This window comes from Amborella trichopoda, chromosome 7 (genome assembly GCF_054954075.1).
Source record: "Amborella trichopoda isolate Santa Cruz 75 chromosome 7, AtrichopodaSantaCruz75HAP2 v2.0, whole genome shotgun sequence".
NCBI lineage: Eukaryota > Viridiplantae > Streptophyta > Magnoliopsida > Amborellales > Amborellaceae > Amborella > Amborella trichopoda.
Genome location: NC_142342.1, coordinates 36,212,804 through 36,322,571, shown reverse-complemented (window position 1 = coordinate 36,322,571; position 109,768 = coordinate 36,212,804). Strand labels below are relative to the sequence as shown.

At 34.9% G+C, this 109,768-nt stretch overlaps 3 protein-coding genes and 1 long non-coding RNA gene across 11 annotated transcripts; all 4 read right to left on the bottom strand.

The window, feature by feature from the left end:
- Window positions 1–13,308: 13,308 nt before the first annotated feature.
- Window positions 13,309–37,566, bottom strand: LOC18422768 (uncharacterized). Its single transcript, XM_088871058.1, is given in 8 exon segments — window positions 13,309–13,785; window positions 13,788–14,016; window positions 14,845–15,420; window positions 15,423–15,836; window positions 15,940–16,116; window positions 16,258–16,405; window positions 35,266–35,528; window positions 35,530–37,566. Coding segments are annotated over 8 exon segments (3,852 nt in total). The 5' UTR covers window positions 37,243–37,566; the 3' UTR covers window positions 13,309–13,453.
- A 5,922-nt stretch (window positions 37,567–43,488) lies between these two features.
- Window positions 43,489–51,029, bottom strand: LOC18422744 (uncharacterized). 5 transcript variants are annotated; one of them, XR_002282251.2, is made up of 4 exons: window positions 50,725–51,029; window positions 47,641–47,760; window positions 46,662–46,959; window positions 43,489–44,312 (listed from the first exon to the last, which is right to left on the bottom strand). It is a non-coding gene; the product is annotated as an uncharacterized LOC18422744 (long non-coding RNA). The 5 variants fall into 5 exon arrangements; XR_002282254.2 differs by having other exon boundaries at window positions 50,778–51,029; XR_002282250.2 differs by lacking the exon at window positions 50,725–51,029 and adding an exon at window positions 50,125–50,448.
- Window positions 51,030–54,872: 3,843 nt separating this feature from the next.
- On the bottom strand, window positions 54,873–63,656 carry LOC18422767 (Translin family protein). The gene is made up of 7 exons (XM_006827371.4): window positions 63,311–63,656; window positions 62,679–62,775; window positions 62,436–62,551; window positions 59,439–59,483; window positions 57,940–57,965; window positions 56,657–56,792; window positions 54,873–55,215 (listed from the first exon to the last, which is right to left on the bottom strand). Exons 1-7 carry the CDS (start codon window positions 63,639–63,641, stop codon window positions 55,109–55,111), a joined length of 858 nt encoding a protein of 285 aa, XP_006827434.3. The 5' UTR covers window positions 63,642–63,656; the 3' UTR covers window positions 54,873–55,108.
- A 10,191-nt stretch (window positions 63,657–73,847) lies between these two features.
- Window positions 73,848–88,277, bottom strand: LOC18422743 (ABC transporter G family member 28). Of its 4 annotated transcripts, XM_020670042.2 has the most exons (14): window positions 87,708–88,277; window positions 86,243–86,316; window positions 84,085–84,360; window positions 82,573–82,636; window positions 82,323–82,469; window positions 82,087–82,121; window positions 81,837–81,910; window positions 80,687–81,618; window positions 79,759–80,055; window positions 76,689–77,177; window positions 76,312–76,460; window positions 75,178–75,467; window positions 74,924–75,057; window positions 73,848–74,117 (listed from the first exon to the last, which is right to left on the bottom strand). In XM_020670042.2, the coding sequence occupies exons 1-14, from the start codon at window positions 87,917–87,919 to the stop codon at window positions 73,961–73,963; spliced, it is 3,330 nt and encodes a 1,109-aa protein (XP_020525701.1). In that variant the 5' UTR covers window positions 87,920–88,277; the 3' UTR covers window positions 73,848–73,960. The 4 variants fall into 4 exon arrangements, with proteins under 4 accessions (XP_020525701.1, XP_020525704.1, XP_088727995.1 ...); XM_020670045.2 differs by lacking the exons at window positions 74,924–75,057; window positions 75,178–75,467 and having other exon boundaries at window positions 87,708–88,238; XM_088871869.1 differs by lacking the exons at window positions 86,243–86,316; window positions 87,708–88,277 and having other exon boundaries at window positions 82,327–82,469; window positions 84,085–84,208.
- Between the last annotated feature and the right edge of the window lie 21,491 nt (window positions 88,278–109,768).

Here is a 109,768-nt window from a genome sequence, read left to right as displayed (position 1 = left end):
CACAATAGATTTTCATATCATCGCAAGGCTTTGCGGCATCGAAACTGCATTTTCGACTTAGTTTTGAGGTGCCCCTTACTTCAATAGTATAAGGCTGACACCATATACAAACCTCACCCTTGAACAACTCATGAATTGATTGATATTTATTAAGCAAGATAGGTGATTTTTAGATGGTGGCCCAATCATTGGACTAACAAGATGGAACTGTTCATAGGACAACTTATTAAGAGGTTGATATTTATTCAGAACTAAAGGTGATTTTTAGGTGATTGCCCAATCATAGGACTAACAAGATGGATGGTTTTAGATCACCACAAAAGGGTTAAAGTTTGGTAGTACATTGCATTTGAATTATTTGTTTTTTTATTGTTGAATTAGTTTATTTCTGTCATAACTTATCCATAATAGTGCGGGCTCTTGTGAATATGGTTAGTTAAAGCTCCCTCTTATGAAATGCTTGCCCAAATGCTTAATTAAATAGAAATTCAAATTCTCATAAAAATTTCAAATTTCAGATCAGACATTGTATTCTCAAACTATACAATATACAACATTCTCATAAGGAGAAAATTTATATAAGGTTGCAACCTTAAAATGTAGAATTATAGATGCACCTCAAAAATCTATCGTAGAAGGTTGGTTTGACGTTGAAAAGCCCTCTAATTGATCATCTCGACATTGAGATGTATGAATATGAACAAAAAAGAAAAGATTTTGTGCATCTTGCAACATATAATCTAGACCGTCTATTTTCAAGATTTTCATATATTTATAGATCTACTTGTTTTTAACCATTTTTGAAATTTAAGATTTCATACTTAGATATAAAAATGGATATTCAGATAATCCTATCAAAATTACATGTGATAAATTTTGGAGGTGCTCATTAATTGGATTGTGTTAAATTTTGGAGGTGCTCCTTAATTGGATTGTGTTAAGGTTGCAACCTTATTGAAACCACACCCTTCTCACAATAGGCTCACTAATCATACAACTCTCATTAATCCCAGCACTCATGGCCAATGTGTCTTGAAGAGAACATCTACAATCAACATAATTTATCTCAAACAGTCAACCAGTATAACTGATTCCAACTGGCATAACTTATCTCAGCCAGCATAACTAATTTTAACTAGAATAAATTATCTCAACTAGCAGAACTGATTTTGATGAGCATAGCTAATTTCAACCAGTGTAATTCATTTTGATGAACATAACTAATCTCTTAACCAGCAAAATTGGTTCTCTTTTCATTCCGACTCAAATTATGATTTCAAATATTGCCCCATGATACTGGTGTCACTGATGCACCAATGATCACTCTCGTGAGCTGATTATTGTACAGATTTTAGCTTCGACTATATCTTTTCCTTTATAACCGCTTTCACACACTTAAAAGCAAAAAAGAGGAATAAGCAATGGTTTAAAAACCGGATCGGTGACCCGGATCGGGCTTTTCAAAAACCATCCGGATCGGCGAATCGGCGATCCGGATCGGCGAATCGGCGATCCGGATCGGAATCGGGTGAATCGGTCAGAATAAAGCTTCAAAAAAATCCGAAAAAATTATTAAAATTCATTATAAATATTAGTTTTTAGGAATTCAATAAAAAATGAGGGTACTCCATTAAGAATTTTCATGTTTTTGAATGAATATGCGAATATTGATATGTTCTTTCCCTGCATGAACCGCCATTCAGCATTTAATTTACAGTATTTCGTGCTCATCCCTACACTGTTGCTGTTGGGACTCGATATGTGAATAATATGGCTGGGATAGGGTGGCCTCAGAATCATCATCTCTCTCGTTTTCTCTTTGAATTATATGGATTAAAAAAAAAAAAAAACAAATTTTCAAAAAAATCGATCATGGATTAAAAAAAAAATCACAAATTTTCAAAAAATTCTATCATGGATTACAAAAAAAAATTCGATCATGGATTAAACAAAAAAAATCACAAATTTTCAAAAAATTCAATCATGGATTACATAAAATTCGATCATGGATTACATAAAATTCGATCATGGATTACATAAAATTCGATCATGGATTACAAAAAAAAACAAACAAAAAAAACAAAAAATTCAATCGTGGATTACAAAAAAAGAAAAAAATAGTTCGATCATGGATTACAAAAAATTCAATCATGGATTACAAAAAACTCTATCATGGGTTACAAAAAAAGCAAAAAACAAAAAATTCAATCATGGATTAAAAAAAAACAAACAAACATTTCGATCATGGATTACAAAAAAAAACAAACATTTCGATCATATATTACAAAACATTCGATCATGGATTACAAAAAATTCTATCATGGGTTACAAAAAAAAAAAAAAAAACAAAAAAATCGATCATGGATTACAAGAAAAGAAAACAAACATTTCAATCATGGATTACAAAAAAAAAACAAACATTTCGATCATATATTACAAAACATTCGATCATGGATTACAAAAAATTCTATCATGGGTTACAAAAAAAAAAAAAAAAACAAAAAAATCGATCATGGATTACAAGAAAAGAAAACAAACATTTCGATCATGGATTACAAAAAATTCTATTATGGGTTACAAAAAACCAAAAAATTCGATCATGGATTACAAAAAAATCTATCATAGATTACCAAAAAAAAAAAAAAAAAAAAAAAAAAAAAAAAAAAAAAAAAAAAAAAAAAAAAAAAAAAACCGTACGGAATCACCGATTCACTGTTCGGACTCGCCGATTCCGTACAGTGAATCGGCGATTCACTGTACAGAATCGTCCGGTTCTCTCTAGAACCGGACGATTTCCGATTTTTGGGTGATCCGGTTCCTTTTTCACTATTTCCGAGTCGAACCGGGCGAGTCCGGTTCGACTCGGCGTTTTTAAAAACGCTGGGAATAAGGGTATTCAACTGCTCAAGCGCGCTACTCGCCCCAGGAACTCGGGCTCGCCACCCTATAGTTTCCAATTCGGGGATCTTAAAAATAGACAAATAAATTTATAAAATATAAAAAAATACAAGGAATTCATTTGTAATATATATATATATATATATATATATATATATATATATATATATATATATATATATATATATATATATATATATATATATATATATTAATGTTTTCTATCATTTTGGCAAAGTTTGGAAAGTGTTTTGGCAATGAATACTTATTGATATATTTTCCCTTCTTTTTAGATTATTTTTAAAATACCACCCCCAGTCACAAATTTATTTTGTCAAAATTCATTTTTTACTAATTTTTAAACTTCATTTAGATGTGTTTTGTTTAATTTTACTTTAAACATAATTTTCCTATTTTTTAAGGATTTTTTTTAATATTTTTATTTTTTTAACACTTTTTTGTGGCTACAGTGCTCGGACCAACTTGGGCCGAGTTACTCGGATTGGGGCCTGGGCCGAGCAGTCCCGAGTCGCTCTTTCTAGCACTGGTCCTAAGACCTCTTTCTACTAGCGTTGCTATAAAGAGCAGTCATGGTGAATTACATCGTGTGAGAAACTCTTTCCATTTGGTATCATCAAAACCCGAAACACAAATAGTGAAGATTTGATTGCTTCAGAAGCCTTTTGTGCCTTTCTTATTTCGTTCTAGTTGTCTTCTTTGTCTTTTTTTTTTTTTTTTGGACATTATCCTAGAGCTTTTATTAATATCACAGAGCATGCTGATCCACTCCATTACACGCCAAATTGATAGTTATGCCATTAGCCTCACGGTAAATATGATTGAAAGACAGTTAAATCATTGTATAAATCCATAATCTCCAACCATTAAGACTTTAAACACCAAGGTAGCCTGGATACCTTTGTACACCAGTTGATAACATTATGGGGTACAACCCATTTCTACATCTCTCTTTGTTGACATTGAACTGAACTTTCACAACATAAAAGCACAATAGATGCATTTCAAAAAGTAATAAAAGAAGAAGCAAAAACACAATAACAGACATGGTACAAGCTTAGGAGACATTGAATATACATTCTGCAAAATACAACTACTTGCACCCATTTGACCTTTATTGACATCTTCACATACCAAATCTTTTTAAACCCCTCTTCTCAAATATTTCAAACCATACAAATTGCAGATCAAAGTTTGCAATCTCGTAATCAAAATTTCTGCAATGCAATTCATGAACTCAAGAATAGCATAGGACCATTGCCTTTGAACAAATATCACTTAGAAAAACTCACCAAATCCAATACCAAAGCCCAAACCAACACTTATCCAAAACCATGGACTCATTAATGGACCATTTCTCATATCCCTACTATTGGTTGAATTTGCGACTAACTTGCTGCAAGTGCATTTCTCCGGAAGAGGAGGACCACAAAGATGTAGGTTCTTGTAGTACAATGAAGCATCGAATATAGACATCTGGCCACTGTAGGGAATGGGTCCTGATAACTTATTGAAAGACAAGTTCAAAGTCCCCAAAAATGTAATAGATGGCATGTTCGGAGGAATTTTCTCAGAAAACATATTGTTTGAGAAATCAAGGGGCTGCAAACGTGACATCTTATGAATGTTGTCTACAATCTTTCCACTGAGATGGTTATGGGACAAGTTCAGCATAAGCAAACTACTCAATCTTGTCGGTTCTTCTAGAATCCATCTTGATAAATTATTACTCAAAAAGTTGATAACTTTCGGAGCATAAGAGAACTCCTTATATTGCCGCATCTTCCCATTTGCACATATCTTAACCTTTCCATGAATATAATCCATGAATTCTCCATAAAATTCCACATTTATTATGTAATTCTTTGATTTATTGGACATGATGATTGCTGTTTTTTTTGACAAATATTCTTAGCTTTTATTAATGACTAAGAAAAAGAAATTACATTATAGGAGATAACAAGAGAAGGTAGAGAAGCACCCCCTTAATCAAAGAATCAGCCAAAGAATTAGCTTCACGATAAGCATGAGAGAAGGAGACTGTCATAGGTTCCATCAAATCCATGACCTGCAACCATAGGGAACGAAGCTCCCAAGGAACTTTCTGCTCCTTTTTGCACCATCTAATGACATTCAAAGAGTCCCTTTCAATCCAGCAGTTTTTACCAAGTTTCCTATCAACCAGAATTTTCACCCCACTCAGTAGAGCACTCAGTTCAACAAATTTGCAGTTTTAATCCCTATCGGACCAACATAAGAAAAAAGAATGTTACCCAAACAGTCTCTCAACACACCACCAATCGCAGCTACACCCAGGTTACCTAAGGAATGACCATCAAAGTTAAGCTTCAAGCTTCCATTAGAAGGTGCAGTCCAAAAACTTCGTGGTCTATTTCTAACACACTCGAGAAGAAAAAGACTACTAAGATTAGCCATAACATCAACCTTGGAGATACCCCATCCCTCTTTTGTCATAGACAACCAGGACCAAATCGATTGTTTGATAGTAATTAATAGTCTCTCAAAAGGCAAAGAGCTACCCTCAAAGACCATTCTATTTCTTTCCTTCCAAACTTCCCATAGAATAACACCTTTCGATATTTTTCAAATGGTTTTGCCAATCACGGACGTGATCAATACTGTTAAGTTGTTAAAAATATCAGAGATGGTACTTGATAGATTATTGAATGAAAGATCTAGCACTTGAAGAGATAGATGTGAGATCCCCCCAGGAATCGCCCCACTGAACACATTGGATCTTAGTTGAAGGACATAAAGGGACTTGATGCTTTTGCTAATCCATGACAGGATGGTCCCAGATGACTCATTCTCACTGAGATCAAGATATTTTTTGTTTGGAACAATTTTCCAATGAAGGTGGGATTTTTCCTGATAATGTATTGTTATTCAAGTTTAAATACTGGAGATCAGTTAGGTTTCCCAAAGTTGTCGGAATAGGTCTCATCAATTTATTTCCAGTAAGATCAAACAAGGTCAAATTCATCACGTCTCCTATAGAGGTGGGAATGGAGCTAGTAATATGATTATCCGTGACCCACAAATATTTTAGGTTTGGCATTACTCCCGCAATGTCTCTGGGTATAGAACCTGAAAAATTGATTGTTCCTGAGACCAAGGAATTTTAGGTTCAGCAATTTGGGATGACTCATTTCCAGAAGCTTTGGGTCTTGGGAGTAAGGTGTAGGAAGTAATGGCCCTTGAAAATCATTTACCCCCACATGTACAGATTCAATTGCTACGAGGTTCCACAGTTCTGTAGGAAGTAAACCCCGTGAGATGATTACGATGTAGGTGCAAGTTAACAAGCCTGGAAAGATTTCCAATGGAGGAGAGGAGTGAACCATTATTGAGCTCATTATAAAAAAGATACAAGAACTCAAGTCTTGTTAGATTCCCTGTTTCTATAGGGATAGGCCTTGAAATCTTATTCGAATAAATTAATAGGGATCGGAGGTTTTTGAGAAGATCAAATCCCGGTGGGATTGATACTGCGAGTGAGTTCGTTGCGAGATGCAATCTTGTTAGATCAGTCCAATTGGTGAAAATATATGCAGGGATAGCACTGGTAATACCATTGTTAGAGATACCGAATTCAGAAACTCTACTCAATCCAACAAGAGATGGTGGTAAAGAACCGGTTAAGTTATTGTCATTGAGGTACAAGTATTTTAGGTTCTTGCAAATCCCAAGCCGAGATAGGATGCTAGAATTGCACACACACACCAAGAAAGGTCTAGACTCTCAAGAGCCCAAAGTTGTCTAAGAGATGCTGGTATAGGTCCAACCATAAAATTAGTTTCACTCAAGTTGAGTGTTTTGAGACTAGAGATTAAGCCAATTTCAAGAGGCTATCTTCATCCTAATGACTTTTGAGGTCTCCCTCTATAAATTAATTTTTGTGGGTCTCTCTCAAACGATTTGACGGTAGGAGTGTAAACTATTCGGGTCGGGTCAGGTCACCCCAACTTGGGTCACCACCAAGTAGGTTTCAGTTGGACTTGAACCTGAGTTGAGTCTAAGTCATTGGCAGGTTATGTTTAGATAAATAAATAAATAAATAATGTAGTTTCTATAAGGTCTAGACTTTTTGTAAAAAACTAAGACTCATCTTGAATCTTCATCTGGAAAATACTTTGGGCATTCAAAATCTCCATGATGATTATGAAATCAATTTTCAACACCAACAATTGAATTTAAAGTTGAAAAAATGGTACATATCTTGCAGATCTATAAACGCTTATTTTTAGGGTAAAATGGATGGTCTCGATCATATGTTATAACATATATTATTTTTGAGTAATGATCCTATAGGATCCTCTCCCACTCATGTGCGTAGGATTCCAAATGATCACCATTAAATTTGACACGGATCTCTAAAAAATTTATCATATGGATGTGCGTGTCAAATTTATTGGTGATCTTTTGGGGTCTTACAGATATGGGTAGGAGAGTGTCCTATGAGATCATTTATCATTATTTTTAGGGCTTGAAATCTTATTATTATTATTATCACAACTATAATGGTCAATGCCTAGATGATCAATTTGAAAGTTTTCGACGGCTATAATTTTCGGTGGGTTTTGATGTAAGGCTTTACTTTTTTTGATAGGGCTGCGGTTGGCCCAAGTATAATAGATCTTTAAGATTTTCAGAAATAAATATAGCTATATGAACATGCGAATTGAGTTTTGAATTCAATCAGAAATATCCAAACATTAAAAAATACATTATAAACAATCCATTATTTTTTAAGATTTTATATATATATATATATTTTAAAATACCCAATCAGACAAAAAATTGGTTGGCCTGTAACCCGTTCCGATCTAACTAAACGCTCCCCTGTTAGACCACCAGATTTTTCCTTCAATACTTTTGATGTCTACCTCGGTAATTTAATTTTTTTGGGTCTCTCAAACGAGTTGGAGGTCGAGTGTAAACTGTTCGCACGTTGAAATTTAAGAAGAGTAATGTAGAGAGAGAATGGGAAAAGGGGTGTGCGAGGAGCCTTTTAGAGAGAGAAAATTGGATGGTGACGTTTAATGAAAAGGGCATGGATACGATAGAGAACCAGCAAGCCATTGCGTGGAAGAGGGAGAGGAGAATGGAAGGCTACTACTTAGGGGTGAGAATTGATCCTATATGCATTTGAAACTTGGATTTCGGACCTTTTTTGGATCCGAGTATGGATAAAAAATTTGGATCTCAAGTTTAGATTTGAATCCAAAAGTCTGATCTGAATTAACATTTGGATCGAATTTGGGTGCAGGTGGATCCGATTTGGATCCAGATCCGGATTTCAACCCAATTTTTTTTAAATAGTAAATTTTTATTTTATATATATATATTTTTTAAATAGCATATGTAATCCGGATCCAGGTCCAAATTTGGATCTGATGTAAATTATTCGGATCCATATTCAAATTCGAATATCTAGGATCCGATTTGAACCCAGATCAAACTCGGATCCCATGTATACTATTCGGATCCAAAGAATGGCCCGGAGGAAGACTCATATAGACTTCTTCTTCAAGGTCCGATGTAAGAAGGCATTTTTAACATCTATCTTACATAGAGACCACCCATAATTAACCGCGATAGACAAAAGAATACGAACAATATTCATCTTGGCAACTGGTACAAAAGTCTCTTTATAGTCGACTCCTACGGCCACCAATCTGGTCTTATGATTCTCAACAGATCTATCACTACCATATTTTATTTTAAAAACCCATCCATATCCAACTGCTTTCTTTCCTTTAGGTAATTTGACAATGTCCCAAGTATGATTCTTGTTAAGTGCTTGAAGTTCATCTTTCATAGCTTTCTTCCACACAAGTTGAGAAATAACATTTTGAAAATTAGTTGGCTTAGAATTATTAGAAATAGAACTCAAAATAGCAAAATATCCAAGAGAGATATTTTCATAGCAAATATGATTTTGATCAGGATAATAAACTGCATGGTAAGTATAAAGATCTTGAAGTCTAGATAAAGGTTTAGAAATAAGAGAAGACCTATGCAAAGGGGGGTCAGGTGGAGTCACAACCACGACAAAATCTTTCTCTTCTAAACCAGTTTGGTGGGTTTCAGAGGTATCTTCAGCTTTGGCTTGATCATCATGACTTGTTTTGGGTGTGTTGGACACATCACTAGTACTAATATTAGTGTAACAATCCTAACATTTTTTAAAAAAAAAAAAAAAGATACTTTTAAATAGGTGATGGTCCTCAGGGACCATCACTATTTTCAAAAGTTTTTACTTGGTTTAAACTCTTGCTTGCTGCTTGCCACGTCCTTTAGTGGACGTGGTTTTCATATGTTAAAAACAGACTGTTAACGCGACACCTCAAGTATGAGGTAGAGCTTAATAAAATAATATAATAATACGTTATAAGAATTTAAATAGGGGAGGTGAGCACTCTCACCCTAGAAAATTTTGAGATCTCTCTCTCTGGTCGAAACACAGTGAACTCTTCTCTCGAACCGAATTTTTTATCGGAAGCTCCCTCTCAAATTTTATGTGCACGCGATAAATTTTATACGCACGCGACCTCATTATCTTGAAAAATAATCTTTTTAATAAAAATTGTGATATTTTATCTATGTTAGAAATTTTAAATGCTATAAATTCTTAGAAAAATAAATTTATTTATTTTTCTTGTCTATTGTTAGAAAATTTTAGATACTATCAAATTATTAGAAATAAATGTGATATTTCTGCTTTTAGTAAAATTGTGAGATTTCTTTCTACTGTTTTTAAATATTTAGACATTGTAAATTTCATGTGCAAATAACTGCCTTATTATCTGAAAATTGATATTTTTGCATTTGAGTATAGCATTGTTGTGAAATGTTTATTTGCAAATTAACATCCCATAAATTGTGATAATTCCGTATTTTTTGAATTTCTTTAAGAGTTTTTCTATACATATTAGATCGGCAATTATGCTAGAATATCTTTACGAACTGCTACCTTTCTAAATTTGAGCCCAAATATTTGATTGGTTATTTTTAAAATGTTATTGAAAGTGACTGTTATTAATGGTTTCAGTGAAATTCATATTAATGATTTTAGTGATATATTGAGTACATGATATTGCTGCTTTCGAATGTTTAAAGAGATTTAGAAATACTTTAAGTATACAAGTGGACTCATCCGGTTCGTTGGTGGGGTATAAGTTGACCTATCTAGGACGCTAGTAGGGATTAAGTGGACTCATCTGGTACGGCAGTGAGGTATAAGTGGACCTGTAGGGATTAAGTGGACCTATCTGGGACGTCGATAGGGATTAAGTGGACCCATCAGGACGCTGATGGGGTATATAGGTGACCTACTTGGGACGTCAGTAGGGTATTTTGTGAAATCCTTTGAATTATGCATTGCCGTTAAAATGTTATATGCAGTTCAATTATTCGGACTATACTTAATTATGCATTTATTGAAAGTGAAACTGTTGATGCATTTCTGTTAATAGATCTCTTTTTTGAAAATATTGATATCTTTTAACCATGATTATTTTTAGGATTATGATGATCACTTACTGAGTAGCCAAACTCATCAAACTATGGTAAACATTTTTTCAGGATAACTACGGATTCATTTTGAGTGCTAGTCAAGATCAACCTTGGAAGATATTGTTGTTGTGCTAGTTTTCTTTTGTTACTTTGTAAGACCTCGCCACTGTAAATTGTTCTATCAAGAGATATATATATGTTTTGGGCTGTCACATCTCAAGAATATCTGTATTGTAATTTCTTGGGGTGTGACAATTAGGTCATGATAAACGACCTTTTGAATACTCCCCTTGAGTCCTATTTTCTAAACAACTCTCCAATATGTCATGAAAATATGTTTATGTTTCAACAAATTGAACGTCTCGAGAAATATACATTTTTTTGGTCATGGGATCATAACATTTGTATCTTTTTTTGTAGAAGAATATCCAAGAAGTATGCATCTCTTGGAATGTTAATCAAGTTTATCTCTATTGTGGCCATCCACATGAACATACGACATGCATCCAAATACACGCAAATGAGACAAATCAATTTTTATCTTTTTCAAAACTTCAACGAGAGATTTATCCTTACTCGGAAGTTTGTTAATTAGATAGCAAGCAGTTAAAACAACTCCAGCCCAATAAATTTTTGGAACATGCATGCATTTTGAAACATTAAAGACCTTATAGCTTCCAAACTATGTCTATTTTTCCTTTCAGCAACTCTAATCTGCTGAGATGTTTCAACACACAATGTTTGATGTATAATATTAAGATTACATAAATGCTCAGAACAAAGCACATACTCTATATCATTATCAGTTCGTAGAATTCTAATCTTGCCAGTATATTGAGTGAAAATCAGTTTTGAAAATTATTTGAACAAAGGAAAAACTTATGTTTTTTATTCCAATAAATATACCAAGTAGCCCGAGACCAATCATCAATAAAAGTAACAAAATATTTATAGTTAGCATAATAATCAATTGGGTTGGTTCACACACATCAGAATGTATGAGATAAAATGGTTCATTTGAAACATGTATTGAAGACTGAAAAGGAAGTCATGTTTGTTTGAGAATTTTCAAACTTTACAAGAATGAGAGTTTAAAGATATAGAGGGATTTAAGATTTTTAAAATTTTATCAAAATTACAGACCAAAGCCTTATTCTCTTGATTAAATAAATATAGTCCATGCGACAATCTTCCTTTACCAATCGTCCTCCCCATGGCCCGGTTTTGAAAAGTCACAGAGTTAAGAGAAAAATAACATTACAATTCACGTTCTGAGTAATTCTTCTAATAGACATTAAGTTAGAGAAAATGGATGGCATAAAAAAACTTCAAAGTCATGACACTTGGAGAAGAATTTGTCTCACCAACACCATGGATAAGAATCAATGAATTATTAGCAATAGACACATGGCTCATATTTTATTATTTTTTAAGTTGGATAAGCACTGTAAGTTACTAGTCATATGACTGGTGGCCCTTGAGTCAATTATTCAAGAAAAAGTGTCACAAGAAGACATGGAAGCATAATGGTTACCGGTGTCCGGGAATGAAGTAGAAACCGTGTTGTTATTTGGTTGCTGATAATGATCACAATTAGGTTTGAGCAGTTGTAGTCTGAACAGTAGATTTGTCGACTGTTTTGTTATTAATGGGCCTAAGTGTGGGTATAATTCCCAACACATATCTTTCACATATGTTATATTGTTGCAGTGATCATATCTAGAACGTCATTTATTACTATGACCCATTCCACCATAGTAATAATTATTAAAGTCTCCACCTCCACCACTATTTAGATGCCTTTTTGTTTCATATTTCTCACTATTAACAACTAGAGAATATTTCTCGACACATTCTTTAGAAGGTTTGAAATCAAGATTGATGATTTTCTTTCTAGTTATATATCTACGTTAATATTTCCAAGGAAAGAACACGAAACAACTTTTGACCAATCAAGATTAATTATGTCCATTCAAATAAACAATAAAAAATTTCATACTAGAGTTATTTTTAGATTTCGTTATTTTATGCGATTGAATAATAGAAGACACCTTGATGAGAACTGACTGAAGATCCCAATGAGAACAACTTCTCTCTCTAGAAGTTGTCAAAGTACATATAACTGTTTGTGTTAAATGCTAAAAATATCAATTTGCTTTCTCTCTCACCACCTTGACAGGTTTGAAAGTTTGAACATCAACAAGGATGAGGGGTAAAACAAGTCCACATCGATATTACGGTAATCTTGAGGGTGCACAGAGTGCAACCTTTTGCATTCCAGCCTTTTGCATTAAAAGGTGCAAAAAAAAGGTTTCGTCAGTTGCAAGGTGCACTGTCTTTTGCACTCCAAGGTGCAAAAATAAGTTTCGTTAGCTGCAAGGCGCACCGTCTTTTTAAAAAAGTTTCGTCTTTTACAGTAGCAAGGTGCAAAAAATATGCCCGTCTTTTGCCTTCCAAGAGAAACTCACACAAATCCGGAATTTATCAACTGTGGTGATTTTCTACATAGATCTCAACACTTTTGCTATGACACGGTGTTGAAGTTGCAATAACAAAAATAGTGAGAAGAGAAAAAGAAATAAATCAACATAATATATATGTAGTTCGGCAATAATGCATACATCCACGGAAGGTAAACCAGTATCTCATTCATACGAATTACTCTGATTTACCAGAGATTTATAGAGTTACAACTCGTGTTTTTTAAGAAACAAATTCCATTACAATAGTAATCCCACAAAATAAAAAACTCAATATAAAAAATTTTAATATCTTGTAATATACAAGATACAAAACTCAATATGTGGTTTCTATAACTGTCAACGTTCTCTCTCTTTCTAAAAAATAAAAAAAGAGCCATGGAACTGAACTTCCTCATCATAACATTTACACAAGATGTAATTATCAAACAAGCACAGACAAAGGAGCTCCTATACTAACAAGACATTCTGTTCTAGTTTTCTGCAATTTCACTCTCCAACTCCTTTCTTTGAACTGATTAGCACTTGCAATTGCCAATCAAAATTTGCAGCCTTGAAACAAAAGATTCCACAATGCCATCCATGAAGTTGAGGACCATGGCAGTCCATTGCCCTTTAGCAAGTAGAACTGAGAAAAACCCACTAAATTCAAATCCAAATCCAAGTCCAAATCCAAATCCCAAAGCCACACTTATCCAAAACCATGGAACCTTCATTGACCCACTTCCAAGATCCTCATATTTGCTCGAATTTCGAACAGATTCATCACCATAACACTTTTTGGGGAGTGGAGAACCGTATAGATATTTGTTCCCGTAGTTTGCAGTTGCATCGAATGCGCTTATTTGGCCACTGGAGGGTGTCCTGACAAATTGTTGTAGGACAAGTTCAAATAGCTCAAGAATGCCACTGATGACATGCTTGGAGGGATGCCGCCTGAAAGTAAGTTACTTGATAAGTCCAGTGATTCGAGTTCTTGCAATTTGTCAATGTTCTCAGGAATCTTCCCCCTGAAATGGTTTCCTGACAGGTTGAACACCAGCAAGCCTATCAGCCTTGTTAGTTCTTCAGGAATCACTGGTTGTCATAAGAAAAAGAGACCTCCTATATTCCAGCATTTTCCCTTTTACTACGATATTGATACTCTCAAAATACTATGAACCACTCATTTTCAAGCTTTTTCCAGTATCTTTAATGGTCATTGCATTGAAATTCTCAAAAATGCCAAGGATTGTGCCCATTAGATTGTTTCCCGCAATGTCCAGTACCTGGAGAGAAGTGAGCAGTTTCATATTTGGAGGAATGGTTCCTACCAACCTGTTACATCGTAGACTGAGAACACGAAGTGGGGAAATCTCACCAATCCAGGATGGAATATTTCCTGACAATTGATTCTCTCCGAGATCAAGAATCTCTAAAACAATTTTTCAATGAGAATGGAATCTGACCTTGTAACATGTTGTTAGCCAGGAGCAAAGAACGAAGACGGACGAGGTTTCTTATGCTAATGGGTAGAAGTCCTGCTAATTCATTCTTGGAAAAACTGAGAACTTGCAAATTTATCATACTCCCTATGGAGGTGGGAATGGTTCCCTTAACACGGTTATTAGAAACGAGTAAAGTTCCTAGATTAGGAATTAGCTCTGCAATGTGTATTGGAATTGAACCAAAAAATTGATTCAGACAAAAGACAGGAATTCCAAATTTGGGTATTTCGATGAAAACTCTGACAAATTCCCAGTGATACGATTCCCTTCCAATCTGACTCTAACTAAGGTCTCACAATTCATCAAGCTTTCTGGAACTGGCCCTGTGAAATTATTGTCGTCGGCCGTAAAGTACATTAGCTTCTTGCCTTTGCAAATTTTTGAAGGCAATGCACCCGAAAAGCTGCTGTTTGAGAAGCTCACATTTGAAAGAAAACTTTTTGGGCCAAAATCCAGTGGAATTTTCGGAGAAGTTGTTGCCGTAGATGTAGAAAATCTCTAGACTTATTAGGTGAGATATGCTGCTCGGCAATGGGCCCCCGAAATCTATTTTCACTCAGGTTGATGGCTACTATGGACCCGAGATTCCCTATCTCAACAGGTAGAGTTCCGGTTAGCTGGTTCCCGAATAGGTTCAATGCAGTAAGTTTTGTCAGGTTTCCAATTGAGGAAGGAAGAGAACCATCAAGCAGGTTATCTGAAAGATCCAATTCCCCCAGATTTATGAGATGCCCTATTTCAGGAGGTATTGATCCGGAAATTTGATTTGCGAATCAGTATAACAAGACGAGCTTTTTCATAAGGCCAATTTCTTATGGGATTGGTCCTACAAGCAAGTTTTCCTGAAGTTGCAAACTAACAAGATCAGGCCAATTCGAAAAACAAGGGCCAGGGATTTCACCTGTAATCCTATTGCCACTAATACCCAAGTTCTCAATTCTGTGCAAGGAAGCCAGTGATGGTGGTAAAGAACCAGAGAGTTCATTGCCACTTAAGTCTTTACGTATCTCAAGTTTGTGCATTGCCCCAGTTGAGATGGGATGCTAGAATTCAACCCACAATTGAGAAGGACCAGCCTTTCTAGAGCATATAGTCGTCCAAGAGATGCAGGGATGGGTCCAGCCAGTGGGTTTTCATGGCGCTCAAGTACTCGAAGACTAGAAATTAAACTGATCTCATGAGGAATTGTACCTGTGAGATTGTTCTTTCCTAGTCTGAGATCCTCCAGGTTCTCAAGATTCCAAATTCCAGTCAGAATGAGGCCTTGAAAGGAATTGAAAGTGAGGTTAAGGAACTTGAGGTCACTGAGATCAGAAAATATTTGAATTGGGATCGAACCATTGATCTCAATTCTGAGATAAATCCAAGTACACCAACGTCTTACATTGGGAAATGAAGGTTGGGAAATCTGTGAGAGAATTTAAATACAGGGAGAGTTTTGTGAGGGATGCCATTCAGAAAAATCTCAAAGAGTCGGGGGACTCCAAGAAGTTTGACCCGAGGTCCAGGTTCTGTACCTTTTGCAGAAAACTAAGTTGGTGCGGAATTGTTCCACTGAGCCAATTGTCTTCTAGAGAAATGAAATGGAGCTCGGTGAGATTACCGATCTCCATAGGCACTGATCCAGTGAAATTGTTGCTACCCAAATCCAAGAACGAAAGTTTTGAAAGTGCCGATGGTTTTCGGGATCTTACCTTCAAGATGGTTCAAGCTGTAATTGAGGTGGGTTAATAGGGCAATGATAAGAAGTTCAATCGATTGAGAGTCCCATTCAGACCGAAATTTGAGAGTTTAATCTCGATTATGCTTCCACCATTGTAGCATCGTATACCAACCCATTCACAATAGGCAGTCATGTTGTTGGCATAAAAAACCCATGACTTGAGATTCTGATTTATCAGACTGGTTTTCCAGTCGAGCAATGCTTCAGTTTCTAATGCAACCATTGGCGAACCAGAGGATCCATTAAGAAGGCCCAAGGTACTATGAGAAAAGGATAAGGATTGAAAATCTCACCACCATTTCCATAGCTTCGTAATGTTGCTTACTGAATTGCGTATATAGAGTGAGAGGATGGTGTGAATTCTATGTCAAATTTCAACATAGACGACCCGTGTTTTGCCTACAGTCAATAGTTTTTATTTTCTATATATCTCTTTTACATTATTCTTTGGGTGGACCGCCATTATTCTTTTGCTGAGCCTCTCTCTCTCCATAGACCTCAAAATCTCATCACAGCACAAGCGGATATCGTCGTAGTAATGACCTTTGAGCAGTGTAGAAAAAAATATCCAAAACTTATGACTTTTGAGTAGCGTAGAAAAATCGATTTGGAACGGATATGGAATCAGAAGCAGTTCAACCATTCTAATCGGGCAAGTTCCAGAACTCAAAAAAGTTTTAAAAAAATAAAATAAAAATTTAATAAAATATAAAAAGTTTATTTAAAAAATAAATAAACAAAACACATTAAAATAAAATTGAAAATTAATGAAAAATGGATTCTAAAGAATCCATTTGTGCCTAAAGATATTTTTAAAAATAAATATTAATGGCCAAAATAATTCACAATCTTTGTTATAATGATGAAAAATATTAAACAAAATTCCTTATTTTTTGGGATGATATATATATATTCAGTTAAAAATACCCGACCGGACATCAAATTGGGTGAAACCAAAACTGGCTTGTGGCCAGTTCCGATCTAACCAAGCAATTACCTGTCAGACTGCCCGATTTTTCCTTCAATACTTTTGAGGTCTCCATCTAAAAATTAATTTTTTTGGGTCTCTCTCAAAGGAGTTGGAGGTCGGAGTGTAAACGGTTCCTACGTGAGATTCAGGAAGAGTAATGTAGAGAGAGAAAATGGGAAAAACAGTGTCTGAGGAGTATTTTAGAGAGAGAGAATGGGGTGGGTGACGTTTTTAAGGGAAAAGGGAATGGATTCGATAGAGAACCACCAAGCCATTGTGTGGAAGAGGGAGAATTGATCCTATCTGGATCTGAAATTTAGATTTTAGACCTTTTTTAGATCCAAGTATGGATTCAAAATTTGGATCCGAAATTTATCTAGATCCAAAAGTTAAATCCGAATTAAAATTTAGATCGGATTCAGGTGCAGGTGGATCAGATTTAGATCCGACTTGAATCCAGATCTGGATCCAACCCAATTTTTTTTAAACAATAACTTTTTATTAGATATATATTTTTAAAATAGTATATATCTAGATCCAGATTTGGATCCAATGTTTACTATTCAAATCCAAATCCAAATTCAAATATCCAGGATCTGATTTGAACTTAGATCCAACTCGAATCCGATATATACTATTTAGATACAAATCCGGATCTGGCTCCGATCTGACTTGTTCTCACCCCTAAGGCCACTCGAGAAGGAATAGTTTAAATGATGGAGAGGATGAGACAATTCATAAAGGGTGTGGTTTGTATAGAGACTAGGCTCTAAACAATCAAATTAGAGCATACCTCAAATAGTGTCGAGAAATGTGGTTTCAATACTGGAAATCTTTTTGAAAGCCTTAAAATATATTTTCATCTTTATTTATAATGTTTAAAGCTCAAAAAGTAGTGCAGATCAAGTGATTTATGAAAACTTGAAAATCTTGAAAATTGATGGTCAAAAAATACGTTACAAAATAACTATATTCAAAAGTTGAAATCTAATTTTTATTCAAAAGTTGAAATCTATTTTTTTCTCATGTCCATGCATCTTTATGTCGAGATGATCAATTTGACGATATTTGGGCATTAAAACAACTACTTCTAGTGAAATTTTTGAGGTAGGCTCGAATTTGATTGTTTAGAGCCTCAACTCTATATAAACTTTTCTCATACATAAAGCCATAAGATTTTATACATTTATAGGAGTATATTGTTCATTCACTACCTCAATAAAACCTACTCTAGGAATAATTTTAGGGAAAATATCTCTATACTCCGTATTTTTAAGTTTCATTTCACAATAGACTTAAGGTTTTAAAAGATATATTTGGGTATAAAAATTGTAGATTTTATTTCTTCTAACCCTTTGAGTTATTTTAAACTTGTTTTTTTAGGTCAAACAAAGCCAAAAAGACATGCCTTTTCTAAAAGCCATCGTCCCAAACTTCTAGAGACAAGACTTCATGGAGGTAAAAGGTTACCTGCAAGAGAGAGAGATGTTTGGAGAAACACGAAAGGAGAGCGCGAGTGAGAGACACATGAAGAGAGAGAAAGAGAGAAGTTTGGGGTATATAAATGAAGAGAGAAATGATTGGGTTTAAAAATAACGTGTCTTTCTCACATGTGTTTAGGTTAAAAATAGGTTTAAAGTGGCGAGGGGATTAGAAGACATCTTGTGAAACCTTGGGTTTATCAAGATATGAAACTTAAAAACAGGGGATATGAAGATATTTTTCCATAATTTTATGACCCCAAATTTTAGATATGTGATGTCTCAATGGATAGACGGACCTCAATAAAAAAAAATCCAAATTGCACACTCTATGCACTTTAATAATTAATGTCTCAGGATTGAACACATGCCATTCAATTTTTGAAGGGTGATATCTAAGTGTTAGAAAACTCAAACTTCAAAGTTTTTTCTTTTAAAATAATCATCTAATGATTATTAAGTGGATATAAAAAATTGATATTGAAAAATTTTTCCTTGTAGTTCTTCTTATTACCCAGGGACTATGTGTACAATTTAGTCTTGGACCTGGTTTCTATATGGCCAAGCCCGCATATATAGAAATGCGGGCCTCTTAATAAAACTATTGTTGAGATGGATTTTAAGACTTATTTTTTATGGACATGTAATGAAAAAAATAAATAAATTTTAAAAACTAAAAATAAAATTCCAATACGAAAACATTTGGACCCTTAATTTTCCATTGTTTTTTAATGGAACACCTCCTTTACACTTTCCGCATGAAACAATTTTCTTTTACTCCCATAGAAGTATAGCATATCCTTTATTCCCATAGAAGTATAGCATATTTGCTCATGTGTCATAAGCTGTTCACCCTATCTTTGAAAGTTTGAACAAGTGTTTGAAAAATTAGCGACCCGATTCGAAATCGGGTATCAGTTGGACTATTCTGGATCCAGCCAACCGATTTGCTAAAATAAATTTTTTGCAAGGGTACCTCTGAAATGTAATTTTTTTTTCAAGGGTACCTCTGAAATGTTTTTCAAAATCGAGGGCTCAAAATTGCCCACCTTTTCTTCATTTGTCATTATGTGTCACGGCATTGACACGTCCCACTTGCATAATCGAATTTAAATGCGTCGGTCACAACCATTTTATAATAGTGAATTCGCCTTTAAAGTTTAGATGTGGGATAATTCAATGTACACTCTTTACGTACGCACCCACTCATTAAACCTTTTTATATAATACATGATCATCAAACCTTTTTATTGGTATGCATGTGAACATCATTAAAGTAAATTAAATGTCTCTCTCATATATACAATGAAATACAAATTAAATGCTCTTTAAATAGATCTCTCTCATAGACAAGGTCATCTATAAAAATGAAATGGTCTATAATTTTTTTAAGATTAATTATATTTTTTTATTTTTTATAATATACAAAAATAACGCACATATAATTAAGTTTTAATTACATATAATTATAAAAATTAAATCACATATAATAATTTACAAAAATTAACATAATTATATGAAATTGTTGTTTATTTATGTTAATAACTTAATATAATTATGTTAAACTTATGTCAATATAATTATTTTCATATACATTAAAAATACTTTTAAATTATATGAAATTATTTTCTAATATTTTTAAATTATTTTGATGTATATCATACAACTATATTATAATTAAAAATTATACAAATATCTAGACAGAAAAACAACATTTCAGTATTCACCTATTTTTATAAAATAATGAAAGTGCATAATGCACTCTCCTAGTTTAGAGGGACAATATGTGATGAGACTATTTACCTTTGCTGCAAGGTGGTCACAATTAATCTTGACCATTGGATGTGAAATTGAGTGGAGACGTTTATTTCATTGACCAAGTTCAAAGTTCCAAAGAAATTTTTTCGAACTTTGTAGCACATCCATTTTACATCATATAATTATAAGTAATTGTGACCTCCTTATATAAAATAGTCTCATTGTATACGATCCCCTGTTAAGCAAGGTGGTGAACCTTTATTATTGGGAAAGTGTCCCTTTTTATACCAATTTTACCTTCTTTGTTATTGAATTCATCTTTTATTTACCTCATCTTTTAATAAAATACATAAATCCTGAAGTCGTTTTGGATGCGGATACTAGAAAGTCTTGTGCTGGACCCCTTTAAATAATTTTTAAAAGAGGTGAGTTGGGACCTGACTCGGCCGTAAGTGGAGGCCGCCGCACCCAACCTAGTCCAAGCTCGGCCGTGTCCTTAAACACGAACTTTTAAAAAAAAATGAATCGGGCTTGCCAATAGTGCCTCTTTGTTACAGATTATGGCCTATCTGAGGGGAAAATAGGTGATCTTCACTGATTAATTGGGAAAAAAATTCTTTTGGGAAAGAAATTCTTTGGGAAAAGTGCCACTTTGTTGTAAATTTTTTTTTTTCTTTCATAACGTTTTTGCTTTACTCTCTTTTTCCTTTTTCTTTCTTTTACTTTCTTAGGAGGTGTGAGCCCACCTCTGATTCATTTTCTGGAAAGAATCATTTGGCGGTCATTAAGGCGATATCCTGTCGTTCAGGCCTTGTATAGCCTCGAGGCAAGCTTCCAGTGTTGAGTGCAATAGAAACAAAATATCACCATTGTAAAATGTAATAAAATAAAAAAATGTATATTGTCACGGTAGAAGATAAAAAAATATATAGTACATTTAACAAGATGGTAATATTTTGTTTCTCTTAGGGTGGTCTAAACAACATGCTTTTTGCCGTTTAGGTCAACTTTATCCAGAAGACAGAAAATAGGTCTTGTATCGTCCTTTGTCAACAACAGTCGGATTTCAGTTTTCATGATTTTGTAATCGTTTTTGGATGATTCTATCCAATTTTCATACTTAAATTCTATTCTTATCCCGAATTGTATTTATTTTCAAATTTAAAAATGATTATGGGATAAGGGACTATAATTTTGGAACCATAGACCATGGGATTTGTGGTTTAGGGTGTTTTTGGGATAGTATGGTGGTAGGGGCTCAGTCGGTGTTCCTAAGGCATTTCTAGGAGCTCTTGAGGTTAAGAAAAATTAGGAAAATTGCCCAATTTAAAAATGGGTCTCTACACCTATCTTAAATTCATAAGCAATGAAATATTTCATTTTACAACAGTGGATTATGATAATTTAATTCATTTTCTTATTTTTTACTAGATATATTTTTTAAAATTAATTGCAAAAATGACATTTAAGTGTGATTTATTCTCAACAAATGAGGAAGACAACATGAAGAATAACAAGCAGCCTTTTTTTTCGGTAATTCAGCAGTAGGAATCCAAATCAAGATGCAGCGTTGCTAAACATTAATTGTTAGTCACTCAAGCTTGAGCCTGGTTCCTAATAATAATAGTCCCTTAGAAAAGGGAAAAAATAATACCTTCTTAATTTTCATTTTCAAAATTTGTACGCTTTCTATAGTCTTTTGTGGGCCAAAGAATGATGCATTCTTAATTTTTAAAGGTAATAAATATAATGAGACTATTTATTTTTAATAAAAGGAGGTCACAATCATCATTGATTGTTAGATTGGAAATCGGGTGGTCGATAATGTGTCATTGTTTAGACCAATGGTTTAAAAAACGGATCGGTGACCCGGATAGGGCTTCCAAAAAACCGATCCGGATCGGCGAATCGGCGATCCGGATAGGGAATAGGGTGAATCGGTCAGAATAAAGCTTAAAAAAAATCCGAAAAAATTATTAAAATTCATTATAAATATTATTTTTTATCAATAAGAAATGAGGGTACTCCATTAAGAATTTTTATGTTTTTGAATGAATATGCGAATATTGATATGTTCTTTCCCTGCATGAACCGCCATTCAGCATTTAATTTACATCACACAAAAGGATAAACATATAATTATCATGGAATAAGTATATCAACATACATGGACTACAATAAAGCATAAAATTAGTAACATATGATCTAAAGATAAAATGATAGACGATGTTATTGTTTTTCTTGGTCACGCTAGTGCCATTGATTGAATTCGTTTAACAATTCATTGATTCGATCTAAAAACGAATCACCGATATTAGCAGGTGTCCGACTATTCCCAAATCCCTGAGTGTTAGTGTTTTGTTGTGTTCCCAATCTAAAATCCCCGAAGATTGTCCATCTTTCATGCTCACCTGCACTGTTGTGCTCATCCCTACACTGTTGCTGTTAGGACTCGATATATGAATAATATGGCTGGGATAGGGTGGCCTCAGAATCATCATCTCTCTCATTTTCTCTTTGAATAATATGGAATAAAAAAAAAAAAAACAAATTTTCAAAAAAATCAATCATGGATTAAAAAAAAAAATCACAAATTTTCAAAAAATTCTATCATGGATTACAAAAAAAAATTCGATCATGGATTAAAAAAAAAAAATCACAAATTTTCAAAAAATTCTATCATGAATTACAAAAAAAAATTCGATCATGGATTAAAAAAGAAAAATCACAAATTTTCAAAAAATTCAATCATGGATTACAAAAAATTCAATCATGGATGACATAAAATTCGATCATGGATTACATAAAATTCGATCATGGATCACAAAAAAAAACAAAAAAAAAAAAAACAAATAATTCAATCGTGGATTACAAAAAAAGAAAAAAACAATTCAATCATGGATTACAAAAAATTCAATCATGGATTACAAAAAACTCTATCATGGGTTACAAAAAAAGCAAAAAACAAAAAATTCGATCATAGATTACAAAAAAAAAACAAACATTTCGATCATGGATTACAAAAAAAAAACAAACATTTCGACCATGTATTACAAAACATTCGATCATGGATTACAAAAAATTCTATCATGGATTACAAAAAAAAAAAAAATACAAAAAATTCGATCATGGATTACAAGGAAAAAAAACTAACATTTCGATCATGGATTACTAAAAATTCGATCATGGATTATAAAAAATTCTATCATGGGTTACAAAAAAAAAAAAAAAACAAAAAATTCGATCATGGATTACAAAAAAAAAAAAACAATTCGATCATGGATTACAAAAAAAAAAAAAACAATTCGATCATGGATTACAAAAAAATCGATCAAGTATTACAAAAAAATCTATCATGGATTACAAAAAAAAAAAAAAAAAAAAAAAAAAAATCCGTACTGGACTCGCCGATTCCGTATGGTGAATCGGCGAGTCACTGTACAGAATCGTCCTGTTCTCTCTAGAACCGGACGATTCCCGTTTTTTTTGCTGATTCGATCCGTTCATGGCGATTCCCGAGTCGAACCGGGCGAGTCCGGTTTGACTCGACGTTTTTTTAAACACTGGTTTAGACACAAAATCCAAAACAAAATTTCTTGAATGTTGTGACTCACCTTCATCTATTAGATTTTACTTTAAATGGATAACAGTGATTGTGACTGTATAGAAAAAAAATAAATGGTCTCATAGTATACAATCCCATTTTTTAATGTTTATTGTCTTAGAGTTTGAAACAATTAATTAATATAAAAATATTTTGAGAACATAATTTTATCAGTCCCACTAAACTAGATGGATTTTATTTTTATTTATATTTGAAATTAATTGATATATCTAAATAAATAAATAATATGATACTGCTTTAAGTTTTATTGTGAATGAATACCTACGTTGTATAAATGAGGTCTTTATCTTCTTGTCCCTGAAAAAAGGGAAATCCCCTTTTTGACTATTCATTAATAAGGTCGACATGAAATATAGTAGAGGATTATAAATAATTTCTGTTTCTTTGGATTATAAACAATGTAGAATTATCCATTACAAATAAGTATTACATAGTATGCTAGAAGATCTATCGTTTTTTTTAATGAACATTTACTTGAGTATATACACTGTAATGAAGAATCGGGCTTGGGCTGGAGTGGTTAGTTGATTCTACCAATGTTGTAACTCAAGTTTGATTTCAACGACTGCACTAAAAGGAATAAAAGAAAAAGGGTTTGGATTATCAAAGTATTTATTTTTTGGTTTATCGAAATTAATGAAAAGATTTCATATGATTTACACGCCTATATAGCTTATATAGTCAATATAGATAATCAACTGTTAGAGATCACCATTGATTAGATTAGTATTGGATTAAGAATGGGAGAACTAATTGGATTAGTGACGCAGTATAAAATTACCTGGCAAATAAAACCGGAAAAATTGACTGCATTTAAGAGAGAGAAATAAAAATCCAAGAGGGAATCACGAGAAAAAGAACAAAACGTGCGGATACGAGTATTCTGGCACAAGCCAATAAATAATAGAAGAAACAACACCCACAAATGTGCCTCTTTCTAAGAAACACTTTCTTTAATACATGGTACGTATCTCCTTTTTATACATTTAAACTTTATTTTTGAAAGCTCCCTACAAATAAAATGTCCTTATCCAATATAAGGAAATGACTTATCCAAGCATCACAATCTCATGTCCCACCTCCATCTCATAGTAAAAGATAACTTCCTCATAATAATTCCCTACTAAAAATCAAAAGTGATAACTAACTAAACTAAATCTATGTTAGTTTCTTTCCAAAATCTTTCTAAAATAAATCTTTATGTTCCTAAAGATTTGCTTACTAAAAAGAAACCTCTTTTCCTACCCATGTTAATCTTAGGAAGCAAACTCTAGAATGTGTTCTAAAGATTTGCTCCAAGATTTTCTATAATATACTCTAAAACAATAACCACCTATTAAAATCTAGATTGACTTTATCAAACTAAAGATTGTCTTGACCAAAAATAAAATACGGACACCTCTTTAAAATATATAACTTTTATAAAAAAATCCCTACTAATCCTATTTCTAAAAATTGATTCTAATAAATAAAAATTAAAAGTTTACCCAATCTCAAAAAATAAAATTAATAAAAATACAAATTAAAATTTGTAGCCACTAGATTTTCATCTGTGTCATTCTTCCTTGATTGGAAAAAACCCGTCATCGAGTTTTACAATATGATAGGATCATATTTTCCTCGCATCCTTCTTCAATTCGATCTTGAACTTGAATATTACAAACACGATCCTGTGACCTGTGGGTTACTGCACTGATCAAAATATGCACTGAAGTCAATACAGCCTCGAGGAATGGGTCATCATATATCTATAGGAATTATTTACGCTCAGCCCTAAAGTATACTAAGCAAGCATCTTGGAGCAGAGAACTATCAAAAACTGATTTAACTTCACTTACGGATTATTCGATAACTGATTTTACTTCAGTTATGAATTCTTCCTTGAGTGCTTCTTTTTTTGCTTCATCAAATACTTCCATAGGCTCGATCTCTTGCTTATCGATCTCTCCACTAATGAAAAAATTAGATATCTCTATTAATGAAAAAAATTAGATATCTTTATTGTCTCAAGGAAAACTTCTTTCCTTTCATCTTGTTCTTCATAAAAAACAAGAACTTCATCAAAGATGGGGTAACATGTGACATCCAAGAATGATGATTGCAATTGAAGATCCAAAACTATACATTCTTCATCTTCAACTGTTTCTTCATCAAACTTAGGTAGATCAATCTCCCGATCATGAGGAAATAGATCATTCTTCCGACCATGAGGCTCCTGACGCAGAGCATTAGCATGGAACGAGTTCTCGAAAATAGCATTCGACTCACTACCGTCATTATAGTGTGTCGAAGCTACTTTTTGCAACAAGCGTAGGGTCAACTATTCTACTTGCCTCATCAAACTTTTGATATCTATCTCACAGAGAGCTAAGAGGTTTCGTCCATGTTGAATGGGTTGAGTCCCGATGCTCAGCCATAAACCTTGTCCACGAGCCATGAAGCCAATCGGCGAATACCACGATTCACAAGAATCGACTAAGCTCTGATACCACTTGGCGCAGTATAAAATTACCCGACAAACATTACCGAAAAATTAACTACGTTTAAGAGAGGGAAATAAAAACCCAGAAGGGAATCACAAGAAGAAAGAACAAAACGCACAAATACGAGTATTCCAGCACGGGGCCATAAACAAGAGAAGAAACAAAACCCACAAAGGGGCATCTCTCTCTATAAAAAACACTTTATTTATTACATACAATTCAATTCTCCTAATACATGGTACGTACCTCCTTTTTATACATTTAAACTATGCTTTTGAAAGCTCCCTACAAATAAAATATCCTTATCCAATATAAGGAAAGGACATATCCAAGCATCACAATCTCACGTTGCACCTCCATCTCATTGTACAAGTTAATTTCCTCCTAGTAATTCCTTACTAAAGACCAAAAGTGATTACTAACTAAATTAAATATATTTTAGATTCTTTCCAAAATATTTCTAAAATAAATCTTTATGTTCCTAAAGATTTTGCTTACAAAAAGGAAACTTTTTTTCCTACCCATGTTAATATTAGGAAACAAACTCTAGAATGTGATCTAAAGATTTGCTCCAAGATTTACTACAATATACTCTAAAATAATAACCACCTATTAAAATCTAGATTGACTTTATCAAACTAAAGATTGTCTTGCCCAAAACTAACATACAGACACCTCCTTAAATTATATAACTTCTATTTAAAAAATCCCTACTAATCCTATTTCTAAAAACTGATTCTGATAAATAAAAATAAAAAGTTTACCCAATCTCTAACAATAAAATAATAAAAATATAAATTAAAATTTGTAGCCACCAGATTTTCATCTGAGTCAATTAGTCTAAGAACTCTTGTATGATAAGAGTTTGTTCAATTTTTAGTTTCATTTGTCTCCTTCTTAGGTGTTATATGGCGTACAGGTTTTGATGCAGTCGAGATTATTGCGCTCGATTATCTGGAGCAGTCGGATCGTGATCAGGCGATGAAGAAATTATTATTTTTAATGTCCTTTTTATTTTATTTTTATGAGTCCGTTAATTTGGTTTTTAGGAAGTGCGCTTCTTTAATGAATGGATAAGTCCGTTTTTATTTGTGGAAGGCTTGTGTTTGCCTTCTTAGAATCTTGGGGGTTTGGATAAGGTTTGCTCTTTATTAGACGTGAGTTGGACTTATCTTTAGGAAGGTATTCTTGTGGCTTATCTATTGTGTCTTAGGACTAGGTTTTAGAATTGTGTCTTTTTTTTACAAAGGAAGAAAGAAAACTTTGTATTAAAAGGGAGGAGGGGCGTTGTAAACAAAAGTTTAGAGATGTGAATAAAATTTGATGGTATTTTACAGTACGTGAAAATCTAGAGAGAGAGAGAGAGAGAGATAAAATCTTATTTGTGGGTTTTTCTACTTCTTCCCTCTTGTGCTTGTGGGCCCGTACCGAACTCCTCGGATTCACACATTTGTCCTTTCTTTTTGTGATTTCCTTCTTGCTTTTTATTTCTCTCTCTACAACGTAGTTACTTTTATCGATATTGTTTGTCGATAAATTTTGTACTGCGTCAAGTGGTATCAGAGCCTAGATTCTTATGCGATTGCGTGGTCTTGACAAGGCATCATGGTTCATGGATGTCCGCGACAACAAGGTGTTGGGAATATGCCAATCCAGGGAGAGCGAGACCTCTATGAGACAGAGTTCGAAAATTTGAGAAGGCAAGTAGAAGAACTGACCCAGCGTTTGGCGCAAAATCCAGTCTCGGCACACTATGATGACGGTTGTAAGTTGGAAGCTGTTTTCGAGAACTTGTTTCATGTGCACGCTCTGCATCGGGAGCCCCATGTTTGGGAAAATAAAACTTGAGATCTTGGTATTAAAGTTGATCTACCAGAGTTTGCTAGAGAATTGCAAGCAGAATAATTTATTGATTAGATTGATTTTACAAGTGCATTTTCGAATACAAAGATGTACCCGATGATAAGAAGGTGAAGCTTGTGGCTATTAAGCTTAAGGGCCGTGCATCAGCATTGTGGGAGAAATTGAAAAAGACTCATAAAAGACATGAAAAATCGAAAATCTCTAATTGGGAAAAGATGAAGAAAAAGTTAAGGGAGCAGTTTTTGTCCTTTAACTATACCCAAACGATTGTTCAGCAACTTCATACCCTTCGTCAAGGGGGGTAGTCTGTTGATGATTATACTGAGGAGTTCCATCAATTAGTTGCACGAAACAACTTGGTTGAGACTGAAGAGCGATTGTTGCCCAATACATAGCAAGAATGTGACAGTCAATTTAGGACGTCCTAAGTTTACATCCTCTATGGACTGTTTCGGAAGCCTGTCAATAGGCTTTAACAGTAGAGAAACAACAATCCAGGAGCAGGACTAGTGCAGCCATGAGAGGAGATCAGGTCTCCAAATAGACTGATTTCAAAATCATGGTGCAAGGCCTGAAGAGGCACCATCTGGGGGCCATAGAGATGTAAACTATGGGCACCATCTGGGGGCCAGTGTATTGCATAAGTCCTAAAGAGCATGAGAAACTTAAGAGACAGGTTATGGAATTACTTGAAAGGGGTTTTATCCGGGTTAGCATGAATCCATATGCAGTGCTTGATCTATTTCCATGATTTGGCTTCTTTTTATAGGCGGTTCATCAGAAATTTTAGTGCACTTATTTCACCAGTTACAGATTGTTTAAAAATGCAAAAATTTCAGTGGACTCCAGAAGCAAAACAAAGCTTTCAGTTGATTAAGAAGAAAATGCTAGAAGCACCTGTATTGGCCTTACATGACTTTGATAAATTTTTTTAAAGTTGATTGTGATGCATCAGGAGTTGGGATTGGTGCTATGTTAAGTCAAGAAGGAAAATCGATGGTATTCTATAGTGAAAAGCTCAATGGATCCAATGTTAATTATTTTACTTATGATGTTGAGTTTTATGCCATTGTACAAGCACAGAGGAATTGACAACATTATTTGGTGTAGAGAGAGTTTATTTTTTACTCAGACCACCAAGCCCTTAAATACATCAATAGCCAGCACAAACTCAATAGAAGGCATGCTAAATGAGTGTCTTACTTTTAGGAGTTTACTTTTACGTTGAAGCATAAAGCAAGTGCTCACAACAGGGTAGCTGATGCTTTGAGCAGGAGAGCCACACTACTTACTACTATGAAGGTGAATGTAGTAGGATTTGATACCTTTAAGGAGTTATACTAAGATGATTCTAAATTTGGAGCAATTTTTACTGAAGTTTTAACAAGAAAGCGGGATGATTATTTTGTGCATGATCGTTTTCTCTTCAGAAGCCTGAGACTATGTATATTAGTTTGCTCACTATGGGAGAAAATCATCATGGAGTTGCATAATGAATGTCACTTTGGTCGTGACAAAACCACGGCCTTAGTGTCTAAGGATTATTTTTTGCCCAAGATGTCGCATGACGTTAATAGATTTGTAGACATATAGTATATTTGTCAGATCTCTAAAGGAAATGCGCAGAATACTGAACTCAATACTTCATTACTAGTGCCATCTATACCTTAGGAGGATATCAGTATGGATTTTGTGTTGGGGTTACCAAGAACACAGAGAGGCATGGATTTAGTGTTTGTGGTGGTTGACAGATTTTCTAAAGACTATGGATGCTTCTAATATTGTAAAAGTTTGTTTCAAAGAGATTGTTCGATTGCATGGCATTCCAAAATCAATCACTTTAGACAGAGATACAAAACTCACGAGTCATTTTTGGAGGTCTCTATGGAAGTTAATGGGAATTGAGTTATGTTTTAGTAGTGCATATCATCCACAAATTGATGGTCAGACAGAGGTAGTGAAAGACTGCTTGGGAAATTTATTGCGTAGTTTTGTTTACGATGAAAATCTAGCATATTTTCCAGTGAAGATCTCTCGAATTTTAACACCTTAAACTAATAATATTGATGTAAATAAAGTAGTAGAGAAAGTGGGACAGATCGAATTCATATCTGAGGCCAGATTTGCCCGAAAATGAGCAGATCTACTCTCAAATCTGTGGCAGAGCTAGCATGATCCAGAGCATTAAAATACAATTTTTAAGACAAGTTTAACATATCAAAATAAGTAAAACGGTAAAAGAAGAAGAAAGATAGAGGAAAAAAGAATACCAAATCGGGTCAGATGGTCCGGGACTCCCAAGCCTTCGAGGGGTTGCCCGTATCAGAACTGGTTATCTTTGCCTCTCTGATTCGAATGTTGACCAACAGATCTCTCGTATTGAAACGTTAGATTTAGGGTAGTTGTGCCCTAAGTCTAGTTTTCATTTAGGGTTGTTGTGCCTTAGGTCTAGGTTTTCTCAAGCTTAGGGGTTAGGGTCTCAGGAGGCTAGGGTTTTTCTCTTCTCTAGGGTTTTCAATATAGAGATTTTTCTAAAGTCGTAGGTTTTTTTAGGATTTTCTCTAATTTTTTGGGATTTTTTCTAAATTTTTAGGAATTTTCTAAGGGTTTTTCTTATTTTTGGTATTTTTGGGTAATTTTTCTAATTTCGAAAATTTATAAGGTTTTTTTTGTTTCTTTTTCTCTCTCCTTTTGGGTTAAGGAGAGGGGGTATTTATAAGATTCAATTGATGATTCTTTTTAATTTTTTTTGGAATTTTTCCAGAATTTTTGGATTTATCTTGAAGTTTTAGCCATATCTAATTAAGAAAAACCAGTTTACTGCATCATCAGATACGTTGACTATGTGATTAGCCCACGCTTGGGCCTATGGGGTCTGTTATAGCCCGGCCTGCGGCCCAACAATTGGGTCTCACAGGGACTAAATTTTCATTTGCTATATCATTTTATCCGTAGATTCGATTTAGACGATTTTTGGACTGTTGGAAAGCTCTTGGGCTCTACTTCAAGTTGGGATAGGATTTGGGTAGTTTTGAGGTAATTAAATTGGGTTTACTAGGATAATGTGGTCCTAAGGGTTCAGAAAACCATAGAATTTGCCGGATTTAAAATGGAGTGTCTACAAGTTTGGTAGGAAACAAGCCGAAACAGTGGGATTTGGCTTTACCTCAAGCTGAATTTGCTTTCAACAGGTCCCATAATCAAACTACTCAAAAATGCCCAATTGAAGTTGTCTATGGATATAATCTAAGCAGTGTGCTAGATTTGACTCCTATACCTCATGCAGGGATATCTAGTGGTAAGATAAAAGATTTAACAGATCAAATCAAAGATATCCATGAGCAGGTTAGGAAGCAGATTGAAGTTAGTAATACAAAATACAAGGTTGTTGTAGATAAGCACCGTCGCAAGCAAATGTGCGAAGTTGGAGATTATGTGTGGGCTCCAAAGACAGATATCCTGCTGGGGGTATAACAAGCTCAGTAATCAGAAGATCCGACCATGCGAAATTATAAAACAAATCAATGACAATGCCTACAAGGTTAAAGCTACCAAGCCACCTGAGGACTTCTGATGTTTTCAATGTCAAGCACTTAATTCCCTATGCAAGAGATACTTTTAGTGACGAAGAGCTTAACTCAATGACGAGTTCTTTCCAACCAGCGCAGGATCATGCATTCGAGATTATCGCGCTTGACTATCTGGAGCGGTCGGATCGTGATTGGGTGACAAAGAAATAATTTTTTTTAATGAGTCATTTTTTTTATGAGTCCGTTAATTTGGTTTTAGGAAGTGCGTTTTTTAATGAATGGATAAGTCTGTATTTATTTGTGAAAGGCTTATATTTGCCTTTTTGGAATCTTAGGGCTTTGGATAAGGCTTGGCCCTATTAGACGTGAGTTGGACTTAACTTTAAAAAGGTATTCTTGGGGCTTATGTATTGGATGGTGCATGAGTAGGAATTCTATTAGGAATAGGTTTTAGAATCGTAATCGTGTATTTGTCTTACAAAGGAAGAAAGAAAACTTTGTATTAAAAGGGAAGAAGGCCATTGTAAACAGAAGTTTGGATATTGGAGATGTGAATAAAATTTGATGGTACTTTGAAGTACATGAAAAAGTTTGGATATTGGAGATGTGAATAAAATTTGATGGTACTTTGAAGTACATGGAAAGCTAGAGAAAGAGAGAGAGAGAGCGAGATAATACCTTATTTATGGGTTTTTCTTCTTCTTACCTCTTGTGCTTGTGGGCTTGTGCCGGACTCCTCGGATTCGCGTGCTTGTTCTTTTTTCTTATGATTTCCTTCTCGATTTTTATTTCTCTCTCTAAAATATGGTTATTTTTATCAATGTTGTTTGCCAATAAATTTTGTACTCCATAAGGTTTAGATTGATGTCACTGTATTCGGATTAGATTGGAAAGACATTGTGCTATCTTCAATAAGCATGGGGCTTTGTGAGACCAATAGAGACCGTGAGAGAGAGCCTCGCGATGCATTTAGGGCATATTTATTTCATTTAGTAGTATGAAAATATTCGCATATCTAACCACATAAGAGAATTTTTTCATGTAAAAATATATTCAAGAAATATTTTCGCGTGAACGAAACGTGACTATATGAGTGAGAGGGTGATCGGGGAATTGAGAGATAGGACCACGGCATTATGGACAAATATCCGATTTGATTACATTACTTTCTATATGCGTTGATTTTTTTTCTTTAGATTTGGTGTGCGTTTGTGCATGCTTTTTTTTCCCTAGTGCATAGGTGATCTTTTTCTATGTGTATTACATTTTTGTTGTGTATTTCTCATTGCACAGGGGTGCTCATTATTGCACGATCTTCCCCTGCACGACTCAACACAAACTAGATAATGGACTGCAAAATCTGTACGCCAAGAAAGCCGAGCCATTAACCGAAGTGAATCCTCGCCTTGCCCGTCGACAGGCATGAATTTCAGATCAAAAGTGAGAACCCCCACCTGAGTCATACAAGGCCCGGAAGAGCTAGCCGGGTCAGTCTTCTTTTGTAAATTTCTCGCCAAAAAAAAAAAAAAAACAAAAACTAACTTAGAACTTGGAATTTCCAATTTTGGAGTATCATGAGAAAAATTTAAAACCTCAAAAAAATAGCAGGAGCGTAAAATGCAAATATGATAATATTTTACACAAAAAGGAGATATTATATAAAATCTTCATATATGTTAAGCAAGGTGGTGAACCTTTATTATTGGGAAAGTATCCCTTTTTATATCAATTTTACCTTCTTTGTTATTTAATTGATTAATTACCTCCTCTTTTAATAAAAAGGAAAAGTTTCTATACTGCCCCCTACACCCTCCCCCCCCACCGGTGTTCCATCCAACCATCCAATTCAGATCAAGTGAACTACTAACCGTTTGATCTAGATCCGACATATTTTATTTTAGTTATTATTATTATTATTATTTTATTTTTTTACAAATTGTAAGAGTATAAAATTTGATATGTGCTATCTTCTGAATGGGGCGCACCTAAAGAAAATATTTAACTTTTTTTGATAAAATACATCAACCAAAATACCCATTAAACATTTCAGAGGTAGTTTGGTTATTGTATTGAAAATATTTTTTATATATATTTTTACAATTGTGAGTCTAAGAGAGGAGTCGATGCGCAAAATTTTTTAGTGTCAAAATAGTTTGTAGATTTGGATAAGATGGGGAAAACTAATTGGATTAGTCTAGGAACTCTTGCGTGATTGATGTTATAGATTGATGTTACTGTATTAGGATTGGATTGGGGAGAATTTGTGCTATCTTCAATAAGCATGTGGCATTGTGAGACCAATAGAGGCCGAAAGAGAGACAGAGCCTCGTGCATCTAGGGCATGTTTATTTTGTGTGAAAATATTTTTTGAAAAATATTTTTATATGAAAGAATTCTTTTATGTAGTTAGATGTGAGAATTTTTTACACCAATTGATAAAAGCGCATCTTTTGTACTAATTGACAGTTAATTGGTGTAAAAATATTCCCACGCATAAAATTTTTTCACCTGAAAGTATATCTGGAAAATGTTTTGACACAAACCAAATACTCTCATATGAGTGAGAGGATGAATGGGGAATTGAGAGATAGGACCACGGCATCATGGACAATTGTCCGATTTTGATTACGTTATTTTTTATGTGCATTGTTTTTTTTCTCTAGATTTGGTGTACGTGTATGCATGTTCTGTCTAGTGTATAAGATTTTATTTATTTATTTATTTATTTTTACGTATATTCCATTTTTGTTATGTGTATTTCTCATTGCACAGGGTGCTCATTATTGCATGAACTTCTACTTCACGACTCAAACGCAAAGTAGTTAATGGACTGCATAATCTGTAGGCCAAGAAAGCCGATCCATTTAACCCAAAGTGAAGTCTTGCCCAGCCCGCTGACCGGCATGAATGTCAGACCAAAAGTGAGAACCCCCACCTGAGTCATAGAAAGCCTGAAAGACCTAGCCGGGTCAGTTTGGTCCATTCACTCCTAATTCCATACTCAGAGAGGATTTCAATATCTGAAGCATCTCTCCCCATGCATAAAAATGTCTCTCTCCCAATGCAAAAGAATGTGCCTCTCTCTCTCTCTCTCTCTCTCTCTCCCCCCCGCAACAGGTATAGTATAGTACTCTCTCTACCTTTTTTCTACCGGCCCATGGAAGCTCAGGTTTTCCACAACAAAAAACAGAACTCTCTCTCTCGCAGTGCTTGTTTACATTAAACTCAACTTTCACAACTTACATTGGACTGAACTTCCACGACACAAAGACAAGAAATGCTCGTGCGAAAAAAAAAAAAAACAATAATAAAAGCACAATGATATGCATGACACAAGCTTCTTTCAAACGTTTCAAGCCATGCAGTTGCGAATCACTATACACCAAATCTTCTTAAACCCCTCTTCTCAAATATTTCGACCCATACAACTGCAAATCAAAGTTTGGAATCTTGTAATCAAAATTTCTGCAATGCAATACCAAAGCCCAAACCAATGCAATACAATACCAATGCCCAAACCAATACTAATCCAAAACCATGGAATCTCGGATGGACCATTTCTTATATCCCTGCTGATGCCTGAATTTGGGCATGGCTCATTGCTAGTGCATTTCTCTGGAAGAGGAGGACCGCAAAGATGTGGGTTCCCATAGTACGATGGAGCATCAAATGTAGTCATACTGGCCACTATGAGGAATGGGTCCTGATAAATTATTGAAGGACAAGTTCAAACACTTTAAGAACGACATAGATGGCATGCTTGGAGGAATTTCACCGGAAAGCATATTGTTTGATAAATCAAGGTATTCCAAACCCCTCATTTTGTGAATCATGTTTGGAATCTTCCCACTGAGATGGTTGTGGGACAAGTTCAGCAATAACAAGTTATTCAATCTTGTCAATTCTTCTAGAATCCTTCCTGATAAGTTATTGCTTGAAAAGTCAGTACTTGTCACAGGAGAAGAGATCCGCTTATATTGCCACATTTTACCATTTGCAAATATGTTGACACGGTAAAAATAAAATGGTACACAACCTTCTATAAATATCTCCAAGTCCCTTGTGTCATGCTTTGGTGCCTTGGACATGAATATCTCCAAGTCCCTTGTGTCATGCTTTGGTGCCTTGGACATGATCATTGCTGTTAAGTTGTTGAAAATGGCCGGGATAGTGCCTGATAAATTATTGAATGCTAGATCTAGCACTTGAAGTGAATATAGGTGTGATATCCCCCGAGGAATAGCCCCTCTGAACATATTAGATCTTAGGAGAAGGATATGAAGAGACTTGACGCTTTTGCCTATCCAAGATGGAATGTTCCTTGACAACTGGTTCTTACTGAGATCAAGAAGCTTCAATTTCGAACAACTTCGCAATGACAATGGAATCTCACCTGATAATGCATTGTGACTAAGGTTCGCGATCTGAAGATTAATTAGGTTTCCCAGGGTAGCAGGAATAGGACCCATCAATTTATTTCCAGAAAGTTCGAGACTACTCAAATTTACCATCTCTCCTATGGAGTTGGGGATCAATCCCGTAATACGATTCTCAGAGACATCAAACCATTTCAGATTTGGCATGACTTGCCCAATGTTTCTTGGAATGGAACCTGAAAATTGGTTGTCCAAGAGGCGTAGGATTTCTAGCTTCCGAAATTTGAGATGACTCATTTCCACTTGGGATGTAGCCATGCTCGCACAATGTTGTAATCTTTCTGACTTATTGCAGATTTGATGGGGCAAAACATTTGAGGAGTAGACTTTCGGATATTTATTATTTTGGTCCAAATAAACTGGGTTTTTTCCATAAAAGCTATTGCTTATATGGAGTAGTTTTTGGTCTTGAGAGTGAGGCCCAGGGAGTAATGGCCCTTGAAAATCATTCGAATTCAGACTTAAAAATTGGATGTCTTCAAGGTTCCATATTTTTGGAGGAAGAAATCTAGTGAGATGGTTGCAATCAAGCTTCAAGTAAGCAAGTTTGGAGAGGTTTCCAATGAAGGATGGGAGTGAACCATTGAGCTGGTTCCCTGAAAGATCCAATTTGTGAAGATTTGTTAGCTGCCCTATTTCTGAGGGGATTGGTCCTGTGAATAAGTTTTCTCCCATAACCAAACTTGTTAAATCAGGCCAATTGATGAAAATGCATAAAGGGATAGAACCAGTCAAACCATTGTCATAAATACTGAAGTAAGAAATTCTACTCAATGCAGCAAATGACGCTGGTAAAGAACCTGTTATATTATTTTCATCAAGTTCCAGGTTGGTTAGGTTTGTGCAAAGCCTAAGCTGAGACGGGATGCTAGAATTCAATCCACACCTGGAGAGGTGTGGACTCTCAAGAGCTTGAAGTTGCTCAAGAGATTCAGGGATGCATCCACCCATAAAATAATTATCACTCAATTCGAGCCTTCAGAGACCTGAGATTAAGCCAATTTCATGAGGAATTGAACCTGTGAAATTGTTTTCATGTAGCATAATTTCCTGCAATTTTGTTAGCTTCTTGATTTCAACGGGAATGGGACCAGTTATTGAATTCTGTGACAAATCCATGTGTACCAAATTCTTGCATCCAAAAATGTAAGGTTGGAAACTTTGTTAAAGAATTTTCACGTAGAGAGAGGTAAGAAAGCGACTCCATGTCCAGAAATCTGGTTGAGTTGAGAGAAGTCAGGTGGTTTTCTCCAAAGTCCCGAAACCATACCTGTTTTAGTTTACCAAGATGATAAGGGATAGAGCCAGAGAGGGAGTTGTTTTTGAGAGAAATGTTGTGAAGCTCTGTGAGATTGCCAATCTCCACGGGCACCAAACCTGTAAATATATGTTGCTGCCCAAATCCAATACACTGAGGTTCGAAAGAGTGCCAATGGAGTTCGGGATTCTTCCTTCAAGATTGTTCGAACTAAGATTGAGGTGGGTTAAATAGGGTAATGACAAGAAATTCAATTCATCGAGAGTGCCTCTCAAACCGAAATTGAAAAGTTTTATCTCAATTATGCGTCCACCATTGCCGCATCGAACACCAGCCCACCCACAATGGCTGGTCCGGTTGGCGAAGTTGAGAAACCATGAATCCAAATTGGAAGCATTGAGACTGGTTTTCCAGTTAAATAGTGCTTCGGCTTCAAGTTCAACAAGTGATACACCAGTGGATGTAACTAAAAGGCCCAAAACAATTGGAAAGAGCAAAAAGATAGAGATTGGAAACCTCTGCATTTCCATTGCATGCAAAAGCGACTGAATTGGCTTGCTCTGAATACAGGATTCAGTTTCGAAATTTATAGACGGTGGAAAAAGGGGATGAATTATTGGGTTGGGGACTTTTATGAGCTCTGCCTTTCCTCAATCTCTACCGTTGAATTTTCATTGTTTCCACCATGAGTTTTCACGTTTCGTACTGGCGTGTTTAAAAATGCAAAAGAATATGGACGTGCCATTTTCACTTTACGTACTACCATGTTTCACGCCAAATAAAAATACGAAACAATGTGTACGCACCCATTATGTTTGCACTATACTTAAATAGGTAGTATATACTTATACACGTCTCAAGACAGTTTTTTTTTTTTTTGGAAAAAATATCTCCTTACCTTCTATCGAAAATATCTCCTTTCCATGTATTTTTAACTTCTGCCTCGCATGAGAATTATTGACCGAAAATATTCTTGGTTACCTAAAGGTATACGTCTTTTCTATCTTACAACCCCCATACCTTTTTTATTATGAATTTTTTACTTAAAAAAACACTAAAATAGTACCCTCTCAAATTTTTTTTCTTTTCTATTAACGTCGTCTATCTCTCAAATCACCGTCTCTCTCAACTCTATCTCTCTCTTTAAAACTCAAAATTACAGAGAAGTTTTCCTCTCTATATCATCTCTCTCCTCTCTCTCTCTCTCTAAAAACTCCCCTCTCTTAAAAAAAAGTTATGCCAAACCGGTACGGCCAGTTTCATACTTTGATATGTCTTTGCAATCACACTTTGATATGTCTTTGCAAGGAGAGTCGATGTAGAGGGAAGATAATTTTTAGAGAGAGAGGAGAAAGAGCCAATATAGAGAGGGGAATTTTTTTGAAACTTTGGGTTTTAGAGAAAGATGGAGTTGAGAGAGAGACAGTGATTTGAGAGAGAGAACGTTAACATAAAATTTTCTTTTTTTTGAGAAGGTGTCATTTTAATGTTTCTTTGAGTAAAAAATTCATGGTCAAAAGGGTCCAGGGGATTGTAAGATAGAAAATATAGATGTCATTTGTATACAAGTAATATTTTCAATCATGGAGTCTTATAAGATATAAAAGTCAAAAAATGGGGGATAAGGAGATATTTTCTCTTTTCTTTTTTGCCCCAATTTTGTCACTGGTCTGATTATTCAAATGTCAGATAGGATATTAATTGTTTTTTTAAAAAAATAAATAAATTTTGGCACTGTTTGATAGACATTTTGGGAGCGGTTAGATGCTTCAAATATCGAAATACTCTAAAAGTTGGGTTACCAATACTTTTTTCGATGGATCCGATGTTCAAAACATCTGACCATCTTATAACATAAAAAATGGGGTTTAGAGGTGGTCCGATGTAACAAACATCAGAACGCCTTTACACGTACAAAAACATAAGGTTCAAAAGTGGTCCGAGGCTTAAAACATTGTACGATAATATTTAATATTGTCGTGTCATCCGATATTTTAATCATTGGACAGCTGTCAAGGTTGCAACCTTAACAATCCAATTAAGGCGCACGTCCAAAATTTAAGTAATTTTGGTGTAAAAAATTCTTAGGATTATATGAAAATCTATTTTCATATCTAATTATCAAATTTTAAACTCCGAAAATGGTTAAAATCAAGTAGATCTATGAACATATGAAAACCTTGAAAATGGAAGGTCTAGGTAATGTGTTGCAAGATGCACTATTTTTGGGACTCAAAATATTTTTTTTTCTTCTTATATTCATACATCTCGATGTCGAGATGATCAATTAGAAGATTTTCCAACATTAAAACAACTTTTTCCAATGGATTTTTGAGATGCATCTTTAATTTTAGATTTTAATGTTGCAACGTCTCAAAAAAAAAAAAAACGAGTAAAATGAAGACCAAAATATCATCTGAGAAGCATGCGGTCCAACACAAAATGGGGGTGATCCGACACTTAGCTTTTGGAAAGCATGAGATCCGGTACATAATAGGGGTGGTCCAACACTTTAGACATGTGGTCTGGTACATAATAGGGGTGGTCCGACATAAAATGGGGGTAGTCCAACACTAGGCTTCTGAAAAGCATGCGTTCCGATACAAAATAAGGGCAGTCTGGCACTTTGGGCATGTGGTCCAGTACAAAATGAAGGCAGTCTGGCACTATAGGCATTTTTGTCAAAAATATATGATTTTTTTGACTTGAGGGATATTTGTTCAAAAAATTCAATTTGGGGTAAAAGTAGTTTTGGGGGTTTATGAAATTTTCCTTTTACATTTCAAGGCAATGTAAAAGATTCAAAGTGTGGTGATTGAATATGGTGGTTTTGTGTTTCAGGTGAAACCTCTAATAACAGGTTTTGGTTGCTTTGCCTTGGATATTCCTGGGAACCATGGTTCGATACTTTGCATGAATTCTTTCCAAGGAAGAATGTTCCAACAGTTCTATCTCCAATAAAATCAAGCTTGTCGGTCCGGAATTTACTCTTAGGAACTCGTCTAAACATCAGATTGCTTAATGTTTTGATGATTATATCATTTTGATATTTTAGACTTCGGACCGCATAATCGCAAATGCGCGGTTTTAAGTTTAAGGCGGTCTGATTATTTAAACGTCGAATAGGTCTAAAAATAGTTCTCTTCCACAGTAATATTCGGTCTGATGACACATCATACAAGGTATAAAAATGAATAAATAAATAAATAAATAATAAAATAAAATGGCAACAGGGACCTCTATCTAAATGACACATATTTATGGACTTTTCCGTTAAATGGATGTAATTTTTCCAATAAACTGGTATGGACGTAGTTTTTCCAATAAAATACTACACTTTGTTAAAAAAAAATAACCACACTTGAGAAACGTGTTATGTGATCTCTTCTTGAGAAAATATGTTTTGTATGGAATCTTCCTCTCTCTCTGTCTCCAATTTCTCATGCTTTTATTTTGTTTTGTTTTGTTGTGTGGAATTCTCTAAAGTCTTGCCCTTTAGATGACCCCTTGATTATGACTTAAAGAGAATCAGTGTTTTACCTGGACTCTCTCTCTCATAATTACTCAATGACATGAAAATTTACTCGGAGTTTTGTATGAAATCTATCTCTCTCTCTTACACAAATTTCATTTCGTTGATATTGCAAACGAAATGACATTCTCTCTAAAACTTCAATTAAGTGATCAACATTTCGACGGTCTACGAGTTCCTATTTTCTATCAAAATCATCCATTAGGGAAAAGTTTATATAGAGCCGAGGCTGTAAACAATCACATTCCTTCCTACCTCAAAAATTTCACTTGACGACATTGTTTTGATGTTAAAAAATCCTCAAATTGATCATCTTGACATCAAGATGTACAGACATAAGAAAAAAATTGATTTCCAGTTTTGGAAATAATGTATTTTATAATGCATTTTTTGACCGTCAATTTTCATGATTTTCAAATTTTTATAGATGTGTCGATCTACACCATTTTTTAAGCTTTAAACTTTTTAAATAAATATGAAAATAATTTAAGGCTATCACAAATATTTCTAGTGTTGAAACCACATTTCTCGACAGTATTTAAAAATAGGCCCTAATTTGATTGTTTGGAGCCTACGCTCTATACAAACCGCACCCTTATTTAAATTCTCTTTTCGTATCAAAAGTTTTTATGAGATTATCAAAGATTGATGTGTGAAATCGATCAAGTGTGGTAGTTGTTATGGAATATATAACATTCCATACAAGAGAGACCCTATTTTGTATAAGATTAACATTTGACATGATACAATATTTCTCTTGATCCCTTGTGATTAGTTCTATAAGTAATCACTAAGGCATTGTGTAGAAGAGGAACAATCCAGAGAGAAGTATTGGATTTATATAGCCTTAAAGGCCTTATGAGAGTTTGTATGAACATTGTATAGAGTAAAACATAAACTCAGTGGGAGTGTGGTCCGCTTGTGGACCATACTAGGCAAATACAATTTGTCAATACTCGGACTAGGCTTAACATGCTAGGTCAGCCGAGTTGGAAAAACCCAAGGTATATGGGCATAGAGATATAACGGATGAAGGTTTAGTGGCTTAGCTTTTGATGAGGTCGAAGTATGTCCGGATGAAAGACGAGAGAATGTATGACCCTTGTGTGTGATGAATAGTCTATAATTAGAAGTAATAATAGATTTTCATATCACCACAAGGCTTTACGGAACTGAAACTACATTTTCATCATACTTTTGAGGTGCACCTTTACTTCAATAGTATAAGGTTGACACCTTATACAAATCTCACCCCAAGTTCAAAGTCCCTAAGAATGTCATAGATGGCATGTTCAAAGGAATTTCACCTCGAAGCATATCGTTTGGTAAATCGACGTATTCCAAAACCTGCAGTTTGTGAATCTTGTCCGGAATCTCTCCACTGAGATGGTTGTGGGTCAAGTTGAGCATAAGCAAGCTACCTAATCTTATCAATTCTTTGGGGATCCGATTGGGTAAGACATTTGAGAAGTTGACGTTTGAAAGTACATTATTATAGCAACTGGGATATTTCCAAAACAGTTGTTGCTTACATAGAGAAGATTTTGATCTTGAGACTGAGGTGTAGGGAGTAAGGGCCCTTGAAAATTATTTGACCCTAGAGATAAAAAGTTAATTGCCACAAAGTTCCGCAGTTGTGGAGGAAGAGAACCAGTGAGATAGTTACTGTATAGGTCTAAGAGAAAAAGCTCGGAAAGATTTCCAATAGAGGAAGGGAGTAAACCATTGAGCTGGTTATATGAAAGGGTCCTGAAATCTTATTTTGGTGAAGGTTATTGAAAAGACCAATTCGTGGCGGGATTGGTCCTGTGAGTAAGTTCATTGAGAGATCCGTTTCCATTAGAGCAGTCTAATTGTTGAAAATATAAATAGGAATGGCTGCAGTAATACCATTGCTAGTGATACTGAAGTAAATAATTCTAAGCAATGTAGCTAGAGATGGTGACAAAGAACCCGTTAAAATGTGGTCGCTCAAGAAGTAGTTTAGGCTTGTGCAAAGCCCACGCTGAGATGGAATGCTAGAATTCAGTCCACACCCGGCGAGGTCTTGATGCTCAAGAACTCGAAGTTCTCCAAGAGATACAGCAACAGGTCCACCCAAAAAATAATTTCCACTCAGGTCGAGTTTTTTAAGACCAGAGATAAAGCCAACATCATGAGGACTTGACTCTCTCTCTCTGTACCATTGACTACAGTGAGCTTGACACTCTTATCTCTCTCTTGTGAAGTAGAATGCAAAGGTTCCATCATCCTAAACCCAAGAGTCATGGTGTACTCCTCTACTTCCTCCTTGAAATTAAAAGAAAGAGGGAAAAAATGTTTGATCAGATAGATGTTAAGGACAACATGCCCTAAGAACTAAAACAAACTCACAAAAACAATAAATTATCTCACAAAATAAAACAAATTTCGACAAAAACAATAAATTATCTCACAAAATAAAACAAATTTCGTCCAAAAACAAATTCCGTCCAAAAACAATAAATTATCTCACAAAATAAAACAAATTTCGACAAGCCATTTTATCTCATCCCATAAATGGAATCGACTTGCCACCGGTTGCTAGCTCTTTCAGACTTGACCATAATTTCCTCCTCTGCTTCTGTGAATTTCCAGTCGAAGAATTCGATTCAGACCCCCTCTTCATTGATGAAACACAAACTGGTTTTCCTAAGGGAGTTTCCATAGTCTTTAACATGGGAGAGTCGATAATGGCCTCAGTTCTCTCCAGAAAGCCAGATTTCCCTTCTGTTATCGGTTTGGTGCCAGCTTTCTCTACAGGGCTTTGTTGTGGTTCTCCAGTGCTGGGATCTTTCACTCTCTCTTGATTTTGTTTTGCATTGCTGGATTCTTTTTCGTTCTCTTGGCTGTATTTGTCATTTCCCTCCAAATTGACAATTTTTTCATTTGTTTTCAATCTCTGTCCAGCTTTGTCTATTGGGTATTGCTTAGGTTTTTCAGTACCCAATTCTTTCTATCTCGTCATTGGGTATCCCACCCTTGATTTCTGCTTCTGCATCTCTTCCTACCTCAAGATCGGGTCTTTGGACAAAAAGTGCCTTGAGGTGACCCCAAGGCGTTCCTCTTCTTATGTTCCTGTAGGAGCAAAAAGTGCAAATGTATACCACATTGTTTTGTGGGGCAAAGCCACGCTTGGCATGGCATTTTTCGCATCTATTTCTTTCTACTTGAACACTGCAGTTAAAACCAGGCTGAAGAATGGTTTTGCATCTGTAAAGAGATCAAAAGCAGGAAAGGGAAAATTACAAATACTTGAGAGGGGCACTTGAGAGAGGGAGAAAGAGGGACCCAAAGTATACAGAATGAATCGAGGCCAGACAAAAATCCCAAAATACATTCAAAATGTCACGTATTAGATGGTAACAACGTGATAGGCAATACCTACGGTGAGAACTAGCAACATATATAATAGATATGTTACTATAAGGAAGACTAATCATAGGATATAGAAGTACGGAAATTAATAATAGGATGTAGAACGAAAGAAAAGAATCTCATTATACAGAGCAGCGAGATTTTGTTTTGATAAACGAAATAAGATGATCTACATATAACCATCTTTCAAGGCTGCACAAAGCTTTGATGTTTGTGTGACTGAATCCTCATCGAAACATTGGTGAGCTTCCATCACTGAATCCTTGCTGAAACATTGGACTGACCTTTTATCCACTCCTCTCCTCTCTCAATATGCCATTGTTTTAAAAAGCGGACTGCCCAGCGCCTAAGCCAGCTGCCTAGGTGGTCCAGAAGGCCTGGGCGATGGTGGGCTGTCCCTAGGTTCCCACCCAGGGCCTGCGTCCTGCCCAGAGGCGGAAATGCCCCTCGTTGAGGGCATCTTTTGGTTTTTCTAGGGGTAAAATCGTGGGTTTCAGGTTCATTTAAAACTTAAACCCTATTAGAGCCTATTTTAGAGAGAAAAAAACCCATAAAAACTAGTTTTTGATGATTTTCATATATCGAAAGGTTTCTCAAAGTTACAAGAAATTGATTTAAGCATCACCCATTGATATTAGATTTAGTTTTGGATGTTTTATAAATCTATTAGAGGGTTTTTTAGAAGATTTTGCATCCTTAGAAGCATTTTAAAGGTGGAAGTTTGGAGATCGAGCAACCAAAGTTAGAGAGTGTTATGTGGACTTGTGTACTAGACTTTGCTATGAAGTTTGGAGTGTGGAGGAGTGTGTGCTGTGGACTTGTGTATTATACATTCGATGTGCCTTAAGTCCCTAACTATTATGTGTTATATAGTTATACTTATATTGTTAGCCTATAGAGACATTTTTCTTTCAATTGGGCTACCCAGGTTGTAACCACCCACCTAGGTGCTAGGTGTCCTGGACCCCCCAACCTAGGCACCTCCTAGCGTTTTCTGAAACACTGCACCATGCAGTTGAATTTACTAAAACAACAATTAAGTTGAGTGTGCCATGCAATGCCCCTGCGAAAACTAACTTGAATACCTATAGACACAAGTTCACATCTAAATCAGGATCTTAAATGGCCTAATTGCGTGTTTCACGAACCAAAACAAAATATTTAAAGATTAAAAATAAGTTTAATAAACAAAGTGAATTTAACAAACGAACTGAAAGTCTCCATGTAAAGGGAAGGGTAGCTTGCGAAGTGAAAAAGTTGTAATTGGTTAGGGTAATTTCATTCTTTTTTTCTCTTATTCTTATGGTCATTAAGTAAATGTACAAATTGCAAAGGATTTTAACCTTCTATATATTTAAGATGAAAGAGCGTGCAATCTAGAGCTACAGAAAACTTTTCCAAGTCTTTCCTTGGTTGTAAGGCACCTCTTCTTGAATGCTCCTTGTGACCTTGATTTTTCACCTATTTGATGCATTCCACGGTAGATCTGAGATATCAAATGTGTACTTTTACGATCTAATATAGTATCGGAGTAGATTTATCAAGTTTCAATTTTGTCTCATGGTGATCAAACTAGCGTTCTGGGCAGTCCAGCACTTCTTTCCAGGTTTTCTTCTTTCAGTGCCGGTTTTCTTTGATTCTTGTCCTATTAAACTCCAGTTGTGCTTAATAATGGCTGATGGGAATAGAACATCATCTGTTGTGCCGAGCAAACTCAAGGGGAGAAACATTTTCCTCTACTCATCCATCATGGTTAACCATTTCAGAGGGTAGAGATTTGTTTGGGGTAATTGATGGGTCCATAGGCCAGCAGATGGGAAAGGTGCCTCAAAATGGAGAATTGAATGCCAAAATCAGAACCTGGAGTCTTCTCTCAGTTAAGTACAACATTACGAACCAGAATATAATAGAAATATACTTTGGATGTGTTGGCATTTTCTAAATTACCTAAGAAGGAGAAAAAATACAATGGAAGTACAATACTAATTTACATTTTTCACTCCCCAACTACCCTTCTATTTACATTCCGCAAATTTTGTAAGAATGTTCACAGCGATAGTACTTCATACTGATGAAACCAGATAGAAAAAAATAAACAAATACTTGGATGACAATAAACTAAGCAATTCAACAAATTAAATTCTCTAGAAGAAAATAAAGGTAATATAACAAATAAATGCCCACCTTTGGCAAGAAAAGAAATTTGATTCAAGAGGTGGTATCCCAAGGGCATCTTCATGAGCGGCCAATGTACGTCCTAAGAGAGCACCCAGACAAGGTACAGAAGCTTTTCCAGATAACAATGTAGCCAATCTGTGCAAGTGTTGAATTCTCTTCAGAGAATTTAGGTTATGAGTCCCACTAACGTTTGAAGCCTTTTTGCCTTTAATTTCTTCTCTAATTGTTCTTGCATGTGATCCATTCTTTGCCATCATGAAATCACAGAGATAGCATTTGAGAGAGAACCAAGAAAACAGTACACCTAGAGCACAAACAAAACATTGAGATACAATACATTAAAGACAACAAAATAACATTAAATGCACAGAAATGTAGAAAAATGTTTTGCCCGTCACTCTAAGGTAACTAATATACAGAGAAAATGGGTAAAGATAAAGAGTGTCCACATTTGTAAACTTTTCTTCATATCATGGATCTCCAAGCATGCACAGAGGGTGGGAATATAAGGATGAAGAGAAAAGCGCACAATCAATGAGTGTGCATCACAATAAGAGTGCATCAATACTAGTATGGAACCAGTTCCAATGCTATGAGAGAGATGCATTATACAGGCCAACAAGTACCGCATCGAGATTGTGAAGATTTACATCAAGATATTACATAAATTTAAAGCAAATATCAAGCACAAAAAAAAAAATTAAACATTGAGCACAGGAAAGATTTTAAGTGAAATAATCTTTCTTCATATGTACTTCAAGAATTACTACACATTTGGAAATGGAGTAGCATTCCCAATGCTTGCCACTAGCCAATGTTGTCGAAATACCTTTTTCCCCTTGGATACCCAAAATACATCAAAACATAATCAGATGAAACCAAACACTACTTATTACAACAAATGAAAGAGTTTCAGAACGATGAACATGAAAATAAAGAAAATGCTACAAAAATAAAGAACACGGTTCCAGAGATGAGGACTCACCCCTTTTCTGTCCGAGGTGCGAGGATCAATCTCTCATTTGGTCACAACATGGCCTTTGTCTAGTCCTACAAAAAGGCCAGTGTTTGGTGGCGGTGGAGCCATCACTGGGATGTTTTAAACCTGTGGTCACATGGATTACTCTCAACTTAAACTCAAAATACAAGATGGTGCATAATGAACTACATCACTTAGTGGACTTCAATGATCGATATCAAAAAAATTAAAAGAGTGTTAAACTCGGTGCCGTAGCTACTCAGGCCCAACAGAGTGCCGGTTCCCAGTTCTACGGCCTGCTGTGTTATTTTTTACATAGATTCAGCTGAGTCAGCCGATTCAGACACAATGAATCAGGCTTGGGATCCCAACAAGTCCCAACCCATGTCCTTGTGTCAAATCAATGAACAAGGCTCATTTTTAAAAAGGTAAGGACCTAAAAAGAACATGAGTATGAAACATAAAAATCCAGAGTAATTGATGCAAACAAGAACCCATAAGATAATTAAAAGTCAATTTTCCTTTAACATTACTGGTAAAAGAGATTCCATTAACATAAATTTCCATTTGGTAATAGGGATTGTCTACAAAGAGACCATTTATCTTTTATACATGGAGATCACATTCATTATTTCCCTTAAATTTCAAAATGGGTGGTTGTAAGAGTGTCATTGAATAGACACAAAGTTTCAAAAAAAAAATTCTCGGACTTCGTGACTCACCCCAAGCCATCCAATTTGACATCTAATGAGGATGAATGATTGTGATCTCCATGTACAAAAGATAAATGGTCTCTTTGTAGACAATCCCTTGGTAATAAAGATAAAAGAATAACATAAGAGAATAAAAAGCCACACCAATAAAATTAAGTAAAAAGAAAAAGAAATTCAGGAAACAAAAGATCTGTGGAGAAACAGCTCAAGCTACCCTTAAAACGAATAAAATCAGTCCATATAATATAAAATACATACATAAAAACAGCTATAAAACGATACATACAAATACTGATATGTTCAGTACTACACTTTTTCAAGACAGTGAGAAATAACTCAAATTTCCTTTCATTCATTCAAAGTACAATAAGAAGACAACAAAACAAGAATGCCACATTAAACTACATGACTTTAATAAAAAAAAGAAGTTCTATTTAGAAAACAGAAGAATACAGATCAATTATCTGCCAAACAAATCATAACATCTCAAAAGAGGGATATTCACCCATTCACTATGGTGAACATGCATAACATACCTAGACTATTCTTAAAACAAAGAAAAATAGGCCATTTTCACTTAACACAAAATTCTAATCCCATAATATATAAAATGCAACCCTCACAAGAATAAACAGTAGTTTCATTCTTGAATCACAAACGAACATCTTACAAGACAGCACATAAAAAAAATTAAGTAATCAGGGAGAAACAAAACCAGGGAAATAAAACTAAAAACCCTATCAACCTAGATTCATACAAACAAATTTATGGAAAAATCAGAGCATTTCAAAGTACAAACAAACTATATTTAATGCATATTCCGACCATAAAAAATTTTTGAATAAAAATTTTATAGTTCTAAAAGACTCATTTCATAGTCAGTTTCACGACAGAAATAATTACTAAATGCTCTGCTAATTACTACCAAAACTAAATTGACATCCTTTACAAGATTTAACAAATAAAGACGCACTCAGGTATAAGCGAGTGGCAGCAATGGAGGCCATGTAAAATTTTCAAGGTTTGAATAATGACCAGCTTACCCATACAAAAATGACCAATAGCTATTAACCATGTTTTGGGGTTCATGTCAAATCAGAACCGCTTGAGCCGGTTTGTAGGTCCTCTAGGTTCTTTTATATGGAAAAATTAAGAAATAAAAAAGGGAATGAAAACGGGGGAATCTTGGGGCTCGTTTTGTTCATGCGTAACAGTTTGCATATGTAAAATATTTTTCATATGTAAACAGAATTTCCCAATCCTGTTTTTTTAGGTGGTTCACACGTCTAGAATTCCTGAGTACCCAGTTTTTTTTTATGTTTGTTTAATCCATTGGTAAACTATCTCCCAGAATTTGAAATAATACCTATTTTTAACCGTTCTATTGCAACACTAATCATAGATACCCATAACATACAGAATCTAAGCAATCGGTCATAAATAACAGGGAAGAGTGTGAACTTAGTCTGAGAAGCAAGTTCATTGCTTTTTCTATTGGAGTACATGAGATCGATCAAAAGAAAGTATTTACAGTAAAATTTAATGTACTAATTAAATTTCATCAGAAATAGAGAGCCTTTTAAAGTCCTCAATTTTTCAAACTTCAAATATTGATAGCATTTTAAACTCTCTGTTGGGGCCTTCACATCACAACTCATCAAATTTTCAAACTTCAAATATAAATTTTCTGAAATCCCTCAAATAAAAGAAATTAAATCAATGCTATAATTATCAGAAATCCCTCAAAAATAGAGAGACAGTAAACTAATTAGTTTACCACAATTTGCTATGTAGAAAATGAGGATCTCACTGATATTACTGAAAACGACCAACTGCACTAAAATTTCAGAAGTGACAGTTTTAAGGTATAAAATTCATAATCAAAAGGACATGAAATTGACATGTAAGCTTTGGACCAAAGGCTATGGCGACGAAAACAGAGCTTGGAGCTTCAAGACAATGGCGGACTTGGAATGAGTTTTTGTTCAATATATTGCAGAAACAACGGGATTCTCTCTCTCTCTGTCTCTCTCTCTAAAAAGGGACTTTCTCTCTCTCAGTAAAAAGGAACTTTCTCTCTACTACAGGCTTTCACATGGGTGCTATAGAGTGCAAATTGTACTTCTATAAAAAACAAAAAACCTGCAAGAAATAATTAAAATAAAATACAAGAAAAAGAAACCCATATCTTAAGTTTTATTTTAAGACAAAATTGTACTCCAATACTCAATCAAATAAGTAAAATTAATAATAATAATAATAATAATAAAAAATAAATTTTCATGAAGAAATCATAGAGAAAAAAATGTTTGCATTTGGTAATTAAAAAAAATCAGCATAAAAAAAACCACAAAAACCACAAGAATAAAACCCATACCCATGTTGAAAGAAGATGAGATGAGATGAGATATTTAGTGTGAGGGCTCCTACGAGATTCTCGCTTGTGGGTATGTGAGAGAGGACGCATGGAGATGAGAGAGAGTTGCTTTGTGAGAGAGCAGTTAGGGCAGTGAGAGAGAGAGAGTGGCGACGCCATTGGTTTCAGTCCCTCGCCGTAAACTCAAACGGAAACCACCCAGTGCCCCCTGATCGCCGATTTACTATCAAGTCGGCAATGTGCTAAACTAGAATTGCAAACGGAAACCACCCACCCCCTGATCGCCGATTTACGAGCAAGTAGGCGATTGCACACGGGCTGAAGCTTCCTTTTTCTTTTTTTTTTTTTTTTTTGTTCATTGAATTATTGATTGAAATCAATGTACCATAAAATCATGTTTTAGGAAAAAAAAAAAAAAAATTCAAATCAATTCATTGAATTGTCATATTTTTTACGTGCTCGAAAATTTATGTCTTTCTTACTATAAAATCTTCAAAAAGAAATAATTTTTGATGAAATTTTGTATATTTGAAAGATAATCGAAAACTTCACCAGATCCGTGTATTGATTTTTTCAATCTACTGAATATTGTGGGTTGAATTTTACTGGAAATGCTGCTGTTGAAAAGATGATCCAATCCAAAATTGAATATTCCAGTCGATTTATAGCTCGTTCTCTATCAATTTGAGTTGTGATTTGTTATTACCAAGATTTCATCTCTCAAATAAATTAGGTAAATTTATTTAGCCTTGAGTGACTTTTTTCTTGCTCACATGGTGAAAAGTTTAGGGTTATGAAAAAACCACTATTTTATTGATTTAATCTTTGATATCAAACCGTTTTTGCTACAATTTTATACGTTTGAAAGATAATCGAAGGCATAATATTCATGTTGATTTATTTTGATTTTTTTATTGTTATAAAGTATATTTGTTTTTTATACAAGTTATGCCTTTTTCTTTAATCGCTTAATATGGTAGTATTTTTTTATCGGATTTTTCATGCAATATTGTTCACAAAGTATATTAGCTAATTTTTTTAATGAACTTCATTTACTTAAATGCATTAGTTTGAAAGCATGTAATCCATTTTAGGAGAGACAATAAGCATATTTGTAGAGTGTACGCAATTATGATATAATCGTTGCATGAAATCCTTGCTCTATTTCTTTATAAATTCCTATTAGTTGGATTATCGCGCATGCATGAATCCATCCAATGAATCGTCGAGAGAAGCATCAACACGATCAAGTGGAAGAACGGGTGTATTTTAGTTGGAATTTTGGCATGACTAAGCCACCTTTCACTAGCCTCGACTGGTAATAGAAATATAGACATAAAAACATCTTAATATTTCACATATTTTTATAAAATAATAAAAATATATCATGCACCAGCCACCAGTCCTATGTTTTTTTAGAAACTAAAAAAAGCACTATTTTTAGAGATTGTTAGTATTTTAATAAAGGTTGTGGTTTCTATAAGGTTGCAACCTTAAACAATCCAATTAAGACACACCTCCAAAGTTTATTATAAGTTGTAATTTTGGTGTAAAAAATTCGTAGGATTATCTAAAAATCTATTTTCATATCTAAGTATAAAATTTTAAACTTCAAAAATGGTTGAAATCAAGTAGATCTATAAACATATGAAAATCTTAAAAATAGTTGGTCTTGCAAGATGCACTTATTAAAACAACCTTTTTCCTGATGGATTTTTTAGGTGCATTTGTAATTCTACATTTTAAGGTTGCAACCTTATATAAACTTTTTCTTTTAAGAAATTTTATGAGCAGATCTGTCCAATTTTCCGACCCCGATCACTAATCCATAATTTTTGAGATGGCCAATCCAGATTGCTAATCCATTTTTCAAACTTTGATAGCAAAATGGGGATCATAATTGTTGGGATCCAGATTAAGATCAGGTCCAAGATCCAGGTCAAGATTGGGATAATGGAATTACGACAAGCAAGAAGCTCCCTTTCAAAAGATCCTCGTCTTACGCCTTAAACTGTCGGGATCTCAATCCAATATGTGAGAGTGCTCAATTCTCAACTTAATTAGAATCAAATTATAAATTATACTGGACTATGTTCTATTTTTGTTAAAAATCAAGGCCCTCAAGAGCAAGTAGTATGATTTTTAAAAACTTCAATTTCTTATAAAATATTTAAAAAAATCAAATCACTCCATAATATTTAATATTTGTTCCCCTTTGGTGTGATTTATACTTAATTAAGCAATAACCTCTTTTAAGAATTTGATATTTAATAAAGGATGAAGTTAAGGCCTAAGCCTTTTTTGTTTTTTTGGACGAACATTATCAAATCTTATTAATCGCTACTTGAAAACCATTACATCCCATTACATCATTAGAGACCATAGGCTCAGATAAGGATGCCCCACTTTTGGCCAAACTATCCGTCAAACCATTAGCTTCCCTATAAACATGAAGGAAGGAGATAGATAAAGAACGAGTTCAATCTGTAAAAGCATTGATCCAAACCCCTAACGAATTTTTTGTTCCCCTTTACACCAGTTGAGTACATTTAGATAATCCCCTCCCACCAAACATGGATATGAACCCAAATTCGTTATTGCAAACAGCTTTATACCATGGAGGGCAAAGAATTCGGCAAAATTACCAATAGGCTCACCTAGCGGTCCAACAAATGAGAATATAACATGACCATCCCAGTTTCTCACTACTGCCCCAAATCTTGCTAACCCAAAATTTCCAATAGAGCTCCCATCAAAGTTAAGTTTATATGCTCCTAGTAGAATCCAATGTGTTTTGGGTTTACATTTAACGAAACCCATCTGAAATAAATTAGAGAGATTGAGCTGAACATCCACTTCTGAGATTCCCTTTCCCTCTTTGGAACCGAAAAGCCAAAACCAAAGAGAGTGAAAGATTTTATGTAAACAAAATATAGCCTCACGTCAAATTTTTGTCTAGTAGCAACAAAAATCTCCAAAATGGCTCTAAAACCAATTTCCAACATCAAAAAGAAAATTTGAAATTAAAAAAATGTACAAATCTTGTCGATCTTTAAATGCTTATTTTTAAATGCTTATTTTTAGAGAGAATTGGACTGTCTAAATAATTAAAAAAAATATACACTTGTTTTAGAGCTTAAAATGCTAATTTTTTTCACAACCATAATGTTCAAGACGAGATCATCGATGCACACGCATTCCATTGCTTGAATTGCGAATGATGAGTTATAAAACATCAATACATGTTGTATTATTTTATTTTTCCCACTTCTTCGAGCGCAGCTTATTGACTGCATATAAAGTCACGACAATCACAACCATGCTCATTCTTTGAGCTAAGAAATATTAAGCTAACCCATGAAGCCAAAGCTTATACATACATTAAATAAAGTATTGTTTTGAATGCAGCAAAATACTGTCGTAGCCGCACCAATGAAATCGCCTCCTCTCCTCAAGAGAATTGTAGTAATAGCTATTTTGATTTGGGCATGCTTTCTATACTTCCCTTGCTGCCTAAAACTTATATGCTTCCCATATCAAACCGTCCATTATATCAAACCGTCCATTATATCAAACCGTCCATTCTAAATAGAGGGTTGAGATGACCCTAATCACAATGCCATGTCTTTATATTATTTTATTTTTAATTTTTTTACAAACCATTTTGACATTGGCGTTCAATCCTCTTAAAGTCACATATATAAAACAAATTATAAAAAAATATTTTCAATAAAATAAAATAACCAAAATACCCCTAAAAGTTTAAACAAGTAATTTGGTCATTATCTTTTATCAAAAAATGGTTTTTAATATTTTTGTAGGTGCACCCTATTGAGATGATTGCACGTACCAATTTTCATATTCATATAATTTGTAAAAAAAAAATTACTCTTAAGTCATTGGGTCTAAATCAAATTGTCAGTAGCTCACTTGATCTAAATTGGACGGCTAGATGAAGGGTGGGTAAATATATATCTATTATACATAGGGAACGTATAGAAATCTTTACCCTTTGATTTTGCTTTTTTTTTTTTGGTCTTAAGTAATCTCATCCCCTAAGCTAACATTTCTCAAGAAAAAAAATCTCATACCCTTGGTAGAAAAGCCCAGATAACAGAACCCTCAAATATGAGGGTAAGAAACCTGAATTCTGTGTAACTCAAGATAATTGAAATTTCAAAATGTACAGATCATGGAGGAGCAAAATTCTCCTCCCTCAAGGGTAGGATCCGGATTTTGGCTGGGCAATCCCTGTAACTACGATTAGAACAATAGGTATCACAAATGGGTAAGAATCCCGACCAAGAATCCATTGACACTGATAAAAACGAGCTGGTAGTCTCCAAAAGAGAAACATACAAAAACTTGGCATCTTACTGACCATTCAACTATCAGATGGTTGAGTGCCCTCCAATTTTGCATCCTTGGCCAAGCCTCGGATCTTGACATCGTAGAAAACCTCCTCAACCCTTCTCAAATCATATTTCATGCCTGTAAATGAGAAAAAGAAACAGTCATAGTCATCTACATGAAGCCATAATAAAAGTAAGTATCCATAGTTCCAAACTTTGAATTCAGGAGTATGCACTAGAATCCAATAGGTTATGTTATTTAGTACTCCAAGGCTATATCAGATATCTCTTTCCAGGAAGTGATGCAAATAAAAATTGCGGTTCTTTTAATTTTTTATTTATATTTTTTTAATTTTAAGAATAGGTTAACTGACGTGAGTTTTTTAGTGCGTGAGTTGTTTTCCAAAGTGTATTTTCATGGGCTTGGGATGTTTGCTTAGATATTTATGGGAGATTTCGATAGAGATGGAATAAGATAAGGGGGAGTTAAAAGTTATTAGAAGATTAGAGAGATCTGTGAGGAAAGAGAGAAAATTGGGAGATGAAAAATGAGAAAATAGGGAAGGAGAGGAAAAACGTAAAAGAGAGAGAAATATCGTTTTTGGGTGAATTTCCTTGCAGGACCTGAGAGAGAATATATTATCTCATTAGGGGTGGATTCCCTCTCAGATATTAAGCGAGTATATTCTCTCAACTTTTTTCTTCTTTATTATTGTTATTATTTTCTCCCTGCATCAAAAAGGCTGGAATTGAACCGAAGACAGGAACACAAGGGCATTCAATAGGGTACAATCAAACACCACGGCATTCAACAGGGTACAATCAATTTCCAGCTATTGATTAGTGCCCCTCGATGGAGATATGGCCTTAAGGTACAATATACATTTTTATTCTTTTCTATTGTTCAATAATTATGGTTAGGGAAAATATAAAAAAGGGCTGAAATTCCTTAAATATCACTAAAGAGGACAAAAGATTAAAAATTACACTTGAATATATGTTTTTAAATTTCTATATAAGGCACATCCTTAAAAAAAACAAAAAAACAAAAAAATTATCCTTATTCAGTGTTGGAAAGCCAAAATAATTAATGGTACTTTAGTAATTTTACTTACAATTATTATTTGGTTAAAGCAGATAAAATTATCAAAGTACCCCTAATTGTTCGGTTTTCCAACACCAAATATGGGCAATTTGGAAACTTTTCAACATTTTTATAGAGGACGTACCTGATGGATATAGATTTTTCGAGGCATACCTTTAATGGTAATTCGTAATCTTTTAACCCCTTAATCATATTGTAAAGGATTTCAACCCCTTTTTGATATTTTACCTTTATGATTATGTTTTTCATAACTTTGAGATTGTGCTTGCATGCTTTTGACATTTTCTGCATACCCATTAAACAAATGTCTAATCTTTTCGTACTATTATCATTCTTTAAGAAAAAGAATGTTGTATTTCACAACTATGGAAAAATAGAGATCCAATGTCCATGCAAACTATCTCGTTGTTAACTTGTGGATCCATATATTCTTTTAACTGCATAAAAATTTCAAGATGAGCAGGCAAGAACATACCATCAAACTTCTTACGAAGGAAGTCATTTCGAAGGTTAAGCATTCTAAAAGCAGCATGCAGTTCCGTCAAAAACTTTAATACTCTTCTTGGGCAATCATAGTCCCCAGCTGTTACTTGATTAACCACATACCTGGGCTGAAAAACACAATAGACCTCTGTGATAATATCCAAATAACTAAAATAAAACCATGGAACTCTGTACTCCCATCAAGCACCAAGAAGGCTGTTAAAATAGCAACAGAGCAAAAAAAAAAAAAGAGGAAGAAGAAGAAGAAGCTAAAAGTGTATTCTGTCAGGTAAAATGAAGTCAAGGAATTAAAAAAAAAGAAAAAGAATTGTGTGCACATAAGTGGATATTGCTCAATAAAAAAAAAGATGTGGTACACTGGAAGACTTCTGGTATCCTTATCCTACTTGGAACCATGGAACCAGGTTCATATTTATCTCCAGATACGGAACAATTCAAACCATTCACAAAGGTAGTATGCAAAACTAATACTGATCAGAACAAGCATTGGAACTTCTCAAGCTGAAGCCACATGTCCAAGAGGTCAAAGCCAAATATAATTGTGATCACACTAAAATATTTGAAATCCAGCATTATAATCTTATGGAGATTCCATGAATAAAACATTGTTCACTCCGCAAAAAAACTATTATATTTTTATCCAACAGATTCCATAGTGGGTTTCCCTAATTCATGAAAATTATTTAGAAAGACAGGATGTTAGAAACCTGACCCCATAGCTATCAGATCCTAACAAATGAAAAGGAAAATACCCCAGTTTCTTTAATAATGAGAAGTTCACCACAATATCCAGTATCATGCATTATTACTTCGCAAAAAGAGGACACCAGCAGAAAAAGGCAAAGGAGTAAATACCGACCAACTTCCAGGTATCTAGTCCCCTACTTCACCCCAATTCCATTATTGTTTTTTTCCTTTTCTTTTTTTTTTTTTCCCCATTCAAAGAAGAGATTGGGGAATTGTGCCTGAGCCGAGTTGACTGAGGCAAGTCCTTAGTCTTACGACCAAGTTCTTAAACATGATATAACGCTACAAATACTCTTGGAGCTCATTTGATGAACTATAAGAGGATCGAACCAATTTTTGGATATTTCCAATCACACAAAAAAAGACAATAAGGATTCCAGGAGATATACCCAAACATTTCCAACAATTTTGCTTCACTTGTGTGCGTGTCATTGTGTGTGTGTGTGTAAGAAAGAGAGAGAGAGAGAGAGAGAGAGAGAGAGAGAGAGAGAGAGAGAGAGAACTCACCAATTCATTGGCCATGAAACAGAGACCTACAAAAGTAAAATTTTATCTTCTATCACTGTAGTTCGAAGTAGAACTTATCTTCCATCACAGTATTTCAAAGACAAATAGCACTAATTAAAATTAAAATTAAAATAATCCCATGAAGGAAACAAAATGAGCACAATAGCAAATGAGAATTCAATGAATCTTTTCCCATTTGAGTAAAAAATATACCCAGCAGGGCAGTAGGGGAGAAATAATGGTAAGCAAATATTTAAATCAGCTCCTTGTTTTGCATTTTAAAGGAGGTGACTCCAAGGTTCACTAGGGAGGGAAAGAATGATACCTACAGACTGCAAGGCAAAGTGGGAGTGAAGAGAGAAATGAGGATGCGTTTTGACTTCTATGCATCGAAGAACTGGAGTCCCTCAAGAACAATGGGAAAGTAGTTACCCCAAAAAGAAAGGGGATAGTATGAATGACATTAAGAAGAATGGGTAGGTGATTGGTGTCAGCCAGTCAAAATCCTCAAAAATGATGTTATCAAAAGTTTACAAAGTCAGTTATGCCCCAGGTAGCCCACAAACAAATGAGAAGCATCAGACTTCCAAATGGTGGTTGAAATTTAGGAAACATTTAAAAAGCAAAAAGAAAACAAACCAGAGTCTTTGTTCTCTGGCCTTGCAGCTAAAGATACTAATTGGAATGGTCTGTTTCATCCATAAAGCAGGAGAAGAATGAAAAAACACGTAAAACCCTAAGTTGTTAACTACCCATTGGTGCTCATCTAGCAATCAGACCCAATCTGCATTATCTTGTCTAAGATGTTGCTATGAATCCAATGGATAGTCACTTAAGAGAAAATTCATGGTCTGTAAGTGAAATTTTGTTTGAATATACAACAGAGACTCATTGCTGCAGGTAATAGTAAATCTTCACGTTAGGAGTATATCTTCTCATCATCGCGGTTTCAAAAGGCTTGCAAATTTTCATAAAACACCTGAAAGAATTTCAAATTGCTGGTTTTAGTGTTGGACTTTGGTAGCAGTAAAAAAGTCATTTTTCGATCTTGGCTGGTCAGAAATTTCAGAGAGAGTCATGAGAGCTTGTTTGACAAAAACAAGGAAAGAAAAAAAAGAAGAAAGTGTTAGTTAAGATCCTAAGACTGTCTATAATGGGTATGTTGGTTTGGCATGTTTGGATCAGTTCAGCTGGTTACTACGGAGGCCATATTAACAGTTGGATGTTTAAGCAAATCAATTCTATAGAGGAAGTACCCTGTGGCTCAGGACTATGGTACAGAGGAGGTTAGGATGAATCCAAAGTCGAATACAATATGTAGCTCACCGCAATTAGTTTTTCCATGAAAGGCCAGGTACACAAATTTGGAAGATCCAAGCACCCAACCCAAAGATCATTCATAGCAGCTATCAGGATCTAGAGAGTCCAATGGAAATATCTAATCACGTAAAAGAGAAAAAATACAGAGAACAAGCTTCAGCAGAGGGATAGAAACTTACCAATTAGATAATCTTCAATGTCAAGGCCAAAATCTGATGCGTCCACTGCACAAATGAGGGGCACGCATAAATTTAGTCAAGCTTATAAATGCACAAGTAAAGCAAATTCTAGTATACATAAAAATAATTCTTTAGAAGGGGAATTTGGGCAACTAAGATGATGTTGTAAAATAATACGAATTGAGGCTGGTGAAAGAAAGTGAGATGCATCAATTAAGTCACTCATTCAGAAATGAGGTGCCAACACAACCCCTTTTCAAAACAATATAGTCATTTCCCACAACTGAAACTTGCTAATATGTAAAGTACAAGGCCGCCAGACCTTATTTTGTGTGCCCAAAATTCAGGAAGAAAACATATAACCTTGGCTACCCAAATGGATTTCTCCCAAAGGCAATCAGTTTGCATATAAACGACTCAGGCATTCATCAGAAATGAGAGGGAAAGCTAACAAAAATTTGACTTGAAGTCTTGAATATCAAGTTTATCAATGTCATGAATGTCATTATGTTTGACAGAGAATCCGAAATAGTAGCAGATAATATCATAAAATGGATGTCACCTGTTAAAAAATCATATAACTGGATTTTGGCATTTGTAGCAACCTTACCTGTTAGACTTCCCGGTTTCCTTTATTTTGCTTAAATAAGGAATTACAATTTTTAGGTAATTAGAGAGTTGAGCGGCAGAGCACAACGTCCAAGGTTGTAATTCTATGCAACCTACCCGAGAAATTACATCAACTATAAAAAAGCAAATTGGAATTTACCCAACATATAAATTACATAATGTGCAAGCAATAATACAATCTGTCAAGATGCACATCACGAACTTTTTATGTTTCATATCGAACAACCTAAGCAGTATTATATATCAAATAAAAATCTGTGCTTGTTTCTTGTTCAGGTGCTTGTTTCTTGTTCAGGTGCTAAACCCCTTATGCAAATAAATTAAATAAATTTACGTGAGACAATTGGCAAATCTTGTACAGTAATGCACTTAATGAATATAGCAAACGTAAACTGACATCAGAAAAAAGACAAATACAGTTATGCTACTTTACAGCTCATAACTATCTACCTTCCCCACAAGTTGGTGCATCTATATCAACTGTGATTCAACTTATAGAAAATATACTATAGTCTAGTCTAGTATATTTTCTTGGTGAAAATGTCTGCAAGCTGACCGTTGCTTTTAAGTATGGTGTCTGAATGACGTCACATACCACCTTCTCCCAAGTGAATGCTCTTGGCCACTGACTGCTTTATATCTTTGCATATTCTCATTAGTCATTACATCCAACTTCTAACTATGTTGTGTAGACCCATGGTCATCCAATAGACATCTTCCTCTCAGAGAATGGAATGATTGTGTGCCTTTTCTTCCCATGATCTTGAATCTATTCTTCGATGGCATTTGTCTACTACTTATGGGCAATAAATATTATAAAGTCACTAGCTTCTGAAAGAGAAACTACAGAAACAACAAAATAATAGAATAGCATTGTACAGAACAAATCATTGAATGGGATAAATACTTGATTTCCTGTTCTCAAACAATTGGTAAAGCAGATGTGCCAAAAAGGGAGTCCAGAGCAGGACTGATACCCAACCATTGAAGAAATTGATGAAACAGCTAAATCCTTGGGCTTCAATGTTCATCGTATGAATTATTTATTTCCTCAATTGGATAGTAAGTAGATGATCCTAGGCCTGGGTAAATTCAAACCATGTCTTGTCCATAATCAGGGTTCATGTGCAAAAGGAACTACTATAGATACAGAGCTAGCTAGTAAGACAGGGACGAACCTAAAATTCAAAGAAAAAGATCGGTGAACCTCCCACTGGGATGAATCAAGAAGGAACGACTTGGGTGCTCTACAGAAATAGGTCTCTTCAAAGAAGTCAGCAGGACATGAAAAATGAAAGCATGTGTTTTGTGGGACTCAAAACATTTGTAAACCTTTCTGGTGGTGTACTACCCACAAAGTGCACACTTAACCTAAACAACAAATAATGTATCCTCAGCAGTTTCGGTCTGATGGACAAAGAAAGTACAGTCAACTGGTTTGAGTGACTAATGATAAGAGGCCTATCAAACAATTTTTGCAATAGCGATACATTTTCAAGCTGTGTAGGTAACCTATTGATAGCAAGCATTACATATCTTCTGGCCAACAAATCTCCAGCAGCACGTGAGTTCATGAAGATTGTCCTTTTTCGCTAAGCTAGTCCACTTTGTTATAGCGCAGCTGGACATGGAGTTTGAGGAAGGTTCTCATGAACATACCCAAACATGTTCCTGATCACAAACTCAGCTGCATCATCAAAGAAAAAAAAAAGTCTGACCATTGAATTGTATTATATATTAACCTAGGGCAGCATTGCTCAGAAATATTTTTATTTCATAAACATAAATCCATGGCACTCTAGTAAAGTCCTCAAAGAATGTAACAAAGTATATAACCCAAATAGAGAAGCAATGGGGCAAAACCCCACACCTGTAATGAATTAAAGGGTTCAGTGGATGAAATATGAATGTTCAACAAAGAAAATCTATATTATTTTAATAGTTGAGAATCATCACAAGTCCTAAAGCATTCACAGCCAATAACCAAAGAGGACAAAACTAATAAGAAAAACCCTGGATGATCAGGGTAACCCAAATGTGAGTGACAAATTCCCTTTCTGCTATAGACTTTGGACTGCAAAAGGTTGCAACATGTAAGTTCCTTTTATTCAATAAAAAGCTCTCCCATTTAAAGTTTATCATAACAAACTCGCTTAGCAAAATAAGTAGGAGAAATCTTCACATAATAAGAGAGGCAAAAAAGAAGCTCTGGCCTGTCTATAAACCACAGAATTGTCAATGAACCAGAGAATTTGGACAATTTAGTTGGAAATAAGGAATAACTCTATCCATAATTTGATGCAATTCTGTTATCACAATTTGCAATAAATCAAAAAAATAAAATGAAAAGTGAGGATAGAACCTCACATCCAAGTTTATCCTCTACTTCAGTATGCATAAGAAGATTGCCAGTTTCAAGCCAATGTAAAAATGCCAACAATGAAACCACTGTCTGTGTCTCGCTTCTCCAATCTCCATGATACCTAAAATAGAATAAAACATACTTAACATTCCCAATCCAATGAAGCATGAAAAACAAAAGAACCAGAAGATAAACCAAGAACTACACAAAGAAAGATAAGAGCACTGGAAACCAATATCAAAAGTTACCTATAATATTGACCTGGACATTCACGTAGAATCTCGGAAAGTCTCTGATAAAGATCCCTAAGGGTACTAATTTGGGCTTTAGCCTTCTCAAGTACCTCTAACAAAATAATCCCCAAGATCAGTAAATGTTAATCTCATGAATAAAAACCTAGCATAACCATAAGCAACAAATGAAAGGAAGGAGCTACATGTACATCTATCATGCTTATCAAGAAAGAAAGAAAGAAACAAAAACACCCACTTAGGAAAGCATGTGTGTTTATTTACAAAGTAAAGTACTAGAAAATGTGAGGAAATTTTTTGCTAGAAGCCACCAGCATTACCAACATTCTTAGTGTCCAAAATGCTTCATTTATATCCGGGCAGGGGCGGTGAGGGAGGGAGAGACAAAGAAGGTGTCAGGTTTTATGGAGCTTGGATTTTGTGGTTTGCAGAGAAGAAGACGAAGAGAGGAGCAAACCCGTTTCCTAGGTTCACATTACGCAGAGGCGAAGAAGAAGAGATAGAGAGACAGAATTGGCGAACCAGATGCCAATGTTTCTGGTTTTCAGAAGACCGGGGGGGGGGGGGGGGGGGGAGAGAGAGAGAGAGAGAGAGAGAGAGAGAGAGAGAGAATCGTGAAATGTGGGTACCTGGAGAGGGGAGCGAATGGTGAACAAGGAGGAGACTGGAGTGCATAAACCTGATACAAGACTCAATCTCCATGGCCACCGCTCTTATTCTCTCTCTAACTCCACCCGACTCCTCAAGCTGCTGCCTGAAACTCTCAAATTGCTCCTCCATTCTTGCACAGGAGCAGAGGAACCTCTGGTTCGAGAGAAGAGAAGGTGCCCTAACTTCCTTGTGCCCTGGGATTTGGAAGGCAGTAGGGGAGGAGAGAGAAAAAGAAGAGAGAAAAAGGCGAGGGATTAAGAGGCGAGAATGCAATGAAATGGTGTCTGATAGCCGAAGCAACGGCTTCATTTCTCCCTCAATGGCGTGAGTGCGCTGTTGGCTCTCGGGATTTAATGACACTCGGACAGAAACTACCCTTGGAAAAATAATTTGCTTTTCATACAAGGTGCTCACAATTACTTACCGCGCCATATGAGACGTGCGGCAAAAAAAAAATTCGAAATTTGGGTTTATTAGTGGATTAATTTCAGCCACCCAATTTCACATCCAATTGTCAAAATTAATATCTCATTTTGTACCAAAAGTAAACGGTCTATTTCTATACTTTCTCATATTTACTTGCTATAGCAAATGTAAATTTCAATCTTGCAATGATAAATACAAATTTTACTCTTACAAATTTTACCATTTGACCTTTAATAGAGCAGAACGACGGTGGATTATGATTCATGTAGCTGACTTGAAATAGTTAAAAAAAAACCTCAAAATTCACTAGAAAATATTGTTTCGATGCTGAAGAGCTCTGAACTCGATTATCTCGACCTCAAGATGTATATACATTAGAAATAGTACATCCTGCAATATATTATCTAGACCGTTAGTTTTTTTAGATTTTTGGGTATTCATATATCTGTTCTATATACACTATTTTTTAATCTTTCAATTTTATAATTATGTATAAAAATAAATTGTTAGGACATCACAAAGATTTTGGAATTGAAACAACATGTTTCGGCACTATTTGAAAGTGTGCCTTAGGACCTCAGCCTTGTACAAACCATACCTTTATACAAATTCACATGAATTATATTTGTATAGAATATTTAGTCTTGATTAACTGTTGGTCCTAAAAGTTGGGAACAAAGTTCAAGATGGCTCTTTAAGTCTTGATTGGTAAGCTAACATATTTCGTAGGGGTGGCCAACCGACCCAACTAGGTTCATCGGGGATTTGAGGAGCTAATAAAATATATTTTAATATGGCCCGGAGTTATTTGTAATATCCATTTTTTGCATCTACTATAATATAATCTAATCACATGCGTGTATCTCACTTGGCAAAACAGATACATGCAAAATATATTATAATATGGTAAGAGGCATTTTGGTCATAAAAAATAAAATGTTTTAGAAAAAAAATAGATAAGAAGACTCATGCCAACAATACAAACTTAGAGTAGTATGATCGCTCAACTATACACAACGGGAAACACTATACATATAGTCTTTCGTTTTTTTAAAACAGTAATGTACAACTTATCACTAATTCAAATATAAAGTACACGATGTTCAAGCAAAGACATGAGATTACATAAATGAAGTAACTAACAGATAGGGAGGATGGACTTTTTTGGCAAGAACATCGGCATCTTCATTTGCCTCTCTATAGCAATGTTGGACTGTTGCCATAGAGGTTTACAAAATATCTCAAATTTGATGAAAAATAGTCCTTAATCTCCAAGAAATATGGACCTTTCTCTTACTCCAGTCAATGATATTTGCCAATTTTCCTTCAGTAATCCTAAACCCTTCCAAAGTAGATAGTAACTTCAAACCTTCTAATAAGCATCGTGCTTTTGCCTCATTTGTTGTTGTGACACCACAAAGACCAGGGTAAAAAAATATAATGTGACCCAAATTATTTCTGATGAGTCCACTATAGCTAGCTGCCCCTGGATTGCCAATTGAACTTCCATCAAAATTAAGTTTGAAGGAATTCATTAGTGGTGGTATCCAAATAACCTAATTAAGAGTGTTGGTGGTAACACCTATTGTCTGTCAAGGGATTGCTAATGATAAGACTTTTAGGAATAAAGACATTATCCTTATGTGCAAGGAACCAATCAGTTGCAACTACCAAAATATTCGATTTTAATGTAGACAGATTTGTACTTATACTATCAAAGACTCCTCTATTTCTTTCCTTCTACATACTCCAAAGAAAGCTTACCCACATCGATCTCCAAAGAATAGCTCTCATCTTTGAAAATATTGGGTGTGATCCATTGATCAAGAAGAGCTCTGACATTTTGGGCTAAAGGTAACGACAGATTGAGGTATTGACCAGCCCAATCCCAAACATATATAACAAAAATGCATGAGAGAAAAAGATGCTGGGAAGTTTCATCAATGCCTTTGCATAGGATACATACATTGGTGATAATAAACCTCATCTTTCTCAAGTTATCAAAAGTTGCTAATTTATCTTGGCATATGATCCATAATAATAGTTGTACTGCATCGAATCCACTAAGGGAATTCCTAAATAAGTACAAGGCAAGGACTCAACCCCACAACCTAATAAATACCACATTCTTGATACTACCATTTGCGGACAACCAATACTAATGAGCTTAGTTTTACTCTAAATAACTTTAAGTCCAGTTGAGAGTTCCACACTTTTCAAAAAAAGCCATAGGCAAGTGATTTCCTTAACCATGGGATCACAAAATATAATGGTATCATTAACATACTGTAAATGTTATACTATAAGACCATTATTATCAATATTAGCACCTGGTATGATCCTTTGCACTGTCAATCCATTGACACTAAAGCTCTTAACTACCAAGGTATATAAAGATGGTGAAAGAGGTTCCCCTTGTCTCAATCCTCGTAATCCTTTGAAAAAATCGGTTGCTTTGCCATTAACAAGAACTGAAAAATTGGTTGAAGATAGGCAACCGTCAATCAATAATCTCCACATTGAACGAAAACCTATTTTAACCATGATACTTTGTAGTACCCCCCAATCAACCTTATCATATACCTTCTCAAAGTCTAACTTATAAATAAGGCCCGGTTCTTCCATCCATTGATTCTTGAGTGGATACATTCTTGTGCAACCAAAATACTATCCATAATTTGCCTATCGTTCAAGAATGTTGATTGTAGTCTTAAACAACCATGTGAATCGCCTAGGGGAGTCTATTGGCTAAAATCTTTGCTATGATTTTGTATAGACTACCAATAAGACTAATAGGCCGAATATCTTTTATTTCTGTAATGACATTTTTTTGGAATTAAAGGAATAAAATTAGAAATCATGACAATATTAATTTTACCCCTCCAATAAAATTCTACCAATAATTAAACAATATCATCTTTCAAAATATCCCAAAAAGATTGAAAAAAAACCATTGAGTATCCATCTGGGCCATGAGCCTTAGCCAAAGACTGCATCATCAGATTTCTTGCTCTTCAAATTTTTTCTCTAACTACTGAGCTTATTCTAACGGCAATCTAGCAAGAAGTAAATCATGAATGGATAGTTGAATCCCACTATCAGCCTCATAAGAATTCTTAAAACGATCAACCAAGTGTTATACCTCATTTTGATGTACTTGTATCTTCGAGTCACATAAGGAGAGAGCCAGTAACAACCTGGTCATGCCGGTACCAAAGACACTGCCAGACCATGGAAACACTGCAAAATAAACCTAAAATTGTGCAACCTCTGAAAAGGTATTGGAACAGCTTCGAATGGCATGAAAAGGGTAGTTTATGATGCCCAAAGGACACTCACAAAGTTTCGTCAAATTTCGATAAGTTTTGGTATGATCAGGGCGAAATTCAGTTCTCAAATCCAGTTCCTATCATATTGAAAAGGGACCTTATAACTACAACCCTATTTTCGAGGCCTCAAAATAGTACCATACCATCGCCAGTAGATCCGAAACGTCAAAAAACCCCCAGGGACCAAATTTGGGCTCAATTAGACCTTCCAAGACCATTATGGGCCTAAATTACCATAAAAGAGTAGGTTTTATACTATTGCGGTGCAGCCTTGGTGAATCAGTTTCCATTTATGGAACCTATGTTTTCACCTCTCGGGATGATTTTCAAATACTCATAACTCGTTCATTTTGAGTCGGCTTAAATTTGGACATGAGCTAGGTATCGACAACTCGGTCGTTTTGACATATGGCACGCGTCATGACATGACCCGAGACAAGAATTTTTAGAGAGAAGATGAGTACAAAAACATGAAAATTAGAATTTTAAAGGAAGACATCTCATACTTCGTGAAGTTATAACTTGAGATCCAAATGTCAGATCGTCGCAAATATGGGTCCGTTGCGACTGCATTGCGAAGGGCTACAATTCAGTATGATACTTTATGCTCAATTGAAGGCCGAATAATGTGAATTTCAAGGTTGAAAATGGCAAGATTTTTCGATCGCCAGAATCACACCTTCTAACGACTTCCCAAATTAGGGATATGCTCAAAGGAAAACCAAATTTGATGAAATTTGGTGCAGAATGATTGTGACATTGTCCTCTTTAATTTGTGATTCAAATGAGGACTTAAGACATCATGGATCGCACTGAATTGGCGGTCGAAGTTTATTTACATGGCTGGATTTTTGTCCCTTCATGAAAATCCGTTTCAAAATGATCAAAGGGCATCAAAAGGTTTGTGATGGATTAAGCATCGATTCTACGACGATCAATCGCCCGAATCACCGCCACAAGTGTCCGAAAAAGCTTTCGAAGTCTAGCAAGGGCAAGAGGCCTTAAGGAGGGATGGTTTTGTTATTTTCTCAAAAGATCTAAAGGGTATTTTGGTCATTATGTCCAAAAACGAGATTTTATTTTAATTGTATTTTTCTACAATTTGGTGTAGTTTTGATCATCCACCCATGTTTTGTGGTTGTTTTCTATAAACAAGTTTAGGTCGTTTGTACGAGGGGGCTTGATCATTTTATAAAAACTTGAGCATTTGAGAGCAATTTTTTAGTTCAATTTTTTTTGCTTTGCTCTTTAAGTTCTAGATCAAGTGTAGAGGAAAGAGAAATTTTTGGTAGAGAGGGAAACTACCTCTTACACACCAAACCCATTCTCTGTCCTCTACCTAATAGCGGCAGAAGGCAGGAGTTTCTATGTTTGGCTACTTTTTCTAGGAGATCATTTTATTGTGCTATTATAATTGCATGAAGAAATGGGCATTTGAATGTGCAAAGGCGATAGATGAAATCTTTAAGTTTGTGGAGGAAAAATAAACAAGTGCACATCTTTTAGCGTTGCTTATTTTGAGAAGATTTTCAGAGGGAGTTTGATACTTCACATGTAGGTATTGGAGCTGTCCTTAGTCATATGGATATAAATACGGGTGTTGTGTCTAGTACACAATAGAGCTCAAAAAAAAATTTGAGAAGTTTTTTCAAAAACAATAGAGCTAAAAAAAATCGAGATAAAAGATCAATATCTGACTCGCTCAACATTGTTGCCATATGGATATCAATATGAGTGTTGTATCTAGTACATGTCTGAAGCGTCTGGCAGTTTAACCTAAAAAGTCAACATGATTCGACATTCCATACAAGCAATTTTGTAAAAAAAGAATTAAAGTATATATATCTACTAGTGCCTAGGTAAAGAGCCTTGAAAAACAATCTTTTTTGTCATGGTATATTTCGAGCCTACTTAATATGAAATATATTAAGCTAGTTATCCCGAGGTGTTGGAAGGCTATAGTAACACGAAATGGAATATAGAACTTGAACATTCACTCTCAACACCTAAATGCAGTTTTACTTTGGTTGGTAGTGCAAGCAAAGAAGTAAATGTTCATATTCCACTCAACTATGAAAACGGAGTTTATGGTATGATTCCAATTATGAAGAAGATGAATCATTTAGAAACTTTTAACCAAAATGGTCAAAACCAATTCCAACGATCATAGTGATATTCATGCAACTATATTGAGAGCATGTATTGATCTCTACAATGGTAAATTTAGATGCATTGCATTTGGATATAACTCCATAAAGATGATGATAAGAGAATGATGGGTAAGCCTAGAGTACGTGTGGTCAAAGGAAAACTTGGTTGGTTCTCTAGTAAAAGGCCTTGCAATGGAAGATACCAGTAAGATGTCAAGGAGATTGGGGCAAGAATTCATAAAGTAATCGGGAACCCAACCTAGTCTTTTTTTACCCCAAATTTTATGCTGATTTGATAATAATAAGCTGCTTTTTTTTTTTGGCTAATTCAGTGGGGAAGATAGCCCCCTACCCATTTCTTTCAATAGATTGAAGAGTTACATTTTGAAAGTATTGGGTCAGCAGTAGGAATGGATACCGCGATGTGGTAACTAGGTGTGGGGATGCTAGCACTACAACCCCAGCCCCTTTCCTCATAATAAGTTGTTCATGTAGCTATTTAGCCACCAGACATGACAATTTTATTGTAAGTACTCATTCTAGAAAAATTCATACAAGGTATAAGTCAAACGATAACTTGTATACGAGTACATTAAGTTATGCACTTAATTATGTTTATAACTAACATCAGTTTGAGTGTTTTATATACAAGAGCTATATAAGTCTGGGGATTGTCTATAAAGAGACCATTTACCCTTTGTACAAGGAGATCACAATCACTCGATTCCCTTGAATTTCAAAATAGGTGGTTATAAAAGTATCATTGAATAGACACAAAGTTCAAAAAAAAAAAAATTAGGGACTTCGTGACTCATTCAAAGCCATCCAATTTGACATCTAATGAGTGAGAACAGTTGTGACCTCCTTATAATAAAGGTAAATGGTTTCTTGGTAGACAATCCCATAAGTGTGGAAGTGAGTTAGTTCTTACGATATTGAACATCTTTAGAGCACCTATGAAATCAGAATACAAGAAAAAGGTTTATATTGTGGTATTTGTTGGATAAGATCATTGATTCAAAGTTATGCACTATCATGGAGCATGATAGACTTTGTAGTGCCATACATCAATTGAATGTTCAATGAGAAGATGCTTTCAGTATGTAAATAATATATAGATGCCTAATAATTTCATATTATTTTGAAATAAATAAATGAAATTGTTATATTTTTGCATTGAAAATACACTAAATGATATTTCATCCGACAATGGTAAATGAGGAAAAGAGACAGAAGTTTATATAGTGGTTCATTCAATTTATATGTGTTCTTGCAAGCAGGGGAAAAGAAGGTTTATCCGGAGCATACGACATGCATGCAGGCACGTGCATGTGCATGTGCATGTGCGTTGGCTCACGGGTGCTTAAGGTGCACTTTGCATGCTCGTATTGGTGTAGAGAAAATATAGTTTGCATGTACGTATAAGCGATATAATGCATACCGCCAGCGACTGTTGTTCTCACTGCTAGCAATTGTTTGGATGTCCGAATACCACAATTATGTGGCTTTCACTGATAATAATAATGAATGTGAAACACTGTAACTATTGAACATCTAGCAGCATGAAAGATTGTACTTGATGAACCATTTTGTGACCGCTCAAGTCAAGAATTAAAGAGTGATAACTCTTCATTTTTAGGTATCACACTGGGTGAAGTTGAAAGCATCTCTATTTGAATTTCACATTCACATGCACTATTATGCACATTCAGTTTTTTAGTCGATCTCTTCTCTTTAAAAAAAGCAACCTTGGTGCTATGAGGTTTTGCTATTCTTGTGCATTTGAATGGATATGAAAAATGTGAGGTCTTCTGTTTCTTTGCATACCATTGTTTGCCTTGAAGATGTTTATGCATACTAATTTTCAGTAGGTGCAAATATTGTCAGGAGAAAGTGATTACTTGTGCCCAAAAACATGAAGGTTTGGTGTATACAAAGAATTTTTTTAATACACTTATGGCACCCGTCTCGACCACATATTTTCAACAGTACGATGCCTTAATTTGATGTTATACATGGAAGTATAAACCCAACGGGTTGATTTTTTGGCAAGTAAAGAGTGAGAAAAACACAACCAATAACAAGAAAAATTCAAGCAAAAAAAGAAAAACACAATATACTTTGTTTTTACATGATATACCTGGTTATTCACTAAATGTATTGTGCTTTGACTGTCACAATAGACAATAGCCCCATCTTATTGTAGGGTCAAATGACTTCTTTTAATACCTAATTAACAACTATGTAATCTACTTCAGTTGTGAACAAGGCAACTGTGGTTTGTAGCATCGATTTCCAACTAAATGGAGTTTTTGCAAGTATAAACACAAATCTTCTACAGTTCAAATCACCTACAATATCACATCAATATGTACAATAACATTATCATTAAACTTGCTACTATTGTCAAACACCAAATCCATATCTGATTTACCCCATAAGTAACGTAGAATCCCTTATGTCGTATGTCAATGCTCCTTTCTTGGATTAGCTATATACATGCTAATAATACTAACAGTATAAGAAATATTGTGACAAGTACAAACCATTGCATGCATGAAACTTCCAACTGCACTCGCATAAGGAACATCCGACGTGTAAATATGTCCTAAGAGGATTACTCCATGGACTTAAATTTTCGATCTTGAATCTACTGAAGACCTTCTTAATATATTGCCATAGTTTTCCCAAGTAGCTCTATATATCTCCATACCCAAAATTTTCAAAACTTTAAGGACTCTCGGTCTATAATTGGTGGGTTTTGTATTGTGGGGAAGGAAATTTGGGAAGTACTAAATTAATTAGAGGAAATGGTAACCTTGATGCAAGTATTTATAAAATATATTAATTGGTGCTTTATGAGAGAATGAGGATATACTAAATACTCTGCGGATTTTGGGGGAAAAGAAAAAGGTGAAAAGAAATGTTGTCCCTAATGCTTGCATTTGGAAGTCCTTATTCATAGGCTGGACAGAAAACTTATGAGAAAAAGTAAAATCATGCACACTTTAGAAAGTAGAGAGAAGGTTTTACAGCCCTGCAAATTTTGCTGACATTCCTGCGTTTTTTTTTTTTTTTTTTTTTTTAAATATTGTATTACCTTCAAATTTAAGTTGTCATGAAACAGTATATAAGGAGGGAAAATAAAATTAGGTTGGCAACCTATTGAGGTTAGCAGAGGGAAATGATACATCAAGAAACATGACACAAATCTACTACTCTCTATATTTTCTGCATGAAGCCCTCCAAATGGAGATGAAACACTTTTAGGACATGACACCGCAAAAACTGGCTCGGATAAAATGCACCATAATGCTAAGGACAATGGAAACAGAATTTCATTTATGATTATCACAGTATATTGAAACTATGGATGGACAGAATATTGTAGGCATTATGAGTAATCTACTAAAATGCCAAGAGAGAGTGAGAGAGAGAGAGAGAGAGATTTGAATGACTCGACCAAAAATTTCAAGGCATAGCTTACACAGTCTTGCTCTTAATTTTCTGGCTTACAACCTTAATGATTTCACACTGAGCTTTGATTACCCATTTTAAATGTTGACCGCTGAGGTGATTGACATTGCTTTCTTATATGAAAGAATGAATAGAATCCCCTCCCTCTCCCTTGTAATCTCTCACTGTAAAACACACACTTGTAACCTCTCTCTATATCGAGAGAGAGAGAGAGAGAGAGAGAGAGAGAGAGAGAGAGAGAGAGAGAGAGAGTATTTATAAACAATACACACATTGGGCTCCAAGGGACCCCGTAGGGATATCACAATGAGTAGCCATAAAACAGTGGGCATACCTGAGATAAGAGGCAAAAGTCCCTTTCAAGAAAATGACAAACATCACTGATAAGTACCTTTTTGTGTGCAAAAATTGGCACAACATTGTACATATCAGCAGCGAGAAACTCGTCTTCAAACTAGAACCACATGTAAGCCTGTCTTGGGTGGTGATTATATATGCATCCAAACAAGGCTGAAGAAATTTGATTAACCGCGGAACCAGGCATGCTCAAAACCTCATGACCATAGGGAATGTTTAGGACCATCATTGTCCAATCAATGGTTTGGACAGTGATGGAACGTGAGACTCACCATCAAAGTCATCATGTTCAGAGGGATTCCACCCTGTACATCACTGTCCACAACCCATGGTTCAGAAAGTATTGGTCACATGACTATAGAAATCTATTGGAGCAATCCATAACCAATGAGGCACTGAAACCCAATTTTGCATGATACAGACCAGGAATTGATTCAATCCCCTTGAACTAGCTGGTCCTCCATCTCAACTGTCTGGTTCGCTGAACCTAATCCAAATCAAATGGTTTGAGCCAGCCTCTTGTTTCTTCTTTAGAAGAAATCTCCAATTTTGTTTCTTAATATTCTCACAACCAGGTCAGTTCATCAGCACCTCACTCGTTCAGTGGGTCAATAGCGGCAGGTTCTAGTAACATTTTCTTGCCTTAATTTGAGCAGATATATTAGGTAATATCAGAGACATCAGTTGACACAAATATCAGCCAGAGACAGAGAATTCGAACATCAAATCAAAGTGTATTTAACCAGGAAGCAAGTCGATAGTAGGTTAGAGCTGAATTGCATGGCAAAAGAGCACATCAAAACTGATTTCCTTTTATACATTTCACTACAAGAAGAATGTTACAGGACTACAAGAAGAATGTTACAAGAATGTTGAAACTCAAAAGGACTCACTTCTTTTGGAAGGTGACCATATAAACAAAAGCTATTATCCGTGTGATTACACCATATAGAACTAGTACGATGAGACAGAGATACCAGTCGCTGAGATCGTATCCACTCTGCATTAGTGATCCACACCGAGTTATCAGCCAAACTCCTGAATATCTGCCAAGAAAAGAAGAAACCAAAAGGTAATTAAACATATTTAAAAATTGATAAACAAGACAATTCTTCTCTTTCAGAAAAAATCAAGTCTTAAATCAGTGAATTACAGAATGGTTTCTAGAGAAATGGGCACATCTTATGGATTCTTCAGGATAGACTGGATAAGAACATTGAATCTTCAAGACTATTTTTTCACACAAATAGCATAAACAAGGCAGGTTTCAGAAAAGCACTAGAAGACATTTGTCCAATGGAGAAACTAACCAAGACTTAGTAAACAAAAACAAAAATATTTTTTATAGGACAACCCCATAATTGTCGAAACTTAGCTGAATGTCAACTTTATTCCATGGATGGAACAAAACAAAATTGATGGCCTCATAAATTGCCAACTGGTCTAATTCTATATGAACTCCCAGCATTCCTATTTTCTCAAAACCAACGTGTAGCCACATTTCTGCGGAGGGGGAAGACAGCTAGGGAGTATAGAGGTACAAGAGTACAAGATGCAGAAAGAGATAAGAGTAGGAGATAAAGAGAGATAGGTGGCAGGTTTATGGGGAGGAAGAATTAGAGTGTGAAGAAAGAAGTTCAGTGAATGAAGAAACTATGCTTGTGCAAGCTAGAAAGGAGGGAATCATAAGGAGAGTAGTCGATATTAGATATTTGTTATTTATTATTTCTAAATATCTCTTCCCAAGTTCCCATTCTAAATGTTAGAACTATTTTGAGTGTCAAATATAGCACAAGATAGTACTAATATCATTAGAAAGACAACCAGAATCAGCATTGGAAAGCAGCCAAACCTCTCAGCATTTGCAATCACAAACCCTTCCAAGGCCCACTTTGGATAACATAAGTTAGCCATGTTTTTCAGAATGGCACTTCGGCTTTGCTGTGTTGCGATGAGAGTTAAAACAACGGGGAGGAGTACCGACCACTGAAAGATTTACCTCATGGATTAGAATACAAAATGATTGAAGAAGTGTTGTCTATGTGTGGTTATAAGCATGTCTCAACTTGAAGGTAATGAAATCCAAAATCAACTCTTCTTACTTACCAGTTGGGCTGGTCCGGGCTCGAGGATGATAGCAAATACATAGGCAATACCAGTCACACAATAGACTAGTGCGACTAAAACTATGTAATTATCAGTAAAGGATGACCTGGGGTTGTTGAAGAAATAGAACATTGAGAGATAGACGAGAGGCTTTATCAATGTATTAAATAGGTCTATTGTATCCTTTGAAAGAAAAGATGCAAAACCACTCATGCCAGAGGCACTCTCTCTCCAGTAGTGCAACTTATCGAGAGCGAACGTTCTCAATGCAGCAATCTTGCACAAGAGAGCTGCAATTCATTCAATAACATCGGAACTGATCACAATAGCTCACTGATAATATCAAACAAGAACATCAATCTTGATGAGTTCAAAAACAGTTTAAAATAATGACTTGAAAACCAGTCCACTATTATAGTGCAAAAAAAAAAAAGCAAAAAAAAAAAAAAAACAAAAAACAAACCGAAAAACAAAAAAGAAGAAGAAAACAGTCCACCTCAAAATGGAATATGTAGAGTTTTCTCGGTTCCTAGAACAGCAAGATCTCATTTAACTTTTACTGCAAGTTAACATCATTGACATGGCCACATGGGTGGAGCATCATTTAATTTATCCATAAAGTGCCAGGTCTATCACAAGATTTCAAGCGTCGATGTTTTTTAGTGAATGACCTAGCAGGCATGGGCCAAAAACCACATAAATGTGCTCATTCCTTGGAAATTGACTAATTGTTCACAGTTGTCCATTGGAATTGTGAGCTTTAAAAATCTCCAATTTAATCAAGGAAGAACAAAAAATTGTTAAAATAGAAGGCAACCCAATTCATATTTGAGTAGAAGAAAGATAAACAAATGAATTACAACCCATAGGCAGATTGTAGATCTAGCCACGGGTTTACATAAACAATAGAAAGCCATGCAGCAAATAATCACCAAGTCCAATGACCCTATCTTCCAGCTATACATGGCAATGCATGAAGGATAGCTGTTTCTTGTGAGCCATGAAATTTATGTCTAGGACACCAATAGTATAACCGTGATAATAAGCTCAAGTTCCACTATCTTTTGATTTCTTGCATATAAAAAGATATCAGCTAAAAATTCTATAAGGATGTCATTCAACTATTTAACTTACAGACAGCAATGACAGTATAAGTGTAGCCAAGAGCTCCCATGGTTTCATCATTAACTTTAGCTAGTGTTCCTAAACAAGCTCCAGCAAGTAACAAGATCAAATAGTCCACGGCTTGAATCTTAGCTTCTCGTAGACGCTGCTTACCAACTCTGTACAAAATAAAGTTCATATGATGAGCATATTCCAGAAAGTACACATGTTATGTAAAATATTTAGCAGGAATGAATGTTATAGAAATCATTCCTTGTTTGCTTTCACATTAATTTCTAGTTTTCAAGTTCTTTTTTTAAAATGAATGTTTGTTTTGAAGGTTTATTGAAGACTAGTTATCCAACTTCCCTAAAAAGAAAATTAAACAAAGAGGATTTTGGATATACCTCCCTAAAAAGTATCTGTATTGCTGGGTAGTGCCAGCTGTTATGCGGTTAGACAAATCCTTGACTACTAAGAAATTATGTTTTATGTTGTCCCTCTTGAGCTCGACATTGCATTTAACATCCGACCATAGCTCCCCTGCAAAAGATTGGGCTTCCCCGCCAGCACCAGGAGCACTACCATTATTAAGTGAATTCCCACGTGCAGGTGCATCCAGGCCAGATAGATTATGTTGCATATCTGGGGGAACTTCATATCCATTATGCAGCATCCATCTGATGGGAAGATTTTTACAATTGAGATTTGGATTATTTGGCTTTGCTATGCCCTCCAAAATGTCGATGTAGTGGTCCGGTGGATTTACACGATCTGGGACATTAATTCCAAGGTTTCCAAAGTACTCTTCAACTTTTTTTACTGATCCATGATATACAGTGAGGCCCCCCTTGGCAAGCAATATTAGATCATCAAACATCTTGAACAATGCATAGCTGAAACAGAACCAACTTCATTTATGTTCGAAGAAAATAGAAATGATGTAGCTCTAAGCATATATTGACCCAAACCAAGACAAAAAAGAAGGTCACTCATTCCCAGACATCTGATGATAGAAACTACATGAAGTGTCACTATTATTTACCAAAATGTCCCAGACTCAACATGAATTACATCAAGATGCCCAAAATTTATTGAATGTATCCAGGTTGGCCATGTTCATCCAATAGTACTAACACAATAGTAATAAGAAATAACTCAAACCATACCAGGATAAAACAAATTTCACATTCAATCAAGAAATATGGACATTTATCAATCAATTTGGAACATAAATATTAGTTGAAAACAAAGCAACAATACAATATATGAAAAAGAAGTAATTAACTGAAAAACAAGTAAATGATGCCCTACGTTTAACTCAAGACTCTACAAAAAACTTAAGGGACAATGAAGGTTCAAACTTGGCGTGGAAGCGTCAACCTTGTACTTGTGTCACAATATTGGGTGAAACGAATGAACTAAGCAATGGGATTCCCTGTGAAGTGTTTTATTCCACAAAAAATCATAATCAGTTTCCCTATGATCCCTGTCAGCTGGGAATAATATGATCTCTACCATATGGCTTGCACTTTTTCTCACAAAATATGAGCAACCCAATATTTGATAAAATGTAAAATCCAAATGACATCAGTAGTGTTTCCAACAAATGCCTGATATTCAACTTTGACACTCAAGCAACTATGTGTTTCTTTTTGTTGAACCAAACAAGTTATGAACCGCAGTCCCTTTCATAGTGTAGGTTCACAAACATATAGAAAATCCCCAAGTGTTTATTGCATATTCATTCTGCGAGAACTGTGAATCAAGCAGCCTGATAAGCAAGAAGCAGTGAGTGAAGTTGTGTAGTCACCTAGAGAACTTAAGGAAAAGGCAATAGTTTTCACAACACGCGATGACAAATGGCACAAGATTTTCATTCAAGACATTGGAAATAAGATAACTATCCTTAGGGAAATCTATTGTAACAACTAGCTGACCAAAGAATAGCCATCTAGTGTATCACGAAGAGACATGCATGAGTTTTTCCAATACTCCAGATTGGGATGGTGTAAAGTGCCGACATTTCGACATGTCTTGACATCTCTAGCCACAGGGTGTAATGAATACGAAAATACAGCTCAACCAGAGATCAAAATCAGAGCATCTTATGGTATAGGAGCCTTATACTCTACCACAAGGCTAAGAGCAACCACATGTGAAGATAATATGAAATTTTTATTATATATCAGAAAAACTAACATTTCATTTAAAACAAAAGTACACAGGCATCTAACCAAGGTACTAGATACTGTTACAAGTGTTGGATACCGAGTCTTGTGTTGGTGCGCATGCAAGATTGATAAAGGTACATTGCCAACTTTATCAAAAACGAGGCAATGGGAGGTAGAATCAACACACCACAAATGAGTATTGAGAACCATCAGACAAGATGCTTTTTTTAGTCCTTGGCGAAAGAAACTGGAAGAACTTTTTGCTAGCTTGGCATGATATGTATCTTTGCATCGGTTTCAATGGCATGTTCAAGTTGTCAACTAAATAGTATTTGGCAACATTGAGATTTTGTTTCAAACTTTTTCTTTTTATAACCTAGGAAAATATGTAGTCCTAACTATTCGTGCTAACCTAGGCCCTATGCACTGATGCAAGGGTACCTCAATAAACCATATGATATTATCAATTGTGATCTAGGGAAGGGTAATAATATACAATTAAATACATAGATATATAAATAAATAAATAAGTAAATAAAAAAGTTGAGAGTTCTTAAGGCATGCAAGGGATCCACTTCAAAATGTCTCTTCACAAGACTATAAGACACTCCTAAATTTTATCATCCACTTGCAATAACCCAATAAAATTTATTTGCAGGAAAATCCCTAATAACTAGACACACAAAATCCCAAACACAGTTAAATTCTAGCACCCTAATTATTCCTATCTATCCGTCTAAACTATGCAAATATCCCTAAAGGAGAAAAAATATTTCAATTTCATACACTATAAATAATAAAATGAAAAAAAATCTAACCACATCAAAATGATTGCAAACAAACTTTCTAGAAGTTGATTTGAAATTTGTTTTGCAAGCATGTTATGAACAAAACCTGTAAGCCAAGTCTGAAGACCAACAACAACAATTGTGAATAAGTGCATGAGCTATACAAATCCGCAAATATTGTAACCCCAGAACAAATTTCACGAGCACCCCAGTGATTTTTAAGAGATGTTCCATTAACCACCCTAGAAGATGCCACTGGAACATGCAAGGTTTGTGTAATTAATACAAAATTCATCTTCTGTCAGTCAACATTTACGATTGTGGGCCTAAACACTATCACAAATCCCAAATGGCATGCATGTGTGCATGTGAGTGGATGAAAAAACACATTCAGTTGGATAATTGCACATGTAAATTGCTGCAAGAATGAAGTAGCTATATCATCCCTGCCTTCTTCAATAGAAAAAAATAACTACATTATACAAAACAAAATTGAAATAATTATGCGTAGATACCTAGGTTGATGGACCACCATGCTTATGTTCACACCCTCAAGAGCTTCACGACGAAGAGCTCTAAGAAGCAATAGGGAAGAAGAACTGTCTAAACCAGATGTTGGTTCATCTAGAATCAATAATGATGGTTCCATGACCATTTCCAGTCCCACATTCACACGTTTTCTTTGTCCACCAGAAATGCCCCGCTTTTCCACAGTACCAACCAACGAATCTCGTACATTCTGTAACCCCAAGGCCTCGACGACTCGTTCAACAACTAGAACTTTGTCAGCTTTTGGCATGTCCGCAGAAAGTCTTCAAATAAAGAACATAACAAAACAGAGAAGGTAAGCACCATTCAGCTCACATAGGATAGGGACTTCAAATAATCACCCATAACAATATAAGAAGGAAAAAGAGAAGAGAAATACAGATACTGAAAAGCTTCAAAACAATAAGATAAAATCATCACTAAAACAAACTGATTTGAGAACTTGTTATCACAGAGTAGGAACCTCACTCCTGACTCTGAGAAATGTAACTTATCATTTTGTATTATTCGGAGCGATCAAAATTCATTCTACTTGGAATAGTGGAATAGCTGAATAGGTATGCTAGAAGTCTACAGAAGATGAAAAAAGTCAATCTCCATGAAGAGACCTAAAAGGCACTGACCAAACATATGTATTGGTGAAGATGGAGGAAAACTATGAATGTAATTCCCGCATAATTTGCCAAATCAATCCAATTTACTGGTCACACACACGCATGCAGGTATACGCACGCACACGGCCAAAAGAGATTAAATAGAACATAAGACAAGCAAAGACAACAAAAGCCACAAGCACATACCTACACCTAGTGCGCACGCACACACACGCATAGCCAAAAGAGATTAAATAGAACATAACACAAACAAAGAACAGTGATAGCCACAAGCACATACCTACACCTAGCACTGAACCAGAGATTCTCCTCTACGGTCAAGTTCCCATGCACAATATCATCTTGTGGGACAAAGCCAATGATTTTCTTGTATGAATGGATTGATTCTATCTGCCCATTTATTAGGATCAACCCTGACATTGTACAGCCAGTTGCTTTGCCTGCCAAAGCATTAAGAAAGGTTGTCTTTCCAGCCCCAGATGGACCCATAACAGCAGTAACACGACCGGGCATAATCTTTCCAGTTACACATCTCAGGAGATGTTTTTTCTTCCCTTTGAGAGTGAGGGTTAGATCTTTGAATGCAAGCTCAATTATAGGTCTTGTCCTGATTTCACTATCAGTAGCCATGGAAATAACACCTGAAAAAGTAAGGTTCTTGTTCTGTTGTTGCATGGCCTTCTCTTTTTCAAGTTGACCGTACGCATATTTAAAAATCTGACTGCGAGTTTGCATGGTTTTAGGTTTTGGCATATTCTTTCTAATATTTCTGTCCCCAATGTCAAGATTGAAGCCTTCATTACTATCAGGATCATCTTCAAGAGCGCGCATCATTTTAGTTAGACTACTCGGCTCCTTTTTCTTTGAAGTTGAGGGTGCAGATGATTGCTTAGAGGAAGATGCAATATTAAGAGGCAAAGTTGGCAATAAGGAATCCTCTGGCCCAGGAGGCTTAGGATAACCTAGGACCTTGAGTTCATTGTCCTGCCTTACAGATCGCTTACGAGAAAATGTACGAGAGAGTTGTGTTTGCAAACCAATTGCATGCTTCTTAGCAATGTCTTTTGCAGTCTTCCACCTCTCTCGTGCCTGTGCAGTCTCTCTTGCATTCCTCATGGCAGCGTCTCGGGATAAGGCTACTCTTCTTTCCCGAGTAGTAAGGACTTGGTCGGAACAGTTGTAAATTATGAGGAGTAATGTGCTCACAGCAGCCTGAGGTTATCAAGTGTTACTTTCTCTAATCAGAATGAAGAAACTTGAGCAAGTGAATAGAGAAAGCTACCTTTTTTCTAGAGACAAAAAAAGGAAGGAAAACAAAGTAGTCAAAACTCTTTCCTCTACAGATTAAGGTATTTTTGGCCTAAGAATATTTCCTAATTGAGGAGGGCACAAGGAAATGCAATAAGAACCATAAATGGATGAACACTTACAATGAGCATGACTCCATATGCATGAATATTTTGATTTGCGGTGTTTGGATCACAAGTTGTCAGCTTGAAACACCCTGAAAATTATCCATAGTGAAGTAGCACAGGAAGGCACAGATTAAATAAGCTACATGAACTTGTTGAAGTTCCTGTAAGGGTAAGCGGACATGATACTCTCAAGTTGGATAGTCAATAATCAAATAGATACAACTGGGCAATAATTTTGCTTCTAATTTTACGAAAAGGAACTTACTTTTCTCAGATGTAGAACCCATCCTGCAGTAATGCCTGCATCACACACGAATTGTCCAGTTAGTGCAAAGAACTCAAAAGGATAAAAAAGATAACAGAACATATATTCTACGAAGAAAATAGCAATGTATAATATCCATTTAAAGAAAACCATATAGAACAATATATACTTAGTTCTTGCGAAATGTATATTATATAATAGAAGCATGAAAAAGTAATGAGGAGGAAAAACAATACCCACTACTGCAAGGAACTTTGGCAGTGGTACTTGGGCAGTAAGATCCTGCTGAACAGAACAATTCACTACTGTGTCCAACATCAGCCCATATATCTGCTCCACCACAGGTATGGTTAAAGTTTCCAGGAGGCAGCTGGTATCGATACCTGCCATTTTCAAAACATGAACAGGTATAGATTTCAAAGTGACCAAAATAACAACATAAATTGGGAAAAACAACAAATTATTCAAGCTGAATAATCCACTTACGGTTCACAAATTCCAGTAGTGCGGTTGAGTTTAGCTTTCGGGCAGTATGCACCTAAAGGGCAAGCTTCAGTTGCAACAAAGAGTTAAAAATTAATTAGAAGGCAGTAATGAAATAACTGCACCAAACAGTTGTAAATATTGTAACAGCAAAATTAACAAACAAGATAGCAGAACATGCAGAGTAATAGCTTCAAGACCAAAGAATACAGTTTCAGTCATCAGATCATTTCTATATTTTTCTTGTCATTTTTCTCATTACCTGATTCTTCAAAAACAAATTGGCCATATCTACTGATTGAAATCAGATTACTTAGGGATCTTGATTCATGAACATTGCAACATTCAATTTCATACAAATGCTTTTGACTCTATGAAGATTACTAGGTGAAAACCAGAAACAAAATCGAGGTGGTAGAAGTGTAGAACCTATCTTAACAGAAAAAAGTGTGCAGGTAATCACATATTATTGAGACATCCAAAAGTGAGAGTTCCTTAGCAGAACCCAAGTTCTTTGAAGGTTTTTACCAGAAAGGGTGCCTAGACCTCACCGGGAACCAAAGCAGTCATCTAAAGGTCAAGGGTGGCAGTTACAACCAAAAGGGATTAGGCTGATGCCTAAGGTTCCCTCCCCACCAATTAAGCAAGGAACTCCACCACTGAACAAGGTAAGTGACACAGAAATCTCCAACAGAAGCGAACCCATGGTAGCCAGCACCCATTTCCAATACAAATAAGGAACCATTATTTTCCTCACGGCATTACTGTTCGTAGGCTCCTCATCAGTACTATTTTTATTATATTCATGTTCTTTTTGTTTAGTTACTGATTGTAGTTGCAGTTATGTAGTAGGTTCAGTGATCATGGCAGTTTTCAAATTAGACATGTCCAGCTTTCCTTTTTCTTTGTTGGGGGGAGGGGGAGAAGAATCATATCATTTCAAGTATTCAATGATATTCGAGGTAATCTTCCTTTCAAAAATACAGAGCAATTTAAAAAAAAAAGAGTACTTATCAAGTACTACGGACCTTAATAAATAGGGAAACTAAATAAAACAAAGATTGGCAGTTAATAATTAGTAAAGCATCATCTCATGACAAGAAATGAAGTATGTAAACATGGCCATGAGTCACTAGAAATACCAAAACCAGAAATTTTTTTACTAACCTCCAGATGAAAACTTCAATGTGAAAACTTATAAATAACAAATTAAAGTGCTTTGATATTGCGGTCCTCATAAGAAGTATGGCGTCAGATTCAGCCAACCAAAATTTTCCAGTTATCCAACGAATGCTTTTTTCTTTACCACCCAAAACATGGGTAAGAACACAATTGTGCCAATGATTTGACCACATACAATGTTTATTGAAAAGGTGAGCGGCTGAATCTGTCCTCTAAATATCAAATGTAGTAAGAAACCCTAGGTTTCAGTTTGTAGAAAAAACTAGGCAAGTATCATAGAATTACTAAAAGATCAGTCCAAAAATTAATTCAAGCAAACTTGTATGTACTCACGTATCATGCAAGTTAAACCACGGGGGCAGAAGAAACCCGAGCAACAAGGCTTGGAATCCAGTATTCTAGTAGGTATAGTATTGGAATCACGGAGAGAAACCTTCTCATCAACACCCACACTGCACGCCCACCCTGGTTCACATCCAGGGATCCATGAAGTTAAATTACAGTTCTTATTAGGCTTCAAGTAATTGGTACTCTTTCCTCCACTTGCATAGAAGCTACTAAAGTATAACTTTATTTCTGCTGCAGTACAAAGGCGTTGCATGAGATCCCCTGTTCGTCAAATCAAGTTAGTCATTGGAAGTCTGGGACTGAGATAAATAGTGAAAATATTAACAATTAAAGGAAGTACACAAAGGTCATATTATAGGAAAATAGTTCAATCCCATGTTCTCTAGTTCCTATAAAGCTTAGGATGATTAAATACAGAGTTAGTGGCATGAACAACTTTCCAATATTTCCAGTTAAACCACAAACAAGCTCTTGAGTTCAAACTTCATATCATAGAAAAGACCAATATGGTGCACACTCCTGGTCCCTTGCTCAATGGCAAAAAGTTATCTACTGAAACGTTTCTCATAGTAACTCAAACAGAAAAAGAATTTAAAACTCATAAATTATCTAAAATATCACATTTTGATTTCATCAAGTGAGGCGTACAAGCTGTTAAAAATACACACATGCACATGCACATGCACATGCCCACACACACACACACATGCACGCATGCACACTCCTGGTCCCATGCTCAATGGCAAAAAATTATCTACTGAAACTTTTCTCATAGTAACACAAACAGAAAAGGAATTTAAAAATCTTAATTAAGATATCACATTTTGGTTTCATCAATTGAAGCATACATGCTGTTAAAAATACACACACCCTCACGCAAGCACACACGAATGCACACATGCATGCACATACACATGCGCACGCACACATGCACGCACACACACACACAAGACGAAAAGAAGGAAAACAAGATTGTATGTTCCACTTGTTTCAGTTGATTATGGGACTGTTACGCATCCATTGTTATAGAATGTGATCCAAACAAGTTTTGATGTAATCCCCGGAGGTTCAGCATGTCCCTATCAATTTAGGAAAAGCTCTTAACTGTGTGGAAGAACACAATTCTTTAAGGCTTTTCACAGCAATGTGAGACTCGTCTTGGGTCTCTAGTCAATGAGGCTTCATCTGCATCCAGGTTTTTGTCTGGAAAATCGGGAATAAGAGAAACTTCTAATTCATACGTGGTCTCAGGCCAAAAACTTAGGACTGTGAGCCAGAGGCCTACATACAAAAATTGATAAAATTTTGGGATACTTGTGGGTGCACCCACTCCTCTTATCTGATAAAGGTTTTAAGTACAACAGCCACTTGCTAGAGAGGCCAAAGAATCTCTTACACTGAAATCCATCAAGAACCAAAAGGCTTGCAATTTTCCTACAGCCTGTGAGAAAAATAGATGCAAATCCCCCAAACGCATTTTCAAGCCATTTATAACATCAGATTTTGAAAAACATTCAAAAGTCCAAACATCAGATTTTGCAAAACATTCAAAAGTCCAAACATGGGGCAAAACCTTGGAAAAATAAGCAAGGGCATTTACATGATGTGTGAAACTAAAAGAGAAGAATCCTCCCACCTTTACGTGAACCTTGCTGTAAAGGGAACTTGATGCCATATCTTGTAGGCATCAATTGAGAAAAATATGCTCCCCAGTTCAGCATATCTCTAACATCCATCCAGCAAGTTCAATGTTAATATTCATCACAACACTATTAATTGTGATTATGCCACGGCAAGAATGAGGAAGGACTCGCATTTTGGATTATACCAAGATTTCTAAAACTCAATAAGTACTTCCGGGTTTCTTTCTTCAACATCATGTAGAATTTTCCTTCATCAATAACAGCCTGCTAAAGTTATCAACCCTATTAATCCAATCCATATGTTGGCCAGGCAGATCAGACTTTCATGCATATGTCGGAACTCAAGAAATTTTTACAGTTTCTTATGAAGTTAGATATTGAAATTATATGAAGCTAAATGCTCCGATTAAGTTAAAAACAGCTTAAGATTCCAATGCAATTCGCAATATCAATTACAGGATTCATGAGAAGTAAAACTAAATTGAATCAGCATCTCATACCATTAACCTTCATGCATGTTGTTAAGAAAGTCAAATCTGATGAAAAATTGAAAGCACCATTCCAGTCCTTTTGCCTGCAAAATGAGGAAGAAAACGTTCAAAACAAGAAACTTGTAACAAAAAATAAAATAAAAATGAAGGGAGGAATAAACAAAAAATGTCACCTCCAACAATAAAACTCATCATTTCTGCAAAAAATCAAAAAAGAAAATAAAAAGAAGGGGCAAAACATAATAAAGTCTTAAATCCCTACATTTTCTATAAATCCCTACATCGTTCTGAACTAACTGCGCTTTGGGTACTTCTGACGATGTTTTGATATAAAAGGAGCTTTCAATACATAATTTCAACATTCTCCAATTCAAAACTAAATTGAGCATAGATTATTCCAGAAAAACAAAGTACGGTTTCATATTTAAAAAACCAAGAGAAAAATTCCCATACACATCTTTTCTAGAACCATAACCATCTTGCATGCTCGCATGTTTTAACTTCTACCCAGTCAAGTTAAATATTATAAAAGAACTAGAGAAAAAAATACAGAATCATTTGTTGTAGATTCCCCATCCAGCACAGAGAACCATATACCTTGCCAGTACCTCATCCGAACTACATGGTTCAAACCACATTTCTATCCAAGAAAATATGAAAAAGCATCCTGAAGGATTATTTATAGGGTATAATAATCTATAAAACTATTTTTACAGGGAAAAGAACAAATAAAAAAAATTAAGAAATGATAGACCTAAATTGAGCTCTTCCTGCAGAAACCACAGATTGGTAAATTCACAAGAAACTCACAGAAACACTTTCACCAGATCAATCAAAAAGGAAAATCACATTGAGATTTTTCCAATTCATTCAAAATAAACTCAACCCCTTCAAAAATAAATAAACAAATAAACAGAAAAATCCTACATTTGGTTTAATTTCAACTTAGTCAAACAAAATCAAAGAATTCAAAAAACAAAACCAAAAAAGAACCCGCATTTCAGCAATTTCAAAAAAACACAGCACTTCAAAAAAACGAAACAACAACCTATGAAAACACAGCATTTCACCAACTCCACTTTATTCAAATAAAGCTCAAACAACTCAAAGAAATAACAGCATTTCATAGATTCTCGTACATTCAAAAATGGAAACAAATTCAAGCTCAAACCATTTGAAAAACCAAAGCTCAAATCCTACCTACATTTCTGAAAAAGGAAGGACAAAAGAAAACCAAAATTCACAATATAAATGGGGAAATTTATCAAAGTACACCTAACTCATTAATTATTTAACATCTCACCCATTTCAACTGATCCAGCTCATGATCATGTGCAATTTGATGGAAATTTGAAATTAAATATAAAAGCAATTAGCAAAATGTTTAATTGTTCATCTCTTAGGTGCATTTTGATAAATTTCCTCCAATAAGGCGAAACAACAACAACTAAATAAAGGAGAAAAAAAAACTTACACATCTTTTATGCAAAATCCAAAGTGGGTAGTGATCTCTCCGGCGAGACTACCAGTAAGATTAGAGAGCCTGTTGAAAATAAGGCTAGCAACGAGAGCGGTAACAGCTTGGTCCTTTCCAGGGCTGGAACCATCATCCTGAGAATGAACACCTGGAGAAAGCCCTAAAACCAGGCCCAAAACGGCGATAAACAAGCAGATCCTGAGCCTCATTGTTCAAATTTTCAAAGGCTTTCTGACGAATTCTCCCCTTTTGGAGAATTACAGAGATTTTTTGAGGGCCTCCGCCACTGTTGCAGCTGATCGAGGAAAGGGAAAGAAAGAAAGTCTGTATTTTTTCTAATGGAAGAAAGTCTGTTTTTTTTTCTAATGGAGAAGTAAAAGGGACAGGCTGTGCTACAATGGCGGGGAATTTGTCGTCTTGGAGCTCAGAGAACCAAATTTTTAGGACACAAATTGTAGCCATTTGTCAACATAGAAACAAAAGCGCAGTCAAATTCAAATGAATATAGTCAAATTCAAATGAATATATATATATATATATATATATATATATAGTTTCGAAGATTTAATAATAATCCTGTTCAATGATTAAATGAGAACAAAAAAAAAATGATTGAATTGGAAATAAAATATAAGCACGATTTATTTTGCAGATGAGTTTCAATGCTCAAGAGTTTGGAACTTTCGATTCAATTTTCATTTAAATAATTTCCGTACAGACTTTAAAATTTTAGGTAAAATATAAAATGTTTCATTTTTATGTGGAAATTACAAATATCGGTTAATCCGTTTTTTTTATTAATTTCAAAATTACTCCTCAATAGAAAATGAAATCTTCAGGTTAATTTTTTTATTTTTTTTTTCATTAGTAGGGCAGTGCCCCAAGCTTTAGAAAAATACTTATTAGATTTTTATCTTTTAAATCTTTATCTTTTCACATACTCATACATCTAGATATCGAGATGATCAATTAGATTTTCCAACATCGAAATAGTCTTTTTCAATAGATTTTTCACCTTAATTCTGCCTTTTAAGATTGCGACCTTATATAAAAATTTTCCTTATTGTTGTTTGTACCCACTATTTTGATATCCAACCATTAAAAGAATAGCGTAAGCCAGGGTTTTAAAAAGTGCCTATTAGAGCCAATTCCAACCATATACCAACCATATATCGTAAATCGGTTGGTTCTATCAAGGAACTGACCGATCCGGTGCCACCTCTTATTTTTTATTTTTTTATTTTTTATTTCATTCTCTATTTTTTATTTTTTATTGACTGATTTACTTGGCTGGTTTGGTCCGAACTGCTGATCTGCCGTTTCAAACCAATTTTCAGGATGGGTGATCCAGGTGAACTTCCCTTTTTCTTAAAACACCTGTATAAACTAAAAGGGTGCGGTTTGTATAAAGCCATGGCTCTAGACAATCAAAGTAAAGCGCACTTGCAAATAGCGTTGAGAAATATGGTTTCAATACTAGAAATCTTTGTGATTGCTTTAAAATATATTTAAATATTTAATTATAAAAATTTAAAGTTTTAAAAACAGCGTAGATCAAGTAGATTTATGAAAAGTTGAAAATCTTGAAAATTGACAGTCCAAAAATGCGTTACAATAAGCGCTATTTCCAAAACTTGAAATCCATTTTTTTTCTCATGTACATGCATCTTTATATGGAGATGATCAATTTGAGGATATTTCAGTATCAAAACAACCAGTAAAATTTTCGAGGTGAGCTGTAATTTGATTGATTAGAGCCTCGGCTTTATATAAACTTTTTCCTACAGTAAATACAACTGTCCTTGGAATATGGCACTGGTATTTTTTTGGCACAAGCTTAAGCCGACATTGTTGACCTGAGTAATAAATAAACAGATTCAATGCATCAATTGGCTGCTTGATGTTTAAATATATGTGTGTGATTACTGACCCAAAACATCACCTTGAATTGATGCTTTAAAAAGTAGAAAACTGAAACAGTGTGTGGCAATATAGCAATCAACCAAGTCTTGGGTCAATAGTGGGAGTTGACGCACCCCGTTTAGACTCATCAAACTCTTTCGTGCTGACCAAGCTAACCTGCCGATTTCTTTCTCTTTCGAATGATGTTTTTTATGGCTTTTTTATTTTTATTTTTATTTTTATTTTTTCTTTAAGTTTATTCATATGTTTTATGTGGTCTCCTCTGAATCCCCATTCCATAAACCTCTATTTTTATTTTTTATTTTTTATTTGGATCGCCAATCTAGATGATTCAATAACGATCTAAACCGCCAATCCAACCGATCCGAACTGGAATTGGGGATTATCAATCCGAACCGAGTTTGAGAGTGGACTATTTGGCCCGCGATCCTTTTTTTTTAAACAAAAAAAAAAAAAAAAGTATAAAGGGCTACTTAAACCCTCCATGTGCTCTCACGTGAATAGATTTAATGAAAGATGCGACCTTGTTTGGGACAATTGTTACAGGCAACCAGATTCACTAACGAATATGTTATGGTCATTTTGACTCAATACGGGGGGCTTCCTTTTGTTTTACATAAACAAACCCATAGGAAAAGTTAAATAATAGACCACTGGAAAACCTTTGGAAGCATTCACTTAATCATACATAGAAAATAAAGAAAACGAAAAGTAATTGTAGAAGTAATTATTTGGATACATAATTAACTAGTAATCCCCGTTTTCCATATTTTATGTCAATGTCTCATTTTTGTGTTAGTTTATTGTTTTTGTGTTAGTATATTGTTTCTATGCCCATAATAACCCTGGTCCGGACAATCTTGGGGCCGAAGGCTGGTCTGATACTTGAAGTGAAAGACCAACAATAACATAGAGCGGTTTAAAACTCCAAGTGCCAGATCTAATTTTGTAAAAAAAATAATCTTAAGAGCGATCCAATATTTGAAATACCAAACTAGGTTTATTTTGGAAAAACATAAAAAACCGACAAGAAATGGACTTAGCATCTAAAGTATATATAAAAAAAAAGGGTTCTAACTTTTTAATTCTAAAAAAAGAGAGATTTATTCATTAATTTCCCAATAGAATGTATGTCACAATTAATAAAATACTGGAAAAATATCATTTAAGGTGTTGAAACCCCTTACCAAATTGTTAATAGCAATGGTTTAAAAAACGGATCGGTGACCCGGATCGGGCACCCAAAAACCGATCCGGATCGGCAAATCGCCGATCCGGATCGGGAATCGGGTGAATCGGTTAGAATAAAGCTTCAAAAAAATCCGACAAAATTGTTAAAATTCATTATAAATATTTTTTTTTAGGAATTCAATAAGAAATGAAGGTACTCTATTAAGATTTTTCATGTTTTTGAATGAATATGCGAATGTTGATATGTTCTTTCCCTGCATGAGCCGCCATTCAGCATTTAATTTACATCACACAAAAGGATAAACATAGAATTATCATGGAATAAGTATATCAACATACATGGACTACAATAAAGCATAAAATTAGTAACATACGATCTAAAAATAAAATGATAGACGACGTTGTTGTTCTTCTTGGTCACGCTGGTGCCATTGATTGAATTCGTTTGACAATTCAGTGATTCGATTTAAAAACGAATCATCGATATTAGCAGGCGTCTGACTATTTTCAAATCCCTGAGTGTTAGTGTTTTGTTGTGTTCCCAATCCAAAATCCCCGAAGCTTGTCCATCCTTCATGCTCACCTGCACTATCGTGCTCATCCCTACACTGTTGCTGTTGGAACTCGATATGTGAATAATATGGCCGGGATAGGGTGGCCTCAGAATCATCATCTCTTTCATTTTCTCTTAGATCCCCTTCCCACTCTCCCTCATTAGGTGCAATATCACCGACATCTCCGACGAATTGTGGATACGTTGGCTGGCTGCTTCCTCTTTCATGCTGCTCGTCACTTTCTTCAAGATCTTCATCACCGATAGCCTCAAGGAACGCTCTCTTGTGCAACACTGGCTCATCCTCTTCTACTACCCATTGGTCTGCTGTATCTATGAAAAATATTGTATCTAAGTCTATCGGCCCATAGTCTTCAAGCTTCTTTCTTATTTGTCGCTCTCTGAGGTTTAAATTATAATGAATGTAGACTAGTTTATGAAGCTTCTCAGAAGCGAGTCGATTCCTCCTAGTAGTGTGCAACCATTGGAACGTACTCCAGTTGCGCTCACAGCCAGTAGCAGAACATGTCTGGGAGAGTACCTTGATTGCTATCCTCTTTAGGTGAGGTGCATCAGTACCATATATCTCCCACCATTCAGCTGGATTAAAATGCAACAAGCATTGTAAGGGCAAGAACAATTCATAAGATTAAATATATGAATGAACAAAATATTAGCGAGGGGATAACCTGGATCCATCATAGTTCGAGAATTCCTGGCAAGTCTAGTTTCGAAGGATCCTATAGCATCCCTATACATAGAAAGCTAAAACAAATATATTACATTTTAGTGCATTATTCATCACAAATATAACAACTCAATGAAGTTCTTACCCAAACATTAAATAATACATCTTGTATTGCTGCTACTTGGTTTCGATGGCTTCTCTCCAACCTTGCAATAATGTATTTGACCCATTTCATAATCTTGTGGGGTTGTTCAGGTATCAAATAAAAAAAATTTGGGTTGAAATAGTAACCTCAAAAATATATAGGTAGAAAAATGTCATTTACAATTTCATAAAAAAATGATTTAAACTGAAACATTGTAATGATATAAATATATATTTACCAACATAATGAATTGGACGTCCAAATTTGGTGTTCCACCTCCTTTCTATAATCTCGATCACTTTGCTAGCAAAATTACACTTCTCCCCAATAGTTGATTTCGCCCTCTCAATACCTTCATAAAGGATACCCATGGTAGCTTTCTTGTTAACATCCACCATTCTTAACACCGTGATCAAAGGGGCAGTGACCTCTACAACACTGGAACATCGAGACCAGAACCGCCTATTTGAGACTATGTTGTCCACTTTTATACCGGTACTGGACTTCCAGAGGCAGTCATTTAACCACTCTTCACACGTAAACAATCTCTTTAATGCACCTTCAGATTCTCAAATGGAGTCCACAGCTAAGTAATCGGTCGCAAAGCGGGTTATGGCAGGCCTGATTATCTCTTTTTTCTTAGAGTGTTCTCTAAACATAAATAAAATTTTAGAGTGGTTATATATAAATCTCGACACCAACCTTGCTTCCTCTAGAGTCTCCTTCACAATTTTGATCTCACCGATCTCCTCTAACATAAGATCCATGCTGTGTGCAGCACACAGGGTCCATACTAGATGCTTCCTTTTATCCATCAACTTGCTACCCACAGAAACACATACACGCGTATTGTCTGTAATAAGCTGGACTACATGCTTATCTCCCACCTCCTCCACTATCTGATCATATAGTCGTACGTAGAAGTTTGCATCCTTCTTCGTCCCTGATACGTCTTTGTTAGACAAAAAAGCTGTACTTTTTGGGGAATAGGCCAAGAAGTTTAAAAACTCCTTTTTGCTAACTTTATTCAACCAATCATCACTCATGAGAGTAATGCCTGTCCTTGGCCAACTCTATTTATATTCTTCAATCCCCTTTTTAACTTCCTCTACCTCTTCATCTAATATTGGCCCACTGAGCTTATATGCCGTCGGGGGTTTTATCCCGGGCCCGACTCTCTGGATTGCACTGACCATAGGTGGAAAATATAGGCTATTGGCTGCATCAAAGGGAATCCCTTTATCGTAGAACCATTTACCAACATATCTCCCTAACATTTTTCTTGTACCTTTAACCATGCCTTTTAGGGTCATCTGTTGTGACCTAGGCTTTGAGAGAAATGGGTCTTTACGACCATGACTTGCAATACTGGCACTCCTAAGTAACCTAGAAATAATTTCTTCAACATCTGATTCTTCAACATCTGTATCATTACTAGGGACACTAGTGCATGCAGAAACTTCTCCCTTAACCCCTGCCAAGTGTTGCTTGAACCTATGTACCCCACTACTTACCACTCTTTGACAGTAATTACAAATAATTTTGTCTTTCTTGTTAGGATCAAGTCTGACCCCATAATGCCATACAGGGTCTTCTGCAGATCTTGACATGATTCAACTGTTTTAAGACGTAAAAAGTATAAAATTAACCTGACAGTTCAAAAAAGAAAAATAATCACCATGTGTAGTGATAATATGTTGCGGTAGTTCCTGTAGTCATATTTGTTGTTATTTGTTATTGCAAAATACCTTTATTGACAATAATATTTTCGTACGTATCAATTACAAACATTCAGGATAATATAATACAAAATGCAACCTCCAAACATGGCTACAACTCAATTATCAAGAACATACATTTTTTGCATTAAAAAATTAATAATAAAAACAATTCTTCACAGAGCCAGCTAACATCAGTCATTCCAACTAAAAAATCCATGAACAACAGATAAAACAAATACAGTTTTGCATTAAAAATATAATAACATGCATTTTTTTGCATAAATAATCTATCAACATACAATTTTTTCAACAAAACTTTAACAATAAAAATTTAAAATATGGTTTAATACCTCATGATAATTAAAACCTTGTCACGATTTTCACATCTTTTCGAAAAATCATCATTTTTCAAAAAATTTGATCATGGCAAAAAAAAAGTACAGCAAACTCAAACAATAAAAATTAAAAATTGGGTTTAATACATCATGATAATCAAAACCTTATCACGATTTTCACATGAAAATCATCATCTTTCAAAAAAATTCGATCATGGATAAAAAGAAATTAAAAAAAAAAGTACAGCAAATTTTCAAAAAATTCGATCATGGATTACAAAAAAAAATTCGATCATGGATTAATAAAAAAAATTAACAAATTTTCAAAAAATTCGATCATGGATTAAAAAAAAAATCACAAATTTTCAAAAAATTTGATCATGGATTACAAAAAAAAATTCGATCATGGATTAAAAAAAACAATCACAAATTTTCAAAAAATTCAATCATGGATTACAAAAAATTTGATCATGGATTACAAAAAATTCGATCATGGATTACAAAAAATTCGATCTTGGATTACATAAAATTCGATCATGGATTACATAAAATTCGATCATGGATTACAAAAAAAAAAAAAACATAAAAAAACAAAAAATTCGATCATGGATTACAAAAAAAGAAAAAAACAATTCGATCATGGATTACAAAAAATTCAATCATGGGTTACTAAAAAAAAACAAAAAACAAAAAATTCGATCATGGATTACAAGAAAAAAAAACAAACATTTCGATCATGGATTACAAAAAATTCGATCATGGATTACAGAAAATTCTATCATGGATTACAAAAAATTCAATCATGGATTACATAAAATTCGATCATAGATTACAAAAAAACAAAACAAAAAATTCGATCATGGATTACAAAAAAAGAAAAAAAACAATTCGCTCATGGATTACAAAAATATCAATCATGGATTACAAAAAACTCTATTCATGGGTTACAAAAAAAACAAAAAACAAAAAATTCGATCATGGATTACAAAAAAAAAAACAAACATTTCGATCATGGATTACAAAAAAAAAAACAAACATTTCGATCAGGGATTACAAAACATTCGATCATGGATTACAAAAAATTCTATCATGGGTTACAAAAAATAAAAATAAAACAAAAAATTCGATCATGGATTACAAGAAAAAAAAACAAACATTTTGATCATGGATTACAAAAAATTCGATCATGGATTACAAAAAAAAAAAAACAATTCGATCATGGATTACAAAAAAATCGATCAAGTATTACAAAAAATTCAATCATGGATTACAAAAAAAAAAAAAAAAAAAAAAAAAAAAAAAAAATTATGTTCTTCATAGAGCCATCTTACATAAGCCATTTTAACTCAAAAATCCACCTCTAAGTGAATAAATTACATCCAATTGAGTACATTTTCTGATAAACAACAATATAAGGAATCAAAACCGTAAATTTTTAACACATTATTTCTAATATATCATGAAAAAAGTATCAAAAGACGGAAAAAAAAAAAAAAAAACAGCGAAATTTTGGTTCCGCAGACATCTCTGTGTTCATCTCAAATTTCATGCTGTAATTGACCAAATTATATAAAATTGAAAATGTTAAATCATAATAGACACAATAAAGCTTAAAAACCCTACAAATTGAACTCATTTTCTTCAAAATATGCAGTGAAATTAATCATATGAAGGAAAAAAAAAAAAACCCAAACTTCTTACCTGGTTTTGTGAACCAGAGCCTTCAATCTCCAAAAAACTCTGTTTTTCTCAATAATTATCACAAATTAGTAACAAAAGGTTTTGATGCACAACTTTACGATCAAAATGCCTACAAATTTTGAAAGATTCATGCCCTATTTGATATAAAACACAAGGAAAGGCGGAAACCCTCAAAAATGCAAGTTTCGTGATCCAAAAACACCAAATTTTTCGACCATTTAATCCATGTAAAAGCTGAATAAAGCTGTTTACAGTCTGCAAATTAGATCACATGCAAAAAAAAATAAGAAAAATTATCAAAAAATGACAAATTTCGAAGAATCCCATGAAGAACACTGTGCAACCCTTGTTCTTCACGGGACTCACCGATTCCGTACAGTGAATCGGCGAGTCACTGTGCTAAATCGTCCGGTTCTCTCTAGAACCGGACGATTCCCGTTTTTTATAGCGATTCGATCCCTCCATGGTGATTCCTGAGTCGAACCGGGCGAGTCCGATTCGACTCGGCATTTTTTTAAACACTGGTTAATAGGGTTCAAATGATCTCAATTAACATTTGAAGCATTACTATTTTCTTTTCTTTTTTTCCATTTAACTTAGGTAACTTCTTAAAACAAAGAAAAAAAGAAATTTCAATATTGACCTTGTTCAAGATTGGGAAGGAGGAATAATTAGGGCATTTTACTAAATTGACCCAATGAAGCTCCAATTGAATAATAAAAATACCTCTTGTAATTATTCATTACAAATAACAAAGACACTATTTTGATTAATAACGAGGAACAACTAGTGGTATTTTTGCTATTGGGCACCCAAATATCTTGCTTGCGTCAAATGACAAAAATACAATCATTAATAATCCTGAACTATATGTTCCTTATTTGTAATGAAGAGCAACTAGAGGTATTTTTGTTATCTGGTCAGGGCCTTTAAGGAGTTAAATTACTAAAATGCACCTTGTTCCCCCTTCCCAATCCTAAACAAGGGAACTAGTAATTATTATTATTTTTTTTAAGGAGGTACTTAGTAAAATGAAAAAGAATAACTAACCCATCAAATATTGATTGGAATTATTTGATCCCTTTAATAATTTTGCAAGGTAGTATTCTTTTATCTGTTTTGTAGTGGATCCTTATATTATACATGTTGCATGTATTTTTTTTTTTTTTGGGTAATTCAATGGGGATGACAGCCCTTTACCCATTTTTACAAATAGATTAGGAGTTAGTTTTTGAAGATGTCAATCGGTGGTGTCAGTACAATTGAAAACCACAACGTGACAATTAAGTATTTGTACTACTACCACAACCAACCCAACCCCTTTCTTGCATGTATGATGTAGGATATACATAGATTGTTCTTCCCGCTGTCTGGAGATTGGCTATTGGACTGTGAGCTAAAAGGAGCATAGCAGCTCATCTCCACCGCCCATTAATGAAAGCTGATGGTCGATGGCAAGTTTGTGTACCTTCAATAAATTTATTATATATTTCCATTCGTATTTAAGTCCCTAGGGCTACCTAAAGTGTTTAGGAATAACTAGGAACATAACATAATCCCCTAGCATGCTCCTAGGTAAAAGAATGTTGTAGAATTCTTTTTACAACATGCTGTAGAATTACTTCTTAAGGTAAAAGAATTATTGGAACTTCAAAATTTATGTGTGCCTATAGAAAATATAAGGTGTTAAGATTGAATATAGAGCATCCAATTTTCATATGTCCGTATTTAAGTTTAGAATTCAAAATACAAATTTGTTGTATTTTATAAATACTCATATGGTAATTTTAAAATGGATTACAGAGTTTTGTCTTTTGCTCAAGGGAGTAGATAAATGTATGCTTCCATGAGGTATACTATATATATCAAACAATGGGAAAATATCTTCTTAGACCCTATTTTTAAGTTCTATTTATTCATAGACCCAAGATTTCAAAACCTATATTGAGGCATAGAGATTCTATATATTATTTTTTCCAACGCACTTGACCAATTTTACTTATTTTTATTCCATCTTTTTAGCCTAAACAAATTTAAAAATACATCTTTTTTTCTAAACCTCCCTCTCTCTCTCTCTTCACGTGTTTCACTTTCTCTCTCTCTGTATTTTCCCAACTCTTTCACTCTCTCCCCTTCTCTTTCACTCTCCCTCTCCCTCTCCCCGTAACATTCTCAACATCCTCAATATCATATTTACTAAAATGCTTACAACATGCAGAAAGCTTCAAGTTCGAATCACGTCGAATACGAATCATTTTATCTCCCATCAACTCATCATCAAAACCTTCACACTCAAGCTCTCCTTGAAATACCCTCATATATTGAACAGTATAAACTCTTAGAAGATTTATTATACCTATCTAAACGCACGGTTTGACTTCACAATGCATAGAAGTTGTAATGTCTACCTTCTTATCTTTGTAATATCTATCTTCTTATCTCCACAAATCCCATAAATACTGGGATTGGGATGATGCTCTAGTAACTTATATCAATTGTGTAAAACAATAGAAAAAATACAACTTTTTCTCTCTTTAATTCCTTTTATCATGGTATCATAGTGGATCTCTCTCTTTCTCTGCATGACTACCTATTGTTTCTCTCTCTAAAACTTTTCAGCACTCTCTCTCTGGAGCTTCGCACCTTATCTCTCTAAAGGGTATTAGATTTTCTCTCTCTAGAGCTTCGGGTCTTGTTTATCTTTATGAAGGATATTCCCCACTATGAATCTAGGGGTTGATTTATCTCTCTAATGGTATTTCTTAATTTCTCTTTCTGGAGCTTTGGTGCTTGCTTTATAACTCTAGAGGTCATTCTCCAGTATCTCTCTAGACCTTGACGCCTCTCTCTCTTTCTAAAAGGTATTTCCCACTGTTTTTCTAGAGCTTGTCATTTCTCTCTCTAAAGGGTATTTCATGTTCTCTTTAATGGAGTATCATAAAAACGCAGGCCCTTGGCGTTCTCTCTAGAGGTGATCCTTTTGCAAACCGTGGGCTTATCTCCTCCAACCAAAAGGAGTATGTGGGGAACTTGAGTTTTTCACTCATAACTTCTCTCTCTTTCACTTTTGATTCATTTTTAGAGTCATACTCTCTGTCTTTTTGAAGTTTCTTCTATCTCTCTCTCTCTTGGTTTCGCTGCCTTTGCTCATCAACCTCAAGAGAGCCATGTTATTTGTAGGGGCAGCCTGTGTGGCCGACCGTTAGTCTTTTTGGTTTTTTCAGTGCAAACTCTTGATAATATTTGCTATAGTACAAGCTTCTCTTTGTAATGGAAGCTTTATTTGCACTCTCTCTTCACGTCAAACATCAACCAATTGAAGCACCTCTCATTCTCTTTGTAGTGCGAACACTTGACAATTTTTGCCACTGAAACGGTGTGCAACATAAGTGGTGTTTAAATCTTCTAATGGCGTTCGATGACTCCAGTAATATCCCTCCTCTTTTCTACGACCCTGGTATGCAAAACACAGACCACTCTGAATCTCCATACTTTCTACATCATTCAAATATCCTTGGGAATGTTCTTGTCTCCCAGCGTTTGATTGGGGGCAACTATGCTAATTGGATTCGTGCGATAAGACTGGCCCTCATGACAAAAAATAAATATGGTGTTGTCGACGAATCCATTCCGAAACCTGATCTCTCTGATCCTATAGTTCCTCAATAGCAGTGGTGCAATCAAAGGATTTACTCTTGGATAATCAACTCTGCCCATATTGACTTTGGCGACAGTGTCATGTGTGCAGAATCTGTTAGCAAGGTCTGAGCCGACCTCCATGATCAATTTTCTGAAAAAAACAAACCACGCATTTTTCAGATTTCCTGCGCCATTGCTACTCTTTAGCAAGGTAGCATGTCTATTATTGTTTACTTCACGACGTTAAAGGTTTCTTGGGATGAGTTACAGTCCTATAATATTATCCCTCCATGCAACTGTGGCTCTGTAAAGGCATTGTCCAATATACAACAACGTGAGAAAGTTATTCAATTTTTTATGGGTGTCCATGAGTCATATGGTGGTATTCGCAACCACATCTTGCTCATAGACTAATTTCCTACGTTCCTAAAGACTTATGCCCTGCTACTTTAGGAAAAGAAAAAGGGGAGTTACACGTTAAACCTCCTTCCACCAATACTTTTGCGCTGCTAGCCACTGAAAGCACTCAAAGAAACAGTGTGAGCTCCCCACAACGGCCACAAAAAGAAAAAATGTAAACGCTGCAGCCGTGATAACCATCATCATAGCCGTTGTTGAAAGACCTATAACTACACTCCTTGAAAGCCCAATAGTAACAACAGTCGCCCGAGATTCCATTCTAATGCAGCCAATATCCAGCATGCCACCAATAATGCAAACTCTCTATTGCCATTTGCCAACTCTTTGGCCACTCTTCAACTTTCGGCCAAGCAGTACCAGAATCTTCTTCATGTGATTACATGAACTTCATCTTTTTCAATGGCCAACTTGGTAGGTAACATTCACAGTTTTTTAGTTTCCACTTCACCTACAAAATGGATCATTGATAGTGGTGCTAGACATCCCAAGTCTTACTCTATTTTTATACTTGATAATGTCACCAATGCTTCTGTTTTGAAACCTATTTTCTTACCTGATGGCTCAACTGTCCCTATAACCCACACATGTTCTGTTACACTCAATAGTAACCTACCTTTATCTAATGTGTTGTGTGTTCCCTCCTTTAAAAATAAGTTTTTATCCATCAGTTAGTTAACCAAATCCTTAAATTGCTCATTAACTTTCTTTCACAACTCATACTCTTTTCAGGACCTAGCAACGTGGAGGATGATTGGAGTGGGTAGAGAGCAGCAATGACTCTATTTACTCGACATTGGTCTCAAAGATACAAAATCAAACTTTTCTCATTCGCTGCCCTCTTCTCATTCAACTTCTCTTGATTTGTGGCATTACAGGCTTGACTACATTTTTAAGAATCATTTAAATTTTCTTTCTAAAACATTTTTTTTTTCTGGTTTGAATAATTGTATTTGTACTGTCTGTCTCATGGCAAAATAGACAAGACTGCCATTTAATTATAGTACTATTTCCACCTCGCATGCTTTTAGTATGATACATTGTGATATTGGGGTGGGTACTAGACTCCATCTCTCTCTGGTCCTCACTATTTCATCACTATTGTTGACGATTTTAGTCGATGCACCTGGGTATTCTTGATGAAATTTAAATCTGAAGCTAAACAATATGTATATATATATATATATATATATATATATATATATATATATATATATATATATATATATATATATTATATATTTTCTATAGTATTTACACAGTTTCATTGCCAGATTAAGACCATCCGAACTAGCAGTGGAATTGAATTCTTTCCCCAAGAAATGAAATTGTTTTTTAAATCCAATGGTGTTCTTCATCAACATAGTTGCATCTTTACACTCCAACATAATGGAGTAGTTGAATGTAAACACTGACACCTTCCTGAGGTGACTCATGCCTTACAATTTCAAGTTAATCTCCCTCTCCAGTTTTGGGGAAATTTTGTTCTTATGGTAACCTTTTTAATTAATGAATGGCAACACCTTTATGGCATCAATTACGTATCTTTGAATGCTTGTGTTATGCTCATAATCCCACTATTAAACACAAATTCGGCACTTGGGCTCATCCATGCATTTTTATTAGATATCCTTTTGGTCAAAAGGGATATCGAGTATTTGATTTATTTCGAAAAACTGTTTTCGTTAGTCGGGAGGTCATATTTCAGGAGACTATTTTTCCATATCACAACATCCAACTCGATTCATCTCGTAATACCTTTGTGTTACCTCTACATGTGCATGACACTAACATCATCCCATACCTTCCCCTTATCTCCCTACCTAGCCAAAGGAGTGATCATGTATCTCTGGCTGATACCAGCCCACTACCTCTTTGTTCAACACCACCACTTTCACCTACACCACCTAAACCACCTCCACCACCACCTCCTCCACCTGCACAATCTCTTCGTAGATCCTCTAAAACTAACCACCTGGCCCCATATATGCAACAATGTCATTGTTCCATAGTTGTTGCTTTAGTTACTACACAACACCATCCTTCCGCTTTAACAGTTACTGTTCACCCACTTACTAGTTTTTTATCTTATAATCAATTGTCTCCTTCTCACCGCGCCATGTTACAGATTTAACTTCAACCACTGCACGCACATCCTTTAAACATTCTATGCAATCACTAGAATGGAGATATGCGATGGCTACTGAGCTACCCATGGTAAGAAACGCATTGGCTGCAAATGAGTTTATAAGATTAAGTACCGCCCAGATGGCTCTATCGAACATTATAAGGCAATGCTTGTAGCTAAAGTCTATACTCAAATTGAAGGTCTGAATTATCACGAAACTTTTGTACCTATGGCTAATTTAGTCACTATGCGATGCCTTTTAGCTATAGCTGTCATCCAACATTGATCTTTACACTAGTTGAACATAAATAATGCCTTCCTTCATGGGGATTTGGAGGAAAACTTTTATATACAAATTTCCCCTGGATTTGCGAAATAGGGGGAGAACAGAGTCTATAAGGTGCAAAGGTCCTTATATGGACTCAAACAAGCATCAAGAAATTGATTCTCTAAGTTCTCTAATGCTCTTCAAGATGCGGCCTTTCGATAATTCAAAGCTAATTACTCTTGTTTAGAAAGCAATATGGTGGCAAATGTATTCTTGTATATATTGATGATATATTTATTACTGAGAGCGATCCTACTGCAATCGTTATTATCAAAGGCTTTCTCCAATCTCGATTTCATATCAAAGACTTAGGTCCACTCAAATATGTTATTGGTATAGAAGTGGCCAAGTCCAATAAAGGCCCTTTTCTATGCCAACGTAAGTACACATTAGAGATACTTCAAGACATGGTCATGCTTGGAGCAGGGCCTTCAGAGTTTTCCATGGAACAAAGCCTAAAGTTAAATTCTAGTGATGGCAAGTTTCTTGAAGACCCCCCTTCTTATAGGAGGCTTATTGGCAAACTTATATATTTAACTATTACTCTCCCGAACATTGTTTTCAGTGTCCATATCCTTAGTTAGTTGATGCAGCCTTACGATTACTTCGGTATCTCAAGTCTACTTCAAGACATTGCAATTTATTATCATCCTTCAATAAACTTGAGGTCACTGGATATTGTAATTTTGATTGGGTTAGCTACCCGATGACTCAACGCTTTATCAGTGTTATTGTACCTTGCTTGGTAATAGCCCAATTTCTTGGAACACTAAGAAACAAAAATATAGTTTCTCGATCTTTTGCTGAAGCAAAATACTGTTCTATGGCACTTCTAAGTTGTGAGTTAACTTGGCTAAAATATCTACTGAAAGATCTTGGAATTCTTCACTTTGTCCATTACGATGTTTTATGGTAACAAAGCTACTATACACATCGTCAATCCAGTTTTCCATGAACAAACAAAGCATATAGAGCTTGATTGTCACCTTGTTCGTGAACCATCACCTTTGGCCTACTCCAGACTTCATATCTTCACACTTTCAATAAATTGGCAAATATTTTTACAAAAGCCCTCGGCCGCAAACACTTCAATTATCTTACTAGCAAGTTGGTATCATTCATGCTCCAACTTGAGGGGAAGTGTTGGAAGATTTATCATCCCTACCTAAACACACAATTTGACTTCATCGTGTGTAGTAGTTGTAATGTTTATATCAGTGTTTAAAAAATCGCCGATCCGATCTGGAATTGGGCGATCCGGATCGGGTATCGGTTATAACCGATTCAAATGCAGTATCGATAAAACCGGGCTGTTCTTGCTTTTTTATTTTTCAATCCGGTTTTCTTTTTATGAACCCACCATGGTTTTTTTGAAATGTGATTTATGCCAACTGGCACTCCACTTTGCTCCCCCCACGTGATTGACAAATTTTTGCCACCTTGCTCTCCACTTTACTCCCCCCACGTGATTAACAAATTTTTGCCACCTTGCTCCAGCCACGTGATTGCACGTGATTGACAAATTTTTGCCAGCTTAAAAAGTCTCAACTTACAATACGCACGCTTCACATGGCCAAGACAACATCCAACGAACCAGCTCGTTGGGCTTTTTTATAGTATTCCCTCTTCTCACATCGCTTCAATGTGGGATACATCTGTGAGTTGAAAAAACGCTGGCAAATATTATTAACTTGAGATAAATTGCAGTGAGATAGTGTACGCGCGATGGTGTACGCACGACGGTATATGCCCGTCATGAATAAGAAAGTTGTATGCCCAATTGTGGCAATGAAATTTGATGATAAGAAAAGAAAAAATTTATTAAAAATAATAATTAGGTGCCCAGCACCTCTATCTTTCACCAAAAAAAATTTAAATCTACTATATCATGGTATTATTTCATAATATGAGTAATAATTAATTAATTAGTTAATTAGGATTAAAAAATTAGTACTAGCTCATAGGATAAAAAAAATAAAAAGTAATACAACAAGCAAAAAAAAATGTAGTACAACATCTTCTTCTTTTGTCAAAAAAAAAAGAAGAACATAATCAACAAGTATCATATTTTTCTTGTTAAAAAAAAATAAAAGATAAAAAAATTAGTATTTCTATTCAAAAAAATAAAAGGTATTTCTTAATACAACCTAGGAATAAATGGTCTAATTATATTTTTTATTTTTATAACATGATGGTCTTTAACATAAATTTAGTAATATTAATTTAAAGATAGGATTCATTTAATGAGGCCATTTGAAATCTCTCTCTTTCTACTAACAATCTCTTCCACTAATTTACTCTAGAAACCTAAAAAATTAAAGAAAATTGGCACGCATTCTAATAATTTCTACATTGATAACCAAATCTTTTATTTTATTTATTAATTTTTGTATTATAAATGATGTAGTGTACTATTTTTCTTACAGTTGTCAATAATATATTTTAAATTAGATGATATTATAAAATATTTTGGATTTGTTATTATTTATATAATAAAATAATTATAAAATATTGTTGGTATATAATATTATAGTTAGTTAGGTTGTAGTAATTTGGGTTTTTTTAGCGGATTAGGGTTTTCCTCCAATTCGAGATTTTAGTAGCCAATTTTTCATCGATTTAGTCAACTCTTTATTGTAGTCCATATATGATTATATACTTAATCCATGATAATTCTATGATTTATTTTGTGTGATGTAAATTTAATGGTCAACATAAGTTTATACAGGGAAAAAACATCTCAATATTCATAAATTGTTGAAAAAAATTAAAGTTAATAATGTAGTACCCTCATTTCTTATTGGATTCCTAAAAAACAATATTTATAATGAATTTTAATAATTTTTTCGGATTTTTTTGAAGCTTTAATTCGACCGATTCAACAGATTCCGGATCCGGATCGCTGATTTACCGATCCGGATTGGTTTTTGAAGTACCCGATCCGGGTCACCGATATGCTTTTTAAACCATTGGTTTATATTCTTTAACTCCACAAATATTGGGATTGAGATGAAGCTCTTGTAACTTATATACACAGTGTAAAGCAACAGAAAAATATATCTTCTTTTCTCTCTAATTCCTTTTATCATAAACACTCGAAATTAGTGGATCTCCTCCAGAGATTTTTTGGCTTCTACCCCATCTTGGGTCTCCGAAAATTTTTATAGTCTGTGCCCAAAAGGCTAAACCAGCTTGAAGAATATTGTGCATGGCTCTAGCCTCAACCCCAATTGAAGAGGCAAGCAAAATTAGAGATGAATTGAAAGAAGTGGATAAAATGACTTGGGGGAAGATAGAGCCATTAAAGGTGACTCCAAATCCATTAGGGGCTGGACTATGAAGAGATTCAGACAACCACTCATAGGCTGGAATGCCGAGCCGAGATGGGGTATCTAAGGCGTGCCATTAAAGAGTTGCTGAAACTTATGAGAGAGAGAGAGAGAGAGAGAGAGAGGCGCGAGAGGAGGTCTTGAGTTGTGGGGTTTTAGTGAGGAGATACTGCAGAAAGGATAGGATTCATGGGGCGTTTGCATGCGAATTGGGGCGACGGGTTTTTGGAGGAAAGTTAGAGAGAAAGAGAAAGAGGGAGATAAGAGGTAGTGGGTAGCATCGGGATTGGACCATTTGGTGCTGTGTCTCTGGTATGTGTTCCTTGTATTTATGGTATTTATGAGTCAAGCTAGTTTTTAAATTTTTTTTCAAGATATTCTATGCCCCTGCGGGACCGTTTTAATTGGTTCTACGTCATGGTGATCAAACTCTAACAGAGCCGCCTGTGAGAGAGAGGGATTTGTGGAAGCACAAGGAGAGAGAGAATGAGAGAGACACAAGGGAGAGAGAAAGAGCTAGAGGAAGTAGAGAGAGAGAGGGGTTTGGGAGATTGACGAGGAGAGAGAAAAAAAGAGAAATATACCAAGAGAGAAGGGGGTTTAGAAAATGATGTTTTTTTAAATTTTGTTTGGGTTAAAAAAATGAAATAAAAATGATAAAGTTAGTTTAAAGGGTTTGAAGATATAATAAAAAAAATCTCTATGCCCTATAAATGTTTTGAAACTTTGGATATATGAAAAAATGAACTTAAAAATAAGATCTACAGATATATTTTCCCTTCAACAATTATAAGGAATTAGCCCCAATATTCTTGTCCAAGTTACCTACCCCTATAAGAAAGTTTGAATCAAGGTGAAGCTCGATTCTAATAAATGATTATTGCAAACTTTATAAAAAAATATAGTTTATTTTTATAATTAAAAAAAAATTTATATATGTCATATTTTATATTCAAGTTCTACTTTTTGAAAGTGTACAATGTAATTTTAATTTAATAAAATCACTGGGAAATGCAAAGATTAGACAAGAAAATTAAAATAAATAGAAATACCAATATCCCTTTGAATATATATGGGAGTTATTTCATGCCATAGTTCTATAACAATATAATGGAACAATCTTCAAAAACAGTAATAGGGGTATTTGTTCGACCGCAATTTTTATTATACACTATTTTCATTTTAATGAACAATCACAAAAAAATAAAATTTGAAAACTGACCCTAGAAAGTATTTTATTTAGCCTAATTAATACAAACTAACAATTTTAGTGAGATGCTTAATTTTAGGTCTTAGAAAGATTTTTTTTTCCTTTAAAAAATTGTTTTAGATAGATTTGTTATCATTTAATTAATAATATTAAAAATAAAAAAATTTAATTTTGAATTCGTAATGGCCTAGATCTTAAAATTTACCAAATTGATGCTCTAGATTCATTGTTGCGAGAGAACTCATTTTGATCATATATTGGATGCAAATTTAATTTTATCTTTTCTCGAATGAAGAGTGTGCGTATAAAATTTAGGGTCATAAAAATGCCACAAACATGATTTTTTAAAAGTGCAGTTTTAACATAAGGGTATGCCCAATAGTGCGGATTAAATAAACTTCATCTAGTTTTAACATAAGGGTATGCTCAATGGTGCGGATTAAGGAAACTTCATCTAACGGTTGGTGGCGACGCTTTTTAAAAAATTTATTTTCCCCCTTGAGCAGTCTGACAAGCCTATTCCCCATACACAATAATTGCCATCTCCCCCTCTCACTCTCTCTTCCTCGCTTGCAAAAACCAGGGGATCTCTCCCATCATCTGTCATCTTTTGCTCTCTCTCCCTCTCTTAAGATAAAAAGAGATATTTACGGTTTCATGAAAAAGCCCCCGTATCACAGGTCTATCTCTGGTTGCGTACCGCCATCTCTTGATTACGCAATACTGCTTCGGTCATGCACTATAGTTTTGTATTCCACCAGTTGACCTCAAGGTTCTTTTTGGGGCTCAAGATTGTCAAGCCTTCAGCTTTCTCTTGTCAATCCTACAGATCTGTATTCCACCACTTGGTTCTTTCTGGGGCTCAAGACTGTCAGGCCCTCAGCTTTCTCCTGTCGATCCACACTTGTCTGTACTGCCTGTACCCTTGTACCAAGCCCTTTGCACCTAGCCGCCTACATACACATCACACGGGTCACTTGAGGCTTACCGAGAAAAGAGATCTTACAGGCACAACAACCCTATAGATCTGATTAAGGGATTTCTAACCTTGGATAAGTATAATCATTATCAGAACCCTTATGATTCAGGACACGATTTCTGTTTTTGAATCACATCTTACCGCCAAAGAATATTTTATGCTTTGGTATGTAGCAAGAAACTTGAAACCATATATGACTCTGAAGAAAAGAAAAATCGTATTTCCCTTTGTATGTCTTTTTATTACTTCGAATTGGGATGTAATATTTTTATGGGCAAATTACGAAAGCCCCCTATTTAAAAAATTTTAGACTTCTTTATTCATACCATATACCTTTTTACTAATTTTGTTTGCATCATCTCCCCAAGTGAAAATTTAGAGGAATTTGAGACAAAAATTACACTTGGATAGTCAATATAAAGGTAGTTAGAGAAACTCTCATTTTCCCTCTTCCATTAGATCTTTTCTCTCAAGCATTCTTTCTCTTCCATTAGATCCTAACCATTGGTTTTGAAATTAGATGGATGCATTTATTCGTTCAAACTTCAAAAGAATTTTTCTTGACACACCTAAGCTATCTGATATCATATCCGATGGTTGTAAGTAATTTGGACCTATTTGTATCAAAGGTAAATGGTCTCATTGTATACAATCCCTTAAGAAAGTGCTTGTGGTCTTTCTTTTTTTTTCTTTTTTTTTTAAGATAGTAGTGGCAAAAAGAATAATAATGCCCATAGTTTTCCCCTTTTTCTTTTTTCTTTTTTTTTTTTAAAAAATATAATAGTGAAAAAATGAATAACACTTAGAAAAACAAGTTAGCAGTTAAGGAAAAAAAAAAAAAAAATTATTAAAAAGTGTTAGCATAAATTTGCAACTTTAAACAATCAAATTAAGACGCACCTCCAAATTTAATCATAAGATGTAATTTTGGTGTTAAAAATTTTTAGTATAGCCTAAGAATCCATTTTCATAACTAATTATATATTTTAAACTCTAAAAATTGGTTAAAATCAAGAAGATCTATAAATACACAAAAATCTTGAAAAATGATGGTCAAGATAATTTGTTGCAAGATGCACTATTTCTAGGACTCATTTTTTTTTTTTTTTTTTTTTCTTGTCATCTCAATATCGAGATTATCAATTAGATGATTTTTCAACATCAAACCAACTTTTTTACTGGATTATTGAGATGCACCTTTATTGTACATTGTAAAGTTGCAACTTTATATAAACTATTCAAATAACGAAAACATAAAAGCACAAAAGAATGGTCATCCAAAGTCGTCTATCCTAGTGTGAAACAATTACGGTAGCCATTTGTTTATGATTCGTGTCACGAATTGTTCTTTCAGCTCATGGTTGAGGATAATTACTCAAGGAAAATGATTTGTAAAGCCACACCAAGTGACTCATCGAAAATTGTAATTCAAGATTAGAAACCTTTACATTGATCATCTTGGACACTATGGTTGTAAATAAAAAAATTAAGGTTTTAAACTCTAAAATATATGATATATTTTAACATAGAAAAAACGTTTGCATAAAGTGTCAATGTTATATTGTCCGAGTAAAGTGTACCTAAATAACCCACTATAGAAGGTTGTTTTTATGCTGGAAAACCCTCAAATCGATCATCTCGACCTCGAGATTCATAGACTTAAAAAAATTGGGATTTCTAGTCCTAAAAATAGTTTATCTTTTAACACATTATCTAAACCATCTATTTTCAAGATTTTTAAGTGTATATAGATCTACTCGATCATTACTAT

What these genes read in the sequence shown, in the direction of transcription:
- LOC18422767 (XM_006827371.4), bottom strand. Translation starts at nt 63,641, where the DNA reads ATGAAGCCGTTGCTTCGGCTATCAGACACCATTTCATTGCATTCTCGC. An exon ending in CCATTCGCTCCCCTCTCCAG is followed by an intron (nt 62,776 to 63,310) that starts GTACCCACATTT and finishes TTATTTTGTTAG; the next exon opens with AGGTACTTGAGAAGGCTAAA. An exon ending in CATTGAAGATTATCTAATTG is followed by an intron (nt 57,966 to 59,438) that starts GTAAGTTTCTAT and finishes TTACTTTTGTAG; the next exon opens with GTCTCTGTTTCATGGCCAAT.
- LOC18422743 (XM_020670042.2), bottom strand. Translation starts at nt 87,919, where the DNA reads ATGAGGCTCAGGATCTGCTTGTTTATCGCCGTTTTGGGCCTGGTTTTA. An exon ending in GGATTTTGCATAAAAGATGT is followed by an intron (nt 86,317 to 87,707) that starts GTAAGTTTTTTT and finishes CTCATTTTGCAG; the next exon opens with GCAAAAGGACTGGAATGGTG. An exon ending in ACTACTGGAATTTGTGAACC is followed by an intron (nt 82,470 to 82,572) that starts GTAAGTGGATTA and finishes TGAAAATGGCAG; the next exon opens with GTATCGATACCAGCTGCCTC.